The sequence below is a fragment of the Elgaria multicarinata genome, chromosome 3 (assembly GCF_023053635.1).
Source record: "Elgaria multicarinata webbii isolate HBS135686 ecotype San Diego chromosome 3, rElgMul1.1.pri, whole genome shotgun sequence".
Taxonomy (NCBI): Eukaryota; Metazoa; Chordata; class Lepidosauria; order Squamata; family Anguidae; genus Elgaria; species Elgaria multicarinata.
In genome coordinates this window covers 142643186-142786351 of record NC_086173.1, presented here as the reverse complement: position 1 = coordinate 142786351, position 143166 = coordinate 142643186, and the positions used below count along the sequence as shown (strand labels likewise).

General features: G+C 44.6%; 5 protein-coding genes across 7 annotated transcripts; 2 read left to right on the top strand and 3 right to left on the bottom strand.

The window, feature by feature from the left end:
* Window positions 1-34272: 34272 nt before the first annotated feature.
* Window positions 34273-48645, top strand: DALRD3 (DALR anticodon binding domain containing 3). The gene is made up of 13 exons (XM_063122095.1): window positions 34273-34520; window positions 36400-36698; window positions 39579-39850; window positions 40474-40532; window positions 40645-40767; window positions 41487-41557; window positions 42056-42114; window positions 42490-42572; window positions 43475-43598; window positions 44505-44563; window positions 45610-45723; window positions 47013-47081; window positions 48088-48645. The coding sequence occupies exons 1-13, from the start codon at window positions 34332-34334 to the stop codon at window positions 48205-48207; spliced, it is 1641 nt and encodes a 546-aa protein (XP_062978165.1). The 5' UTR covers window positions 34273-34331; the 3' UTR covers window positions 48208-48645.
* A 4753-nt stretch (window positions 48646-53398) lies between these two features.
* On the bottom strand, window positions 53399-62452 carry WDR6 (WD repeat domain 6). The gene is made up of 7 exons (XM_063122087.1): window positions 62407-62452; window positions 60692-60827; window positions 56769-59217; window positions 55473-55568; window positions 54806-54922; window positions 54283-54401; window positions 53399-54014 (listed from the first exon to the last, which is right to left on the bottom strand). The coding sequence occupies exons 2-7, from the start codon at window positions 60825-60827 to the stop codon at window positions 53527-53529; spliced, it is 3405 nt and encodes a 1134-aa protein (XP_062978157.1). The 5' UTR covers window positions 62407-62452; the 3' UTR covers window positions 53399-53526.
* Window positions 62453-66990: 4538 nt separating this feature from the next.
* On the bottom strand, window positions 66991-97319 carry P4HTM (prolyl 4-hydroxylase, transmembrane). The gene is made up of 9 exons (XM_063122083.1): window positions 97008-97319; window positions 95100-95181; window positions 79071-79261; window positions 77642-77738; window positions 72800-72962; window positions 71152-71337; window positions 70291-70381; window positions 69113-69236; window positions 66991-68935 (listed from the first exon to the last, which is right to left on the bottom strand). The coding sequence occupies exons 1-9, from the start codon at window positions 97317-97319 to the stop codon at window positions 68718-68720; spliced, it is 1464 nt and encodes a 487-aa protein (XP_062978153.1). The 3' UTR covers window positions 66991-68717.
* On the top strand, window positions 82365-90968 carry LOC134396955 (secreted frizzled-related protein 5-like). Its single transcript, XM_063123567.1, has 4 exons — window positions 82365-82570; window positions 85041-85210; window positions 87356-87442; window positions 90652-90968. Exons 1-4 carry the CDS (start codon window positions 82392-82394, stop codon window positions 90966-90968), a joined length of 753 nt encoding a protein of 250 aa, XP_062979637.1. The 5' UTR covers window positions 82365-82391.
* Window positions 97320-98929: 1610 nt separating the features above from the next.
* Window positions 98930-141482, bottom strand: ARIH2 (ariadne RBR E3 ubiquitin protein ligase 2). Of its 3 annotated transcripts, XM_063122101.1 has the most exons (16): window positions 141287-141482; window positions 132540-132884; window positions 117650-117717; window positions 116537-116600; window positions 112605-112752; window positions 111133-111254; window positions 110592-110701; window positions 109571-109688; window positions 108201-108251; window positions 108059-108080; window positions 107684-107835; window positions 105023-105166; window positions 104169-104237; window positions 103533-103616; window positions 102871-102969; window positions 98930-102681 (listed from the first exon to the last, which is right to left on the bottom strand). In XM_063122101.1, the coding sequence occupies exons 2-15, from the start codon at window positions 132786-132788 to the stop codon at window positions 102898-102900; spliced, it is 1473 nt and encodes a 490-aa protein (XP_062978171.1). In that variant the 5' UTR covers window positions 132789-132884; window positions 141287-141482; the 3' UTR covers window positions 98930-102681; window positions 102871-102897. The 3 variants fall into 3 exon arrangements, with proteins under 3 accessions (XP_062978171.1, XP_062978168.1, XP_062978169.1); XM_063122098.1 differs by having other exon boundaries at window positions 98930-102969; XM_063122099.1 differs by lacking the exon at window positions 141287-141482 and adding an exon at window positions 138346-138367 and having other exon boundaries at window positions 98930-102969.
* Window positions 141483-143166: the final 1684 nt, after the last annotated feature.

The window sequence follows — 143166 nt, the reverse complement described above, 5'->3', positions numbered from 1 at the left end:
TGAAGAATAAGAGACTAGCTCTGGTGCTGTTGAGAATAGTTAAAATCTTCAATAATTCTTGTCCGTATATAAAATGCTCAACGTTTCGGATTAGTTGTAATCCTTCCTCAGGAGCTACAATTAATGAAATTAATACAATTTAAAATATATTTGGAAAAAACAGACAGACATGGAATACAACACCTTTATCAATCCAAACTTTTAAACAGAGGTTTGTTGCTTATGTAATCATGATTTAAGTTTTTTGGAATTTGCAGCAAATGGTTTTTGTTTGGGTATTAACCTTTATCTACAGAAATTATAATATTGAAATTCTTACAAGGTATAAATTATGAAGCCTCTCAGAGGATTATTTTGTTTAAGTCTATATGCACAGCAATTTCTACTGGCCTATGCTGTAAATAGTACAGCAAACTACACATTAAACACATTGTTTGGTTCATAGGAACTGACCTGATGCTGGAGACAGGCTTATACCTTGTAAGAATTTCAATATTATAATTTCTGTAGATAAAGATTAATACCCAAACAAAAACCATTTGCTGCAAATTCCAAAAAACTTAAATCTTGATTACATTAATTGTAGCTCCTGAGAAAGGATTACAACTAATCTAAAACATTGAGCATTTTATATACAGACAAGAATTATTAAAGATTTTAACTATTCTCAACAGCACCAGAGCTAGTCTCTTAGTCTTCATCCATTCCCCAAGTGAACCAAATGTCTTTGCTTCCTTGACTAACAAATGGTCTGTGATGTCACAAAGACCCTGTGGCATGAGCTATCCAGGTAGCAGGAGTGTCAGGGATTGGCTGACCTCTAGTGATGTCAACAATCCCTTTGGCTTTTACTTCATCTTTTGGCCTTTTAGGACATTGGTGTAATACAACACCAGTGAAACAGAAATGAGTTCATTCACACCATCTTCACTTTTGACTCAGAGAAAGGATTTTATAGTACTGGGCCAGATCTACACAAAGCAGGATATGACACTGAAAACATTTTGAAAACTGTATAGGGAGTGTGTCCTGGGCCCCAACAGTTGTCACTACTGTTATAATCCATTTTAAAGCATTAGTGTAGATCCTGCCCTGGTCTTGGAAGAGAATTTTCCAAGTAGTCCTGTGTGGCTGGACTACTGTTGCAAGGTCTATGTGGTGCTGCCCATGTAGGTGACACAATGCCTCCACTCCAGCGGTCTCACATGTGAATTGTAACATTACACCAGTGGTTAGCTGTGTGGCTCTGGGCCTAATTCACTGCGCTGGCTTTGACCTCTGTACTTGAAATTCAAGACCACTATACTTGAAACCTCATATTTAATAGGATGTGTATGTCATCCTGTGCTTGATAATTTACCTGCTTAATTTGCCCTGTACTTGCTTATCATAGAGTCTGAACCAGTGAAAGCAGGACATGCAGGACAATGTTCCTAGAGCAGCCCTCCCAACTTGTTCCCTCCATATGTTCTGGACTGCAATGCCAGCATTCCTGATCATTGGCCATGTTGCCTGAGGCTGATGGGAGCTGAAGTCCAAAATATCTGGAGAGCACCAGCATCACATCAAAAAATATACAGGAAAGTTCCCATGAGCCTTTAATGTGGGGAGCATTCAAAAATGTGATCTAGCACCTACAGGTGAAATGATATAGTCCATTCTCAGGCCCAGGCTAGATGTGACATTAAGGGTTCAATCCTATGAATGTTTAGATAGAAAAAAGTCCTACAACTCCGTACAGTAGGACTTCTTCCATCTAAACATGCATAGGATTGCATCTTAAGTGTATTAATAAAATTAACATGCATGGGCTTTTTTGTTTGTTCTGTAAATAGCAGCCACATGGGTGTGAGGAGGGGAAGGAATATGTTTATTGATTATTGTTGAATAGAACACATTTTTTATTTGATATGTTGTAAAAAGAATATAATCTTTGTTCCACTGTGAATGTATTCTATTTTTTATTTATTTTCAATATGATACTTGAGTGCTACAGTGTTATCTAAAAACAAAGTAACAATTAAAAGGCACTTATTAATAAGAAAAATAAAAACAGATTAAAATGAACTCAACAATAAGCATCATGTTTCTGTAGAAATAGTAATAAAATAATAGATTGACCTGGTTCACATGTAAAGACAATTAATGGGTTGTTTAATCCATAAATTGTCAGGGTCACACAGAAGCAATCAAGTGCATTGCCTGGCACCTGCTCATTGCTTCCATTTTGTATCCAGATTATAAAACAACCCAGGAACAACCCATGATGTATGAACCTGAAACTCTGAAGATCGATTTTATGGCATTGTCAACAAGCAGGATGTCTCTTGTGGTTCCACCCTCCCTTAACTCCATTTTTAAAAAGATAAACTGGAATAAACCCTTAATGGCATGAAATCAACAGTGCATAAAGCTGGTGTTGCTCTGTAAACTTGCCAAGGAAGGAGATCAGAGGGAGAAGAGGGAAAATGCCTCCCTGCAGCAAAGGGAGGTAGATCTGATCCCCCACGCGCTGCAAGAGCATCCCTTTAAGTTCAGTGGGTCTTACTCCCAAGTAAATCTGCTGAGGGTTGCAGATTTATAGCACAATCTTATGTCTACTCAGAAGTAAGTCCCATTGTGTTAAATGTGGCTTACTCCCAATTAAGTGTACCTAGGGTCGCAGACTTACTGCATGATATTTCATCTACTCGGAAATAAGTCCTGGCTTTCCTGGAGGCTGTGAGGAAACAGTACAGAACAAGTTTAACCAACAGAAACAAAACAGATGCCAGGGAGGGAGAGAGGGAGGCACTCCTTTGATTCAAAGCCCAGAAAGAAGCCACCCTAATACCGAAAAAGAACCTGAAAGCAGAAAGCCATGGTAAGGATGCAGTTTTTCGTGGGTTTTTTTTGCTTAATGTTAGTAGAGTGACCATATGAAAAGGAGGACAGGGCTCCTTCATCTTTAACTGTTGTATTGAAAAGGGAATTTCAGCAGCTGTCATTTGTATATATGGAGAACCTGGAGAAATTCCCTCTTCATCACACAAGTTAAAGCTGCAGGTGCCCTGCCCTCTTTTAAATCTGGACACTCTAGTATAGCTCCTTCACTTTAACTGTTGTGATGAAGAGGGAATTTCACCAGGTTTTCCATATATACAATGACACCTGCTGAAATTCCCTTTTCTATGCAACTGTTAAAGATACAGGAGCCCTGTCCTCCACTTCATATGGTCACCCTAAATGTTAGGCTGATCATCATATGAAAAGGAGGACAGGGCTCCTGTATCTTTAACAGTTGCACAGAAAAGGGAATTTGTATGTGAAATTCCCTCTTCATCACCACAGTTAAAGCTGCAGGAGCCCTGCCTAGCATGACCAGATACAAAAGAGGGCAGGGCTCCTGCAGCTTTAACTGTAGTGATAGAGGGAATTTCACATACAAATGACACCTACTGAAATTCCCTTTCCTATGCAACTGTTAAAGATACACAAGCCCTGTCTTTATTTTCATACTACTACTACTAAGCCTCTCCGAGAGCCTTTTTTTGGCTGTGGAGCGGGGTATAAATACGATAAAATAAATAAATAAATAAATAAAATTAGTTAAAAGAGCATATAAAACCAATACAATATTAAAATAACAATCACAGCATCATAAAATTCTTAGGTTTCATATGGTCACCCTCTTAATGTAGAGACACCCAAAGTGGTTGAAGCACATAGATATGTCTTGGAGGGGAGGAGGTATCCTGGGGGGAGGGGGGCAAGATGAAAAATCTTTGTGGGTTGGAGTTTATTTATTTTTATTTATTTAAAACATTTATATCCTGCCCTATATCAATAAGGTCTCAGGGCGGCGTATAGATAAAAGCATACAGTAAATATACACAGCTAAAAACAAATTAAACCATAAACCAAGTTAAAACAATATATAATTTAAAAGCAGTAAAACTATTAAAACAATATGCCAACTTAGTGAATTCAACCATTAAAAGCTTTGTTAAAAAGCCATGTTTTTACTTGGCGCTGGAATAGTTGGCCCTTGGGTCTCCAGTCGCTCACCCCTTTGTGTTGCTCGTAAGGTGCTAGGAACTTCCCCGCAAGCAGAAGTTCAGATGGGGGTGGTGGTGACTTTGGAGTCAGGAAAGGAATAAGCTAGGAAAGAATTTAGACCCCCCCTTCCCCAACCTGTCACCCCTCAGATACGTTGGAGTCCAACTTGCTTGCTGGGGATGCTCAGATCTGTAATCCAACACATTTGGAGGGATCCAGGCTGGGGAAGGCTGATTTAAAGCTTCATCCCACCTACCTGCTTCCCTCGGATTATCCCCGTAGCGCTACGCTTTCACAGTTGTTGTTTTTGCTACTGGGCGACAGCGATCCTTTGCATACCAGGAAGTGAGTTTAAGGGGGGAAATGTAAAAAATCATAAAAATCAACGGATGACCCAATTCAATTCAAATTTGGTATGCTTAAAGCTCTCCCTAATATCTATTACTGTGCCAATCTTTAAAGCTTACGCAGATATAAGCATTTCTTTAAAATCCTGCTCCTGCACCCCAGCGGCGGCTCGGAAGATACATTCAAAAAGTAAGGGCTAAATAGGGTGAATCTTTTTGCTTTATTGCACAATTAAGGCAGGATGCATGGGAGTAACTTCACAATCAAGGCAGATTATAAGGTGGAAAACTTCTGAGTCCTTTGCATGCAATTCGCAGTGATTGCACAGTATAACGCTGGTGTGATAAAGCTCTTAGAATTGCACTAAGGATATGGTGCTCAGCTTTTGTCTACAGGCAGGCCCAGAGGCTTAGATTTCATGCCCACGCCACCTCTGCCAATATGTGGTTTCTTCCCTCCCCACCAATACTCTTTGACACTTGCTCAAAATCCCCCCCCCCTCCACCGCCCCCCAAATCTTACCCGAAATGGCTGGAAAACACCGTTCCTTGGGGACATTAGGGTATTTCCAGAAGCAACACCTGCCTGTTAATTGGAAACAGGGTAAGACACAGACAGACACACACCCCTCCATCCAATGGCAGATGGGCAGCCTCACCATGGCAAAGGCACAAGCTGTTCTCAGGGCAAAACCACCTGCATGCACCTATGTGGTTCAAGCTATTTCTCCAACAATGCAAAGCCAAAAGGTGTCAGGTACACCCATGTTCCAGGAGGGATGGAGGCGACTACCTCTATGCTTGAGTGGCCTCCATAAATATGCTTCAGAAATGAATCCAAGGTGGTCCCAAACCCAGCAAGGTCTCTTTGCTTCCACAGGAAAGCTATTTCAGAACTTTTTTTTTTACTGCAAATAGATCAGGATCACTATTTGATTATTTATTTAATTTGTTTACAACTTTTGTACGCTACTCCTCATCTAAAGAGACTCCAGAGCAGTGAACAATAAGAGATAAAAAGAGCAGAACACAATATTAACATTATTTGTTTTTAAAAACAGAGTGCCAGTAAAAACAGGCACCAGAAACAAGATAGTGTTGGTGTCTACCTGACCTCTAGAAGCAGGGAGTTCCATAAAAAAGGGGCCCACCACACTACACCACCATATCACCCTTATTGCCTATGAATTATAGAATTTTAGAGTTGGAAAAGACCTTGGAGGCCATCTAGTCCAACCTCCTATTTATTTATTTATTGATTGATTGATTACATTTCTTTACCGCCCAATAGCCGAAGCTCTCTGGGTGGTTCACAAAACCTAAAACCATTTAAAGTATAAAACAAACAGTATAAAAACATGATATAAAATGCACATTAAAAACTGATTAAAAACATACCATACATGATTAAAATCTTTAAAACATCCTAAAAACATTCTAAAATGGCCCTCCAGCCCACCACTTCCTGAGGCTGCTTGCTCCAATGTTGAACAGGTGCTTATGGTTGGGAGATTTCTTCTGTTTATCTGAAATCTTCCTGTAATTTCCATCCATTCATTCAAATCCTGCCCTCTGGAGCAACAGAGAACATGTCCACTCCATCTTCTACATGATTGTCCTTCAGACATTTGAAGATAGCTACCATGTTTCATAAGTACATAAGAAGAGGCCTACTGGATCAGACCAAGGGTCCATCTAGTCCAGCATTCTGTTCACACAATAGCCAACTAGCTGTTGATGGGTGATCCACAAGCAAGATATGAGTGCAACAGCACCCTTCCACCCATGTTCCCCAGCAACTGATGCACATAGGCATATTGTTTCCAATACTGGAGGTAGCCTAAAGCCATCAGGAGCCTTCTCCAGGAATTTGTCTAACCGCTTTGAAAGCCATCCAAATTGGTGGCCATCACTGCGTCTTGTGGTAAACGTTAAGTTGGCCTCCACTTAATAATCTTATTTTCTCCAGGAGATAAATATACTTAGCTCTTTCAACTGTTCCTTGTGGGATTTGGTTTCCACATCCCTCGCCATTCATGAAAGGGTGTAACTCAGTGGTAGAGCAGCTGCTTTGCATGCAGAATGTCCCAGTTTCAATCCCCAGTATCTTCAAGTAGGACTGGGGAAGAATGCTGCCTTAACCCACAGAGCCATTTCTACCAGTCAGTGTCGACAACACTGGGCTAGTTGAGCCAATGGTCTGACTCACTATAAGGCAGCTTCCGATGTCACCCTCCTCTGGATGTGCTGTAGTTGTCCTTCTTGAAAGATGGCTTTCAGATCTGACATGCCCAGTGCTTTTTCATCACTGGTTCACATCACCACCTTTTCCCTTGAGTTCATGTCCACTCCGGCTCCATAGATGGCCCAGTAGAATGGTGTGACCCCGTGCCACTTCCTTTGATCAGTGAGCTGTGTTCTCCTTCCTGCAGAATCCATGTGTGCCTGATGCTGGCTCCAAGAGTCATGTGCCAGGAGGAAGCATAGGGCAAACAGGTCAAAGAGCAGTGTGGTATTTTGAACACGCATGTTTACCGTGCGTGCTGTGCAGCACCACAACACAAACTTCAATAAGGTCTGAGCACAATTGGAAGTGCTGGGTTTTAACGTTTAAAGCCCCATGTGGCTTCGGATCAGGGCTGGGCAAAGGGTGGGCCAGTTGGCATGGGCCTATGATTTTGAGGGGGCCTACTCCATGGTGCAAGAACATTTGAATGGATTAGCAGTTTTGAACATTAACATTGACAAGGCAAAGTTGCTTTATTTTTCTGTTGTTGTTGTTGATGATGATGAATTTGCCCAAAGAAAAGCACGTAAAGCATTTCTGAATGTGAAGAAGTGATGTCTTATATACATCTTGAATAAAAGTGCTTGCTGTTACTTTTTTTATAAACCATTCTAATTCATATATATTTAGAACTGATTAAAAAAACCCTTAATGAACAGTTTGAAATGGGGCCTACATTTCCCATCTGGTCCGGGCCTATTACCAGCTTTGCCCGGCCCTGCTTCGGATCTGATTATTTATAGGAGCACATTCTCCCATATGAACTGTCCTGAACATTATTATCTTCTCAGACTTTGCCTGGCTGGCCCTGCCTTCAGAAGTGAGGCGGATGGCAAACAGGGAGTCTTTCTGGTGGTGGCACCCTGGTTGAGGAATTCTCTTCCCCGAGAGACTCGCCTGATGTTTTCAGCACCAAGTGAGGCATCTTTTACTTCCCCAGGTATTTAAATCTCTTTTTTAAAAAAGTTTCAATACGGATGCCGTCCTCTATCTATATTGCCCTGGGTTGGCAAATGGGAATGGAGATAATGGGGAGTCTTTTAAGGTAAGGATGGAGAACGTGAGGCCATTCAGATGTTGTCGGACTGCAACTCCCATCAGCCCTAGCCGGCATAGCCAGTGTTGAGTTGCAGTCCAACAACATCTGGAGAGCCGTATGGCCCCCATCCCTACTCTAGGAGGCTTAAGAGTTTTCTGATCTGGAGAGAGGTGTGCCTGCTGGACACCTGCATGCTGGCTTCAAGCCACAGTGGAAACCCAACCCTGCTAAGCTGCTTGGAGAGGTGCTTGGGTTCCCTACCTGTTTGTGTTAATAGGGTGGGAAGCACGCACAGCCCTTCTGTTCCCCAGTTGGCATCATTTGAAGCCATCTGGGCTGGTCGGGGATGCTGAAGTCACTTTGGCGCCTCCCGTCTCCGCCTCTTCTCTCTCTCACATGCATCCCTTTGTTGCTGAGCCGCTACCACCACCCCTAAAGCTGCAATTAAGCAGCGCTCCCCTCCTCCCCATGAATTTATTTGGGGTCTATTATACTGTATTCATCATGGAGCTGAGTGCGTGTAGCGAGGCGGGTGGGGGGAGGAGGAGATCTCTTTTATTGTGCCTACTACGATTCTCTGCAGCTGCGATGTCTGAAAGCAGGAACTAAGGACTAAGGAACCCATTGTTTGAAGTAAGGATCATATGGCAACCCAAAGGCGGCAAAGGAATAAGAAACTGAACCAAACGAGGGTCTGGGCAAAAGCTCAGGCCATCACAAGGCACTGTAGCCCAGGACCAGGCAAGGATACTGTAGGCCCCTTTCAAGCTAAAGCCCAGCCTGAATTCCAGGCCAGACTTGTGCTGAAGAAAGATTTGCGTCTTCTGGAAGTGCCTTTCATGTGCCGAGTTGAAAGTCTGACATCTTAACACAGGAAGGATAAGATGCCAGCTAAGCAGGTTCTGCACTGGTTTTGTAAGTCTTTTAAGTTCCAGACAACTGATATATATATATTCTACCATCACCCTGCTGCATTCACAGAATTTTCCAGGGGGTCCAGACGCCATTGTCTTTCAATTCGTAGCCCTCCTCGATTTTCCCACCGCTTCTTAAAGTCTTTTTTAATACCACGGAAAATCCGTTATGATTGGTAGCGCAAGGAACCTTCCATCAGTCTGGATTGGAAGCAGCCCATGATCTTAAAAGATGGTATTATTATTATTATTATTATTATTATTATTATTATTATTATTATTATTATTATTATTATTTTATTTATTTATTTATTTATTTATTTATTTATATAGCACCATCAATGTGCATGGTGCTGTACAGAGTGAAACAGTACATAGCAAGACCCTGCCGCATAGGCTTACATTCTAATAAAATCATAGTAAAGCAATAAGGAGGGGAAGAGAATGCAAACAGGCACTGGGTAGGGTAAACAGGCACAGGGTAGGGTAAAACTAACAGTATTGCAGGGAAAGCCAAGTGGATGCCGCTTGGGTTTCATAGGCTGTGTGTGTGTTCCTTCCCAGTCTCATGCGTTTCCTGCCTTTCGTTTATGGAATGGGAAAGTCAGTGACTTCATGTAGTACAGTGGCGAACAGTGCAACCCTTTACATGTGCCTCCTCAGAAGTCAGTCCTTCTGAGTTCAGTAGAACGTATTCCCAGGTAAGAGAGGTGTATGTATATAGAATTGCAGCCTAAGGTGAGGTGGGATCCTCTGCTCTGACCTTCCACAGGTCTCCAAAATCCTGCTGGATTTTAATAAGAAGCCAGCACCTGAGCCAGAACTGCAGCCTATGTGAGGAAGTTCAACCGGGTGGAAAAAGCCCCAGGGGTGGGGTGGGGTGGGGGCTTTGTGAGCTTGTAATCGGAGTCAAGAGTCCGTGGTTGTTGAGCAACTGCCTGGCCCAGCTTGGGAGGGATTTGGCCAGAGTAATAGCAAAAGCGAAACTGACTTGGCGGCTGAAGCAGCAGCAACGGCTGTGAGAAAAGCAGAAGTTAGTTTGGGGTGGAAAAGAGGAGGAGGGGGGATTCCAGCCTGCCCCAAACCCCGATTGGCTGAGATGGTCTTCCCAGGAGGGGAAGGAAGGAGGAAATTCGTTGGTCCTCTCAGCATAAAATAGCCCGAGAGAGGAGTGGCAGAGAGGGAGGGGGGCTGCAGGGCACGGGCTGGCAAGATCTCAGAACTGGCAGTGTGCACAACGCTTGTCCCTGCCTCAACCTGCCCATGGGGCGGGCCAGAACCTTCTGGTGCGCCTGGCTACTGTGTCCTGGTCTGGATCCACAACAGGGGAGATGAATCAGCAGCCAGGACTTCTGACATCTTGGCACTGCCCTTGCGGGGCCAAGCGAGGACACTTGGCCGCCAGCTGCCTTCTTCCAGAGACTTGCAGGTGAGAGGTGGGTGGCTGATGTCTGGGCCTCTGGGGGTGGGAGAGGCACACCAGGAGGGCAGGACCATCACACCTACACTTGCATAGGTAGACGCTAAGAGAGCGAGGCAGGCAGGCTGTAGGTGTGAACACCACCTGAGGGATTTCTAAGTATTTCCTAGCGCAGTAGATGAATGTAACAAGCCAGAGTGGACACAGGTAACAGGGAGATGTGGCGGATTGGGAGTTGGGGGAGCATTGCCGTTTGTCCAAAACCAGGGTGTGGTCTCTCTGTTAAGGAAGCAGCCCGCAGAGCAAGTGAACAAACTCAGTGGAAAGCAACAGCGCAAGAGCCATGGATCTTCGTAAAGGTACGTACCCCTCTCCATGCTCAATATATTCCATAGTGTCGTCTTCCCCCTCCTCCACTTTGTGCTTTTTACAGCTGCAACAGGCAAAAATTCAACAGGTGCAGCTTCCTTCAACTCGCCCAGAGAGCTTCGGCTATTGGGCGGTATAAAAATGTAATAAATAAATAAATTCCTGTAGGCCACAAAATGCTTCCCTTCTCCCATTATGGCAGGATGGGAGAGAGCAGTTGAATTCCGTTCTTCACTTGAAGCTGAGGGATCTCGCTTCGAATCCCAGCTCTGCCAGAGAGTTGCTGGGTGAACTTGGGCAATCCACAGTCTTTCAACCTCTGTTACTCATCTGTAAAATGGGAACAGTAGTTGTGGGTTGGTGAGATTAATGCAATAATGTACGGAGATATTATTTCTCCAAGGCATAATTACATTCCCCATGGCTCAAGGTATGCAAGATATCTTAACAGTTACAATCTTTTGCATGTTTACTCAGAAGGGAATCTACTGTATTCAGTGAGGCTTTCTCCCAAATAAGTATGCATACGATTACAGAGAAAATTTACAAAAATTTGCTGGTCCAGGTCTGTGAATTCTTCCATGAACAGAAGGTACAAACTCTTTCAAAAGCCCTCTCTTCTGCCTACTCTCCCCCTGCCCCACTCTGTTCTCCTTTCATAATAATTAGAACAGAAGACCAAACTTGATGAGATGTTGATCAGGTTGGGGAGAGTTTAGATCAAGGGGAAAGGAGAGGTTACTTTCCTCCTGAGCAGTTTTCCAGATATAAATCCCCTCCCTGCCAAAGCTGCACCTTGCCCCATTAGTGAAAACTTACAGGTACCTTTTTATGCACAGAACCTCTGTGGCATTTGACAGCTGCATAGCAGGCAGAAACTAGGGTGACCATATGAAAAGAAGGACAGGGCTCCTGTATCTTTAACGGTTGTATAAAAAGGAATTTCAGCAGGTGTCATTTGTATGGATACAGCACCTGCTGAAATTCCCTCTTCACCATTCTTAAAGGTACAAAAAGGGATGGGGCTCCTGCATCTAGCCACCCCTACACCAGAGTGAGGCCAGTCAGATGGCAACCCTACCCAGGGTTGATGGAAACCCCAAACTGATACACTTCCCCTTTGAATATTTGACTCTTTGAATCAGAATTCAGTGGCACAACCAAGACTTCAGATTTAGTCTGGTTATCTTTTTTTATTGTTGCCAGTTTAAAGATGTACAACCCCACCCACCCACTCCGGCCTCACACACATCAAAACAGGGTGAGGCTGTGGGGTTACGAGCAATGGCTACAAATTGGCATCATGGGTCGTGCCCCAGAGGGACGTGTGCCAAGCGGTTCTCCGAGGGTTTCAAAAAGCAGCTTAGAGAGATTCGGCACAAAAACCTTTTTTTTAAAAAAAAAAAAAAAAGAAAGAAAGAAAAAGAGGAAATTGGTGGGGGAAATGTGTGTGCGCATTCTGCTGACGTGTGTCTTTTTATCTCTTTGTCTCTTTTTAAAACTTTTATGCATCTCCACAACTTGAGAGGGGGGAGTTTCAAAAACAGGTGGAGGTTCTGTGGGTGTGGGGGACACTTGTCTGAGATGGAGATTCTAGCAAGTGGAAGGTGGGAGGGGTTGGATGACCTCCCGAGTTCATTGACGCTTTCATTGCTTACAGCTCAGTTCCCTTAGAAGCAAACCCCATGGTGTCCAGTGGGGCTTACGCCCACATGACTGCACAGAGTTTGCAGCAGCCTTTGTGTTCTTAGAACTGGGCTGCCTTCGCACCCATCGGAAGTCACAGCTCCGATGCAATAGGAAGCGGGGAAAGGGTTGTGGCGTGTGTTGTACCTCTTAAATCAGAAAGGGTGTGGTTTGAGACAGCCCTATAATAACAGCTCTCCTAAAAACATCCGGGACCAGGGCAGAAATGGCACCCATCCGTAATGGAGATCACAAAGCTCTGCTGACCTGCCAGAGCGAAGGTGCTGTACGACAACTGGTTGGCCTGTGCCTGCCTTCGAACAAGGCAGATGCAAGACTTACACAATCTCCTTGCATACAAGTGTGAGGCCTGGCTGTGTCAGAAGCTCTCCTCTCCTCCAGATTTTACCAGCAGGGGGTACTGTAGAGCAGGGGTGGGCAGAGAGCCAATCTCCAGATGTTTTGAACCAGCTGCCAGTATCCTGACCATTGGCCATGCTGGTAAGGGCTTCTGAGGGCCAAAATTATATATTGTTTTAACTTGGTTCATGATTTAATTTGTTTTTAACTGTGCATATTTATTGTTTTGTACTGTATGCTTTTATCTGTACACCACTCTGAGATCTTAATGATATAGGGCGAGATATAAATGTTTGAAATTAATGTTTTAAATAAAATCCCAAACATCTAGAGATCAGCCTTTTGCCCATCGGTGCTGTAGAGCACATGACAAACTGCCTGCCTGGGAAAAGGGATGGTCATGACTCCAGTCCAAAGTGGGAGGGAGACACTGTGAGGTAGTTGTTTTAGCCATGCTTCTGTATCCAGTGGAGGCTGGTGGCTCTGGTGTCAGTAGGACAGTGAATCCGCTCTGGGTTTCAGCCAGAACCCTAAGGAAGCTATCCAAAAGCACCTTGGATCACTCCTTTAGAGTTCTGAGTGAAACCCAGAGCAGATTCCTTACCCCACTGACATCAGAGCCGCCATCTTCCACTGGCTGTACCTTTTCTTGAGGGATCGGCCATTGTTGGTTCACAATCCCAAACCTTTACCTGGAAGTGAACCCACACTCCATAGCCCAGGGGGAGCAGAACCTCTGCCCGAAGGCCAAATCCAATGGCCACCTCCACTTTCCCTCACTCCACCCCCTTTCTTCCAGCTACAGATCATTTGGACTTTTCCTGGCGACCGATCACTTGGTAGTTTCCTGGGGTTTGTGTATCTCCCTCCTTCCCCCTCCCCCCTCATTCTAGAAGGTTGAAATGCCTCTTCTGAGGCTCAGGAAGAGCTTTAAGACAAGATAGGCTGGCATCTTTTGCCTCTGAGAGGCTCTCTTAAATGGAATTCAGCCCTCTGGCTGAAAGAGTTTTAACACCTCAGGTCTAATCCCTTTGCCTTTTTCTGGCCTGCCACATGCCTGTTGTAAGGAGCCTGGTTGACACACTTCCAAATTTCCTTCGATCTCTTGAGGGGGTCTGATACACCGTTTGGTATTTCCCAGTGGTCAAGCCAGAGTGGGGTTTGTTAAGGACATTTGCCTTGGATGAAAATAGGGACATAGGATCATCTGTATTGTATTGTGCCTGTAGCAGTGAAGTCTCTGATTGGCTAGGCTGGGATGAAGTATTCATGATAATGATAATTCTAACTACTCGGGGAATACAGCTGCTAAAATATTTGCAGTCCAAACTCTGGGCAGGAAGGGGAAATTGTCAGTGTAGCTGGGGTTTAACATCTTCAGAGGCCCTAGAGAGGAGTATTTTTCCACAGCAGGTTGAGGGCTGGAAAGAGGCCCCAGGGGTAGGGAAGCTAAGGACATCTGGCAGGGACAAGTGGCTAAAGGAAGGATGCAGAATAGGCAGTGGAGTTAAAATTAGGAAACTTGAGGGAAGGGTAGGTAGAAGAGGCTTGTGGAGGGCAAGAAAGTAAGCAGGTAAGGGAAGTTGAAAGGGCTCAGCACTATGGGCTAGAGGTGATTGAGTTGCTACGCCTTGGCCCTGAGAGAGCTGCTATGCCTTGAACAGTGGATTCAGTCTGTTGTGGCATCTACTATCACTGGAGCATTGTGGACTGAAGAGATTTGTTGGGGACGTGTGAATTTTGCATATTGCTTGGAACTAACCAGCCAATGGCTTCAGTTTTACATGTTGGTCCATTAATCTTCCCCTTTCCCAAACCTGGTGTTCTTCAGATGTGTTGGACTACAATTCCCAGATCTGGAGGACACCTGGTTGGACCAGGCTGTTCTAGCCTCTGTGCTAAGACAGAGGGCAATTTAAACAGTGCCATTCCATTTGCAACTAACATATGGAAATGAACAATATTTCTGCTCCTTTGTCTTGGGAAAAGTGGTGTGTGGGGCAAGGAATACTTGCAGGGAGAATCAGCAAGGGGATTCTCTCCCCCAGCCCCAATTCTCTTTTCCTGGCCCACAGCTGTCTCCCCCCACTACTTACTACTACCTCAACAACCTCTGAGTTTGAAAGCCCCTCTGGAGGTGGAGAAAGGTGGTAGGAGAGAATCAGGAAGAGGAGGAAGGGATGAGCGTCCCCCTTTTAAATGCAACCCACTTTTACATTACTGCTAAGCAGCAAATGCTTATTTGGGGAACTCTTTTGCCACCATGAAATGTAGTTTTCCACTCTTAGGGTGCAACTATATGCATGTTTAGACCGAAAAAAGTCCCACAACTCCCACTATTCTCTAGCCAGCCATGGCATCTGTCTTCATATACCAGGCAGGCTGTGGGGCAGAGGTGCAAATATGGAGTGTGTTGTGTAGCGATCTCTTTAAAAGAATAAAAGAGAGGGGCAATTAATTCTGGGGGTTATTTTAAGGGGTAAGCTTTATTTTTAAAATGTTTTGTACAATGTTTTTTTTTTTTTACCTGAGCAGGTGTCGTTCCCCCATCCCTTATGAATTACTTGTCCTACAAGATCAGGGTTGTTGTTGTTGTTGTTTTAAAAAACCCACGAAATGCATATGTCCCTCATGCGTGAAGGTCCTTCCCCCTTCACCACCCCCTTCCTGTGAGAGTTTCTCCCCCTCCCCGTTTCTCCTTCTCTTATTTCCTGGTTAATAATACAATGCATACATCTGCTCCCGCAGAAGGGAGGGTTACACGGAAGTTGAGTAACAATAAAAGATTTGAAATTTGACCCTGCCAAATCCTCCTGGCTGTGCTTTGAGGCTGGCTGCACCCCTGGAGCATAATGACTGCGGTAGATGGGTGGCAATGGCCAGGATGAAGGACCAAGGGGGCACAGAACAGAGCCCCCCCCTGCCTAGTGTGTGCACCAAGGAGCCTAGAAAGTGGGCAGGGGGTGGAAGGGGGAGCAGGCACCTGCAGAGAGCCTCCAGTGGGAAGGGCGGGGCATGGAGAACTGACCCTTATTTGCCAGGCAGTGTTATCAGCCAAGCTCTTGGCAGGAGCAATGTTGAAATAGATTTTTGCATTTTTCCACCCCTCCTACAGCTCCAGTGACAATCCCAGCTTGATTGGCATGTTGATTTAATTCACAAACGGCTCCCTTCTGGTCGCATTAGCAACATTCACAAACAACACATAAGCGGTAGGCAGAAAGGTGTTGTCCGTGCCCTTCTGGACACAAATATTTCTGACCTCTGACACCTGCAACCCACATGCGGGGTTGATTCCTACACTGATCCTTGACAGGAGTAAGTACATCTTTATACTCCGCTGTCATGTACGGAAGTCATGTCCTGTACGGAAGTCCTGTACGGAAGTCATGTCCTGTATAGAAGTCATGTACGGAAGTCATGTCCTGTACGGAAGTCATGTCCTGTATAGAAGTCCTGTACGGAAGTCATGTCCTGTACGGAAGTCATGTCCTGTACGGAAGTCATGTCCGCCCACTGCAGTGATATCTGGATGGCTTTAAAAGGGGGGTTGGTAAATCCATGGCATGGATCTATCAGTGTCTATTAGCTGCAGTATCCAAGGGTTTGATGCAGTCTATCTCTGGATACCTGTTGCTGGGGAGCAAACATCAGTCGAGGCCCATGGCATTCGCACCCCGCTTTGGAGAGCCCCTGTGGGGAACTGGGTAATGGAGCAGATACGTCTGATCCAACAGGGCTGCTATTATATTCTCAGTCCAAATGGACTAGCAGGATTAGTGCGGACGGCACGAGAGCTTCACCATAAAAGACAGAGTGCCAAACTTTCATTCTAGTTGGTACACCTTCTAAGGCAGCCTTCCCTGACCTGGAGCCTTCTAGATATGTTGGACTACAACTCCCCATCATTTCCAGCCAGTATGACTCCAGGTCGGGGAAGGCTTCTGTATAAGCAGGACTTCCCCCATTATACACCTCCCCCATTTAATGTTCCTGTGAGAGGATGAAGCAGTCTTCCCCTTAGTAGGACTCTGAAAACAAGTCCATAAAAACAACATATGTTCTTAATGCGCCTACTTTCTTTTTTCAAAAATAAATAAACAATGTATTTATTTACTGCATTTTTATGCCGCTTTTCAGACATTTGTTGTCTCCCAAAGCGGCTCACATCACTACAAGACAGTGAGACAGGCCCTGCCATCAGGCTTACAAACTAAAATGATTAATAGTGCAAGACAGTTCATAGCTAGAGGGAAATCTGCAGATCACTTCTAACAAGTCAGCCCTTTGAAGAAGGCCTTTGAAAGGATGCAGGCCGAAACGTGTCGGGCTTTGTATAAAAAAATCCTTTTGCATCCTGAGGACCTGTTTCTCCCTTCTTTTATTTGACTTGGATGCTTTCCTCCTTTGGTTTTGGTTTTACAAACTAAGAGGACAAGCTAAACAAGGGAAGAGGAGTGGAGGGTAAAGGCAGAGGGAGGAGTTTTCCAAGACCAGAACAAGAGCTCTAAGCAGGCCTTTCAAGGCACTTTGGGCCAGGCTAATCTTCCCTTGCTGGTTTATTTGCTTGAACAGCAATTGGTGACTATTTCACCAACGGATGGGGCCAGAGAGGCTTCTTTCCACTTCTATTGTACCAGGACTACAGGCAGTTAGGGTCAGATGTTCTTTCTGGCAGGGCCGAGGAAGCGAACTCCTGCTGGATGGACCGCATTGGTCTCTTCCTTGGCTTGAGGTTATTCCTGGGAAGCAAGCGGAGCAGCCTCTCCATGGCCCTAGGTGGCTGACGGCAGAAGCTACAGTGTTCTTCTCTTCTGCCCCAGGCCCAGGACTTAATGTATGCACACATGATACATATGTTAGCCTTTTGGGGTACAAGAAGAAATGAAGGGGCAGCTTTTATGAGGTTTTCTCACTTAATTGCCTGGAGGCCACCCTTACACAATACAAGTGATCATCTCTTCCAAAGCCTGCCTTAGTAGCATTTTAATGCCCCTGAGTCTCTCTTATCAGCCTTTATTTATTTTAGTAGATTCATATCCTAGATTTCCTGCAAGGGACTCAAGACCACATTCATGATTCTTCCTCCTCCCCCTTCTCAATTTTATCCTCTCAACAACCCTGTGAGGTAGGTAAGGCTGAGAGATTGTGACTAGCTTAGGTTCACCCTGCAAGTTTCATACCTGGGGTGGGGGTGGGACGGGGGCGGAGAGAATTTGAACCCGGGTCTCCCTGGTCCAACACTCTAACCACAACACCTAGTTTAAGCTATGTTAGGTTGGCTTTTCAGTGGAATTGGCTGCCGTGTAGATTAATCAGGTGTCTCTTCCAATTAGTGTTCAGCTGTCCACACTTAGACAAAAGAAGAAGTCATGAATCACATTGTTCCAAAAATACAGGAGACAAAATAAAGCCAGCCAAATAAGTACAACCCTGCAAATAGCATTAGGCATCAGGTCGTACACATCAGCCTCTTGAATGCAGAGGGACTTTGGGAGTGATGTTCATCCTATCGCTGAGGAAGCTGCAGAAGAAATATTTATTGACCCTGGCTGGGCTTTCTCTCCTTACAGGACTTTAGCATCTCTGCAAAGCAGAAGCCAAAACTGCTCTTGGAATGGTCTTCATATTCTTACTCTGCTCTGTGCATAACTCTCAAGTCGTGGGGTTGACAATGTACAACCTGGTCCTCTCCATCGTGGAATCTGCCTCTTTTGCCAGGCTTCAGTACCATCCCCACCTTCAGTTACAACCAGCTTCCATGTCGGTGTGATAGCGGGCAACGGAATCCCAAAAGCAGCTGTTTTTCTCTTAACAATCCAGCTGCACTTGGATTTCGTTTCCTGCTCTCCTGCCCTGCTCTCCTGGATTTTGGTCATTCTCTTCTCCAATGCGGGGCTGGCTTGAGGCACAGGAAAGAGGCTGGGGAGCTATAGTATGCAACAGGGGATTTCTGTAGAAAGTGTAAAGGTCCTATTCTCGGCAAGAATGAGAGCTAGAAACTTGTTCTTTTTTAAATGATAGCCAAGATATGCCTTAAGATTCTGCACAAGACAGCAATAGACTTGATTAGCTTAACAATTGTTCTGGGTAAATTGGTTGAAAGCATTATTAAATATAAAATTAGTAGGCATAGAGAAGGACTAGCCCTGCTGAAAAAGAATCAACATGGCTTCTGCACAGGTAAGTCCTGTCTCACTAATCTTTTATAGTGTCAGTAATCATATGGAAAAAGGTGATCCAGTAGATATTCTTTGCTTGGACTTCCAAAAGGCCTAAAGTCCCTCACCAAATACTTCTGAGCAGACTTGGAGTCACGGAATAAGAGGAGAATTCCTTCTATGGATCAATAACTAGTTAAAAAACAGAAAGTAGAAAGTAGGAATAAATGGTAAATTCTCCCAATGGAGGGATGTAAATAGTGAGTTCCCACAGTGATCTTTATTGGACCAGTGCTTTTCAACTTGTTTCTATATGATCTAGAATTAGGAGTGAGCCGTGAGGGAGCCAAGTTTGCTGTTGATGCCAAATTATTAAAACAAAAAGTACTGCGAAGAGCTTCAAAAGGATCTCTCTAAACTGGGTAAATGGAGATCAAAATGGCAAATGTGGTTAAACATAAGCAAATGTAAAGTGATACACGTTGAGGGGAAAAAACCCCAACTTCACGTACATGCTGATGGGATCTGAACTAGCGGTGACTAACCAAAAAAAGACATCTTGGGGTTGTGGTGGTGGACAGTTCAGTGAAAATGTTGACCCAATCATGGCTGCTGTGAAAAAGGCAAGTCCATATTAGGTATAATTAGAGAAGAAATTGAAAATAAAACGCTCAATATGGTGTGACCACACTTAGAATACTGTGTACAGTTCTGGTCACTGCACCTCAAGAAGAATATTGTAGATTTGGGGAAAGTGCAGAAAAGGCCAACTGAAATGATTAAGGGGCTGGAGCAACTCCCCTATGTGGGGAGGTTACAGCATCTGGGATTGTTTAGTTTAGAAAAGAGGCGAGTAAGCGGAAACATGATAGAGGTGTACAGAATTATGCATGGTGTGGAGAAAATGGATAGGGAGACATTTTTCTCCCACTTAAAATACTAGAACCCAGGGTCAATCCATGAAGCTGGGTGGTGGGAGATTCAGGATAGATAAAAGGAAGTACTTCTTCACGCAGCGTATAGTTAAACTATGGAGTTCATTACCACAAGGTGTGGTGATGGCCACCAATTTGGATGGTTTTAAAAGGGGATTGGAGAAATTCCTGGAGGAGAAGACTATCAATGGCTACTAGTCCTGATGGATATATGGTACCTTCAGTATCAGCGGCAGTATGCCTGTGATCATCACTTGTGGGGGAACTTGGGCAGGAGGGTGCTACTGCTGCTGGAAAAAGCAGTTGGTTCACCACTCTGTGAACAGAATACTGGACTAGATGGACCCTTAGTCTGATCCATGGCTCTTCTTACGGTCTTATGACTGCTGTGCAAAATGATTGTGTGTGTGTGTGTGTGTGTGTGTGTGTGTGTCCGTGTCCGTGTCCGTGTCCGTGTCCGTCTGTCCCTAAACTAAGTAACTATTTAGCCCAAGGTAAAACCGAATAATTGGTTAGCAAGTATAAAATGAAACCAAGCAAAAATATACTCAGTGCTTTGGAAACCAGTCAGGAAACAGTCCTAGAAATAGCCTTAAATATGGGGTTCTGTGCAGCTTCTTTATGTGCTGTCATAGTCAACATGGAATTAACTTCCAAGCAGTGTTATGATGGCTGCTACCATGTATGGTTTTAAAAGAACATTAAATGAATTAATGTTGAACAGGTCTGTCAATGGCTATTCAGGAGAGTGGCTACAAATTGGGCCTCCATATTTAGGAGACAGAATGTTTGACAGAATAACATGAGGGGATGGATTATGTTGTCTGTCACATGAGTTTCCAAAGAGTACCTGACAGAGTGTTGTACTACATAGATCTTTGGCCTGGTCTAGGAAGACAATGTTCATGTTATTGACGTACCCATCAGGGGCAGGGTTCTCACAGCACTGGAATGGTAATATCTCAACCTTCAGAGGTGACGGGGGTTTGGTTAGGAAGCAAAATGCTTATAGGAGCAGGCTTTGGGTAGGACAGCAGTTCTCAACCTGTGGGTCGGGACCTCTTTGGGGGTTGAATGACCCTTTCACAGGGGTCGCCTAAGACCATTGGAAAACACATATTTCCGATGGTCTTAGGAAACTGTATTGACTGAACTATGTCATGTATCATCTTTTGTATTATTAAAGCTATTGTTATGTATTATTTTCATTAGCAAACCATCCCATGACAATGGATCGTGTAGAGAAGAACGAAAATAATTTTATGGTTGGGGGTCACCACAACATGAGGAACTGTATTAAAGGGTCGCGGCATTAGGAAGGTTGAGAACCACTGGGGTAGGACAACTAGAGCAGTGCTGCCAACTCAGGGCTGGGGGAACCCCTTTGGGTTTCGTCATACCCCTCCTGTCCTCTAAAGACAGAGGCTAATTTCCGGGGGGGGCGGGGGATCACCAGAGCTGGGTCTGCAGGCACTGCAGTCAGCAAGAGCTTCCAGCCACAAAGTAGATAAGGCCATCTGCAAGCCGAGCAGGAAGGGTCCAATCACACAACACCTGCATGAACTTCCTCTTCTCAGTACAGCAGAAGCAAAGCAGGGGTTCAGCCTGAGCAGATTTAGTGCCTGGAAGGATGGATTGCAGTATGGGCCCTTAGGGCAGGTCTGTCTATGCCTATAATAAACTGATAGGCTGGAGGGACCTTCAGGGGCAGGCAGTGGTTGGCAGCTTCTCCAGGTCCCTGAAAATACTTAACAGAGTCAGGAGACCCTGCTGAATGGGGTGAGATGTGACGTGTGTGGGGAGGGTGGATCCCCCAAAATTAAGTGGAGGGATCTTTTGCAAATGGTCCCCTCCCTCCCGAAAACAGATCCTGGATCCAACCCCAGGTGTTTTGGACTGCAACTTTCATAATCTTCTATCTTTGGCCATTCTGGCTGGGGCTGTAGTCTAAAAAGACTGAAGTAGATGCATGCCAGTTGCCACCTTACCACTGAAAGCTTTGCATATTTACCATGGCAGGGTACTGTGTAAAATGAGAGATATGCAGAGTGAACATCCGCCAGAGAGTTGTGGCCCAAGTGTAAACAGCACAAATCTGTCATGTGTCACAGGGACCCAAACAGGGGTTGCAAGCATATGCATGGACCATCCCCCACCCACTCCCACTTAAAAAGAAAAGAAAAGAGGGAGCACAGCCGGCGGATGGTAGTGGGGATGTTTTCTATGGCGCTTTCTGTTTTTCTGTACAAAATTGTCTTCCCCGGATTGCTTTCCCCATTGTAAGGGAAAAGAGATGAGTGTGTGTGTGTGTGTAATATTTGTCCATGAGGGGAAATGCTGCTCCTTTTGAGTTGAAAAATTGCCTGAAGAGAAAGAGATAAACATCTCCATAAGAAGAGACATGCTTGTTCAGACCAAGGAACCACCTAGTCTAGTATTCTGTTCAGATAGTGGCCAAACCGCTGCCCACAGGAAACCAACAAGCAGGACATAAGTACAATGGCACCCTCTCACCCTTGATTCCTAGCAACTGGTGCCCCTAGGCCTACTGCAGGTAGCATATAGCCATCCGGAAGAGCAGCTATTAAGAACCTTCAGGAATTCCTTTTAAAGCCATCCAAACTGGTGGCCATCAGAGAGGCAGATATTTAAATAGTGGGGAGGGGGGAAGGCGAGCTTGGATATGAATAGGGTACATACAATACACTGGCCATGCTGCCTGGGGGTGATGGTAGTGAATTCCACCCACACATTCTGCTGAGAACCCTTCCAGGCTGGTTTTCGCTTTAAAGGATGTTACGTGTGGCTCCAGAAAAGAAATTGCTTTGGAATGACACGATCACTCCCGCTGAGCGAGCAGACACACAGCCACGGGGATGTCGTGTCTGTCCAAAGCTCTTTCAGATATCCCGACGGGCCCAAGAGATACAGCTTAAGGGCAACTATTGTATTATGATCAGCTTGTTTCAATTAATGATAATTACACCTTGGACTATGCCCCTTCCCTAGAACACTGCCATTGTGCAACGGTACATTGTGTGCCTGTTCCCACCTTAACTCCACTCTCTCTTTTTTGTGGTCTGTAACTGGGAAGAGATGATAAAACTCCAAGGGTAGGTGCTTCCTAGAAAATGTATTTTCTACCACCACATAATCCTCCATAAAAAGGAAATGGAAAAGCAAATGCCTGAGTTTCTACTGCACTGGGCTTGCCCTAAGCAACTAGAGGGCCCTTTCATAGTGTTGTGTGGTAGAAAGTGTACTTATGAGATGTTACATGAACAATAATAGGCTGGTTTCACACAGCCCGCTAACCCACTATGAGTTATCGTGTTGTCTGAAGGCAGCACTTTTTTTGCAGGGTGGGTTATTGTGTTGTCTGAATGCAGTGTGTTTTCCACAGGGTGGCTTGTTAACCATGCAGTGTGGTTTATTTTTCTTGAACAAGCTACCTTAACCCATGGATTATTTTTGGATTGTTTAGGATGGTTAACAAGCCAAATTGCAGTGTTAACAAGCAACCCTGTGGAAAATGCACTGAGTTCAGACAACACGATAACCCACCCTGTGGAAGAAGTGGTCATTCAGACAACGTGATAACCCATGTTTCAACAACAACCCACAGTGAGGATGCTTCCAGGTGACATTTGTAATGAGCAATTGTGCTGCCTTGTTCATGGAATTTGATGGGAACAAGTGGAGTTGTCTTCAATTTGTAGCCATCCAATGTTTTTCCAATGTTGCTTCTACCTTTTTTCTTACCAGAAAAAAAAATCTGCTAAGCAGGAAAAGACAGAAAAGCTGCACAATGCCCTTTGATTGTTAGGATTAGGTGCATTCTGTTTGGAGGCATCTGTGATTAAAGAGTCTTATGAATATTTTATTAGCATGTTAAAACCAAAATGACATTAAATTAAAATCAAAAGACATCACATAACCATGCACAAAACAGGTAATATTCCTACACATATATCCAAGATGTCTTCCTTATTTGGATTGGATTGCATACCAAAACGGGAACTGATTATGTAACTTTTATATTATTGTCTGCTAATAAAAACAACATTTCTTAAAATCAAAGGTAAACATTCGTTCCCCAGAGCTGGGTGTGTGTGGAATGGGGAAATGCAGCATTTTTTTTAATGATTCGTGATGGGACGTATAAATTAGAAATGGGACTGATCTTCCATGTTGCCTGAGTCACAAAGGGAAACATGCAACTCAGCGGCCCTTTCATAACCTGGTGTCCTCCAGATGTGATAGACTGCAACTCCCATCATTCCCAGCCAGCATGGTCCTTTTTGACTGGCGATGCCAGGGATGGGGCCTTGCACATGCGAATGACATGTGCTTCACCACTGAACTATGGCCTCTCCTATTGGCCTATTTAACTTTGAGTACCTCCAGTCTCAGCTATTGAATGAAAAAGAGCGAGAAATTACAAAATGTGGCTGCAGAGGCAGGTGTGCCTCTTCCTCGGTTGCTCCCAGGGCAGCCTCATTTGGGGAAATGTCAGTGGGGCCGAGAGGATTCTCCTTGCTTGCAGTACGAGACGTGGTCCAGCCCTGCCATTAGGTAGAGTGAGGCAGCCGCCAGATGCTAAAGGTGGTGCGGAGAGTGACGGGAACCAGATGGAGTGGTGAGCGAGGATTGTCAAGGTGTTGGAAGGCAGAGCTGTGTGTCACACGTTCTGCTCTGTATCGCCTAAGCTGGCCTGGTGCCCTCAGATACAGTAGAAGATACTGGGCCAGTTCAGAAGACACCTTAATCCATGGCTTTATCCACGGTGAATAAGGCTTTTTTGCTTTATTCACCATGGTTAAAGCCATGGTTTACTGTGTCTTCTGAACAGGGCCACTGTCTGATCACTGGGTAAAATTGACTTGCTGCTCTAGTTGGCTCCTGCATTTGGGGAGGGCCACTCTCTTGTCCTTTGCTTCAGGCAGCAAAATGCCTCATGCTGACCCTGAAAGTGTCCTCTGTCAGACGTCAGGGTCTCCAGCTGCAGCTGGTTGGGGGGAATCTAGTTGGCTCCCTCCATTTTGGAGATGAATAGCAAAATCCTTGGCGTGTTTATTCAGAAGCAAGTAAGCCCCACTTTGGTCACTGTTTGAACAGGGCTGCAGCATCAATGGGATTTGAATCTCAACCGTCAACAATATAATGTAGTGCCTAGGCTACATGGTAATTACAGCCTAGAGGCACAGATATCCATTTTAAACATGTAACATGAGACTAAGCCTTTCAAATTACAAAAGGTGAGAACATTAACAGCCTTGTCTGCACCAGGGTCCCAGGCAGCGGCTTTCTCACGAAAGGCCAGGCCTACTGCTGCTGCTCCTAGTGTTGTTTTCCCCAGCCATCACCTCTTTCCCTCCCAGGTTGGTTGCAAGTAGCTGATTTCTATGGGTGTGCAAAGATGTGGCAAAGGGAGCCAAAGGGATCTTCTGCCACTGCTGACAGTCAGTAGTTGGTCTGGCATGAGCAGGAATTCTCAGATCACCTCTTGGCTGTGGGTGGTGCAGACAGTGCTCCCCCCTTTTTGCTCCTGGCACCTCAAGAAAGAGAAGCAGAAGCCGAATGAGATGAGAGTGGGAAGCAAGATGAAGACGCATGCTCTGTGTACTCTGTGCTAAACAAAACTAAATAAAATACGTAACAACACCAAGAAAAGCTGAAATCTCTGACCTCTGTTAATTCTGCAATTTAATCAACATGGCATGGTTCCTTAACTGGAATAATGCTTGCGGGGAGGAGGAATTAGCTGTGCAGGGCAGGCTACAGACTCTGTCCCTATGCACCAGAAAACCTACAAAATTCCTTCTGGGTTTTCCGCCCCGGCACTGCCCACAAACTTCAAGGTTTATCAATGTAGCCTCAAGGACTAAAAATGTCCAGGAAGAAATAAAGCTGACAGACTAAAGATGCTAAATTCTGTGCTTATGTGGGACTGCAAATTTATTTAGTTTCTATCCCTCTGCCCTTTCTGCAAAAAGAAAAAAAGAATGGTGCTTAAGATGACTAACAAAATCCAAATTGAAAAAATCTAAATTTGAGGGATTGAGGTATTATCGTTATCTTTTGAAAAATAAATAGATTTTTTTCTGGAGCTTTCATAGAATCATAGATTTGGGGAACTTTGAGATCACACTCCACTGCTCAATGCAGCCTCTGCTTTGCAGGGCTCAGCTGCAGCATCCCTGACAGATGGTCACTCAGCCTCTGCTGAAATACCTCCCGTGAAGGAGAGTTCATGGCCACCCAAGGCTGTCTGTCCACTGCCACACAGCTCACATGGTTAGGAACGTTCTCTTAATGTTTGCCAAAGTCTACTTCCCTGCAACTTCCACCCCTTGGTTCTAGTCCTGTCCTGCAGTAAGAGCTGATTGTCAAGTTATAGGGGAGGATCAGGCATGGCACTAAAGAAGTTGTACATATTACAATGAGTTATAAAGGAGATGGCACTGCATAAACGTTAAACGGTGCTTCCAGAGGGAGCAAGCAGTTGACCCAGTGAGAAGATCAACCAGCAGGACACATGACTGGGCAGGACAAATAAGAATTTGTGAGCCTTCAAGGCCTCATCCCAAAGATGGGCTGTGCTGGCTGGGAATGCTGGGAGTTGCAGTCCAATGCATCTAGATGGCACTGGGTTAGTATCTAGAACAGAGATGTCAAAGTGGCAGACATTAAATTCAATACAGCCTTTGAAGCAAATTGATCTGTTCTTTGGCAAGTGGAAACGCTGCCAGATTTTAATCACGACATAGTAAAGAAGTGGCTTCATTCCTTACGGTACATAATTTTTAAGTTGTGTAGGAGAGAACTGGTGTTGGAGGAGAATTCTGAGAGCGCCTTGGACTGCAAGAAGATCAAACCAGTCCATACTCCAGGAAATAAAGCCAGACTGCTCACTTGAAGGAATGGTATTAAAGGCAAAACTGAAGTACTTTGGCCACATAATGAGAAGACAGGATACCCTGGAGAAGAGGCTGATGCTAGGGAAAGTGGAAGGCAAAATGAAGAGGGGCCGACCAAGGGCAAGATGGGTGGATGATATTCTGGAGGTGACAGACTTGACCTTGGGGGAGCTGGGGGTGGCGACGGGGCGTGGGCTGGTCCATGAAGTCACGAAGAGTCGGAAGCGACTGAACAAATAAACAACAAGGAGAGATTAGTCTACACTTTAACTTTACATATCTCTGGGTTTTGTGTTGAGTTGTACAACAAAATGTGCTTTTGGATCATATGCCACTGTCTGGAGAATAGACTAGCCAGATGGTGACTATCAGTGGCCAGAAAAGTGGGTAATGGAGCTATCTCCCTTAGGACAGGGTTTGTTAGTTTTGCTGCTAGGCTTGGAGAAATAATTAGGTGTTTCCAAAGGATAATTTTAAGCAAAAAGAAATCTCAAGAACACCCTATCTGTAACAACGTATGAAAATTCATTTTGCATGCAAGGTTAAAAAGAAAGGAAGCCTGATATAGGCAGAGCAACACAAGAAAAAAAGATGGGAGGAAGATGGCTGTTTAGATCAAAGAGGCCCTTCTTTGGCATAATCTAATCTTCCTTCCCCTGTGCGGTTGATAAACTGTGACTGAGGAAGAAAGTGGCAGTTGTAATCTCTACATCCTTCTTTGCATCTGAAAAAAACAAAGTTAAAAGCGATGTGGAGCATTAAAATCCAAATCTCTGCCACATCTTCATCTAGATTCTTTCACATATCCTGTGCAGGGCATACCATGTCTTGTTTTGCTGCCCAATTGCCAAAGCCCTTCTAGAGGACACCCCCACTCTATTTATTTATTACATTTATATACTGCCTCATAGCTGAAGCTCTTTGGGCGGTCCACAACAGCCAAAAACGGCAAACATTAAAAAGTATACAAAATTTTAAAAGCCATCAGAAACACAAAAACAACAGTATGCATTTAAAAACAACAATTCTGGGGTCCATTAAAAACAAACTTAACATTGTTAAATGCTGTTAAAATGCCCGAGAGAAGAGAAAAGTCTTGACCTGGCGCCGAAAAGATACCAATGTTGGCGCCAGGCAACATCGGGGAGATCATTCCACAGTCGGGGGGGGGGGGGCGTCACTGAAAAGGCTCTCTCCCTTGTTGCCATCCTCCGAGCTTCCCTCGGAGTAGGCACTCAGAGGAGGACCTTAGATGTTGAGCGCAGTGCACGGGTAGGTTCATGTCGGGAGAGGCGTTCCATCAGGTATTGCGGTCCCAAGCCATGTAGGGCTTTATAGGTTAAAACCAGCACCTTGAATTGGGCTCAGAAACGTTTAGGCAGCCAATGCAAGTGGGCCAGAATCGGTGTTCTATGCTCAAACCTCCCTATTCCAGCTATCAATCTGGCCAATGCATTTTGCACAAGCTGCAGCTTCCGAACCATCTTCAAAGGCTGCCCCATGTAGAGGGCATTGCAGTAATCTAATTTGGAGATTACCAGAGTATGGACAACTGAAGCTAGGTTATCCCTGTCCAGATAGGGGCGTAGCTGGGCCAGCAACCGGAGTTGGTAGAAAGCACTCGATGCCACCAAGGCCACCTGAGCCTCAAGTGACAGAGATGGTTCTAGGAGAACCCCCAAGCTATGAACCTGCCCCTTCAGGGGGAGTGCAACCCCATCCAGAACCGGTTGAACACCGCCTCATCCGATCAGAAGAACCACCCACCAGCAGCATCTCAGTCTTGTCTGGATTGAGTTTCAGGTTATTAGCCCTCATCCAGTCCATTGTCACAACCAGGCACCGGTTCAGCACATCCACAGCCACACCTGATGAAGAAGAAAAGGAGAAGTAGAGCTGCGTGTTGTCAGCGTACTGATGACAGCACACTCCAGAACTCCGGATGACCGCACCCAACGGTTTCAACTCCTGAGCAACATTTTATGCTTTTCATGGTAGCTTCTTCCCTCCCCCAGTGATCCCAAAGCAGCCCCTCTCCTCCTCTGTGTATGTGCACACATGTGTGTGTTTGCATATGCATGCCTATGTGTATGTGCATATGCCTGTGTATATAAGTGGGACATATCTGCATCACATATACAGCACAGGTGGTGAAACAGTTGGGGAGATGCAATCCACAGCCTCAGTTGAAGATGTTGAAGATGATCTGTTTTTTTCTTCTTCTGATGACAAAGATAAGAGTCTGTTCTGACCAGGGCTGGATTATCAAACAGGTTAACAATGCCCTGGTTTAGGTGTCGTGATTTTTATAATAGGGCACAGGTTCTGATGATGATACCAGTACTGCTGACCATATGCAAAGGAGGACAGGGCTCCTGTATCTTTAACAGTTATACTGAAAAGGGAATTTCAGCAGGTGTCATTTGTATGCATGCAGCATCTGGTGAAATCCCCTCTTTATCACCACAGTTAAAGCTGCAGGAGCCCTGCTGTCTTGACCAGATACAAGAGGGCAGGGCTCCTGCATCTTTAACTGTGGTGATGAAGAGGGAATTTCACCAGGTGCTGTATGCATAGAAAAGACACCTGATGACATTCCCTTTTCTATACAACTGTTACAGATACAAGAACCCTGTCCTCCTTTGCATATAGTCACGCTGGCTGAAGAAAAAAAAAGTTATTAAAGTATGATTTATGTGTTTGCATTTCCCATCGGCTAGACAAGGGGAGGTGCCTTCAAATGTTTCACTTCTGCTTCTGGTTTGTTTCAAACAGTTTCCATTGTTGTATTTCCTGTACTGTAAATCAATATGCAAACAGCCTACAGCTTTTGACTGAGTCTTTAAAAGGGAAATTCCAACAAAAGGCACCCCCCCCCATTGATTTTGGAGGACCATGGGTGTTCACTACATTGGGTGTTCCTTGCAAAAGGAAAGAAAAGGCAGCATATAAATGTATAAATAAATAAAGTATGGTGATGGACTCAGGGGATATTGCAGATGCCTGACAATCATGCTGTCACTCACTCCCACATAAATCTCAGATAAATAGACAAGGTTCAATCACCAAAACTGTAATTAGCTTCAGGGCCAAGTCACAAAACATCTGAAGCATAAGATTAATGCATAAATGGAGGAGAAAATTAGGAAATACTTCTCTGCAAAAATGTATATCTTGTTGATATGCTGGACTGCATAGCAGGGTTTGTTTTGTAAAAATAACAATTTCCAGAGTGGTAGCCCTGTCTTGCTGCAAAGACTTGTCTTGTAGTAGTGCAAAGGCAAGCAAATGTATTATGCATAAGATTTGATAAAGTGTACCTCTCCCTAACAGGTACATCTGAAGCCTGCCAGAGGCTGGGAAGGTGGGGTGTGTTTGGCTGGTGGGGGGGAAAGAAGAACAGGGACTGCTGGGGCTTCCCTCTGCAGTCTCTCCCCTCACCTGCTGGGCGTCAGCTGACTGAGTGCTCCACCTCTCCCTAACAGGTACATCTGCAGCCTGCCAGAGGCTGGGAAGGTGGGGTGTGTTTGGCTGGTGGGGGGGAAAGAAGAACAGGGACTGCTGGGGCTTCCCTCTGCAGTCTCTCCCCTCACCTGCTGGGCGTCAGCTGACTGAGTGCTCCACCTCTCCCTAACAGGTACATCTGCAGCCTGCCAGAGGCTGGGAAGGTGGGGTGTGTTTGGCTGGTGGGGGGGAAAGAAGAACAGGGACTGCTGGGGCTTCCCTCTGCAGTCTCTCCCCTCACCTGCTGGGCGTCAGCTGACTGAGTGCTCCACCTCTCCCTAACAGGTACATCTGAAGCCTGCCAGAGGCTGCGCCTCGGCGCGCGCCTCGGCGACGCGCAGAGTGCGGCGCCAAGTGGCGCCGCACTTGGCGGCGCACATAGGAGATACCATACTACTGTACCTGCAAGATCTCCAACCAGCCAACCAGCAGCAAATTGTAAAATACATTTTAATTACTTTTTAATATGTGCCTGGGGAGCTCTGGGGGATACGGGGATGCCCACATAACTGTGGTCACGGGTAGGGGGAGGTATGGTGCTAGGGGAGGAACAGGCCAGATGAGGAGAAGAGGGGATAGATTCCTTACAGCTATTCCCTCTTCTGGTTCCTACCCCAACCGGATAGTTCCTGGTGGCCATATCAGCTTGCTCTCGGGTCTGGTGGTGCTGCTGCTGAACGCCAGGTCAGTCCAGAATAAAATCTCCCTCATCCATGATTTGATTGTGGATGAGGGGGCTGACCTGGTATGCATCACTGAGACCTGGGTGGGTGAACTGGGTGGGGTTGCTCTCACCCAGCTCTGCCCTCCTGGGTACTCGGTGCAGCACCAGCACAGACTCGAGGGCCGGGGAGGGGGGGTTGCCGTGGTCTATAGGAATACAATCTCCCTCTCTAGGCTTCCTGTTCAGTCGAGTGCTGGTCTGGAGTGTTTGTACTGTGTGTTGGGTACTCGAGACAGATTAGGGATTCTGCTGGTGTACCGTCCACCCCGCTGCCCAACAGTCTCCCTGCCTGAGCTGACGGAGGTTGTCTCGGACCTGGTGTTGAGGACCCCCAGGATGGTGGTTCTGGGGGATCTCAACTTCCATGCCGAGGCTGCTGTATCCGGAGCGGCTCAGGACTTCATGGCTGCCATGACAACCATGGGGCTGTCTCAACATGTCATCGGCCCAACACATGCAAAGGGACACACACTTGATCTGGTTTTCTCGACTGGACAGGAGGATGGTGATCTGGAAGTGGGGGAACTAACATCTACCCCCTTGTCATGGTCGGATCACTTCCTACTGAGGTTTAGACTCTCGGCGGCCTTTCCCCTCTGCAAGGGTGGGGGGCCTATTAAAATGGTCCGCCCCCGGAGGCTAATGGACTCCGATGGATTCCAGAGGGCTCTGGGGGATTTTCCTGCTGATATGGCCGGTGCTCCTGTCGAAGCCCAGGTCGCTCTGTGGAATGCAGAGATGACTCGGGCGGTTGACACGATCGCGCCCAAGCGTCCTCTCCCTCTGAGCAGAGCCCGGTCAGCTCCTTGGTATACATCTGAGCTGAGGGCGATGAAGCAAGAGGGGAGACGGCTAGAACGCAGGTGGAGGAAAACTCGTGCTGGGTCTGATCGAACACGGGCTAGAGCTCACTATCGAGCCTACTCTGTGGCGGTGAGGGTGGCAAAGAGGCAGTTCTTTTCCACCAGCATTGCGTCTTCTCGGTGTCGTCCGGCGGAGCTTTTCCGAGTGGTTCGTGGCCTGTTACACTCTGGGCCAGGGCGTGAGATAGTTGAACCCTCGGTAGCACGCTGTGACGAGTTTGCACGGCACTTTGAAGATAAAGTCGCTCAGATTCGTCATGAATTGGACACCACACTTAATGCAGCACCACTAGTAGAGGCGTTCAGAGCGCCGTCCTGCTCAGTTTTATTGGATGAGTTTCAGTTATTGAGGCCCGAGGATGTGGACAAGGTGCTTGGCCAAGTCCGGTCGACCACCTGTGTGCTTGACCCTTGCCCCTCGTGGCTCATTACATCAAATAAGGAGGGGATCGCCGGCTGGGTCCAGGAGGTTGTAAATGCCTCCTTGAGAGAGGGAGTGGTGCCGGCCTCTTTAAAAGAGGCGGTAATTAGACCACTCCTGAAGAAGCCTAATCTGGACCCGGAAGATGTTAACAACTACAGGCCGGTGGCTAATATCCCTTTCCTGGGCAAGGTGCTTGAGCGGGTGGTTGCAGGACAACTCCAGGCACTCTTGAATGAAACGGATTATCTAGATCCATTTCAATCGGGCTTCAGGCCTGGTTTTGGAACGGAAACTGCCTTGGTCGCCCTGTGGGATGACCTCTGTCGGGAGAGAGACAGGGGGAGTGCGACCCTGTTGGTTCTCCTGGACCTCTCAGCGGCCTTCGATACCATCGACCATGGTATCCTTCTGGATAGGCTGTCTGAGCTGGGAGTTGGAGGTACTGCGTTGCAGTGGTTCCGCTCCTACTTGGATGGCCGATTCCAGAAGGTGGTGCTGGGGGATTATTGCTCTGTGCCGTGGCTCCTAAGCCATGGGGTTCCGCAGGGCTCTATTTTATCCCCTATGCTGTTTAACATATACATGAAGCCGCTGGGGGAGGTTATCCGGAGATGTGGACTGAGGTGTCATCAATATGCGGATGACACCCAGCTCTACCTTTCCTTTTCATCAAACCCAGGTGAGGCAGTGACTGTTCTGAACCAGTGCCTGGGCACGGTAATGGACTGGATGAGGGCTAACAAACTGAGACTCAATCCAGACAAGACGGAGGTACTGTTAGCGGGTGGTTCATTTGTCCGGCGAGGTGATGTTTGCCCTGTCCTGGACGGGGTTGCACTCTCCCTAAAGGATCGGGTCCGTAGTTTGGGGGTGCTCTTCGATCCAGAACTGTCACTTGAGGCACAGGTGAACTCAGTGGCAAAGAGCACCTTTTATCAGCTTAGGCTGATATACCAACTGCGCCCTTATCTGGACAGTGATAGCCTAGCTACAGTTATCCATGCTCTGATAACCTCTCGCTTGGATTACTGCAATGCGTTATACATGGGGCTGCCTTTGAAAACGGTCCGGAAGCTTCAGCTGGTACAAAACAGGGCAGCCCGTTTACTAACAGGGACTGGCTGGCGAGATCACATTACGCCAGTCCTTTTACAACTTCATTGGCTGCCAGTCCAGGTCCGGGCCCGATTCAAAGTGCTGGTATTGACATTTAAAGCCCTAAACGGTTTGGGGCCAGGTTATTTGAAGGAACGCCTCCTCCCATATGTACCTACCCGGACCTTAAGATCATCTACAGGGGCCCTTCTCCGTGAGCCCCTGCCAAAGGAAGTGAGGCAGGTGGCTACTAGGAGGAGGGCTTTCTCCGCTGTGGCACCCGGGTTGTGGAATGAGCTCCCCAGAGAGGTCCGCCTGGCGCCTACACTGTACTCCTTTCGTCGCCAGCTGAAGACCTTTTTATTCACTCAGTATTTTAACACTTAATTTTAACTTAAATTTAAATTATACTGTTTTAACTCTGTATTTTAACCTTATATCAATTTTGCTGCGTGGTTTTATCCTGGTTGTGCTTTTTATATTGTATTTTGTATTTGTATTTTTAACTTGTTGGTTGTTTTATGATGATTTTAATTTTTGTGAACCGCCCAGAGAGCTTCGGCTATTGGGCGGTATAAAAATGTAATAAATAAATAAATAAATAAATAATACACATAAATGCATACCATAATAATTGTGCCCTAAGTCATACTTCCAGTAGATGCATTGAAATCAATGGCCCTTTAGTTAATTGTGACTAACTGAAGTTCCATTGGTTTCAATGGGTCTGCTCAAAGTATGACTAAGTCTGTATTCAATCCTTTGATTCATGCCACTCTGTTGTTTCAGTTAAAAACAAAACAATGTTCAAGGGAGAAATTCCAGCAGTATAAATTATGTAGGACACTGCTCTGTTGAAAAATACTATCCAAAAGTGAAAGTCTATCTAGACCAGGCTTCCCGAACTTGGTGTCTTCCAGATGTGTCGGACTACAACTCCCATTATTCCCAGCCAGCAGAGAAAATTACACTGCTGACTGGGAATGATAGAGGAGTTGTAGTCCAACACATCTGGGGGCCGCCAAGTTGGAGAAGGCTGATCTAGACATTGAGTCTCTCAGCCCTTGCTGAAACTGCCACACCTAACATGGAGTACATCGCTCCGCCAACTGACACATGGAAAAGGCAGTCTATAATCACAATTCTATGGTTTGCCCTTCTGACGTCACATCCTGTAACAGGAAACTGCATGAATCCTTCCCCCGGGAAAGAGTTCCGGAGCGTACGGCCCCCCGCGCGGTCGCTATGGAGACAGTCGACACGCGGCTGTCTGTGTCGGAGACCCTGGAGGCTCTTAATGCTCTTCTCAGAGGAAAGGCCCGAGACGGAGCTCGTGGCTCAGTCTGGTTCAAAGAGAGCAGCACCCGGAACTTGCGTAGCCGGGACTTCCTGGCCCCACGGGCTGCCCTGAGGGCCATGTTCGCAGACGGACAGGTAGGGGCGCGGCCTGAGTGGAAAGGGGGCGGGGCATTGTGAGGCGAAGGGTTGCTTCGCGGGAGGGAGAATGAAGCGTCCTCAGCGCGACTCTCTCCTCGGCGGCGGCGTTCACTAACGAACACGCAAATCATTGGCTCGCCTGTGTCTTGGCACTGAGGCTGCGTTAAAACACCGCCACAACGATCAGGTGCTGCCTTGTGATTTAGGGATACTCCAGGCTCCGTGTATCGTGACCTACTCCGTGAGGAGCTGCGGTGTGAGCCTGTTGCTTGCAGCAAAAGTAACGAAGTGTCTTGTTGTGGCCGCTTAAGCAGCGCTGCAGAACCTCAGGCCTGAGGGCCAAACCTGACGGGGGGGAGGGGGTTATCTGTCGTCAGATGGCCCCACCCTCTTCCCTTGGCCCCACCCCTTTCATCTGACCACTGATGGTTGGGTGGTTTTCCTATTATTATTATTATTATTTATTTATTTATTTATTTATATAGCACCATCAATGTACATGGTGCTGTACAGAGTAAAACAGTAAATAGCAAGACCCTGCCACATAGGCTTACATTCTAATAAAATCATAATAAAACAATAAGGAGGGGGAAGAGAATGCACCAAACAGGCGCATGGTAGGGTAAAACTAACAGTATAAAGTCAGAACAAAATCAAGTTTTAAAAGCTTTAGGAAAAAGAAAAGTTTTTAGCTGAGCTTTAAAAGCTGCGATTGAACTTGTAGTTCTCAAATGTTCTGGAAGAGCGTTCCAGGCGTAAGGGGCAGCAGAAGAAAATGGACAAAGCCGAGCAAGGGAAGTTGAGACCCTTGGGCGGGTAAGAAACATGGCATCAGAGGAGCGAAGAGCATGAGCGGGGCAGTAGTGTGAGATGAGAGAGGAGAGATAGGAAGGAGCTAGACAGTGAAAAGCTTTGTAGGTCAACAGGAGAAGTTTATATTAGATTCTGAACGAAGCCTCCCCTAAGGCTTCGTTACTAGCGATAAGAGCTTTAAGAAAAATAAAAATAAATAATGGCAGGTACTTTTGCCCCTGTCTCTTTTTGCCTTTGACCCACCACCACCACTGAAATGCAGCCCCCCAAGTGCTTCTCCGAAATTGAATTTGGCCCTCAGCAGCCTGAAAGGAGGTTTGGCATCTCTGCCTGAAAGATTTATTGTGGCTTTTGCAGACCAGTGCCCAGTTTTGCCAGATACATCATGGTGAATTTGAAGTAATTCCTACTGAATACAGTGGGCCATATACCAAAGCAGGGATGGGGAATGTATGGCTCATTATCCCTCATCACTCCCATTATCCCTCACCACTGGGTCTGCTGCCAGGGGGACTAATGAGAGTTGCAGTCTAGCAATATCTAAAGTGCCAGTGTTCTTTGCCCTTTGCTCCAAAGTGAGTGTTTCTAAAACCAGAAAGCTTTAGTTGGTGGTAGGTCTCACACCATTACACAGGAGTTCCAAAACTTTAAGCCTACAGAAATGCAGCTGTTCAAAAGAACACTGAAGGAATGGTGCAGCAGCAATGCAGGGTGTTTTGTAACAGAAATTAGGATAGGAATTCCTCTGTGCTTCTTACAGAGTATCTTAGAACTTGACTGGCAGAAAGGGCAATTAATTAATTTCTTTCAGCACCTTGGGTGACAGGAACATGAACTCCCCCAAAGCAGTTGTCAGGTATTGACACAAAGAAGCTTTTTACTATTATCAACCAGGCTTTAATTTCTTGTCTCCAGTCTTAGCTTTAATAGTGCAGCTGTGACTTACTGCAATGCTTGAAACTTCATTTCTACCGTTCAGTAAATTGCTTTGTTTCTGCTCCTGAGCAGCCAGCATCAGGAGGAAGCCAACACTATATGTCCCTTCTATCTTGTATTGTGGTAGGTTCCCAATGGCATTGTTGAGAGTGTGTGTTCGCTTAAATGCCCAGGGGTGCCACCAATCCAGAGCTGCCAAAAGGACCTAGCTGGACTGACTGTGCAGTTGAAGAGAGCTGATGCCTTTGAGCGGATCCTGAAGGCCATTCATGTGTATGCGAAACCTCCCCAGACAGCCCACGGGCACAGCATCCTCCTCAACTGTGTGCCCCTCCATGGGTGCAAGGGCCTGAGCTCACTCAGTCTGAGTCATCTGAGAACCATCCTGGTCACTGACCACCTGGCGGGCTTTCTTCGAGCACAAGGGTGAGCAGATGGAACAGTTCTTACTGTCGGTCGCTTTAAATCTTGAGATCTAGAAACACGAATGGTGTTTGCTTTGTTTATTTATTTAGTACAACTTTGCAGCACAATTGTCTTCCTGCTTGCTTGGACAAAAATCCTGCTATGTTCAGTGGGGCTGGCTTCTAGGTTTAGCCTCTCCACAGTTCAAGGCTGCTTATGTAGCTGTGGACGTGGTATAGACAACAGTCCCCATCAATTTAAGGGACTTCTGCAAAATTCTGAGAATGTTTTCTACTTTTAAGATAGCATGTAGTTCTTCCTCATTTCTCTGGGGGAGAAATTCAAACTGTGGGAGCAGTGTACAGGGGCTTTCAATTTAGTTGTCCATTGATTACAAAGCAGCGTTTCCTCACTTGTCCACTTTCAGATCCAAAAGCAAGGAAAACCCCGTGGGGGAGTAAAAAGAAGCCAAAGGCAAAGGTAGAACCAGGCAATCTTCAAAATGGAATATTTACAAAAGTTTATTTACAGTGCCAAGTTTCCGCCTACGCGTTTCGAACGCAAACTGCGCTCTTCCTCAGGGCTGTTATCTAAAAAATAAATAAAAAAGTCCTTTGAATCATAATATTTACAATTAGAGGCATTTTACAAGTTTATGTACCTTAAAAATACTTTAAAAAACTTATGTATATCCAGACGTACAAATTGTAATCAAAAGGTGTAATACATCATCATTCAGTTAATTAAAGTATATATGCAAAAATATAAAAGATATTTACTCTTGGTTGGTATATTTTTGCATATATACTTTAATTAACTGAATGATGATGTATTACACCTTTTGATTACAATTTGTACGTCTGGATATACATAAGTTTTTTAAAGTATTTTTAAGGTACATAAACTTGTAAAATGCCTCTAATTGTAAATATTATGATTCAAAGGACTTTTTTATTTATTTTTTAGATAACAGCCCTGAGGAAGAGCGCAGTTTGCGTTCGAAACGCGTAGGCGGAAACTTGGCACTGTAAATAAACTTTTGTAAATATTCCATTTTGAAGATTGCCTGGTTCTACCTTTGCCTTTGGCTTCTTTTTACTCTTCCACTTTCAGATCCTACAGCTTAGAATGTTTTCCCAAAACCTGAATTCTGCAACCTGCATACATTAATCAGACTAAGGAAATGTGTGTGTATTTGCTTGTTTTGCATAACAAATACTACTACTGCTAGTCAAGGGGAGCGGCTGGATCTGCAGGGCACTGAAGCCCCATCTTATTTATTTATTTATTTATTTATTTATTACATTTTTATACCGCCCAATAGCCGAAGCTCTCTGGGCGGTTCACAAAAATTAAAACCACAGTAAAACACCCAACAGTTTAAAACACAATTACGAAATACAGTATAAAAAGCGCAACCAGGATAAAACCACACAGCAAAGTTGATATAGGATTAAAATACAGAGTTAAAACAGTAAAATTTAAATTTAAGTTAAAATTAAGTGTTAAAATACTGAGTGAATAAAAAGGTCTTCAGCTGGCGACGAAAGCAGTACAGTGTAGGCGCCAAGCGGACCTCTCTGGGGAGCTCGTTCCACAACCGGGGTGCCACAGCGGAGAAAGCCCTCCTCCTAGTAGCCACCTGCCTCACTTCCTTTGGCAGGGGCTCATGGAGAAGGCCCCCTGTAGATGATCTTAAGGTCCGGGTAGGTACATATGGGAGGAGGCGTTCCTTCAGATAACCTGGCCCCAAACCGTTTAGGGCTTTAAATGTTAATACCAGCACTTTGAATTGGGCCCGGACCTGGACTGGCAGCCAATGAAGTTGTAAAAGGACTGGCGTAATGTGATCTCGCCGGCCAGTCCCTGTTAATAACCTTGCTGCCCTGTTTTGCACCAGTTGAAGTTTCCGGACCATTTTCAAAGGCAGCCCCACATATAACGCATTGCAGTAATCCAAACGAGAGGTTATCAGAGCATGGATAACTGTAGCTAAGCTATCTCTGTCCAGATAAGGGCGCAGCTGGTATATCAGCCTGAGCTGATAAAAGGTGCTCTTTGCCACTGAGTTCACCTGTGCCTCAAGTGACAGTTCTGGATCCAAGAGCACCCCCAAACTACGGACCCGATCCTTTAGGGGGAGTGCAACCCCGTCCAGGACAGGGCAAACATCACCTCGCCGGACAGAACAACCACCCGCTAACAGTACCTCCGTCTTGTCTGGATTGAGTTTCAGTTTATTAGCCCTCATCCAGTCCTCATCTTATGACCAGAGAGACTCCTACTTGGCCTCTTCCCTTCTTTGCTAGCTTTTGAGAATTCACCTGGCATCATCCTGCACTTTCAACCCTTTCCATCCATAAGGACTAGAAGCATGCTTTTAAAAAAGGAAAGTTTAATATTTTCAAGGTGCTGAATTCTACACATGATTAAATTCATGCTTTACTACTAGTGAAGCTCCTTAGTTTTGCATTTTAAAAAAAGTTTTATAAATGGAAGACTGAAAATTAGAATTGGAGGCCTCTGCAAGGTGTTTGGATAAGGGTCTGGTGAAGCTGAGATTTTAATCTAAGTAAATACATGCACATGAAGCTGCGTTATACCAAGTCACATCCAACACTTGTGCAGCGCTGACTGGCAGCAGTTCTCTGGCATCACACGTTTTCCAAGGTCTTCCTGAGTCCTGCTACTTAAGGTCCTTTTAGCTGAAGATGCCAGTGGTTAAAGTCATGCAAAGCATGTGCTGTACCACTGACCAAAGGACCCTTCTCTAAATTCAGCACTCAGTTCATTGGATCGTGCTAGAACCTGTTGCTATTCTTGGGGTAGAATATGGTGTGTTCTGTTTCTTCTGCCTACTGGGTATTGTGTGGCAAATGCAGTGTGCTTTTTGTCACGCAGGGCGGATGTTCATCTGGTCCCAGCTTTGGCTGACACGGATGTCCATCAGTTCCTGCGCCAGCTGCGAGTTGAGTGGCCTTCAGTGTTGGGAACCTCCCCAAACCCTGAGGATGTTCTAGCCATCAAGGAAGCCCTTCGCCAGTGCCCCCATGCCACTTTTGCCCAGACGAACCAGGGTGGAGTCGTGTGTAAACTGCACTTAAAAGGGTTCCTGGAGAAGAAGCAGGAGGAGGGCCTAGAAGGCTATGACTCTAACCTAGATGTTTTTCTTGGTAGGCAGTTTATTTTCTCCTTGAAATTTGCAATAGCAATATTTCTATATCGATCCTCACAGCAACGTTCTTGCAAAGTAGGTGACCCTGAAGGCGTTAATTTTGCAGATGGGGAAGTTTAGGCTGAGAAGATGACTAATAGGGGAACTGCATGGCTAATAGGGGATTTGAAAACTAGGTTCCATACTGTTATTTGTTTATTTTTACTTATTTATTAACATTTTACATTATTTACTAAGAAGTCGTCAGGGTGAAGTACAGCAATTTAAGACAATAAAAACAAGGACATTAAAGACAGTAAAAACATTTAAACACTGAAACGATATATTTTAAAAGACTGAATCGAAAAGATGCCTCTTTACAAGGCCAAGAGAATGGGGTCCAATTGTAGTTCTTGAGGGAGCGCATTCCATAGAAAGCCACTTTTTAGGTGTTATCCCAGTTCTGCACTATTCTCCACTGACCAGTCAGGTGTTCCATCAGGGAAAAGGCTTTGGCTGGATCTGCAGAGCAGTTCAGTTCCACTTGGACAGCCCATAGGAAGCAATGGCCCCAGCGCTGCAGAAGCATACTTGGTTAACAGAGACTGGACGTCCTTTCAGTAATCTCCTCTTCCATTTCAGTGACAGAGGAGAAACTGCACCATCTGGCTGAGCTTCAAAATGTGGCGCTGAAATGCACAGTGAGTAGACCCCTGGAAGTCTTGGTCACTAGCGGATCAAAATAAATTCTTTTGCATGTCCTTGGACCTTGCATGTCCCTGGACCTTGCATGTCCCTGGACCTCTTCTACAGGTGGCTGCACCAGAGGGATACTGCAGCGTTGTGCATGTGGTGAGCAATGAGGAGGCGTTCCAGCAGCAGAAGGTGGACTTACTGTGGAGGCTGGTAGCTCCACAAGCTCTCGCAGCTTCACAGGTGAGGATCAGCTCTTCTTTTGGGGATGATGTACAGTTTTAGGTGTGTGTAAATGTATCTATTTATTTTATTTTTATCTGCCCAATAACAAAAGTTCTCTGGGTTATGAAGATAAAATAATAAGTAAAAAAAAACATGATATAAAACCCAACAACAATAAAGCTATATATATCCAGTATGCCTGTGATTGCAGCCCACGAGCATGGAAATCCCCACAGGCAGGTTTCGCCATCCCAAGTGTAAACATTGAGGGGAAAAATCCCCCAAATGTTTACTTCTCTTGGCTCAAGTACTTAGGAAATATGAACAGAGCCCCACTGCTCCTCCTCCTCCAATCACCATCTTTAATCTCAGGAAACCTTTTCACAGAAGGGTCTCAATTTGTTGAAAAGTTACATCTCTGCAGCGGAAAAATCCCTCCCAAATCAGCAACTGCCTCACTCTGTTTTAATTTATTCCAAGTGTCACATTTTTTATTTCCTTAGCAAAAAGGCTCTGCCCACCGTCACTACAAATGTCTGTTCCTTATGGGCAAACTGGCCAGGTTAATAAGGCTTGGGTAGGATTTCTTGCTTGCACTGTCGGTTCCTGGGACATAAATTCCTGCTGTTTCACGTGTTGTCACCCTTTTTGCCAAAGTGACAAGCCCTTGATGTAAAGCAAACCATATCAGGAAGTTGCTTGCAATGATTACTGCTCTGTATCTTGTTTTTCCCTAGAAACACCTTGTCTGTGGGCCTGTGAAAATCACCCATGCTGCCTCTCCTATGAGCGTTCTTCAGTATTTCCAGTAAGTTACCATTTTCTCCCCAGCTGTTTCCACACAGGATCCATTTGCTAATCATGGTGGAGCACTTTTCCTCCTGCAAGAGGCTGGGTGTGCGGGTGAGAACACACTCTTGCCTGCGCTTTACTTCCTGGGCACTGAAGTGCAGCTCGTCATGCGTGGCAATCGCTACAGTGCAACTACACTTGATAGGCACCTGGTTTGTGGTGGTGTGCAAGCATTCACCCCCCGTCTTGGGATACACAGCTTTGTTTCCAGGGCCCTGTGTGCACTAGGGCTCCAGTGGTGGAACCACCAGCCTAGGGTGAGAATGCCCTGAGAAATAGAAAGGCAGGCTTATCGGAACTGAGAGTGCAGGGTTGCATAGGCTGTGGGTGCACTGTCCCTCCCCTTTTATTGCTGGAACTTTTATTACTCAACATTTGATTTAGCACCAGTAGCACCGTGGGCATTATCTGGAACACACGAGTTACATGATCCCCCCTCGCCTATTCCTTACAGGCTGCGGCATTCCCAGATGTACGAGGCTTCAGTGCTGAAATATGGAGACCTCTCTCAGGGTAATGTTTCTTCCAGTCATTTGTTTCATCTCCTGTTTTGTTCTGCTTCTTTCTGAAGGCTTAAGACGCTTCTTATTATTGGCTATGTTGGGGATGCACCTTCCTGCTGGATGGCAGCTTATTTTTGTTGGTGGAAGGAGCTGTGTTTTGGGTTTGTTGCTTGCTTTCATTGGATGTTCTGCCCAGCTGCTTGCAATATGTTATTGGGAGTCTCGTTAAGCCTTTCAGTGTCTTCATCCAGCCTGTTTGACAGGGAGCGACACATTTCCTCCTAGATTCTCGTGGCCCCTTCACTGAAAGACACAAAGCTCTCAGCTCCACTTCCATTTGGATGTGTAATTGTGGGGCTTTTTAAATCTGGCTTCCTTCTTGCAGATGAAACCTGGACTGAAACGGTCAGCGTGTTGACATCAGCTGCCATCCGATTTGAGATTCTGAGCACAGCCCATCAGAACCAGGTAAACAGAGGAATCTTTCTGAGGTGACCCTTGTCAGCAATCACAGAAGGAAATCTGGGCTTGATTTCAACTGCATACAGTACAATCCGGAATAGCAATCATTTTCTATGGATAACGTTGACTAAGACAAAGTTTAGACAAAACTGTTAATGCTGTGTTACCATGACAATATCTTTTATGCAGATATATGCATATTTACATAATTTATTCTGAATCTAGAATTTGTTGGCAGAGGATTAGATTGGAGGATTTGTGTAGTAGTACCTACAGCTTTCCGTATACATCCCAACTGCTAACTGCTAGAGGAGGTAGAAACATGGGATGTAAGCAGAGGAAATTGTAACTGGAATAGTATCCAAGTCATAGCAGCTGAGAATGTCTCATTCCCCATCAACAGAGGCACCAGGTCCTTTTTGTACAGGTCAGTAGGAGGAGCGCAGGCATGGGGACAATGAGCAGGGTCTGGCATCACAACACTGGGGTGGGGCATAATATAAATAATAGAAAATATAATAATAGAAATATAAAAAGAGTGAATGTTCTCGAATGAGTTGGCAAGAGGGAAACTATCCGTTTTTGACTAGCAGTTGGATTTAGCAGCTACTGCAGGCGTCTGGATGTGATGGGCAGTGAAGAAAGAAAGAAAGAATACATCTATCTTTACGTAGGCTGACTGTCAGAGTATCTCTTCCATGAGTGGACCTGGGTCGGTCTGAAAAAGGCCACGCTTTCTGAAAAGTGGAGATGGGTGACGCCCCGTTCCTTTCTTGCTTTTCATTTCTTAGAGAGGAGCCCTTAGGTCTTCTGCAGTGGGGAAGCCAGGGCCTCCTGGAGGGTAGGGTTAGATCAGACATGGTCTACCTGCTTCTCTCCCAGCGGAATTGGTTTTTTTGCCCCTTCAGGTTCTCCTGGATGTGGAGGAGACCAGCATCTCTACCAAGGGGACCAAAAGTGGGGCCTTTGTAATGTACAACTGTGCTCGCCTTGCCACACTCTTTGAAACATACCAGCGGGCAGTAGAGCAAGGTGAGCGCTGTTTCCCCTCTACGTAGGCCAAGCCTCTGACTTGGTAAGTTGATTAGTGATTGGGCTGGTTCGGAATTAGGCTCTGAACTCTGCCCAGAAAAACTGGAGTAGCACTTAAAGTTGTCTGATCCAGGAGGCAAAGAAAATACTTTCTTGTTTGTGTTGCTGAAATAGCATGGAGAGAGCAAGGGTTACACAGTGGGTTGGTAGTGGTGTGGTTTTTTTGGAGAGAAGCAAGATGTGTGTGTTTCATGTTTGTGGGGAAGGTCCCAGTGGGCCTTGGTAGGCTCATTCTTGGGACTAGGAATGCTCAAGTATTCTAGCCTTCAGACCAACCCTTTCCCCAGTTATCACACAGGATAAACTTTTCTTGCGTATGGCGTTAAGCTTCAGCCAAATGCAGAATCCTGGCACTCTGCTTTGTAGCCTCATGATGATGGAGGCGAGTTTTGAAAGGTGCATGCAAGGTTTCCCAAAGATTCAGAAACAAGGAGCATGAGAGGCTGAGGGTTGGCACACCTGACACTGCAGGCCCTTCTCCATTGCCCCACAGGTATTGTTCCTCTCCAGAAACACACTGCATCTCCCCCTTCTTATTTCTGCCTTAGAATTCCTAATACTGCTAAAAAAGAAAAGCCAGCCCACCATCATTTTTTCAGCTAGGACAATTTTTTTTTAAAAAAAACAACGCAGAGTAAATTTAGGAATATTGGTTTAATTCACTTCGTTCTGATTGCCAGATTTGGAGCTTTCTGGTGCAGAAAAACTTGACTCCTGGTGTAGCTGTCCTTGCATCACCCATGAGACTTTTTTGAAGATGTGTGTGTGCATTGGCCAGTTTTCCTTCCAATTCTGAACTGTCCCACTGTGCTGCTGTGGTAACAAATCTCTGTCCTCCAATTCCAGGTCTGTACCCAGCCTTTCCCCTACCGTCAGAGCTGAACTACTTTTCTCTCAGGGAAGAGGTGAGCAAAGGAGCACCAAGACCCAGGCCCAGAGGGCTTCCCCTGTAGGCTCAACTGGAGTAGCTGAAGTGTTGGCAATGGGAAGTTTATTTTGCTAGCAGGGTCATATTATGGAGAGAAGGCATGGAAGGGACTTGAAGGGTTGTTTCACTCAACTTCCTAACGCAGGTTAGGTCTTGGGCATTTGATTTGCACAAAACAGAGTGTGCCATTTTAGACCACCATGTACCACAGAGAGCTTCCGCACCTCAGGCAAGTGCTTGCATGGCGGCTGGTTCTCGTATCAGGAATCCCCTTGCTTGGTCAGCACCCTTCCTGCTGATTAGTGATCTGTGGGGGGAAGAGGCTGAGTGGTCCACAGGCTCCATGTGACCCAGGGAGCCCCACCCAGTGTTCCCTGCTGCCTAGCTGACCTGCCATCACCATTGCGATCACCAGCTGATGGCCATTGTGGTGCTTCCATCCGCTGTCTTCCTTAGGATTGTTGCAGGGGCGGGTAGAGGTTTCAGCGTTGCCCCTCCCTGGCAATTCCAATACAGCCAAGCTAATAGCAGCAAGGAAGCGGCGATCTTCATAGGGATCACAGGAGGGAGAGAGGCTTTAGCCCAGGGGTGCAGAATCTCTTTTGGCTCAAGGAACAAATCCCATTTTGTAGCAGCTCTCGGGGGCCGCATTTCAGTGGTGAGCAAGATCAAAGGCAAAAAGGGGGAGGGGCCCAAACCACCAGCACATTGTGGCGTAAAGCTCTTAGTGCCATTAACTAACTCTTACGAGAAGCATTTTCAACCTTTGATAGTGGGAGTGGGGGTGGGGGGAGTGCACAAAAGCCGGGAAACTACCAAAGTATCGGTGGTTGGGGAAAGGGGGTGAGGTCAGAGGAAGGGCGTGGCCCTTTGGGGAGCCCCAAGTGGGCCAGGTTTGGCCCCCCATCCCTGAGTTTCTGTACCCCCTTCTTACGCAGCCAAGACGGCTGTTTCCATGCAGACCGTGATCCTGATCAGGACAGACTCTCCTGGGACTCACACAGCTTTCTGCTTGTTCCCCAGGGTGAATGGCTCTTGTTGTTCAATAGCATCCTGCCTTTCCAGGAGGTCCTGAGCCAAGGGATGCAGCTGCCCATCACCAGTGGTGGGCTCAGGATTCCAGCCAGCACAGAGGCGGTGAGCTCAGTTTTCACACACCGCAGAGCAAGACCGTTTTCCTTCCCTCTGGCAGTTTGGGTTGTGTGTGTGTGTGTGTGTGTGTTTCCAGCATGCTGTGTGATGTAGCTGCAATTTAGAGTGTTTCATTTGCAGGGAGGTGGACAAACAGCTGCTGTACTTTGGAAGAGGAGACATATTACTGAAGTGTCTCCAGAGCCTAATAGGGCTGGCCGTCCTGTGCAGATCTAGAGCGCAGTCTGCAAAAGTTCACAGTAATTCTGAATATCACTGCAGGCGGAAAGTGCCACCTCGGATCTGCTGCGTCACAGCCTGTGGGTGTATAGGAACATCAGAAGCTGCCCTATGCTGAGTCAGACCTTGGTCCACTTAGTCCAGTATTGTTGACACGGACTGGCAGTGGCTCCCCAGGGTTTCAGACAGGAGCTTTTCCCAGTCCCTCCTGGAGATGCCAGGGATCTAACCTGGCACTTTCTGCAAGCAAAGCAGTTGCTCTACTACTGATCTGTGGCCCTTCAGGGTATTGAGAATAGATTCTAGGTACTAACCTAAGGGGCATTTCAGTAGTTTCAGGCCAGCCGCTGGCCAAACTTCTCTGCTAAAAGAGTTCTAACCTGATATCCTTGTAGAGCAGGGGTAAGGCAAGGCATCTTGGTACCTTCCAGATATTTTGGACTTCAGCTCCCATCAGCACAGCCAACTGTAAGGGATTATGGGAGTTCCAGTCCAGGTCATCTGGAGGACACCAAGTTTCTTATCTCTGTCTGCAGGACGTAGAAGAATCCTGTGGAGCCCCTTCAGTTAAGCCTGGCACAGTTCTTTCAGGTTCAGGAACCAAGTAGGGGAGGTGCTTCTGCACTGCCACAGCCTCGCCAGGAGCCACCCTGTTTAGGGTGCTGGTTAAATTGGCAAGGATGGGTGCAAAGGGCACCTAAAGTCTGTGACTGTAGTGTGTGTTTATAGTTGGAATGGGAGCCCCATGGGAAATAGGCTGCAGGCAGGGCCCATAGGAGAGCGGTCCAACCCTTGCTTTGCATGTAGATAGCCCCGAGTTCAACTCTTGGCATCTCCAGTTAAAAAGGACCTTGGCTAGCAGGGCCTGGGGAAACCCCTGCACAAAGTCCCAGAGCGCTACTGCCAGTCAGAGTAGACAGCACTGACATGGATGGACCAGTGGTCGGACTTGGTATAAGCCAGCATCCAGTTGTGCTGATTTTAGCTTGCATTGTTTCCCTTTTGAAGGGTTTGTGGAACAGGTGCACATGAAATTGCTCTTCTTTCTATTATAGATTTGTAAGTTCCTAATCCAACTGAGCATGGATTTTAGCTCCTACTACAACCGGGTGCACATCCTGGGGGTAAGTGTTTTTGGAATACAGTGGCTAAGCTATGCGGGGGTGGGTTGTAAGTTCATATTGCATCGGCTTAGGGCTTCTCATCATAATGAAAATAGATTCGGAAAGATAGATTTACTACGAGTCAGGTAAAATTCAAGTCACCTGTTTGTGGAGTGTCTGAGCTAGATACTGTGTTGCAGGCTACAATCATCCATTCATTCTCCATGCTAAAGGTAGTATCGCAGCCAAGGAAAGTTGAAACTTCAGCCCTATATTATAAGCTCCATAAGGATGGATCTTTCTGCCAGCACTGTGGTGAAGGAGAAGGTAGTTTGAGGCCAGAAGGTTCAGAGGCAGTTCTGTCCCCACCCCTTACGACTGTTCTCTGCAGCTTTTCCAACTAGAAACGTCTTTTAAAGGAGAGGCTAAGATTTCAAGAATTTGACTAAGGCAAAAAGATCAACCTTTCACAGGTGCCACCAGTGGGTAGCCTTTTCCTTGGGGAGGCAAGCGCCAGTTGGATCGCCCCAAAGAGTGTTGATCAGGTCACTGTCACCTGCGGCCCAGAGCACAGAAAGCTCTCCTCATGCGTGCACATCCTCCAGGCTTTCCTCTGCTACCACTTCCTACACAGTGAGCCTTGCCAGAGCAAGGTTCTGCTCGAAGTGTTTCTGCCAGCGGAAAAGAGAAGGGAGGCTGTTTCGGCCAATTCTCCCCTGCCGTTGCAACCCTGAAGTGCCTCCTCCCCCACTGTTCCAGGGGGTCCCCTGAAGCAGGTTTTCAGTGGTGGGGGACTGCTGTAGGAAGAAGATGGAATCAGTGAAGGTTGTCTCCCTCTATGTCATCAGCAGAAATGCTCTGCTGGATTGGAAGTCTTCCACGTCTGTGTGGTATAGTGGACCCTATCCAAGGACAGCCGGAGGGAGGGAGGCAAAGGGAAACATGCAAGGACTCAAGGGAGGGAAGAGCCCACCCCCTCCACCAACACCTAGGAGGGCCCTGTGACTATTTTCTTTGCCCCCCACAGGAGCCACGGCCCCACTTATTCAGCCAGATGTTTGCCCGGTTGCAGCTGATGAGAGCAGTGCAAGAAGTGTTCCACTCTGCCCTGGCCACCCTCCACCTGCCTCCTCTTAGCCAGATCTGAGCAAACCGGTCACATGCCTGCTGTGGCACTCGTGCACCACCCATGTCGGGCTTCCTGACGGCCAGCACTGTCGCAAAGAGGAGTGGACTGTCAAGCATGGGGAGAGGCTTGTTCGGTTGCTGTCCGTCATCCAGCAGAGCATAACCTTGCAGGACAGGGCAGATGTGTTGGACTTGAAGTGAACTGACCTAATTTGATGCTGGAAAGAAGAGCCAAGTGTTAAGCAGATACATTCCTGATGGTGAGGGGCCTGCTGAGCGGAAGTTGCAAAATTCCAATTGGGAAGATAAAGGATAAAAAAAAAAACCTGTACTAGGGGAGCTGGGAAGTGCACTACTCTAGGAATTGCATTGCTCTTGTCCCTCCCATTTGCTTACAGTGGGTCTAAGGTATGGGGAAAAGAGGGCAGTGGACCAAGCCAAAAGAAAGCACAGCTGATGGATGGAAAAGGTGGCTTCCTGGTTGTTTTTATTTCATCTGAGATGGCTAACCCCATCTAGGTCATGGTCCTACCCTCTTGCAGAGAATTTTTGGCACCAGCAGTGGAAACAAGAGTTTGTAAATAAATTAAGAGACACACACATGTACAGAAATATATATATATGCAGTTTGGGGAGAAGAGAACACAGCGCCTGTAGCCGGGATTCCTTGTTATCTGTGCCTGTTGCACAGACTGAATAGAATGAAGTGGGCAGAGGCTAAAGTTTATGCTGTCCGTTGGCTGGCTGGGATGAAGATAGACGGTTGAGAAATCCCCAGCATGGACAAGCTGTTCAGCATCTGCTGTAATCAACCAACTGGTGTTGAGATGCCACTACAAGGGAAAGCCGAGGCAAACCAATGGGGTGTGTGTGTGTGTGTGAATCCACTTCCTTTTGCCCTGCTGTGCCCACTGGTACTGTTGGCACCATGGGAGACCACATTCTATGGGGACTGCGGGTGAGTTCAGCATGGTCTCCTATGACCCGCACTGCAAAGCGGCAGTTCCAAGTCTTGCCTCTGGCTGCTGTTCCTCTCGTTCTGCACCTGCTGCCTGAGGCCCTTTGCTACTTCAACTGTTTCATCAAGAGGCAAATGAGCTGCTGGCGTTGCAGCCAGCACTGCCGGCTCTGATGAGGGGGCAGCTCAAAGAATGAGAACGTGAAATTGCGGCTGAAGTTGAGGTTGGTGATGCTGGGCACCGGGGGCAGGGTCACCCCTTGCCACTTGCTCCGGAGGTGACTGGGCAAGCCAGCTCTGCTCCGGCCCTTGTGCTTGGCCTTGCCTTGGAGCAGCCCAGCCGTCGTCCTCCGCTCCTCTTTGGCTGTGGGGGCCTTCTCTCCAAGTTCTGGGAAGTAGCTGCAGGAGCCAGGCGTGCCTGCTGCCGAGAAAGGGACAGTGTGCAAGAAGGACACCACGGGCTTGAAAAGGGCATGGAAGGAGGTCTCTGACTGAGAGGGCCCAGTCCAGGGTGTCATGTCATGGTTGCCCAAAGGGGCCGCTTTGGCACAGGAAGAGGAGTAGGCTGGGAGACCTGGCAGCTGCTGGCCGGGTGTCTCTGAGGCAGAGAGAAAAGTGAGCAGAGCAAGTGTTAGCAAAGGCATACGACAGGACAAGAGCAACTCAGCTCCGGGCTTGGGCTCAATGGTCTCAAGCATGGGCAAGGGACTCTCTTGGGGACACACCTGGGGATGGGTGGGCTGATGTGAGGGAAGCCCACTGTGCTCCTGAGAGGCCTTGGCTCTGAGGGACACAGGTGTTAAATTTGCTCTGGGGTGAGAGACACCAGTGCTCTTGAGAGACACCAGTGATAGAAAATATGTCAGCCTCAAGGTTGAGCAGCACTAGAAGCTGTTGCTTTCTCCTCAGAAGTGGCACAAAGAACAAGCAAGGGAGCTTTGGCCCAGCAGGGAGTGAGTCTGTAGTGGCTATGGAGTGCCCAGAAGGTCAAAATTAGCTTGTTTGAAATCTAATGTTGATCCTTTTGGTGCTCTGTACCCACAATTTAAAAATACATTTTATTATTTTTGGGCAGCTGCAGGGTTGTGCAGCCCATGGGGACCAGGGTCTCAGGGATAAAGTAGTCCTCCAATCTCCCAACGTTGCCCATCCCTGCTTTAGCCTAAGGCTAGCTTCTCTGTAATCCTACCAATAGATGGGGTGGGGGTTAGAGACCAGAGCCTCACCAAAGTCTTTGTCTCGTCCTTTGGGAATCTGGGGAAGAGCCATCCTGTTTTGCCTTGTGATTAATGGAGACTTGGAAGCCGTTTTATTCTGGTGTTTGCTTGCTGCTCCTACCTGGATATGAAAAAAAGAAAGAATAGCAGATACGTTGGGTGTAGCTCATGAAAGCAGTAGGGATTGCAAATCGGTGCAAGATGGATTGTGATTCTTGGGCTGTGATGTGTGCACACACTAGCCCTGTTGTGCAGTGCATTGCAGCCTCATAGCTACTGAGCGCCCTGGAAGAGGGCTACATGGCCCACAGATCCCCAAACTCTCTCTTTTACTGGTGGGTAACTCTTGGGCACAGTTTTCATAGAATCATAGAATGTTAGAGTTGGAAGGGGCCTATAAGGCCATCGAGTCCAACCCCCTGCTCAGTGTAGGAATCCACCTTAAAGCATCCCTGAAAGATGGCTGTCCAGCTGCCTCTTGAAGGCCTCTAGTGTGAGAGAGCCCACGACCGCTCTAGGCCATTGGTTCCATTGCTGTACTGCTCTTAACAGTCAGGAAGTTTTTCCTGATGTCCAGCCAGAATCTGGCTTCCTGTAACTTGAGCCCATTATTCCGTGTCCTGCACTTTTGATGTACGCTAGCAGCAATTTTTGTACTAGTCATTCTGAACAGAATGCAAGCAAACCAGGTGAAAACAACATCAGGAAAACATATGCCTTGCCTTTGAGGGAGTAGGAGTGTGTGTGTGTGGAATCTTATATACTTTAATCAGGGTCCACCCATATCCTCCAGCACCCCTGCTAATGGATTTCAAGTGCAACTGCAGGTTCTTGTACAATCCTGCAAGTGCATCTCCGCCTCAGCCAACACACTCCTTCCCCAGCCTTCACAGTGGCCAGTTCCCTCCTCCTGTCTGTCCCTGAAGCCAATAAGCAAAACTGCTCCCACAGCATAGAGACATCCAGAAACAGCTCCAGACCGTTCCTTCCGCCTGCTCAGACTGAGCATCATGTGTAGCCTAATAACCTTACTCTTGGTAGGAATGAACAATTGGCACGTAGAGGCCTGGAGTTGGATCTTCACAGTTTAGAGCATCACCCCAGCTGCATGGTGAAAGACCGTATTTGACAGCAACCTGGTTCAGTTTGCTATCCTGAATGTTGAGCAATTCTGAGATTTAATGTCTTGCCTCCTCCCCTTAGCTACTCATCTACGCCATCTCCCCACAAGTAAGCACCAGGCTCACCAAGGCTTTGCATACCTTCGCCAGGCAGCCTGCGCACTTCCCTCCGGCAGGCTCTTCTTTGATCCTCGCAAAGCCTGGGCATTTCCTGAAGGCCGGGGTCACACTCATCCTCATGGCACAGCCTGGGTGGGTGGTAACACTGGCTGTGGGCAGGGCTAAGCCTGGGACCACAGCACCACCCACCGAAGGGAGCGTGCCTGTGGCTTCCAAGGGGGCCATCTGCTGCTGGGATTCTTTCAGGATGACTTGCCTCCGCCTGGTCTTGGGGGTGAAGGGTGGCTGGAACGGCATCTTTGAGTTGACCCAGTTGTCGCATCCCAGGTTCGGTGGCGGCAGCTACAAGGTGCTGAACACAACGCCTGGAGAGGCCTGGCCCAGGGTGAATTCCTCTCGGAGAAGAGTCCAAGCTTTGCTACTCCGGGGTGGTGGTGGTGCCTCTGTGAGCACCACCAGGCGCGTCCCACAATCTGTGGAGCTCGGGACAACGTTCTGGTTCGTAAGTTCAGCAGCTCACCCTGGAGCTTGAACAGACCAAGGCCCATTGAGAACCAGCAGTGCACGACTGGAGCACCCACATGCTGAACCTCCACACAAAGGGCCTTGGCGTGACCTCCCTTGTCGCTGCAGCCTGGGCCATGAAATATGCATGCAGCTGCTGGGGAGACAGTAACCCCAGCCAGCCCAAAGCTGAACTGCTGAATTATTGAGCGCAGGCCAGGAGCTTGCTCTGCAACCCAGCAAATCCTACTCTCTGAAGAGGTGTGCCAGACCTAGGTTAGCTTAGCTAGCGCCATAGCTATGGGATCTGAGGCGTGACAGATCCCAAGTCGGAGAGACTTGTGGGTTGGAGGGAGGGGTGAAGAGTGTATCCAGGAGAGCAAGGGGCACTCACAACAATGGGGAAACTTGGCAGGTGTACGAAGGGCTACATGGCCCACATACCCTCCGGAGTATTCCTTCTGCATCCCACCGCCTGCTCTGAACACGGATCAAATGATGGATCTTCCCATCCTACCCCTGCTAGTCGCATAATGCCACAACTCAAGAGTTGTCTTTTCTAGAACAGTCAGGTCCATGATTCCCAAATGTGGGTGTCTGACAGATTACAAAAACATTATTGACTATTACATATTACGGGAGGATTAGGAGGACCATCTGGATACCATAACTCAGCCTTGCCTAATCTGGTGCCCTTCAAATGTTTTAGACTACAACTCCCGGCATTCCTGACCATTGACCATGCTGGCTGAGGGATGCTGGGAGTTGTAGCCCAAACATATCTGGAGGGCACCAGGATGGGGAAGGCAGCCACAGGGAGCGGGACTGTAGCACAGGGGCAGAGCACACGGTTTGCATGCAGAACAACGTTCAATCCTCAGCTTGCTCAACTAAAAGGATTGGGGGAGCTAGTGGTGCGGAAGGTCCTTCTTGGCCTGAGACCCTGGAGAGTGGCTGCCAGTTAGAGTAGACAGCACTGGGCTAGATGGACAAATGGTCTAACCTGGCCTCTAAGGCAGCCGCTTCCTAAGTCTTCAGAAGAGGAGGCTAGGAGCCAAGACCTATTCGTAAGGAAGGGCAGAGATCCGTAAATTTTAGTTCTCAAACTGGTGTAGGCAAAGGGACTGGCACCAGGTGAGCTTAGGTTGCTATGACATTCAGCATCTCGGACATGGACAGCCTGCTAAACTGGGATGCAACCGGGCCCTCTAACCAGACAGCTACTGGTGAAGGAGGAACAGGCACCTGATTGATAGTATCTGAGTGGCTGCTCTTGCAGAAGCGGCCTCCCCGTGAAGATAGGGCTGGAGTAGTCTTACAGCCCTTGCAGCTGTCACACGATGGCTCTCCGCATGTCTGGCAGTCACTCCTACTTTTCAGCATCCTAACAGAATAAGGCAACTGCACTTCATGCTCTTTCATACACCGTCTTTTATTTCTGCACCTTGCACCCCCAGATGGCAACAGAGGACCTCCAGGCCCTGGCCACATATCGCACTGCGATAGCTGCGCTCCTCAGCTTCCCAACATGCTAGAGCAGCCACATCAGCCACGTGGCAGAACCTGCTGCACACAAAAGATAGTCTGTCCTCACCAAGGCGCCAGAGTGTCAGACGCTGGTCCACAGAAACAGAAAGGAGGTGGTCTGGGTGCAAGAACTGCAAGCCGGTCACGTGAGCTGCATGAGCACAAAGTCTGGAGTACTTGCTGAGAACTCGGATGCCAGTCCCAGCAGCAGCTTCCTGATCAACAGCACTTTCTGCAATCACAGCTATAACACTGAGAGAAATGGAGCCGTCGTCGCTGCCGCTGGCCACAAGAAAATGCCCGTCCGCTGATTCCTGGACAAGGAGGCTATTGACACCACAGCTGTGAGCCTGAACAGTCAGGACGGGGGTTCCCAGAGCTGAAAAACACAGAGGGGCCTGGTTATTCTTCTCTTGGAGGTTCTGTTCCTGTTCGCCACAATTTTAGTTGGGCATTTTTTATGGAAAGATGGTGCATGAATTAGCAAGCCAATAATAGAGTGGAAATATACAAGTCTGGAGGGGAACATATGGCTGACCTGAGCTGTCAGGTAATATACTTGCAAGACAAGAATATGCGTGGGAAGATCACAAGCAACAAGGGAGCCTTATAGGTCTACAACCACGACAGCCAATATCATCACCTACCAAGAACCTCCATCTCCCTGCTTCCTGCCTTTATCACCTCCGCAGCATGGTCAAGGGTAGGAGTGATATCCCAAAATGCAATGCTCCCGTCAGTGGCTGCGCTGCCCAAAAAGTGTCTCCTGTGAAAGCAAAATGCATTGGTGGAATTACCTTCCTAGGTCCTCGCAGCCAGATCAGCCCAACCCTTTACAACTATCCAGGTAATATTTTGTGTGTGGAATAAGAACATAAGAGGTGCCATGATGGATCAGACCAAGGGTCCATCTAATCCAGCACTATGTTCACACTGTGGTCAACCGGGGACCCGCAAAGCAGGACACGGTGCAAAGGCACCCTACCACCCATGTTCCCCAGCAACTGGTGGACACAGGCTTACTGCCTCTGATACTGGAGGTAGCACATAACCATCAGTGCTAGTAGCCATTGATAGCCTTCTCCAGGAATTCATCCAATCCCCTTTTAAAGCCATCCAAATTGGTGGCCATCACTAGATCTTGTGGTGATGTAGCTGCTCTATTCTCACCTTCCTCTGTTAGTGGTCTTGTGTGCAAACGCCGCCACCTTCAGGACACAGCGCTGATGGTGAAAAGACTCTGCCACAAGCCGCAGCTTCTGAGCATGTTCAAGCAGCAGGAAGAGCCTATACAGACATGCAAGCAGATAGTCAGTAAAGGGAAGGAGGCTAAAGAGAGCCTTTAAAGAGAGACATGTCCTCCGCATGGGTACCCAGGGCTACAGCTCCATTCTGGCTTCATGCTGTTCGCTTTCCCTGCTCCAGTTTGGAGGAAGGGCTGCAGTGGGGAATTTTTTAATTTATTTTATTGCATTTATATCCCGCCTTTTTTTCCTCCTTAAGGAACCCAAGGCGGCATACATAATCTTCCTCCCCTCCACTTTATCTTCACAACAACAACCCTGTGAGGTAGGTTGGGCTGGGAGTCTGTGACTGGCCCAAAGTCACTCAGTGAGCTTCCATGGCCGAGTGGGGATTAGAACCCAGATCTCCTGACTCCCAGTCCAACACTCTAACCACTACGCCACACTGACCGTCCCCGCCAGTCCACTTTCCGTTCCTCTTCTCCCTCTTCCTTCTATCTTCTCCACCATCTCTGCATTTTTGCCTAGCAGGCAGGCGAGCCCATTCCAATCATTGGGGGCCCTAACAAGAAGAGCCCACGATACCTTCTTACCGGACAGATCCATCACTGCAAGCAGCAGCTAGAAAGAGGAAGGGACTCGGCAGCTCTGCATCCTCTGGACCAGCCAGCACCACAATAGACATATACCTGGAACACAGGGGAGGACAGTCACCCTCTCTGGGACTCTCCATCTAGAGGCAGCTTCCAGAGCAATGAAAGGCTTCCCTAAACAAGCCTGAAGGCGACATGCTGCCGCTATACAGTGATGGACTTCTACAGACTCAGCAGACATTCCCATCTTTTCTAGAAATCCGCTGTTCAGCTCCCCCCGTTCTGGCTTCTGAGACGCCACAAGGCCTTGCGTGTACACCTTTCCAACTTCTCTTCACAGCCGCACAGAAGAGTTCTAGATAAAGGTGCAGAGTACTGCAGCCTTAAGTGCCAGAAACACGGCCGCTGAGATGTTCAGGATGCAGTTTAGTGGTTGGTGCCAATTTGTAACCTTGGGTGGTGCTGTTGAAGAATCGTGGAATGCACACACACGACCCTGCGCTAAATATCACTGCTTCGGTTTTTGTTTTTAAGGAAGTGCATGCTTCTAGACATCCTACTTACAGATAGAGAAAAAAATCTTTTAAAATATTCAGGGGATTATCTGCTAAGAAATCAGAACCCAAATCAATGGTGTGTCCCCCAAGTTTCTCAGCATTGCTCTGTGATTTGTTACGCTGCAGTGCTCTCCTTAATGCCCAGTCTCCCCATATTTCCTTTTCAGCACAAGTCCATGTATATATGTAAAAAACCCAATTACGTTCTGCAGCCTTTCCCCCATCCCCAAATTTGCAGAATCCTGTGAACAATTCTAGTTGCCAAATGTCTTTTTCATGCAGAATTCCAGATACACGTGAAGTGCTGTTAACCAAACTAGACTGAAGAGCCTCCCAAGCCCTGCAACAACACACATGCACAACCTAAGCAATAAACTAATTGTACCATTTAGGGGAATGATTATAACAGGGGTGGGGAATCTCAGGCCCGGGGGGCGCATTGGAATTTGGCCCCCAGGGCTGAAAGAATCCCCCCCCCGCTGCCACCCCCTGGCTTATAACATGTCAAAGAGACTGAATGGCCAGGGGAATTATTTTTGAGATCAACTGGAAGCAAATGTTTCTGTACACAAATGTGTGTAATTTGGTAGTTCTTCAGCCTATCCCTGAAGCTACAGAGGGCTCAGGTTTCACGTTCTCTATATGGGCATCAATCATATCCCCAGTGCAGGTTGTCTTTTCTTCCTACCCATGACCCTGCCCAAGGTAACCAGCTACTGGGAAAGGCCACTGCTGCTACCTGGTCTCTGGGTCCATCTTGATGACCTTGTGCTTATTCTTCATGCGGTCCCACTGCTCATCTAGGCGATGGGACGCCACATGCACCAGCTGACAGACGACGTTGCTGCTGCTAGGACCGTGGTTAGGGCCCAGCAGTAATCGGTGACACTCAATCTGGGCCCGGCCCCCAGCTGAGAAAAGCATGGCGGAGAAGCTTCCCGTCCTTGGCTGAGCAGCACTGTCCTCGGCCACGGCTAGAGCTCTCACGCTTGAGATATGGTCGCCAATAGCCGTTAGCTGGGTCACCGAGCGAGACTTCGCCCCGAGGGCCAGGATGTTCACCACGTTGTCCTCACTTCCTGTGGCAAGGATGCTCACCAGCTCCTGCCCGGCTGTCCTCAAAGTTCCAATGTGGCACATGCATGTCAGCTCCCGTCCGTGCAAAGACCCTTTGAGAACACACTGTCCGCTGGGTGCATCTCTACTTTGGTACACCACAACGTCCCCAGATTTGACGTAAGCAAAGGCCTCTGTGGAGAGATGGCAGGTGTAGCTCCAGGAGCGGTGGCCCCCGCCGCAGGGGATGAAGAGCAGGGTCTCGTTGTTGTTGGCGCTCCGGAGCACAAAGTGGGCGGCGTGGAAGCCCAGGACCCACATGCTCCCATCCGGGCCGAAGCGGAGCTCTTCCAGCCACTCCAGACCCTTAAACGGTTTCTGCTTCCTCAGCGCCCGGAGCTGCCGGCCTTGCGCCTGGAGCTGGCGGTAGCAGCCATCCCGGCCCGTGCTGTAGATGAAGTTGCCGTGGCAGGTCACAGAAGTCACGCCAAGCTTCCCATGAAGCCCGAAGAGCAGAGAGACGGGGCCGTCTGCATGGGGCTCTTCCCCTCCGATGGGAACGGCGAGCCCAGGCGACGCGCAGATCGCCTCTGAACCAGAGCAGCCGAATGCTCCTCCCTGGGCTGCCTTCTCCAGCTTAGAAGTTGACCCGCATGCAAACAGCATCAGGGAGCCCCTGCGGTCCCCACAAACCAGAAACTCACCCTGAGGCAGGAAGGCAGTGCAGGTGTGCCATCGCTGCTTGGAGAGGGGCAGGAGGAAACGCTGCTTTACCACCACAGTCACTCCCTCAAGTGGGCGGCAAGAGACCTCCAGCCACAGCAGAGTGCCGGCTGAGCCAGAAGCGAAGAGACTGCATGTGCTGGGCTCCTGCCCTGGAAAGGCGGACCAACTCAAGCTGTGCACCTTCCCCTCACACAATCTGAGCTCCTTGCTTTGTGCGGGGTCACGGAGAAGAAATACTTTGACCTGTCCCGACAGATTGCCCAGGGCACACACAACGCCGCCGCTGGCAAGCTCAGACACTGCCAGGAGGCTGTAGGACTGATAGGCCGCATCCTCTAGGATGAATGTCCAGGCTTTAGAGGTCAAGTCATAGGTGAAGAGAGCCCCAGTGTCAATCAGGACGAGGAGATGGTTGACATCCAGCAATTTTACTGCTCTAGGGGATCCTTTTCGCTGAGGTGATGGGAAATTCAGCGGCATGAGGCTGTTCCCATTGGCACGGTGTCCCTTCAGCTGCCAGCGTCTAATGCCAGAATCAGCCCCACCCGTGAATACCCAGCCCTGCTCCTCATGCACCGCCACAGCCCGAAGGCCACGGCCCTTGTGTCCTCTGAAGCTGTGGACAATCTCGCCCTGATAGTTCCACGCGAGGCAAGCCGAATCCTCTCCAATGCTGATGATGTGGTCACTCAACAGCCTGACTGACCAGACCCTGGACTGGTGCCCATAGCATACCAACAAGCACGGGACATGATCAGGGGCTGCTCTGAGGTCGCTGATGCCCCACAACCGTATGCTCCTGTCATCTGATGCAGAGGCCAAGATGCTTTTGCTCTCCAAGAAGCAGATGCTGAAGATGACGCCATTGTGCCCACTGATCCGGCTGTGGGGCTTTATCCTGCCTGTGTCATCTGCTGGGTCAGCCACACACCAGAGCACCAACTGGTTAAAGACTGTGCCAGCTACCAGAGCCAACGTGTCCCAGCTGGCTCCAACCAAGTGGGCAGAGTAGAGGATGCATTTCTCTTGGCAGTGCACTTCTTGGAGGACCCTCTGGCCGAGGCAATCATAGAGTGCCACGGAGTTGTGGCCCAAGGCCAAAGCCACACGGCTGGGTGTCTCAGTGCTGCTTTCCAGCCACTGCAGGTCCCAGATCCAGTCATGTAGTTCACGGAAAGGAAAGAGCTCAGTGAGGTTCACTGCACCACCCTGGAAGGTGAGCTCTACAACCACAAGGCCTTTGCCTCCAAATACAGCCAGCGTGGTGGATTCTTTAGCTTCTGGAGCCACGTTCCGCTGCTCCTTGACACCGTGGACATTAGAGTTCTGAAGGACCTGCTTACAGCATCTGACTGACTGGGTGGCATCAGGTTCCAGGGTGTAGATGGCTATGTTAGGCCCTTCACCTGCAAGAAGACAAGAGGCCAGAATCACCATGTGGGAAGAACATTGAAGTGCCAAACCCTCTTTCCATCCCCACGAGCATGATCAACACAACCGCCATGCCAGCCCAGAGACACTTTGAGCAGTGTCCTCTCCTAAAATGAAGGCTGCATCAAGGCCAGATGTGATCCTGCTTCAGATACAGCCTTTCTACTACCACTACAGCCCTTGGAATCATTCTCCTGAATCGTCCCTTTGTAATCGTGTCCCCCGCAACTTAATTAATTTACATAAAAACTATACAGCAAACATATGAATACAATCATATTAAATATAAATAATTTCAAATAAAATCAGCTGCAATAAAACACAATTTCAAAATATCCATCAGCAGTGAATACCATAATTTTTTTAAATTAAAAGCCAGAGAGAATAGAGGAGTTTTTCAAACCCTCTTAAAAGCAGCTACTGATGGGGCCAATCGTATATCTCTTAGGAGGGAATTCAATGGTCTTATCTCTTATACTCATCAATCTTACCCACTTTGGTGGCAAGCCAATGTGCATGGCCTGTGATCTTAACACATAGGCAGGTTCCTGCAGGGCTGTGTGGGTGGTCCTACAAAAAACCAAGACCCGAACTGTTTAGGGTCAAAACTAGCACTTTCAATTGAGCCTGAAAATGCATTGGCAAGCAATGCATTTGGCACAGGAGTGTGTAATATTATCCTGCTGCTTAGGCCCAATAAGGACTTCAGCTGCTACAGAATGAAGCCACTGAAGTTTCCTTCAAAGACACATAGTAGCCCAATCTAGATGTAACTACTAAGCATAACTGAGACCAGGACTACTTTCCCTAAATAAGGTCACAGATGACTTACCAACTGAAGTTGATAAGACACCCAGTGAAACCAGAAGCTTTGCGATGATGAATTGGTACCCTTCCTATAATGTCTATCAATAACATTTTCCTGGCAGCAATTGTGTCAGACCTAAGCAACAGGCCTGCAGGAGCTTTGGGTTCCTGCTTGTTTTCCCTTGCCATGGTGCTTGACCCTGTAATATTCTGTCAGTTTCCCTTGTCCCAATTCCTGTTTTGGTTGTCTGATCAGCTGGGCAGAAACGTGGCTTTAAGACAAGCCTAAGACCGGCTTATGCTTGGCTTTCTGAGTTATCAAGGTCATGGCTTGATATTTGGCCCATTTGACATAACGGTTTGCATCCGACCCTGGCTGTCCACCGGCAGAACAGAAACTGCTGCCAGAATGATTTCCTTCTCCCCTTGCAGCCCCAAATCTGCTCCGGAGGGTTGGTGGGGGGATCCTCCAGAGCAGATTTGAATGGCAGGCAGAGAGCTCCAGGGAGGAAAAAAGGAAAGAGAAATCTGCTTGCATGGTGTTGGATTTAAGCCATTGTTCCCCAGTACCACTAGTAAAAGAGTTTGGCAGCTCAACAGGGGATTCTGGTCCATCATTTTAGGAATTAGTAAGATACCCACCTGCTACAAGGTGATCTCTCACAATCTCCAGAGCAGTGATAGGAGCCAGCAGCAGTTCTGTCTCCATTGCTGCACGTGGATGGGAGGTGAGGAACCCTGTCAATTCTCTCCCTCTTTTATTAGGGTGTGCAGACATCTGAAGGAGAAGGGTAAACCATAAGCAATGCTGCAGGTAGAGACTGATTTAAACTGCCTTTTGACTTAGAAAATAGAAAGTATCTAATAATGCAAGGGTGAAGAACTTCTTTTAGCTCAAGCACTGAATTCCATTACAGAGAGCTTCTGGGGGAGTGGACATTCCAGTGGTGGGCAGGACTGAAGGCAAAAGGAGCAGGGGCAGAAATACTAAACTTTAGGAGAGGCATTGAGACCTTTTAGAATGGGTAAATGTGCACAAAAGCGGAGAAAATAAGAAACAATTGGTGAGGAAACCAGAGGGCTGTGATCTAGAACTACAGAAGGGCCAGTCCAGGTAGAACCAGCATGGTCCAGCAGCAATGGTATTGGGCTTCCATCTTTTGTTAAATTACTGGTGTCACCAGGCACTAGCCTCTGCACCTACATAGAAATGAGATGCTACCTGCTAGGCTAAGGTGAGCAAATGTAACCCTGATTGGGAGCTCAACTTGAGAATCCCCTGTTCAAAACCTAGCTCAGTCAAAGGCTCAAAGGATGGCTTTGGGCAAGTTGGATTCTGTTGACCTTAAACCCTAACTCAAGGGCAAAGAACATGTGGCCCTCTAGATGTTATTAGACTCCCAGCTCTCACCAGCCCCAGCCAGCATGGTCTGTGTTCAGTGATGATGGGAGCTGGAGTCCAACAACATCTGTAGTGCCACATGTTCTCCACCCCTGCCCTAATCTGTATAATGGGAATAACAACCAACAAAACTTTACTAGGCTGTTGTGAAAAGATTAAACTGAAAAGTGCTTGGTAAATTAAGCCGCTCTCTTTGGGATGATAAACTGATCTTAACACACTAGAGCAAGCAAATTGGGTGCTGGTGCACTTATGTCCTGCTTATGGACTTTGCCTAATCACCTGGTTTACCTCTATGCTCCACAAAATAGGCCTTTGCTTTAGTCCAGCATGGCTCTTCTTCATCTTATTATTATTATTATTATTTATTTATATAGCACCATTAATGTACATGGTGCTGTACAGAGTAAAACAATAAATAGCAGGACCCTGCCGCATAGGCTTACATTCTAATAACTTAAATTCATGATGCTGTGTGAAGATGTTTTCTCACTGATTTTAAAGGGCAAGGCTACTTTTAGGAGTAGCTGGAAGCCCCACTGTTCCGGAATGCTGGGAGTTGTAGTCCAAAACACCTAGAGGGCACCAAGTTTGTAGAAAGCTGCCACGCGTGGCTTGAACACACGTCCCGAGGCAATTCATGTGGCAGGGCAAAGAGCGTGTGTTTAAACTGCTTCCACACACTTGGGGCTCTTGTCATCCTAACATAAGCATCAGGGAACCTGCAAGGGGCTTCTCTCACCACGTGGAAATGGACGGGGACGGCGGAACACAGGCCCCACCGGGGGCGGGGAAGTGGGCTGTGGGGGAGCGCTGCACAGTTTACTAGGACTAACGAGGTGGGGGGTGAGTGGGGAGTGAGCGAAGACCCAGGGGGCGGGGAGGGGAAGAAGGCGAAGCAAAGCAGCCACCGCCTCCCTCAGGCCCCGGTGAGAAAGAAGTCGACTCGCCTTACCTCACACGCGAGCGCGCCCGACGCAGCTCCTGTGCCAATCAGGAGGCTTCTTCCTAAGCCCCCGTTCTTCGCAGGGATGCCATTGGCCAGCGGTTGCTGAGGTAGTTTTGGCCGGGGCTGAAATTCCGTTAGCGGGAAGGTGTGTTCTTAAAGGCACAGCGGGGCCTCGGAGCTGCCCGAACTTCTGCGAAGTGGGGCGGCGGGATTGCCCAGCCGCCCTGTCCAGCTACTCTGGCAGCTCCGATCATGACGGCAGCCTGAAATCGAGCGGATGAGGGCGGCGCTCGCCCCGAGAGTTTAACCCCTGCCTGCCTGCGCCCCTAGTCGCTGGCTCAGTGCGGAGCCTCCTTCGTTCCCCTAATTGGGGAGAAGTGAACGAGGGGGAGCGGCCCTTGGAACTTACTCGGAGCTGCTCTCCCGCTCCTTTCTCTTCCCTCAAGGGTGGAGCTCTGGGAAGGGGGTGTGGCTTCGCAGGAGGAGGGGGAGGCCTTGTGGGCCAAATTTGGCCCATGGGCCGAGGTTCCTCACCCAATTTGTGGTCCTCCTCCAGCTGCTTCGGCTTACAGTCCCCATCATCCTTCACCATTGGTTTATGGGGATTGTAGCCCAAAATATCTACCTGGAAGACACGTTGCCCACCCCTGGGCTAGGCACTGCACCTTAAGGGATTGGGCCCAGATTTCTCTTCTGTGCCACCTGAGGCGAGAGGGTCAGGAGGCAGAAATGGTGATTTGTGCTTTCTCTCTAGGCAGCAGAGCAGGATCCCCACCTTCCTTACAACAGCACACAGAGCTTGGTTGAGTACCCACTCAATAGGGCCTAAGCTTTCCCAGGAACTACTGCACAAGTGTTGCTACCTGAAGGGGCGGACTGTTCAGGCTGCTACATGGTGGTGGGGGGGGGGTTTCCCCCTTTTTTCAGCTCATACAATGTGGGAGATAACTTTGAAAGGAGGAATATGATATGGATATGCCTTACAGCTGAGAGTTAAGGAAATTGCTGAGGCTAGTGTGCGTCCTGGATAACACGACGTTTATTTTTATGTTTAGCTTGCCTTAGCCCAGTGTTTGGTCACAGCTGACATCAAGGCTTACCAAGAGAGCACTTGCTCCAAAAGTTGGATTGTGGGACCAGATAACATTCGACAGACATCTTATCCTTCATGACAGACATCTTATCCTGCATGTGGTTGTATCATAGCTTTTGTTATTTTAGTGCTTTAATAGTATCATCACAGGGTATCAAACAAAAATGGCAAGGGCTGGGCGCAAAGATTACTGCAGACGCTGACTGCAGCCAGGAAATCAGAAGACATTTACTTTTTGGGAGGAGAGCAATGACAAATCTGGATAAAATAGTTAAGAGCAGAGACACCACACTGACAACAAAGGTCCGCATAGTTAAAGCAATGGTATTCCCTGTAGTAACCTATGGCTGCGAGAGCTGGACCATAAGGAAAGCTGAGCGAAGGAAGATAGATGCTTTTGAACTGTGGTGTTGGAGGAAAATTCTGAGAGTGCCTTGGACTGCAAGAAGATCAAACCAATCCATACTCCAGGAAATAAAGGCAGACTGCTCACTTGAGGGAATGGTAAAGGCAAAACTGAAGTACTTTGGCCACATAATGAGAAGACAGGATACCCTGGAGAAGGCTGATGCTAGGGAAAGTGGAAGGCAAAAGGACCAAGGGCAAGATGGATGGATGATATTCTGGAGGTGACAGACTTGACCTTGGGGGAGCTAGGGGTGGCGACAGCTGACAGAAAGCTCTGGCGTGGGCTGGTCCATGAAGTCACAAAGAGTCGGAAACGACTGAATGAATAAACAACAACAAAAAGAATTTTCTAAAAGATCCGAACAAAATCATGCTGATAGAGGAATCCAGAAAACAAATAAGATGGGGGGGGGGGATTTTTCTTACACTTTAACATCTGTGACCAGCAATATTAGTTACCAAAAATCTAATAAACGGAGGTGTTTTGTTGCTGTTGGCCCCCTTAGAAAATTAGGTACTCCTAATCTTTAGGAGTGGACACTGGTAATCTGTGGAGAGCATAGGTCTCTCACCAGATGAGGAACAGAAAGCCCAAAGCAATTGAATGGACAACAAATAGGTTTCAACCTTTTATTTACAGATAGCCTGACATTTGTGCACGAGATACAATAAATTAAATAAATATTAAATAAGAAAATATAACTTATTGGGGAACAGGAATGTAGGGAACACACAGAAATACAAAACCCACTGCAGACCAATTACCTATTAATGCAACAGGCAACATTAGGTCACTCAAACTACCTAAGGTTAGCAAGAGGTTCAAGTTGTGGGTTTGGATATAATATACCTTTGGAGCCATTAAGAACATGATTCACAAAGCAAACCACTGTGCTGATCCCACCTCCCCCACTCCAATGCAGAGGGTTGAGCCCTAGCAAGCTTCATACATTCCTGGGAGCTGGATACCAGGCAATCCACAAGCCATGCAATTGCTTACAGTGCCTCCCCATTCCTGGCTCAGGGACTTTGCTTTTGTAGATTGCAACCTTAAAGTGCCATCATATCTTCATCCAATTGATGGACTTCTTAAAACCATACAAACCCCCTACATTATTCTTTAATAGTCTTCACTAGCAAAATAGAAATACAAGGAAGAGGTAAACAGTCCCTCTAGAACACACATACTCATAAATGTGTAAAAAGATTGCAAAGTGAAGTCCTAGTTCAGAGTGAACCACGAAGTAGGGGATTTATTTTGCATTCAGCCTCTGCATTTCAGAAGTACTGAATGAATTAAAATCTTTGAGCTGAATCTAGGTTCCTGTTATTAATCAGCTCTTAAAGAGGACCTCTAAGGACTTTAAATTGGCTAATAAACTATCTGGTAAGTGGTAACATTTCCTGAACTAAGAGCACACCTGGAAAAACAAGAACATTCAAGGAACAGGTCACTTAATCCTCACAGTATCCTAACAGAAGAGCAGCTACTTCAGTCGTCTCCCCGTCCCCAAAGACCTTTTCAGGACTGCAGTAAAGCTCAAATCCTAAGCATACTTCATGAAAATAACTTGCACTAAAATCAATGAAACACAGAGGATTGGATGGCTGGTTTTTTTTTCTCTGTTAATGATGGTTGACACCTGGTAGGGCTGTGCAGTCGTAATCAGCCTTGTTAATGTCACCCAATTATAAAGCTCACTGCTAATACTAAGGCAGACCTGCTCAGCTTGTGACCTCACCAAGCTGAATATAAGCCATCAAAATCTCGATAAACCTCTTGTTTTGTCATCCACCCAGGACTCCAAAAAATGGGGTGGCACGGATGCCATTGCCGGGTCACAAGACATGGCTGGTGAGCTGTGTTTGGCTTGGTGAGCCACAGTTTGTCCAGGCCTCTAAGGCAATAGTCTGGGACCCCAATAAAAAGGCATGCATGGTTACTACTCATTCCTTAGAATGAAGTTCACTTGCTGCAGACAGAACTGATTCAATATACAATAATCAACATTCCACACTAACACAAGCTCTTCCTCAATGAGACCTTCGAAGTAGGAAGGGGTGGGTAACTTCTTGCAGCATGGAAAATTCTTTACCATTTAGCAGCCTTTAGACAGCAACAAAGGCACCTAGTTGGAATACACTAGCAAGGAGGCGGCCACCTTAAAAGCAGCTTCCTCTAATTCAGACATCTCAAGGCATCGGGAAGAAACAGGACAAAACACACATAGAATAAGAGGAGGAGGGAGATTCCATTTGTTCATCAGGATTTAGCAGCCAAAATTAATTTTCAATACTGGCATCAAGATCAAGGAATTTCCTAGTGAACAACATGATAGATAAATTAACGTGCTATGAATTAAATGTGGAGGGGTTTCCTAAGGGACACAATTTTTCAAAGTCAGAGTTTCAAGGCCAAACCAAAAGCATTCCAATCTCAGCAGTGACAGCGTCAGCCCAAACCTGCAGTTTTCCCTAACTCAGGATTGTCAAACTGCTTTGGGGATTTTGCCATAGGGAGTCATAGAATAGTAGAGTTGGAAGGGGCCTATAAGGCCATTGAGTCCAACCCCCTGCTCCATGCAGGAATCCACTTTAGAGCATCCATAACAGATGGTTGTCCAGCTGCCTCTTGAAGGCCTCTAGGGTGGGAGAGACCACGACCTCCCTAGATAACTGGTTCCATTGTCCTACTGCTCTCACCTTGACTTGATCCCTGTCCTAGTACATAATCTTTAAGTATATCTTCTAGAGTGGCTCTTTAGAGAAGACTGTTATTGGGCTTAGAATTGGTTTCAAACAGTCACTTTGATTAGGCCTATTGAGAGGGCAGAGAGAAGGAGGGAAAGGGAAACGAGAACAAGCAATTAATCCTAGCTTCCTTAACAGACATGGAGGTGTTTGCCTACCGCCAGGAACCTCCTGTGGCACAGCACAGTGGTACAGGAAATCTTCTCTGTATTTCACTGAGGTTCCACTTTTTCCATGTCCTTTTCAATTCCCCTCCGTTATTATTTACACCCAGAAAAAGTTAATACTTAATTATTAAGTTAATACTTAAGTATTAAGTTAATACTTAAGTCAGGGGGCCTTGTGTTTTAGGTACAGATATAGGGGAAAACCTTTGGTTAGCCTCATCTCAAAAATGATATTGTAGAGCTGGAAAAGATGCAGAAAAACAACAACCAAAATAGGCTGCAATACCTTCCCTATGAGAAAATACTATATTGTTGGGGATTTTTAATTTCGAAGAAAGGTGGGAAGTGCCATAGAGGTATATAAAATTACACACAGTGTAGAGAAGATTCAGGATGGGCTGAAGAAAGTACATCAAAACACAATTTACAATTAATTTATGGAATTCACAGCCATAAGATGTGGTCTAACATGACCACTATTTTAGATGAACTTAAAAGGGGATTAGGCAAATTCAGGGAGGACTGGTCTATCCATGGCTACCAGCCCTGATGGCTATATGGAATCTCCATTTTCAGAGAAAATATGCCACTGAATGCCTGTTGCTGAGAAGAGGGCTATGGCCCTCATGTACATGGCTTCAAAGCGGCAACTGGCTAGTCCCTGCAGGAAAGGATGCTGGCCTAGATGGACCTTTGGTTTGATCCAGCAGGGCTGTTCTGATGTTCATGACTGAGGGACTCCGCTGCTTCCAATCTGCATATACTGTAGCTGTCTATCTGCAAGGAGGAGGAGGAGGAGGGCCAAGTATGCTGCTGACCCAAACCAAAAACTAAATGGAGTGGAAGATTTCTTCGGCAAAAATACTCAAGCTTAAACTAAGCACACAAAAGTTACTAAAGTGAAAATCTCGACAAGTACAGCACACCAGCTGCTATTGCACACTTGAACACTTCCCTTTTATTCCCTGATAGTCAACACAATAAATATTTCAGAACCATGTCCTTATTCAGAACCATGTCCGACCCCTGAGAAGACTTCTCCATGATGAGCATTAGAATCACCTGGGACGATTCCAGTACCTGCAGCCCCTGCATCTTCCTTAACACACAGTTGCTCAAGGGCCCTCTTATATCACTATGTACATAAGCCTGCAATCCTCTACACACTTACCTGGGAATAAGCCCCATTGAACCCGATGAGGCTTACATCTGAGTAGACATATATATGAGTGCACTGTAAAATGGTGACCTGGGCGTACAGGGCGAGGAGCAACAGCTACACTCCATAAGAGCAACTTAGAATGAGCAGAAGAACATTTTCAGAGATCAGTTTGACTGATGTGGGATCTTACTGCCATCTGGTCCTGTAAATGATCAACTCGCATGGCCCAAGCTCACTTGCTCACAGAGAGTGGAGATCTTGTGATAGCACAAGAGAAAGGCTGGTGTCAGGAATGCAGCTGCAAAGCCAGCTAGAGGAGAAGAAACAGAATGGCATTCCAATACAACAAATGGCTCAGGATGAAGAAGAGGTAAAATCCTGAAGGCTGACTGCACAGGCCATGGGGAGGGCACACTCAGAGATCCAGAACTTCCTGCAGCAAAGCCAGCCATTAAAAAAAGATACAAGCATGAACCGTAGCCTAAAGAGCAAGCTACCGCCATTTCTCCTGCTGTATCCAATTACCATCTCCCTCAGACTGCATTTATGAACCACTGAACCATGCACCCATCCAGTCTCTGCTTCCTCTAGTCTAGTCAGAAATGCAAGGCTGGAACACAGCTAGTATTCTCTGCGGAGATATGTGGGGATGGAGAAAGGTGGGAAATTACAAGGGTTGAAACTGGCAAGTGCAAAAAAGGTTTCTTCCAAGTCAACGAAGAAGCACCTCCAAGCACTACAGTTCTACGTGTACGTTGCTGTAGGATTTATCCACAGTCCACTCGCTTTGGTCCTCATCCTCATTGTTTGTATATCGAGCCATCTCCTCTTGGAACTGGAGCTGTCGCTTCTTGTTAGGATCAACATTGATCCAGTTGTTGGCAATCCACTTGGTTCCTTCAGTGACTAAGCAGCCTCCATGCAAGGAATATTCATCTAGGTCGCCAACCCAACCTGCAAGGAGACAAGAACCCATGAACCACTCCTGAGAGAAGCCACGTCTCACCCTCTTACAGATGAGCCTCTTGGGATTCTCAATTAGCCAGCCAGGGAGCAATAATCAGAACTCAGCATAAAGATGAATGTAGCTCAGAGATCCTGATAGACTCTTGCCTTAAGAGGACATATTACCTTCCCCATCTGAGAGGTAATTGTACCAGAAGACAGCAGTGCCTTGCAGGGGTTTTACACGTAAGTTTCCCTTATCACAGTGTTTACGAGTGTCACGTAGGTCAACATCATTCTGGATTAGAGACTGGAAGAAAAGAGGAAAATGCTTATTGTGCTGTATTCCAGAAGAAGAAAAAAAAAGAATATTAAAAGCGCAGGTCATCCACTACCATTATTCTTATCCCCCTTTACATACATCTCCCAATAAAACAGTTCCATATTTATAAGCCACCTTGATTTTAATTCAAAGAAAGGTAAGATAATCTCACCGAACAAAAATGCAAGGCGGCTGGAGCATGGAGGCAAGGATTGCCTCCATGCTCCAGTCGCCCTGCATTATGATATTCGGCAGCCTCTGACTTCAGAGGCTACCTACTAGCCACATAGGACTGTGCTCCCAAGGGAGAGAAAATTTTTAGAAGTTTAAAAGATGACATAGAAATACAAGGATGTATTTTGCGCATCAGGCAGGTATTACAGATAGTATCCAGTACTCGTGCTACTACGATCCTCACAACGAGCTGTTGTTTTTCCGGGAACAAACTATTGAATCTTCCCATAACAAAATAGTATAGCACATTTATGGTATCCAGATTGCCCCTATCAGATTCAATGTATCTTATTACTTTTACGTCTGCAATATTTAATCAGTTTAGTGATTAAAGTATTTTAATTAACTAAAAAAGTACCCGATTAATTGGGCAGCAGACTTTTTTTTAAAGAATATTATTTTTAAAACAAGTACTCATAAAACCTGCAGATAATATACAAGAAGAATGCTACTTGTAAGACAATACCTACTACACTAGATCTGTATATCTTCTTTAAAAAAAAAGTATGCTACTTGCATCAGAACTATTGTTTTTATCCAACTACAGTACAATCCTAGGCACATTTACTGAGAAATGTCCTGCAATATCCAATGGAGCACCCTAAGATTTCTTTAATTGGCTGACAATTAATTGGCTGACAAGTCCTATTTTAAACGTTTCACACTTTTCTTTTCCTGTATCTTTGCAAATTTATGCTGTTGGCCCATGAAATTCTCATCCACAACTGAAAACAAAGTAGTACCAGAGGAACCTTAATCTAGGTTTTACAGAAGCAAAAATAGGGCACATACAAAGAAAGACCCTTACCAACTCTTCATAGGTCCTGTTGTCAGCAATAGGAAAAGTGGTCTCTCCGCCTCCTGTCACATTATTCAGGTAGAAGAGTACTGTCACATAGCTGTAAAAAGATGGGGCGATTGCCATAGGTTCAGTTCTGAAGCACTGAAAATATTTAGTTCTTCCCTTTACAGAGGAGTTGATAGGTTCTCTCTCTGTTCCTGTTTCTATCTACAGTCTGCTGTATAGGATGCAATCCTATCCATGCTTAGACAGAAATAGACTACAACTCCCAGCCATGCTGGCTGTGGAATGCTGGGATCTGTAGGACTTCTTTCTTTCTAAACATGCACAGGATTCCATCCTAAGGATATTTTCAGGGCAGCATTTCCCTGAGATGTCTAAAATAACTGAGGCCATCAGCCTTGGTTTCAGGACTATGAATGAAATCCTTATAGCTAAAAGCGATAAGCCATCACAATTCGACATAATAAAAACAAGTAAAAAGATAAGCTAAAATAAATAAGTTAAGTAGATTAAAAATGGATAAAATTAAAATTAAAATAATGAACACAAATGGAATATAAAGATAAAAATCACATTAACATACATTAAGAACTCGTGAGTGGGGAACTAGATCAATACATATTTTATATTTAATTGAAGTGGAGACACCACTGCATTTTTGGTTTGCCAAAGGAAGACAAGAAGCTTTCTCCCCATAATTCCTACATCAGAAAAACAAAACGTACTCTGACCTTTGACCTCCCCATGGTTAAGTGATGCAAACTGACTGGAGTCTTTACATTTGAATGTTTACTTCCCTAAAAACATTAATGGGAGAGAACAGAACACCAGAAAGTAAATGTCCTTTTCACGTTCTTGACTCACCGGCATGAGGTCTCAAACGGAGCAGTTTCATTGGAGATCAGTTTGGTGTGACTGCATGCTGTCTCTGGGAACACTGGCCCACTGTCCATGTGGGCATGGTAGTGCCCACCCTGGTCATATCGCACCACCTGCAGGGGTTCACTGTGCTCCACAATCTCTGGGGGCAGACGGGTTAAATGAATCACCCTGAAGAAGGAGAAGCAGAGGCAGGCCAACACAACTATTGAACTATATATATTTCCACAAAGATTCCCACCATGCCACTAGTGTCCCCTCCCCTCTTGACAGCAATGGAAGGGTTGTACCAGATAAGACCAAGACAGTAACCAAATGGCCTTTATAGAAGCCAATTGGTGTCAGTGATCTAGAATTTATTCACACTTGCTCCCTTCTATTAAGATACCCAAATTAAGAGAAATACAGTATTTGTATATTGCTTTTTGATATTCAATTGCAAAGTGTTCATGCAGGTGAAGCCTGAATTGAGGACACTTTTTAAAAAATCTAATAGTAATGTTGGCCTTGATCACTTGCATGAAATAGAAAAGCAACTTTTTCTCTCACGTTCCTCCTTTCCTAAAACACAAAAGGCGCTGAGATGCTAACCTTATGAAGGAGAGCTGAAATAACCACTCTTGCCACATAATGAGAAGACAGGATACCCTGGAGAAGAGGCTGATGCTAGGGAAAGTGGAAGGCAAAAGGAAGAGGGGCCGACCAAGGGCAAGATGGGTGGATGATATTCTGGAGGTGACAGACTTGACCTTGGGGGAACTAGGGGTGGCGACAGCCGACAGAAAGCTCTGGCGTGGGCTGGTCCATGAAGTCACGAAGAGTCGGAAACGACTGAACGAATAAACAACAAACCGTCATTTAAAGCAGGGGTAAGCAGAAAGTAGATCTCCAGATGTTTTGGACTCTCAGAAGCCCCCAATAGCATGGCCAAAGGTTAGGAATACTGGGGACTGAAGTTCAAAACATCTAGAAATCTTCTTTTTGCCCACCCCTGCTTTAAAATATTTTAAATGAAAAACAAAAAAGAGAGAGCAAAGCTGACACGTTCAGGTTGCAATCCTAAACATACTGACTAGGGAATAAATCTCAATGAACTCAGTGGGACTTACTGTTGAGTAAACATGCTTAAAACTGTCCTGTCAGTTTGGTAAGAAGAGAGCCCCAAGGTGCCAATGGCTGCTTCCCTCCTAGGGCAAATACCAGCTTTGGGTGGGCAGGAGGGTGGGGGAAGAATTTTCATCAGGACTGCAGTGCAGAGGGAAAGAGTTAAAACCACATCCCCATGCATTGCAGTCCAGATCTACACACCCCACCCAACTGCTATTTTTTAAAAGTAAAATCAAGACACGTTAAATGCACACACATGTAACCTATTTTCTAAGTTTGGTCCTGAGTTACTTTTCAGGTTTTTGCTGCATCTCTGTATGCTCTGGAGGGCAGGGAATGAGCTTTGTTTTTTGTCTTTAAAAGCACAGATGATTAATAGTCTAAAAACGCATTTAAATCAGTTGAGAACCTTACAGCAGATAATAAAACTGAGCAGCATCTTAGTACAGCTGCAAGTGGTGATCAGTCTCTCTCTCTGTTTCAGTTAAATATTTCTGTGCCACCCTTAGCCCAGGAGTGCATTTACCTTTGCTGTATGGAGCGCATGATTTGATGTGCCCCCTCGCCTTGATACAGCCAAGTGTGCTGGCTGTTCCGCACCAGATCACTCATCTTCACTTTTTGGCTCCCCATATACTTGTGGAAGTCCCGGATGTTCAGTTGCTTAAACTCCTCCAAGCTCAGCACGCCTGGCAAAACGAAGAGAAAAAGCACAAGCTGCTGGTAGCTTCACGTCGCTGCAAGCATTTATGCCACATCAGAGCTGAATTAGCCAACCAACCCTCTAGCAAGCATCTAGTGTGCCTTAAATGGAAACAACTATTCCCAGCTAAAATAAAGCAGGAGTCTTAGCAAAAAAAAAAAAAAAAGGGGGGGGGAAGAAGTTAAAAGAAGTGGAACCCAAGTAAAAACCCAAAATCAAGAGCCTGAGGCAAAAAATATCAGAGAAGCCTCTTTCTACTGCAGTTAGCCCAGCAGTCAGATCATAAGTGAATGGAAAGACTCTTGCCCCACCCCTTGTTAACAGGGGGGAGGGAATAAGAGCCCCTCTTCCCTAGCTAGAGCCATAGAAGGTTCTGAACAGCAGTTTCTGTAGTCACAGTATAAGCTTCCACAATTATAGAGAGACCACAAAAGAGTCTATTTTCCTTCTAAATGAAGTAGCTGACACCTAGTTCACAGCTTGCCAGCCTTCCCAGCTTGCAATATAACACAGTTACAGTCTGGGGGAACCGAAAATGTACTGAAGATTAGCAGCGCATATACAGATACTGCTCCTGAAATCATGATGGCGCTAAGACCTACGCATTATCCACTGAATCATGTCATCGCCACTAGGCATAGAAAGATTTCGGAACTGACTCCTTCCAGTAACATGGGAAACATATGAAGGGCATAGGATGTTTACCTCTTCCATTGTCCACCTGTGATAACTCTAAAATTACATTTAAAAACTGGCAGAATATCATGTGTAAGCTTAGTTGCAAAACTAAACTAAGAACTAAACATAGCACATCCTTTCTCACTGCGCAACTGTGTGAATGGATAGATAGGGTGAGTGTGAATCCATCCATGGACAGCTGCAAAGGGGGTGGGTGAGAAAAAGAAAGATCCTCCACCACTCTCTCTCTTTTCTCCTCTTTCACACCTCCATCTATCCATTCAATTTGTGGATGGATGGATGTGAGAACAGATTCACATACACCATTCACCCCCATCCATCCTCACAGCTGAGAAACAGCTGAGTGGTGGGGAAGAGGGGAGTGACTGCACTGTCCCACTGTTCAGCTAGCATGGCGAGTGTGCACAATGGCTGGTTATTATGCACATTAGCCTTTCAACTCAAATTCCCCCTAACATATACAAACCACTATGACTTGAAAGATTGCTTGCAATATTCATTTGTAACGTGATACAACTAAGTCAGGTCTGAATAACTCCCAATCTACAATTTGTATCATTATTGAGTTTCTCTGGTTCATTATTTAACATGAGTGTGAAGGAAGGCTGGGGTCCACCCAACCTCCCTGCAAGGTAGGCTCTGAACCAATCGCCCGGTAACCCAGATCCTTACCTCCCTAACCCTGTACCAAGACGATATTAGCCAGCCCTTCGGTGAATAACCATGCACACATTACAGACTAAGGACTGAAGCAGCTTTATTTACACACACTAAATATAACACATAAGGCTCCAGTCAAAGCACATGGAATACACAGATAAGGGAATGCAAGGGAAAGGGAAGGAGAAAGGGGGAAAGGGGAGGAGGTAAGAGGTTTAAGGGTAAGTTTATCAGCAAACAATCAATCACTTAAAACATTAACCCATTATAAATCATGCTTCAAAGGCGACTAGTCATCCCTGGAGCATCCAGGCACTTAAAACACAAAAAACCTTTCTAAAACCAAGCAGTAACCTAGCTCGCCAGGGATATCCCGCTCAACACGCGTGTAGTTCCAGGTCCCTGGCTGCCCACTCCTTTATCCCTTTTCGGACCAGCCAGTACCATGACCCACACTAGTCAATCCCAAGCTCCACTTGGGCCTCCAGCCCCAAGCCACTTTTCCCACAGCTGAAACCAGTCAATGCTAATTGCCCTCGGCCTTGGGCCTTGCTGATAACTACCCAGGTGCTGACTTCTGGGAGAAGTGCGTAACAGGCTGTTTTTCTAAGATGGTTCTTGAGAGCGGTTTGCATTAACCCTCTTGGTCCAGAAGGCGATAGCAAGACTGCAGCCATCTTGGCCAACCTTCACAACGTGGACAATAAATTTTAAAAAGAAACAAGATTATTTTTAAAGCTCTAAAATAGATATTCACTGTATTTTTTAAACAACTGGTCTATACCAACATAATGCCTTGGTTCAAATGTACATATCGAATGCACTTCCCAGCACAATGTGGTCAAAGACTTCCTGGGTTAATTAACCAAAGTATTCCATTGTGTCTTAACTGGGAAACAATGGTTACCAGGATTCTGGAAACCAGTGTTTCCTGTTTGGATGCAACAGGAAACAATGGCTAATTATTCCAGGAAGTCTTCAAAGTTTGGCATTAGTGCTCCAAATAGTGTGCATGCCTGAATATTTATTTTTAATGTATTTCAAATATTTCTAGGCTGCCTTACAAGGCAGAAATAGCAAACTGGCAAGTCTAAAGATGTATCAGAAATGTTTAGTCTCAAGGAAGAAAAATTAGTATATGTATATATAAAAAAGTAGGAGCAACATCTGGCAAACCCAAACAATTAGTCTGTGCGCCTTGGCTGAAGAACAGGCCTTTCTAGAGCTACTGTAGACACAACAGATATTGTAAGGAAAGAGGAACATGACTGACTAGAGGCTCAGAGGGTGGAACAGCCATGCACGTCACAGCAGCACTGCCCATGAATACTGAAGTCCAGCAGACACCTGCACGTTATTCATTCAACCCTCTCTCCACAGGAGAGCTAAAAGTTGGTTTTAAAAACTATCATAAACATAAGATGCCACGCAGGCAGGAATCACAGAACAGCAGCCCTAGTCACAGTTCATTGTAAAGGAAAGAGGAAAGGAACAGAATCTGAGGAGAGGTCAACTTAGGACGGCCATGATGGTCGTTTATTTCCAGTGCATGCACCCATTTTCTATCCCTCTATTCCTTCAGCCTCCCATGATCTATCGCCACATCCAGGTTATGACCCTTGGCTTACTTGCTGCCACTCTGGTAACAATGGAAGGAGCAGCACTCGGGAAGTGAGGCCACCCCGGACGCCCCAAACAGGGCAGCGGGACCTTAATTGAAGTTCTTTAGTTCAGCAATGTTTACAGTGCTGGAAATGCCACAAACAGTGCATCCTCCCCTGGCCTCTGCCAAAGACGTCACAAGCTCAAAGGGCATCAGGGCATGGGCTTACCCACCGGATTTGGAGCCCCGTTCTCCATTCACCATAGTGCTGTTTCCCACTCCAAAGCAATCTCTCCAGGGCTGTGTAGATCATCAGGCAAGCTGGCAGCGAGTCTACACACTTTGCCCGTTTACTTAATTTGATTAGGAAATGGAGAGGCGTTCAACTGAAGGCATTCTAATTAGAGCAGGAGAGGTTGCAGCATACATCCGGGCCAGCAGGAGATCTGGGGAGGCCAGTGGGATGCTTGAGGCCTCCTGGAACCCATGTAGCCTCTAGCATAAAGCAGAGGGGTGGAGGGAAATCAGGCTGAGAAAACTGCCTCTGTATCCAACTGTCCATCAGATACCAGAGGCCACAGCAGAGCAAGCAGCCAACTAGAAAAGGCTCTCTGACAAAATAGTAGACCTTGAGTTGCCACACAATTCAGGCACTAAATATTAATGCAAAGACATGTTAGTTAACAGGCTTAGAGCCAGGGTCAAGACCAGTGGGATGGGGTGTGGGATAAGAAAGGAGTGAGAAACGGATGACATCTCCAGACAGCCATTTACTAGTGAACCAAAAGAAGTATTTGCTTTGGTGTACAGACTACGTGCGTGTTGTTACTGAATGTTCAGCTGCCTAGCATGCCTGAGGGAACACCCCTCTCTCCATATAATTGTTTTTCACAATCAGTTAGTGAAGTCCTACTGAAATTTCCTTCTTAAGCTTCTGTGAGGTAAATGTATTGTGGGTATAGTGGGAAGAGCAGGGTCTTCCGGATTGTAGTTCCAATGCTATGAAGTCCCCTTCCCACAGAAGCTTAAGGCTCCTTCCACAGGTGTTTAGAAAGCAAAGCAAATTTATTCTGAAATGCTGGAAATTCCAAGTACTACTTTGTATTCTGCAGTATTTTAAATTTGTTATGTTTTTTCTGAATAGCTCATCTGTAAAATGAAGCATAAACTTGTTACTCAAAGTTCCCCACTACCCATCATCCATGTGCCCCATCTCAAGATAGATCTCATAAGAACAATGAATTCGGGCTGTTCATAAAAGCCTTCTTCCTAATAAATAGTCTCCCAATTAATTGTAGTAGATCTCACCCAAAACCTTCCAAGGATTTCTTGAAGCATTTGCTAGGAAGAGAGTGGGAATGTTTCTGCATCCGGGTGGATTGGCTGACAGACCAGTGGGCTATACTGAATACAGAATAATCCAGTCTGAACACTAGAATATACAGGAAAAAAGTGGTTCTGACATGTATCAAGAGTATCTCCTCTGATTCCTGTGCCTCAGTTTCTCCTTCTGTTAATAGGCTTGGAAGAGCACAACAATTTATTTATAATGTTGAATAAATCTGCTTTGCAGTCTCTTATGGACTGTCCTGATGCTGCACTCATTTGGGGATGTCTCCTCTTCCTCGATTCCAATAAGCTCAGCCCTGCTAGGAGAGCAACGGTACACACTAGATTAGAAGGCAGCATTAACTCTGTCTCACCATTGCCATCTGGGTCTGCTTTCACTGCAGTGTACATCTCCCGGATGCTCTCAGGCGTCATCCACCTGCCATTTCCTAGACGGGTATGTGTCAGCACCTGAAATTACAAATATATTAAATGCTTCTTGGCAACTATTATCTAGAATGTAAAACTGAGTCTAGCATGTAATTTACATGCAAATGCTGCATCCTAGAAAATCTGGAGCACAGAAAAAGCAAGTGATTTTCCTAAGATCATTCAGATAAGAATTTCCCCTCAGATCCCAACTCCCAAATTTATTCCATCATTGTTAGGTAGGAGTCATCTTCCAAAGAAAATAACAGAAAAAGCATGCAGGATTGCATTTTATTTATTTATTTATTTATATAGCACCATCAGTGTACATGGTGGTGTTCACTGAGTTCAGGTATGCATGTCATATCTTAACGAATTGTATGAGTGTGAACAGTGACCACAGATAAAACACAAAAGGTGGAACTTTCATGTCACCTCTGGAAATCTTCTGCAACATAAATTAGTTCTTATGCTCAGTGATGCACATGCATCAGCGTTTTGGGGATTCAGCAACATACATGAGGCCATTGTTTTATATAGAGGCAGAAGTTATTACACTGCCAAATGCAAGATCTAATAAGGCAATGTCCAATTCTTCATGTCAACAGTAAATCCAATCATGACAGAATAGAGGTAATTTTATTGCAAGCATTGCCAACTTAAGCCTAGCTAATGGAACCCACAAACATGGAAATCAATTGTCAACACTATCTCTCATCTTTGAAGCACCTACAGATACAGACAATTTTTGATTATGCCTGTGACTGCAAGCCTGAGAAACGTTACAACAAGCCAACATTTCTTAAACAGAAGAAATTTCTCCTTCAGGCCTCTGCCCTATATGGAATTTGCCCTCACTGATACTGTCAATTAGACCACATGAAGTATTGTGGTAGGATGACCATGCACAATTAGATTAAAGGAATTTACATTCCCACACCCAAAGTTACTCAATATTAACAGTGTGGCTTCATGTGGACACAATCCTAAACCATGAACCTGGGAGTACATCAGGCTCACATGCTTCCTCCCCTCTCCAGCATGGCCATGGGGTGGAAATTAAAAGCATCTGCTTGTTTTCAACTAGCCATGGTTTGTCATATGTCCAATTTTAAAACTGAGGTTAATTTTAACTACGATTTATCAAAAACAAAACAAAACCCAGGATGGTAAACCAGTCTGAAGTTGGCTTTTGAGTCAATGCAGAGTTAGAGTTAACTGTAGTTTATCCTGGTTCATACTTAGAATCACAGAATAGTAGAGTTGGAAGGGGCCTATAAGGCCACTGAATCCAACCCCCTGCTCAATGCAGGAATCCACCTTAAAGCATACTTGACAGATGATTGTCCATCTTAATAGCAAATTCCTGAATACCTCCTTGAGCTGCAGCTGTCCATCCTGGTTATGGTCTAGTAGATTAAAGATGTCCATCTGGCTGATGTCTATCATTTCCATAGCTTCCTCATAGTCTTCTGTGGGCAGAATTTGGCTTTTCTGTAGCCCTTTCAGCTGAGCCAAGTGGATAATTAACTTACATTCATCCTCATTTAGGAAGTCTGGAATTTCTACCACGGGAGAAAGAGAGAGAAAAGTGAACTCGCCTACTAGGAGACGAACACCGAAAGAACACAAACATCTTCCTTGGTACTGTTCATACAATTGTTCCAAAGCGGAACAAGTGTTGGGGTCAAACACTCGTCCCCACTCTTATCAAGCCTCAATGTAAAGATCTTGGCTTGTATTCAGCCAGAGTCCACCCTGATGTTCTAATTGGGGAATTTTGGCTTAATGTAGGTTAACAAACTAGGAAAAGAAGCCAAGGTATGCCCTTGGGCTATTTTTCTCAATTTTTAACTGACATTAACCAAGAGTTCCCCAGTTAGGATGCAAGGGGGTACTTTGGCCTAATAAAAGTCAGGATTGTTGCACTGAAGCCAGCATATGATGGGAGGAGGGCAGGAAATGGGGAGACATGCTTGGCTCCTATACTCATTCCTAGCCTTATAAACCATGGTTTACAACGCCTGGAACAATCATCTGAACCACACCATTGTATATAATCTCTGATTTACCCCATACTCATCCACAGTGTTCTCATTAGTTGAACTCTCAGTGAAACACAGAGAAGGGTCTACAATTGCGACAGCCTCCCAAGGATATACTCTCCATCGCTGCCATCTCTTCCTACCACCATCCGAGGGTGGGGGAGAGAATGAAACATAAGCACTTGCTGTGCGCTTGGATGGTGCCACTCACTCTTCTCTCTCACTTCCTCACAAACTTCTACTATGCATGCAGGTCCAGGGACTATGCGCTACAGCTGCTGACTGTTGTTCACTGTTCTGTCTGCCATAGGTACAAAATCCATCCCTCACCCTGTTCCATGCAGGCTATAAGGAAGGAACACCCCATGACCAGCAGTAGTAGACAGGGTGCTCCCAGCTATTCCTCTATTTCAATACGCTCCTTCTCCCTTGCAAACGCCATCATAAGCAATTATACAACAGGTAAGGGTGTTCCTGCCATGCAGCTGGAGCCCTTACAGACACTACTCCTGCTACCCTGTAGTCTTTCGAGTCATTGGGAGGGTTCGGTAGACAATGGAGGGGGGAATAAGCAACCTACCGTGCGTTATTTCGCCAGTACTCTCCACACAACATGTTGCCCTGCCCCCCTGTCATGAGGCTGAAACTCCCATCATCCTTCCGGCCAGCTGTTGCTCCTCCCTCCCTCCTCCCAGGGCTATCCCATCAACCATTGCAAGTTCTGCCAGCTGTAGAGGAGTGGCCAGGGTGCTTTCTGCTGCTCCTGCCAGAGAACTCTATGTCCTTCTGAAATAATGCATGCCACATGGGAAAATCAGCAACAGAGCCAGCCACACGACATAATAACCAACGGGTCTCCAGAGAAGCAACAGAGCAGCCTGTTGTTTTTCTCCATTGCTTAATTCCAGAAATTAGAGCACTGTGAGTTGTTTGTCCCCCCTACCCCAGACGACACAGTAAGCAATGCAACGGATGGTTGACTCTTTACTCCCACCCGTTGCTTACTGTGTCATCCGAACCCAGCCACTGTCCAGCCACATGAGTCCTGCTGGACTGATTGGTTGGCAACCCTATATGTCTTTCCCCCTTTTGAAAATCTCCTCCACTGTTAACTCTGTCACATTTGTTGTGTCTTTGGAATGATAGCCAAAAAGTCCTTATCCAAATACTAGAATGATCTGGCTTTACCTGAACTCAGCATGGCGCTATTGTATTCGTACATTTAGCATTTAATGTCCAAATGTTTTACAGCCTTTTAATTAATTAATTCAAATATTTAAAGCCACCTCTGCCAGAATGGTGTACAAATATAAATAAAATATATTAAAAATACAAAATCTTACTCATCCATGAAACAATCCTGTGAGGTACTTCATTGTCATTCCCCTATTACAGATGAACAACTGGGGTTTGGAGACAACCCCAATTCCTTCACTATAATCTAAATCCAGCACTTGATGAAATACTCCACACTGACCACATCTAAAGAATGATATGCAAAGGGTTAACACATCCGGATAACAGTTTTAGCTCAGGATATTTTTAATTATTTTTTTACTTGCCAAGACCTAAGAAAATTGAGAAACCATTGCCTGATTCATAGAAAATGGAAAAGCAGAGAGCACAACTGACCACGGCCACATAAGCCCCCAACAGACTGCATTCCGCTACAAACAGGGCATAATCCTCTTAGAAGAGGCTTCTCCTTAACTACCCCCAAGATTAGTCAATGGCATAGGAAGCAAATTAACAATGAACCAGCACAACACGCTGATGTCCCTAAGGCGTTACAAGACCTACATTAAACTGCAATGGGCTGACAGTAAATGTTTTCAACCATCACCAGAGAACAGAGCTAGCCACTTGTATATCTCAGCAACTCATTACATGCCAAATAAAGAGGTACACCACTATCCACAATTAATTTCCTGTGGCATGAATACAAGATAAAAAGTTTGCCAATTACATCCTGTGTGTAAACAACAACCTCCAAGGTTATAAGGAGTCTATCCAAAGTTGGAGAAATCTCTCCAAACTAGTTAACAATCAGAACACAGGGCTGACACACCCCACTGCCTCTTTAACAATGGCAAGAGCTAAACAAATGTGACTTAATTAACTTTGTGATTGCTTTGTTACAAAACACAAGAGGGAGGAAAACAGTGGTGTTTATAAAATAACCACTAATCCCTGGGCAGGCAAAAGGGGAGGGAGGCAAACAATGATTCAATCAGATATTGGAGAGGCGGGGAACCATTCAAGCTGATTTGATTGCCCTCATTTCAATACCTGCTAGTCAAAATCCAAACAATTGTGGGGGGTGGGCACTGGCAAAGAAAAAACGGTGACATTAGAGCTTAATGAGAATGCATTCATACAAAGGTGGCCTCTCTGCTATAATAAACGAACCCCAGCAGGAAATCCTCAGTCTAGATTGCCTTTGGGAAGGCAGAATTTAATCTGTCACATTTCACTGGGGAGGGGCACATACAGAGAGCCTATGAAAACAGAATATCACTGCCATCCCACTATGCCGCGCACACAACAGCAGCTTCTAGTGCTTTTGGGTTATCTGCTAATCTGGGACTTCCCAGGAGTTTTTGGAAGCTACCGAAGAAGCTCTTCCAGATGCACATCAATTCCAAGAAGCATGGCTTTGTGTTTTGACATTGGGTACACTGAGATGAGACTCCCCAACCTGCTGGACCATGAGACAATGGCTGAAGCAATCCAGCAGTCTACCAGCTGGCTGCCCTTGTTAGCCAGAGAATGCCATCCAGATGCCAGGATCTTCCTCTGCTCTCTCTTTGCCCCAATCTGCTTAGACAGGTAAGGGTGTTTTGTCCAGCTTACTGCCAGGTAAATGTTTATTTGCTCTTCCCTTAGTTGCCCACCTCCCTTTCCCCCACCCCAGTTGCCACTCTTGAAACATCTGCATGGACATTCTGCCTCGTTTCCCCAATGCTGGCTCTCCCTAATGCATCTCTGTTTATACCCTCTGTAGTGTTGTCATACATGCTGACCTATATCAGATTTGGCTTAAATCACTTATGAAAATGTAAAACCAACATTGGCTGCAGTGTACGTTCAATGTCTCTTTCAATTTTGCATTATTCGGCACTAAGGGGTATATGGATTTTCTTAAATCCATTCTGTCTTTGTTTCATACATTATCAGGCGACTATTTTCTGTCGTCCACTCATTGATAGAATCAGATTTTTCTCAATTTCCCAAACTTCCATTCACGTTGGAAAATGTGCACTTCAAAAAATGCACAAATCCCACCCCACAAATCTGTTTTCACCCTCTAGCCTATGGAGGGAACGTGCATTTTCAGTTGATGTTTTTCTTTTATCTTTAGCATTTTTGTACAACAAAATTTGCGTAAAATTCCAGTATGTAAAAGAGGTCTGCAAGTCCACATAATTCAGAAAAAGCCGGTCTGCTGCAGAATCTGTAGGCTGAATTCATAGAAATACAAAGTTATCTGAATTCCTTGTGGGTTTTTCTGACATCCCTATTTGGCACAAACAGAATAAGACTCATTTGTTAAATCAGCTCACTGTTGCACTGATGTCTGTGTTATCACCCACAATGTTTTGTGAATGGCAGCTCTTAAGGTAATCATCACTTTCGGTAGGCTTTGAATTTCCATTCCCTTTTGACAACACAGTTAACATTTCCCCGCTCCCAGCATGTGTATCTGCCAATTTGAGGTTAATACTTCATGAATCTGATAGTGTCCAAGCTTATTCCAGAGCAAATTTGTTAGCCTTTAAAGTGCCATGAGACTCTGTTGTTTTTAAACAGAATAAGAACATGCCAAGTATTTTTACCTTTGAAGTCCTAGGCTGCACCATTCTGTACATGTATCTATCAAAGTGATCAGGTCTCAGAGGAGCTTATTACAAATTTCCTTATATCAAACTAATGATACTGACACTTCCATAATTTTTCATAAAGTATATTAAAACTGCAGCTACTTTATGAATAGTCTCAGCAACGTAATTTCAGAAATTTCTCTAACACAGATGATCCAGCTCCTCTCAGAATCAAAGGATACGCAGCTAGTTTTGTCAAGTAAACCTATGGCAAGTCCAAGACACAGATAATTATTTAAAATTGTATTATGCCTGTAGGGTATCTCTCACAAGAGAAACATTTATTTGTGGGGGAGGAGGAGGGAGATCTTAAAGCTCAGTGCATACCCTGAAAGCACAGAAAAGGTATAGTTCAGTGGTCAAACACGTGATTGTAGAACACGTGATTGTAGTTCAGTGGTAGAAAACGTGATATGCATGCAGAAGGTCCAAAGTTCATTCCCAGGCTTTGCTTCATTTTCCATCCTACAGGACTCTTCAAAGGTGTGTGGTCCTAAATTTGCTGTTAGGATTCTTTAAATCCCTTCAGTCAGATTAGCTGAGGTCTAGTAAAGGCCAACTACCTTGAATACACACATTTGGCTATTTGAATTAACACTGCTCTTCTAGCATCTTTATCATTTTCGAATACTGACATTGGTTCTCTATACCAACCTTCCTCAACCTGGTGCCCTTGGGCTTCAACTCAGCCAGCACTGCCAACGGTCAGGAATGCTGGAAGTTGGAGTCCAAAGCATCTGGAGGGTAGCAGTTTGGAAAAGGCTGCTCTAGATGCCACTATCACAGTCTAACATAACCATGAAACAGAACCCACAATGGAACTGTGCAAATAGGGAGTGGCTTGATTCTCAGTGCTTTTTACAGAGCTCTGTGACAAAGTCACTGGGTTGCAGTCTGAGGCATTAGGGAGAAGAAAACTGCTATGGAAAAAGGTGAAGCACTGTGGTATAAATTGGTAGTGGGAGTAAAACCTGTCCACCACTGCCCCGCATAAGAAGTCTTTCACTGAGGGGTCTCCATGTCATGCACAGACTGTTCTAATGGGTATTTTGCTGGTACCAGAATGAAACACAGCAACACCACATTTGAGTGGGTCAAGCAGCTAATGCTAATTTTTAAAAAAGTCAAAATACAAATCCTATTTATTAAATTCTTTAAATCAACATATTTCATTTTTGGCACAAGTTATTACGTGCATGCTTTTCTTTCCTAAATAAACCTTTCAAGGTGGAAACTGAAATACGATATCTAATGCAAATAATGAAGATATTTATACAGGGATTAAAACAACAGCAACTGTAGATATCATCCTAGTAGCAGGCTAGAGTTGCTCTGGGGTATAGAGTTGCTCTGGGGTACTTAGCAGGCACATGTTCCTAAAGTTTTGAACTGGTTCAATCTTTTCTCTCTCACTCTAGGCTCATCTATCCCTGCCACAGCCTGTGTGAAGCTGTCAGGAGTAGCTGTGCCCCAGTCATGGCTTGCTATGGCTACCCTTGGCCTGAAATCCTGAACTGCAACAAATTCCCTGAAGACCATGAGCTGTGCATCTCCTCAATCACCGATGAAAACACTTCCAGCAGGAGAAGTAAGGCATTTTGCTGTGTGTACTTGCCATATCACACACACACACACACACACACACACGCAGAGTCATAACAGCCCCATCTTGACAGAAATCCAGAAAACAGTAAAACAGAGAAGCAGAGGGGTGTGTGTATGAGTATTCATTCTCTGTATTAGCTCTGCTTGGCTTTTGCTCAATTCAGAGCAATCTGTAAGAGTCGAAAAGCTTATGAAATGCCAACATTTTCCTGTTTTATCACTGTATGGCTTTTTTTCATTGTATGGGATGTTATTGTGTAAGTTGCCTTGGGATGGCTCTTGCCCTTAAAGGTGGCCTGGAACTGTTCTAAATAAAATAAATAAGTAATAAAAAAACCCATCTTAAAATGAGAGAACTGAACAAAAATAATCCAAAATTGTGTGGAGGTCTTTAATGCAGGTTGTGCAGTAAAATCCTTGGCCTTTCATAGCTTGGCCTATTGCAAAGACATATGGCAGATAATATCTTCTTCTTAATAACTGAGGGATGTTGTTATATCTATTTTATACAAATGAAACTTAAGGCTAATAGATAAAGACTTGCCAAAAGCCATATCAATGACACCAAAGTTAAACTGAGGACTATGCATGAAGCCATTTCCAAGAAGAGTACAACGCGCTGGGCTCACAAGTAAATGGCCCATTTGTTCTTCTTAGCCCTTTGTTCCAACAGTCCAGGAATCCGCACCTGCTGCTCTGCGGCTTTTGCTAGAAGGCAGCTATATGAAGGCAAGGGCCAGGGGCAGAGCTGCTGTTTCTATCTAAATGGTTTAATCTAGGACAGGGATAGGCAATCTGGTGACCTGCAGGCCATTGGCCATGTTGGCTATGGTTGATGGGAGCTGAAGTCCAAGACATCTGCTACACTTAACCTAGGAGATCATATCCAAGACAAACACAAACTTTCCCCTCTAAACTAAGTATAATAGAAATAAAAACACAGTTCTTTATTTCCAAGCTACTTCAATGCCATTTTCTTGTTGGTTTTGTAGGAACACAGTGGCCCTGTTCAGAAGACACCTTAAACCATTGTGACCTGTTGGTTTTGTAGGAACACAGTGGCCCTGTTCAGAAGACACCTTAAACCACCGTGACGAAGGTTTTTTTGGTTAATAAAAAGCCTTAACAACAGTGGCTAAAGCCTCAAACACAGTGGTTTAAGGTGCCTTCTGAACAGGGCCAATAAAGTACTTGATTAGATTGGCAATTTTGTGCCAGAAGCAGTTTTCAGAAGCCTCTGGGTTAGAATGTGGTAAACCAGGAGGGTATCTACACGGAGCTTTTACTCCAGTTCTACTACATCCCAAAGTTGATTGTGTCAGATGATGCACGTCCCTTTCTGTAGCTCGCGTGACGTTTCTTGCCCTAAATTAATTTTTTCTCCAAACTGACTTTGTGAAGAATTTCCCTATCACTGCAGATGCAGTGCAGTTTGGGAATGTGTGTGACCTCAGCTGGCTAGTAGTGAGAACAGGGGGTTAAATACGGCTACCTGGAATTAACTCATTGCCTTCCATTGCACTTTGCCAAGTGCAGTTGTGGGGAGGGGAACCAGCCCTGCTGCTTTGAAAATGCTCCGTTGAGAATGTGGGTCAATTCCTGCCTTTCCACTTTTTACTGCTGCACTATTTTGCAGTTGTTAAAGCCTGTTGACTCAAAGCTTCATAACTACAAAGGAGCACAACTGAGAGAGGCTGGGTGACTGTTGATTTGAAGCTGCACAGGTGCACAGAGGCATAGTTTTACTGCTACGGAGTTGAGCAGAAGAAGAAAAAATACTTTCGGGAGCCTAATTGTTAGTTGCTATTTGCTGTGCGTTAGGGCTGTGTAACCGAACCTGCGAAGTTTCAGGGCAGGATATTCCACACTCAAGCCTGCCCATGTATCACAGTGGTTGTCGCTTTGCAACTGCAATGCTGTGGGTTTTGGGGAGGATCAGCTATAAAAGCTGATAAGACAGCCCCCAGGTTATTTTGTTTGAAGAGAGAGGGAAACCAGACAAAATTCTCTTGGACAACAGACAAAAACAATCTCCTTGCTTCTGGGCAGTGACTGTCAGCATACTCCAAAGTTCTCTGGGCTACATTAGTCACAAAGAAATCTTATAACTTTGTGTGTGTTCCAGCAGTGCCCCGAGCCAGCTGCAGGGACTGTGAACTTGAAGAACCTAGCTCTGCCAAGGAGATTCTGGAAAACTTTTGCACCAGTGATTTTGGTAAGTAAATCACTACTCCCTACCCTTCTAACTATTGAGACAAAGAAATAACCCTCTACGTGCCTCAGCAAACAAGTGGCAGATTTCCATATTTTCCAATAAGTAATGGCCAAACAAGACAAGAGGACAGAGATCCATGATCAGATCTGCAGTCTTTTTAAATTTTTGGCAAATACCAATTGGCCGATGGAGGGAGCATGGTGTTAAAGAATGGGGGCTTGACTATTTGCCCCCATGCTCTCCTCACAAGAAAAATGTAGTTGCCCCCTCCCAAGTGATTTCCTCTGCTAGGGAAAAGTTATGTGTACTCATAGGTTTCCCCTAATGGGACCAATGGCAGCTGAGGAGGAGATTTTCATTGGGAACACAGAGCAAGGGGCAGCAGGGGACAGGTTAACTCTCCCAGAGCCATAGTCTGAATATGGATTACTTCTCTCCACCCGCTATTTCTATTTGCTAAAATTTAAAGAGGTGAGAGTTCAGATCATAGATCTCCACCATCTCATCTAGTATGGTTTTAAGACTATCAAGGAATTCTTTCAGACCTACTCAACCCAGTCTTCTAGCCGAGCCCTATCATTCTCTCCTCTTAAAGCCTTGGAGAAGTCACAATCCATGATGTTGACTATGTGGGGTGCTACCCCACTCTACCTTACCACTTGGCTGAATCACAAGAATACCATTCAAAAAAATCAAGAAACATGAACTATCTAACCCCTCAAACTTTGGAACAACATCCATCCAATTCTTATTAAGAAAATGCAAGCATGTTAAAGTGCAGCTTGGCAGTGTCCAGCACTATTTTAAGGTATTGAAAACACAGGGTGACTTTATAACCCGCCCCAATAGGCTTTAAAAAAACAAAAAGGAAAAAATTAGGTCTCAAAGATTTTTTTTTAAAAAACATAAAAATAACTAAATAACAGAAATACAGATAATAAATTTATGGCATAAAACAAAATATGTATGTTTGCTCATTCTTTGGCAGGATTAAGGCACTTACTCGCAAGAAAGTGTGTATTTTATAACACTTTTGTGCACATTAAAGCCGAACAAACTTAATATGGTGTAAACTTGCTGGCCTCCAGATATTTTGGGCCACAGCTACTAGCAATCTTGAACATTGGCCATGCTAGCTTGGCCTGGTGGGAGTTGGTCTAAAACATCTAGAAAGCATCAGGCTGGGGAAGACTGGACTAGAGGCCACATCATCAGATGTGCACTTTATTATCGCCAAGAGTCAGGTAACAAAGCTATTCTGACCTGGGAATCCAAAAGGCAGCCACTGTCTTGAGATGGAAGAGAGAGAGTTGGGTGTCATCCGTATGCTGATGATACTCAGCTCTACTTCTCCTTGACATCGGAGACAGCTGGGGTGTGTGTGAAGGTGCTGGATCTGTGCCTGGAGGCTGTAATGGGCTGGATGAGGGGTAATAAATTGAAGCTGAATCCTGATAAGATGGAAGCTGTATGGATTGGTGGTTCTCAAGTCTGCGAATTGGGTAAGCAACCTGTTCTGGATGAAGTGCACTCCCTCTGAAGGAGCAGGTGTGTAGCTTGGGAGTATTCTAGGTCCATCCTTGTCAATGGAGGCCCAGATGGACTCCGTTGCCTGGAGTACTTGGGGTCAGCTTCAGCTGATCCGCCAGTTACAGCCTTTCCTGGACAAGGATAACCTAGCCACAGTAGTGCATGCACTTGTAACTTCCCGATTAGACTGCTGCAATGCACTCTATCTGGGGCTGCCCTTGAAGTTGCAGCTAGTGCAAAATGCTGCTGACCAGTACATCTCACAGAGACCACATAACACCGGTCTTAAAGGAATTGCAGTGGCTGCCTATACGCTTCCAGTCAGAATTCAAGGTGTTGGTAATGACTTTTAAAGCCCTAAACAGCTTGGGACCTTGATACTTCAGGGAGCGCCTCTCTCTGTATATGCCTGCCTGAGACTTGAGATCCGTTGGAGGAGCCCTCCTCTGTGTCCCACCATACGCTATGGTGGGACATGGGAGAGGGTCTTTTCTGTTGTGGTACCCCGGCTGTGGAATGCCCTCCCTTTGGAGGCCCAACTGGAGCCGGCACTGGCTTAATTTCGGTGCCAAGTTAAGACATGGCTTTTTAACAAAGCCTTTGATCGCTAAATTCATGAAGTTTGTACATTGTTTTAATTGGTTTTTACTGTTTTTAAATTCTATACTGGTTTTAACATATTAATGGTTTAATTTGTTTTTAGCTGTATGTTTTTATTGTTTTATATTGTTTGTATGATTTTACCTCTACTCTGCCCTGAGATCCTTGTGATATAGGGCAGAATATAATAAATAAATAAATAAATAAATAAATACACAGACAATGGACAATTATCACCACCCAATCAACTATTAACGCCACGCCCCCAGCAATATATTCTCCACATTCTGCATTTTAGGTTACTCTGCATTTTAAAGACATCTCATATTTGGGTGATACAGATGACCTCACAAATCATGTGGTTTTTTGAACCAATGCTAAACTTATTCTTATAATCAGGTGGATAGTAAAATTAATTTTCTAAAGAACTAAAGCTCAGAATGGGGATCTCAAATTAATAGCACTCAATCCTAATTTCCTAATTCTAACAGGTTTGATTTGTTATCACATCAAAGGAGATTCTGGACTACTGAGATAAGTTAAATCCTATCAGGAGAAGGTTTTGGCCAAATAGTCACCACCAACTAAGCGATGTCAGGGACAAAAGGAAAAGTGGTAATTACTTCAAACCACATGTCCCAAGGCCTGTCACTACAATGAGCCAGACAGAAAAAGTTCTACAATTATAGTTGGGATTTCTCATATGCAGAAAAATCAGACAACTTAATGCTGTTGCATCATCTACAAAAAAAAAGAAAAAGAAAGAATCCACAGTAGCCTAAGCCTCAAGTGGAAGGCTTCTGATGTGCCTTAGAATTTTATGAAGACATCTGATGATCTGTGTTGCCAGTATCATCAGATAATGAATCTTCCTAAAATGAATTTGTTTGTTAGGGGAACTGGGTAATACATTTTGAAAGATTTGTTTTGAGAATTTCACTGGACTAAACTAGCACTGTTGTCCAGGTACAGAGCAAAACTGTAGCTTGTCAGAGCCACATCAGAAAGCAATTGGTGAGAGAGTTGATGATTACCTATTTTAATGGCAGTTTGATTTATTTAACTTGTATTTGGTACAGCTGTGAAAATTAGGATTTTGAGGAAGAACAAGACATCCACCATTGCTGACTTTGACCTTGACTCCAAGTTGGAAGTTCTGAAGCATGGTCCCCTCCTCAAGACTGAAACTCACCCCAAACTTCAGCAGTGGCTGAACTTAGACGCTACCTGTGTACATAACATCATGAGAGGCACAAATACAGGGGTCTATGTGATCAGCGGAGAGGTGCAGAATGACAAAGTTGTGGTGGTGAACAAGGCCTATGCCTGGCACAAGAAGAACCGAAATCTACAGGCTGCTGTGCGACGATGGAAACATTACAAATGCCGAACTTGAACTGCTTCTAGTCCCTGGCATGAAATCTAATCCAATGTTGCTCCTCTACGTGTATCTAGAAGGTTTTCTTCCAGAACCAAGGCTTCAGGCACGTAACTGTTTGTAGAACATCTTTGCAGTAGAATTACAAAATTAAATGGATAACCAAGCAGCAAGATTCATTGCACTATGAAAGTGGTTTTCGAACTGTGTTTTGAGGAACCCTAGGGTTCCCCAGAAGCTTATCAAGGGTTCCTTATCAGATCAGTAAGCTTTCCTACCATTGCTAATATCCCTCCTGAATATGTAACTGAAGGGAAAGTTGGATCTATTATATGGGACTTTGTGTTCACCAAGGTCAAAGGAAGGACTCAAAAAGCCTGGCCAGTTCTGTGAATATACACCCTAGCACACTTCTTGGAAATCTTTGCAATGGTGTCTTCTCGCAGACATGCAGAGGTTCAAATCTGCACAACCAATGTAGAAAGAGTTCTTTAAGGTAGTAGGTTTCGAAACCACAGCACTAAGAAAATACTGTGAAAAAAGCCTTATTTGTGAAAAACTAGTTACTGGCTACCGCTCCTAGGATAGCAGCCACAAATGATTAAACTCTTGATATGACTCCATGGAAAAATCAGCAATGAAGAGACATTCCACACAACTTTATAGTAATAGGACTAATTAGCTTTCATTTCCCCACCCCTACCCCACATTCTTGACCACCCCTTTCCTCTACCCCTCAAGCTTCTGCCCTCACCTATCTTCCCCTCACTCAAGTTTTATTTTGCAGTTTTACACAAACACACATATTGCCTGAGGAAAACCCCTTTTGGAATTTGCAAGTTATGAATACTATGTATTTAGAAACCAATGACAGCAGTGTGTGTTTCTTCAAAATGTGTGTTGCATTAAAGGATTTAACAAGAAAGCTGTCTAGTTTCTCACTACACTTTTCCTTTGAGTAAACATTTGCTAACAATCTACAGGACACTATAAATATTGTTTTAAACTCTGTGGCATACTATTGTGCTTGCTAGGATGTCCTGCTTCATGTTAATATTTTTATCTATGTATCTACCAACCTATTTAACTGTTGCTGCAGGCTATTTCTGAATATTTAATTCCTGCAAGGCTACTGCTAATACAATGTAGGGAATGGAGAAGTTTCCAAGAAGGTGATGGAAAAATTGCCTTAAGAAAGGACTAGAAACAGATGGGTAAAGGACCCAGGAGACTGGGTGGCAGGGGAAGAAGAGACAAGTAAACCAGAAACAGGATAACTGTAGCAGAAGAGGCAAAGTAGGCAGGAGACTAAACAAGAACCTGAAGAAATGATTGGTGAAGGTGAGGAAAGAAGTAGTCAAGGAAGAAGCTCTGGGGAAAACTCTCATATAGAGTCTAGGAACAGGATGGACTGCATGTTTTCAGTAGGAAGGGAGCGTATTGGCAAAGGAACTCTGAACGCTAGGAAACTATGGACCAGGTCATCCGACAGACAGACAACTCAAAGGGACAGAGGCAGGATGGATGGTAAAGTAACAAATACTGATTTCAGTGACTAGAGATTTATTGCAAGTCCTTATATGAAGGCGCAAAGGGTGATTGCTCAGTGATAGAGCACATGGCTTGCATGAATGATGTTCCAGGTTCAATCTCTGGCATCTTTGGGGTGGTGGTGGGGAAGACCCATAACTGAAACTCCAGAGAACTGTTGCCAATCAGCAAAGATCAGCCTTTTCCAACCAGGTAACCTCTGGATGTTTTGGACTATAACTCCCATCAGCATGATCAAAAGTCAGCGATGATGGGAGCTGTTGCCCAAAACATTTGGATAGCACCTGGTTGGGGAAGACAGATGATACTGAGCTAGACACACCAATGTTCTGACTGAGTATAAGGTAAGTTTTTTTATTATTATTTATTATTATTATTTATTTATATAGCACCATCGATGTACATGGTGCTGCACAGACCACACAGTAAATAGCAAGACCCTGCCGCATAGGCTTACAATCTAATAAAGTTGTAGTAAACAACAAGGAGGGAAAGAGAATGCAAACAGGCACAGGGAAGTGTAAACAGGCACCGGGTAGGGTGAAGCTAACAGTATAGAGTCAGAATAAACTCAATGTTTAAAAGCTATAGGGAAAAGAAAAGTTTTTAGCTGAGTTTTAAAAGCTGTGATTGAGTTGGTAGTTCTCAAGTGTTCTGGAAGAGCGTTCCAGGCATGAGGGGCAGCAGAGGAAAAAGGACGAAGCTGAGTAAGGGAAGTGGAGGTCCTTGGGCAGGCGAGAAGATAAATATAGCACAATATCACATATTCTATGTGGTTGCATGAAAGGTATCTAGGTGACATAGAATAGTGAGTCAAAAAACTCAGTTGCAATATAAAAATAAAGAAACAAACATTACTAATAAGATATTATTTTATTATAGGGTAGGCAGATACTCAGAACGGGCAATAACATTTTCTTATTTTATTCATCCTCACAACCAGCCTGTAAAGTAAATCACTATTATAATTTTATATATAATTCTTAGAGGCAGGGACTTGCCAGAGGTCACCAGTCCTTTGCTGGGCTGAGCCCTCCCAGATCCGAGACCTAGCAGTATAAGCTGTGTTAAACAGAAAATGCTACAAAGAGGAAAAAATTATTTCAAAAACTCCCTGAGTTATTTCTTTTGTTATGTCTTACTCATACACCTTTTTATTATATGCAGGAGTTGACAGTTGCCACCATCACCATAGTGACCATAAATATAATTCTATCAAGCAGAAGCTGTGGTATTTTGCTCTTTAAAGTAGACAGCTCAATGAAAATATTGACCCAGAGTCAAAAAGACAAATTCCATGTTAGGTATAATTAAGAAAGAAATTGGAAAAAAAAACCCTGCTAATATCATGCAAATGTATGGTGTGTCCATACTTGGAATACTATGATCAGTTCTGGTCAACACACCTAATAAATGATATTATAGAGTTGGAAAAAGGGCAGAAAAAGGAAACTAAACAGATCAAGGGGCTGGAGCCTATGAGGAAAGGTTACAATGTCTGGGACATTTTACCTTAGAAAAAAGGTCAGTTAAGTGAGACATGGCAAAGGTGTACAAAATTATGCATGAAAGTTGATAGACATTTTTTCTCCGTCTCTCATATTAGAATACAAGGTTATCAGATTGGTGAGAGATTCAGGACAGATAAAAGGAAGTACTTCACACAGTGCACTATGGAATTTGTTAACGTAAGATGTAGTGATGGCTACCAATTTGGATGGCTTTAAAAGGGGTTTAGACAAATTCCTGGAGGAAAAGGCTATCAATGACTATTTCTCACAGAAAAATCCTGCGGTAAATAAGAACAATTTGCAGGAAGCAAGGAGACCTGGAGAATTCTGGAGAGGACTCAATTGATCACTTATTCAATTTGAACTACTTCTATTAAGAGGCTTTAACCTCATACACACAGACACGGCAATCCTCACTAAGATCACTATCTTCTGTGCTATTAGCTGTGAGGAAACTCCAATCTTGATGAGGGTTGGGGAGTGGGACACACACACACACACAAGTTAGAGCTTCTCCTTCCTCCTGGAGCCCCAGCCAACACTGCTATTTCTCAATGCTAATAGTGAGAGGTTAGAGCCTCCCTATGCCCCACAATCCTAATCAGAAACGCTGTTTCTCTGCTGTAAATAGCAGTGGAGGAAAAACATGAGCTGATGACTGATCAGCTGGCTGGTGGGAAAAAGTAGGCAGAATAACCCATGGGTTCCACAGGCAGAACAGAGCATGGCAAAGTTCTGCATGTGGCTCACAGGTTGCCCACATGTGTCCTAGAGAGAGAAGACAAAAGACATAGTTTTAAAAATGCACAGTAAAAAATAAGAAATGTTGCAGGTTAAGATTAAAGGTGGAAACTGAACCTCTAAAGCATTTTAGACTACTGCTGCAAAGGATGTTTGTTTGTGGCTAAAAACCATGGTAATGATTATTGTGCTGAATGGGACAGAATTTCTAAGATAAAAGAAACCAAAGGTGATCTAATAAGAAGACATTCAACTTATATTTGGTGCCTCACAATCACTCCCCTAGTAACAGATTTGGAGTTCACAATATGAAATACAGATATTTCCAGTAGCCTCTATTTCTTACCAAAAAGAAGTGGTTTCAAGCTGAGAGTTTTCATGAAATGGATTTTGTTAGGAACCAGCTCCACTTTCTGTTTATGGCCCACCTTGAAAAGAAATTAAAAAGAATGAATTAGCTACTATACCCCAAACATAAATTATTAGCCCCACTCCATGAAATCATGGGCATTTCTACACCAGCCATTTATCCCTGGATTATTCCTGTACATGCAAGATGACACACAGGGGATCCCGGGAGCATTCAGGGACGATCCCTCCATTTTCCTGGGATAATCCTTAGGTGTAGAAAGGGCCCATATCACATGTATCCAACAACTGCTGAAGGTTGAAATACTGGTTTTGGTATACCCAAAAAACTTCAACCACAATTCATTGTAAAGTTGAGAACTAAGCTTTCTGCACAGGCCAGAACACTTGCTCACCCATCGTGTTGATGAGCTGGAGTGTTTTCAATCTTACCCAATGCCCTACTAAAGCACTGCATGGCAAACTTTGCTATACCAGACAGCCCAAAGCGCACCTACGCAGTTCCAAATCATATGACATCAAGCACTACTTACCATTTAGTAGTAAGATATGTTTTAGGCTTGGTATAGAAGTGACACTTACCATTATCCAGAAGGCATATGGTCCTTCCACATTATTATTTCCTTGCACAATAAATGTATGCCTCTTTCCACAAGAGGGAGTAAGAACAGTGCAGGAGTCCAAAAACTAGCATGTATCCCTAATGCTACAGTTTTATACATATTTACACAGAAGTAAGCTCTACTGAGTTCAATCAAACATACTGCCAGATAAATGTGCATAAAACTACAACTACAACTTAAATGACTTTAACGAATATGGTCCTTGAGCTGCGGGAGGGAGATTTACAAACTGGTTTCTGACACAGTTTACAGACTACATACAGGTCAGAAATTCAGCAAGTGAAAACTTTTCACATCATTATATCTGCATACTGGAAAAAGTATCACCTATTGAGAGCCAAACTACATGAGTGCTCCCAGACAGACAGCTAGCAGCACTACCAATCAAAAGGCATTGTTTAACCATTTCATCTTTCCCTCCTTAATAGATTTTTTGTGATAAGAAAATAAGATTGAATAAGTAGTGAGAAAACCCAGGAAGGTTATCAGTGGAAGATGAACAGGTTTTTAGTGGGCAATCACCCTGCTTCAAATCCAGAATTTTAAGGAGGGTCCAAATGAGGTCATCTTCCACTTGTAACCTTTCTGTGTTTTCCCACTGCTTCTTCCTTCTTTTTTGTTACATTAAACCTCTCCCTCAGCTCATTCTTTTTTCAAAACCACCATAATAAAACACACACATATATATATACAAAGAAAACGTGTTTGGGTGAGCAAAGGGATGGCATTGGGTGAGCAAAGGGATGACAATTTCAGGGGAACAAGGGTTTTATTATATGCATTCAATACAAATATACTGTGACTGAAAGCTGAGAGAGTGAATGGAACACTGGGAAATGTTTTAGGAAACTGCTCTCTACCATCTAGCCCACCCTTTCCCAAACTGGTGTGCCCCCCCCCTCGCCCCAGTTGTTTTGGTCAGCTCCAGTCAGGGTTAACGGTCTGGAATTCTGGGAGTTGTGGTCCAAAACGTCAGGAGGACTTCAGGTTGGGGCCGCCTGTTATCCAACCTGTCCCCAAAGCTGCTATTTAGGCACAGAAAGCACGACCGGAGGGAGAAGAGAGATGGAAACTCCCCTTCGGGGTGGCGGAGTGTACTCCTGCACTCAAAACTTTAAAAACAGTACAAAACTTAAGACAAAAGTTGGCAACAAAAGCGGGTTCGATATAACCACTAACAGCCCTTTCTTTTTATGGGGTGGGGCGACGGGGCTCTTCTTCTGGCTACCCCCGTGCCTGGACTCGGCCCCGTGCATGCTTGCCTTGATACCCTCGAGGCGGGGTAGGGCGTGAGGGTTCGAGCTGCCCAGAGAAAAGGGTAACGCGGGCGGATCCTGAGAAGGGCCAGGAGCCTCTTTGCCCGGCTCCGGCTCTCCACCGTCATCGGAGCTGATATGCACGAAGAGCAGCAAGCCCAGGACGTTGAGCACGTAGAGATGCGCGAAAACCATCAGCACCACGAAGTAGGGTCGGGAGCAGACGGCTCGTCGCCCGATGGAGGCCCCGGGCAGCAGGGGGCCTTCGTCCTGTCCCGCCGTCGCCGCTGCCACAGCTGCCCCCGCCGCAGCAGCCATCCTAGGCCCGGCCCGGCCCGGCCCTACCGGGCCCTGAGCAAAGGACCGTTACCACGGCAACCACCCCGCGAACGGCAGTGGGAGAAGGGCGGCCTCGAGTCTCTTCGTACAAACATTACGTACGACGGTTGGCATTACGTCACCACGCTCGAAGAGCGCGCACCGTTGCCCATGAATCGGGGGGAGGGCGCGGGGGAGGAGAGATGCGAGCGGCCAAAGTCGAATGCGAATTCTAACCGTTACAGATTTCAAGTACATTGGCTTCAGGCCCTTTGATCAAGGTGGAAGCAGGCCATTTTAGTTCCTGGCAACTTTGCCGCCTCTTCTCCTCAGTCTTGAAACTGGAAGCCATTTTGAGGAAGGGCATAACCCGATTTCATCCTCTGAACCTAGAGGCATCTTTTAAGTAGGGCAAAATATCTTTCCACTTCATTCGCGTGTCGTGTTGCTGACGAAAGGAGCAGCGGCTTGTTGACAAAGGAATAGTACAGGAGCGTCAAGATTGCAGCAGCTGAAGAGTTACGCTGCCTGCTACTCATTAATTCATTCGATTCATAAAACAGTTTTTAGGGTCACGCGGCGGCGGTTCTTTCTTTCTCCGCTGCCCGCGTACACAATTCAGTCTTTTATTTTAATGAACATATCAGGTAAGGGCATAACCTTAAACGAACCTCGACGTGGAAGTTTAAAGAGCCGCTGCCATTTAAGATGGGCAGTGTCCTTTATTCCCGCATAAGCACTCGGTATAGAACCGGGAGCTTATGGAGTTTAATAACTCCAACTCTCATTTGGAGTTATTAAAGGACTTTTCGTTGTATCTTTGGAGAAGATTGTTCCTCATTGTCTAGTTTTTACACAACCCTCTAGAAGACAGGATACCCTGGAGAAGAGGCTGATGCTAGGGAAAGTGGAAGGCAAAAGGAAGAGGGGCCGACCAAGGGCAAGATGGAAGGATGATATTCTGGAGGTGACAGACTTGACCTTGGGGAAGCTGGGGGGTGGCGACGGCCGACAGAAAGCTCTGGCGTGGGCTGGTCCACGAAGTCCCGAAGAGTCGGAAACGACTGAACGAATAAACAACAAAACTAGGTCCATGACTACTTCGCTTGATGTTTTAATTGGCCCTATACTTAATTTGCACAATTCAGCCGCCAGAAAATTTGATCTATCTTACCAAAAGAAAAGGACGTTTTACAGAGGGTTGTAATGTATATGGGATCAAAGGAAGCAAAAGCTGAAACTGCAAAAACAAGTCACAGATGAAATTAAGAAGGATTAGGTGCACAATTTCACTTTTTGGGTGCGTAGGTGGGTGTTGAAAAAAGGCTAGACTAGCCAGATCAAAACATATAGCCTTGAAGGAGATACATCTTCCCAGTGAATAAGCCAGGAGGCGGATCACAAAATCATGACAGCGTTAAGGGCAGAAGGGTGAACTGTGACCCATTTGAAAGTGAAACAATAGTAGATCAAATTGCTCTATCAACTGTTTTTAATCCGAAGTTTATCAGCTCTTGTTCAAATTTACCATCTCCTGCCTAATACTCCCTTCTCATTGTCCAATTGGAAATTTGGCACCAATGAGGGGGCAAAAAAGACACAACACATCCTTTAAAATTAGAAATTCACAATTTATTTCAAATAAACAATTTCAGGAGGGGAAAACTTCAAGGGCTCTTTCCTTTGCCCCTTCCCCTCCTAATGCCGGAAAAGTGTTGGCAGTTTCTTGAGATAGCTTCCCCCCCCCATACCTCAGTGAGGGACAGAGCAAAGGCAGCCATGATAACGTAGCACTCTGCATAATAAAAAAGCTCCCATAGCAGAAGCTACTACCTGAAAACTTGGAACAGTCCAGACTTGAGTGAGCGCATAAGAGCTTTCCTAGAAAAAGGTATTGAGAAATGAAGCTGATTTTGGAGGGAAAATCACACATTTTAAATGAATTGAGACAGTGCAATAATAGGGAAAGTAATTCTGTTCTTCCTGTAGCACTAGCATGGCACACAGCCTACATTCAGTTTTAGGTTGTCAACATAATTTCTTGTGGTCACTGCTAGAGAGGAAAGAGTGCTAGGAGAGCACATACATAAAACTGGTTAGAAAGTCTTCTATCTGTATAGCCTCTTTTTGTGTCTGTATACAAGCTTTTGAATTACACAGAACTTTGTTGGCCATGAGAATCTGGTGTAACCTGAACAACTCTAGTATTCACTATCAGGAGTTGGTGCAAAAATTGTTTTGGCTTAGCTGTTCTGAATCTCTTTATCAGCGAACTGTGGCAGGTAATACTAAATGTAAACCAAACCAAAATAAAATAAGCACTGGAGACAACGGTGAGCTGAGCCAAAAGTTTAAAAAAGCAGAGTGAAGGATGAAAATAGCTGCCAGCTTAGCTCAAACCTTGCAGAAAAAGAGGAAGAGGAAGCTCATAGTAGAATGTTAACCTGTAATGAGTGAAATGTACCTATACACTGGCCTCAGATGCTACTAATTCTGAATTGCAGTCTTGTCATCCCAGCCTGCCAATTATGGAGTTGCATGCATTTTCTAAGGAGGGGGAAATATGATTTTTACTCTAGGATCACACTGAAAACACTTTTCTTTTTCCAGAATGGATACATTCTAGAGCATAGCCTATTCCCTATGACAAAACCTTTCAGGCAACAGCTGAGCATTATCTAATTCTAGAATAGGGAAGATGGACTGATAAAAGAAAAAGAAATCTGCTGACATGTAAACTCTGGAACTAAAAATAATAGTTTATACATATATGAACGCTACCAATACCAAACTCAGTGGCAGCTATTACAATGAAATCCAATTGTGTCCGTTCATCAATAGAATGGCACCCACCAGCAGAGCAAATTCCCTCTCCCCACGCAAACCCCACCTCTACAAAAATCTGTTCTGGGACATTGGGGACCCTCCAGAATGAATTTTAGGGGGCACATGGGGGCACTGCAGTGGGAGGAAAGGATTGGGAAAGTTTTCTTGCACAAGCGGAAGTCTGCTTGCACAATGCTGACTGTAGTCCTTAGTATGTGATGCAATACTGGATTATATAGGACATTTTAACTCACTGTATCAAGTTGGCACCAGCCATGTAATCTGATTGCCAAACTGTGGTGGCTACAAGTTTAGAGAACTTTACTTTGACATTGAAAATTGTGAATGTGCTACCATCAAATTCAACCACCTGCAAGTATTCATGTATACCTTAATGCTGTTAAATTCATTGAGACAGATTGCTCAGTCTAACTGTAAAGATAAAAAGATGCTCACCCCCTTCAAAGACTGAACACTGTGTAAGCAAGCAAGGTCAAGCCAGCATTTTACAGCAGAAATTAGGAAGTCAAAAGCTCTCCCTTATCAAGAGGCTGGTTTTTATCCAACCTGCAGCTGAGTTAATGAAATAATCCTGTGCTAGCATTTTATGCACTACATCTCATCAAACCAATAACAGAATGAATACTAACATATCCTGTAGGTAACTAAAGTCACGCACACGCTGAACTTTTTGTACTTGCTAAAAGATTTGGACTGTTTCTATATATCAAGGCCCAGATGTGGACTTCATGCAGAGAAACTGAAACATCTACAGCCAACAGAACACAATCACATGATCTCCGCTTACAGCAGATGGACATGGGTTAAATGAGCAAGCCCGAAGAGGTCATCATGCTGTATCAGCTATAAGAGACCAATGGAATGGGAAAGGGTGAAGGGAGCAGGGAGGGAAGAGGAGATGTGGGGGAGACTCTCCCTCTCCTAGGCACTCATCCTTAGCCAAGTACCTTCCCTCCAACTTGCTTAATCTGAGGTTAACTGGCTACTAGGTGGGGAGGCAGCAATATTAAAAAGGTCTTTCGCGTCATTTACTAAGGGAACAAGCAGGTGGTGCGTATAATGGTTTTCCTTGGAGTGCCTGAGGTAGTAGTAGCAGCAGCAGCAGCTGAAGGGACAAGGTTGGCATGGCAGATAACCCCCCACAAGAGCTAGGGCAAAATCCACAACTCTAATAATACAGTTCCTACTGAAAGGCCAGAAAGGCAGATGTAATAAGCAGAGAATAAAGATCCTAGACAATCCTCATCCAACCTTCCAGAGGTCATGATAAATGCACACAGAAAAGCTCAGTGCAACATGCTTTTGTAAACAAAGTGGCAAGGTTGTTCTCAATTCAAACCAGCAAACAGAGCAGCTTCAGGAAAAAGCTAACAGTTCCATCTTCCTCTCTAAGTGGATTATCAACATAACTGGGTATGTACTTCATACACCTTACACAACAGTTTACACATATTTTAAAGCTAGCCTCTAACATGTATGGAGGAAATTTTGACATTAAGACACATACAGAAGCCACCCATGAACTTTAATAGCTATTATGCATCACACCCACTAATTTTGCTGGTTACTTTTCAGCCAGCAGTGGAGTAATTTCTAGGACAGCAGTGTAAGCTTACCATTGGCACATGTTTCTAAGGACTTGTTTTATGCTGCCAAGATTTTTATCAACCATCGTGTTAAGTGAAATAGCTTTCCCTCAACACACAATAGGGAAGTCTGGTCTTGTCAGGGCAAGAGGGATCAAGCTTGATAGATCGCCTTACAGCCATGTAAAGGATCAGGTTGTGCATGATTGAGTTGCACAGATATGCAAGTCATGGACTTGTTCTACTGACCTGAAGCAAAGTCAAATGCCTGGTATCATGGGAAGCGAGGTTGTGCTCCTATAAGCCCTTTAAGTAGTTTAGTTTTGGCAGAAGACAGTAGTTCAGAGAAACATGGCAATGCAATAAATCCATGCAGGAGACAACCTCAAGTTGATGGAACAGTAAGATCGCAACCATTTCCCATGCTGCCATGAGCTTTGCCCTACTACCCCAGCACAGCCAGAGAAGAATAGGAGAGCCACTCAACTGTATGCTGACCTGTGGCCACCACTGATGTCTCCCGGCCTAGACACTGTTCATCTCATGCAGTCATAGGGCAAGCAATACAAAAAGTGCACGTAAGGGGTATCAATAGACAGACAGCTGGACTATTTCATAACCTTCAGTGCAAAAGAGGTGGGTGGGTGAGGTGGGAAGGGGAAGAGAAGCAGCCATTAAGTTTACAAGCAGCTTATTAAAAAGGAAACACACTCCAATTCCAATTTATTTTTTAAAAAGGGGGTTGTGTTATTCTAGGGTTCGTTTTGTATAATGGTACAACCGTTGAAAATTACATAAGTTTGTAATGATCTAACACTATTAACAGCCATTCAGGAAAAAATAAAACAGAATTCCTTCCCAGAACAATCCGAGTGTCGGGGAGGAAAGCGTCCCAGGAAAAGGTGCCAATCTGACCTCCAGCCTCTGGCCTGGCAAAAATGAAAAGCAGAAAGAGATAAGAAAAACAGAAGACTAAGCTGTGGTGCTAGCTCGTGTCTGGTTTTGCAAGGGGAGGGTGCAGTGTTGTCCTCAGCCCTTCTCTGCGGAGGGGGCAGTGAGCAGTTCCTCATGTTGCTTCTGTTGCCGCTGTCACCGCCACCTTAACTCTTTGCTCTCACCCCTGCGCCCTGACAGCTCCTGCTACTTTATGTGTCATGGAAGTCTTTCAGCAGGGTCCTCCTCCTCTGCTCAGCTATGTGCATCTGATTCTCCAAGTCCTGGGTGGGGAGATAAAGAGCAAGCAAAACAGGGGTTATTTCTAATTTGTGCTGACAGGGAAACTGATCAAAACAGACTGACTGAATAGGAGAAACAGGGAAAATCTCCAGAAAGGGGATGGGGGGAGGGAATTCCACTCATTTCTTCGGCATCAATTTCCTTGCAGATATGAATGCAAGAGTACAGATAGGCTTAGGACAGAAACCTACCCCAAAGAGCTCCAACCTCCTGGGCTCAATGTTTCTTTTCAGTAATCAAATCAATACGAAAAGGACATGACACATAACGTGGTGCATTTAGAAGACTGAAGCTCATCTCTAATTTAAAACATACACACCTAGCCATCATAGTTGGCAAGATCAATCCCAAAAATGTGTGGGCATTTTTTGCTAACTATATATAAATTAAAGGTGTCAAGGAAGGGATTTTCCAAGTGGCCTTTCCTAGTTTTGATGCCAATTCCTCTGGTTCTACAGAGGATTTCCTAAGTCCTTCTACGTCAAAACCAAGTTCATTAATGAGAAGGTGAGATGGAAGGAGGTTGGCAAAGCTTGTTACTTACCCCTCTGTCATAACTGTCTGCTCTCTCCACTTTCCATGAGAGATTTTCAATTTCTGCTTCCAGCTGAGCCTGTTGGTATTCAAACTGAAAGAACAAAACACAGTGAAAATCAAACAACACAGATATGGGGAGAGCTGCTTCTATCATCCTCACCCCAACACAGATCTACTGTGCCATGAAACATTTATTGCTGGTATTGTTCACCAAAAGGCACCTTGGAGAGAATAAAATATAGCAAGCTGAGGCACATTCAATGCAAAAAAAGACATCTGCTTGTGCAACAGGACTTCCCCATTCTCTCCTCCCTCCTATAGGTCCCCCAAAACATTCTGCAAGGGGACCCCCACTCCCCTGGCTTAGATGGGGGGATAACTTGATCAGTCAGCGGTGCTTTTCCCGCTGGTGGAAGGACACCACTGGATACAACCCAGAGTGGCTTACATGTGGTTCTCAACTGGTCTCCCATCCAAACTCAGCAGAGTTAGAAAATGCTTAACGTAGTTGAATTCTACTATGTGCCTCTGGGCTATTTTCAGATAGGAACAGGACAAACAATTCTATGTGATCCCCCTAGACTTCCCAGCTTCATTCTTTAAGCATTTTAGCTACCAGGAAACAGAGAGTCACATGTCTTACCAATTTCTTCCTGGGACCAGATTCCATGTAGTATGCATACGGATATGTGTATTGTAGCGTGTAACGACACTGCGGTGAAAGGGAAAAAAAGGAAGATTAGCAAGTTGTTTTCATGACACATGCTTGCACAGATGTTCCTCACTCTTCTCCAAATGTTGGCAGCAGCTGTATATCAACATTAATTTTTTGAAAACTTTCTATTTCGGCAGCTACCTTTGCCCAACCTGCTATATGGTGTCATTATATGATGCAGTGGGTGGGGTGAGCACTAATCAAGATGAGCTACATGCTAGAGTGGAGCTTCCCAGGGTTTGGAGTACTTGTTCAAGAGCCTCAAAAGGCTGAATTCATCGAATCATCAAATAGTAGAGTTGGAAGGGGCCTATAAGGCCATCAAGTCCAACCCCTTGCTCAATGCAGGAATCAAAGTACAGAAGATGTTCCGACCCTCCAACAGCCCCAAGATGGGTTTGGAAGGGTACAGCTAACCTACCCTGTGATCTATAATCCAGATCTCTAGTCAAGAACAACCCAGAATGCTAAGAAATACAATCATAAGTCCTTCCTTGGTAAAAGCCTGCAAGTTATGAAAGACACCTGGTTGCCATTTAAGCCCTCAAGAACAGGAGTAGCACTCTATATCAAAACAATCCATGACCCATTGCCCACAACCCCACTCTCATCCTCCTGATAGAGGTAGCAATTTTTCAGTGTTTGTTTAGCTGTGACAAAGACTAAGCTGGCTCACAGTCTAATTTTCTAAGAACGTCGGATGTCTTTGAGAAAGAAATAGTTCTTAGTTGTTGGTGTGCACTGACAAAATTGAGTTTCAATTAATAGCTAGGCACTCCCACCTTAGCTAGTAGCTTTGCTGCATTCTGTAGATACTGCCAGTCTATCCAAGTTCCCAAGTTGTTCATCACCCTTTCTTGTATCTTCTCTTGAATTCGCTGGTATGTCTGTGCCTCCAACTGTAAGCTCTTGTTGTGGTTTTCCCACTGTGGACGTGGAAAAATGTAAGACTACAATGCACACATTTATCAGAAAGGCAAGCATAAGAGAGTCTGGGATCCAGCACGCTAGGGCAACGCATCAGAAAAGAATGCACAGAGGCAACTTTCAGTTCTACACCTCCCCTTTGGAAGAGCCAAGATGTACAAGAATGAAAACATTTTAGTCACTTTCTTACATCACATTATTATTTTTCGCAATGGACTCTAGAAGTGACAAGACATTTCCACTCACATTAGCATTCTCACTTTGTATCTGCAGAAATCGCCCTTGTTTAGGCATTATGGCTGAACAGGAAGCATCAACCTGTAGAGCAGGGGCATGGGGCCATCTGTACCGCCCCTGCCCCAAAACCCCAATCTCTACCCTCACTGTTCCTGAACTTTCCAAATAAAGCAGGATGGGCTGAAGGGGATTTTGATGCCGTGTGATTGAGACCCCTGTGTTCAGGAATCTCTGGCCCCATGGGGAGATATTTCCTGTTCAAGCATTATGTCTTGAATTTCCTGTTCAAGCATTATAACTCAGGGGAATATGGAATTCATGAAACTGGACCTGTGTTATGTCACATGGGAGCTCCCTGAAGCATCATTACAACCTAGAGGGTAAGTGTATGTATAAAATTTTAAACTCACAGTCTAATTTTCTGAGAACATCGGATTTTTTGGTGGGATAAGAGCTTTCCTAGTTCTCACCACTTTATTATATTTAGATGCATGTGTAATTCTCCACCGCGACACAATAATGGCTTACAACTATTAAAATATATCGTAATACCCATGAATTTTAATCTGTTAGAAAAATGACATTATGCATTTACGAACTAGAAACCAAAACATTGTTAGGAAGACACAACTTTGAAAAGGGGGAGGCCATGGTTTGTATCCAATGGCGTCATTCTACTGATGGAAGCAGTTCAGTCAGTGGAACTGGGAAGAAGAAATTTCCCTCCCCACTCCAGCTCCCTGTGCACCATCAAAATCTGCTCTGGCACACTAGGAAACCCTCCAGAGCAGATTTTCGGGTGGTGTGAAGGGCTGCGGGGTGGGGCGGGGGAGAGAAGAGAGGAAGAAAGTACCATCATGCTAGTGGACACCTGCTAGCATATTGTATTTAATGCTGGGTCTACAAAAGGCGCCTAGATGGCTACCAATTCGTCTTATGATTCAATTTGTGATCCCCTGCTGTTCCTCCACTTATCCAAATGTCTTCTGCTACTATGCAATTTTGAATGCAATCCAAACAGCTAAGTATACATAATCAATGTGGATAACCATTAGTTTCAGCAGCTTCCCCTCTCACCACTCATTAATCATCACACCCTCCCCCTGCATTTTAAATTATTTCTTCCTCAGTGCCAGCCCAATACCCTTTGCTTCCATGCACAGAAGCTAGCTGGACTGGCAGCTGAATTCTACTTCAAAACTGGTGATGGAACACTTGCCTCTTCCACAGTTAAGCCTAGTTTAGGGGCCCCTGGACAGGAACACACAGCTGCGTCCTCCAAAAGAGGGGAATGACTAGTGACTCAGGAGGAACAGCTGAGGAAGATGCTGTCGCTGCCCCCAGCATCTGCTGCCTGAGGCAGTCACCTCATTCTGTCTTATGGCAGGGCCACTCCTAATTATAAAAAGTAGTCTGGGATTATTGGCACAAGAGGTGCCGAAAGAATAAATATCTGTCAGACAAATGCTATTTTCTGTTCTGATGAAAAGGCTACAACTCTGTGGTAAAGCATGCTAAGACAGCTCAGGAATTAATAAATTGAGTTTTAAAGGACCCCAGTTACCAGGGCTAGCAAAGATCTCTGCCCAAGAACCCTAAAGTGCTGCTGCCAGCCTTAGTTGATGGTACTCAGGGGAGTTGTGTGCAAGTAATATTTTGTGAACCACCCAGAGAGCTTCGGCTATTGGGCAGTATAGAAATGCATTAAATAAATAAATACTGCACTGGATAATGGCTGAAACTGCTAAGCCTCAACCAGTTCAGTCTGAAGTGGGAAAAACTGAAGAGATGTGGAACATACATACAGCTTATTCACACAGTCTATCTGAGTGCAGAACCAATATATTCTCACAACACAGATATTTTATGTATAGAAGTTTCAAAGAATTACAAGCCAAGAATTACATTGTGTGTGTGTGTGTGTGTTTTGGGGAGGGGAGTACAGATCTACAGGGGACTCAGCTTGTCTTGGTAGGAGGATTCTACTGGAGGACACAGACAATTCAGTGCCAGAAGTTTTAAAGCAAACTATTGCTGGTGGCTTCAATAGAGAGCACTCTTTTTGCACAGTTGGCAGAGATTCTCTGGAAAGGGATTTGTACCTGGAAGAATAACGTTGAGGAAGGATCTAAATGTGGCTTCTGAAAATGCTATGACTACAGAACATGTGGCCCAAAGAGTGGTTCCTCACACAGTCATTGTTGGCATTGACCTTTAAACAAGGCAGAGTGAATGGAAAAGGCTACACAGTTAGCCTTGGCCGAGGAGATGTCTCCTACCCTCTCAAAATAGAACAAGTACTTCTTAAGGGCCTCCCTGGCCTGTGCTTGCTGACTCTGGTTTACAATATCAGGATTCTCTTTGTACCGACTGCATTCGTAGTACTCGCTGCCGTGAGTCTTCCAGTCCCCCAGACACATCCAGCAGAAGTCTGCAGGAGGTAAGGAGAGCGCAAGTTACCGTGCAAGCAACAACCTTTTGAAGACCAAGCAACCCGTCTAAGATGTGAAGATCCTACTGAAGGGATCACCCTGTATATTCTTAACTGAAAGTTTTGTAATAGATCAGCAAGATAGTATTCAAAGCAAAAGAAAAAAGATCTCTCTCCGCCTCCTCCAAGCACAACACAAAAAGACCTGATGATGTCCACTTACCATGCTTGCATTTGGAACATTGCTAGTGAAGAAGATGGAGAAAGAGAGAAAGAGACAGTATTAACAAGGTGTAAGCCAAGGAAGATTTGGTCTAAAAATCAAACAATGTTCTGAAAGGATTCCTAGTTCAGGAATTGCTCACCATGTGATTGCAGCCACCATTCTTTTCAATACAGATATTGCACTTGGGACACTGGGGAGAAAACAGAGCACATTAGATCCTCTTGTGCATTTCAATCAGCAGACTGGTCTTTAACAACTCTCCACAATTTTCTGTCTTATGCCAGCCCTTTCAGGTCTCTATCTCTTTCCCCCTCTATTTTCCTTATATGATTGTATTGTAGTCCTACTCTTACTTTTCTTAGGATCATAGGAAGCTGATGGTCTAATACCAAGACAGGCCATTGATCCATCTAGGTTAGTACTATCTACACTAGGATTTCAGAAGGAGGTCGTTCTGAATCCTACCCAGATAGCGAGGGAATAGAACCATGCTCTATACTTTTCCCCACAGAACAAATGTATTCATTTCTCAATAGACATTTCTCTTTCATCGTACTTAGTCGGTTTTTAATTTCTGCTAACCTTAATTATCTTGCATTTCCAAGAAGGAAGAGAGATGAACTTTTTGGTGTGATGCATCTGGAAAATAACAATAGAGTCCAGCCCTTCCTTCCTTCTGAGAAATTCAAGAGACATTATTCTGTATGTCCCAGTTCCCATGACATGGCTGGCACATCATGGGCTATTTAACCCAAAATAAACTGTGGTATGTTCAGCCACCATTATTAATAAACAAACCCTGACCAGCATGGTTGGGGTTGCACCGTGTTGCATGAACCAAGCCATTGTAGGTTATTTGAATGTAAACAACCCTTGCATAACTCTCAAAATAACCCAAGAAGAGCCAGTGTGGTGTACTGGCTAGAGTGTTGGACTGGGAGTCGGGAGATCTGGGTTGGCCATAGAAACCCGCTGGGTGACTCTGGACCAGTCACAGACTCTCAGCCCAACCTACCTCACAGGGTTGTTGTTGTTGTGAGGATAAAATGGAGAGGAGGAAGAGGATTATGTACACCGCCTTGGGTTCCTTGGAGGAAAAAAGGCAGGATATAAATGTAATAATAAATAAAATAAAAATAAATAAATAACCCACGATGAGCCAGCTGTGTCATGTGAACTAGCCCATTATGAACAGGAAGTTTAGACCAGGACTTTCCTCTCTCCACTGTTTTTCTTCCTTTTTCAATTTTATATAGCTTTGTCCTTCATTTGTTTCATGAGTGACAGATAATAGACTGAATTAGGGGAGGAAATAAAAGGATGGGCATTAGATATGGGACGAATGGTCCAATAAGTCCAATAAACCAAGTCCTCTATTTATAACCCTACAAAAAGGACAGCTATTGGAAGTTTGCTTGAAACTATAAATGACTTAAAGCATCTTGTTACTTCCCCTTTCCCATACCCCAAAATTTCTCAACAGGATCAAGATTATAAATAGACACTTACATCTTTAGTGTGAGCACTGATGTAGTTAGCCGTTTCAGAGTCATCCGCACACTTAGTGAGCCATTTTCGGATGGTGGCACAATCTGTAGGAGCGTGGTACATCTGTCGACACTTGAAACTTAAACAAGGAGAAGGGTTTTTCCACTTTCTAGAAATCCTATTGCATCTAACTAAAGTACATTTTGTAAAGCAGGAGAGAAGAGCACCCATATGCAAAGTTGTTTGTTTTTTGCTTTTTTACACAAGTTCTGTGCAAATGTTTGATAGGGATATATATATATATATACACACACACACACACACACACACCACGCAAAAGGAGAGTTTGGTATCAGATACAAAATGGCTGGGTTTCAATGCCCCACTTAGCCCCTTGCACATGCCCCTCCCTGCCCCACTAGAAAAAACAGAAATATATTAAACATAAATGTGCTTTCTTTGTAAAACTCCTAAGGATGACTATGTTCAAACATAGCTTGGTGCAGTTTTCAATTCTATCGTGTAGAGTTCACACAGACCAATCCATCTGCAACTACATGTTACAGTAAATTAATTATGTCTTCTATGTCACCCCATTCCTTTGTGGTGGTAGAACAACAGTACAGGTTAGGGAAGACAGCACCATCAGAACTGGGCTGCTTGATCATGAACAGCGGCACTCCAGGTAAATGACTTACAAAACTGATACTGGAGAAGCTCTTTTGAGTGTCCATTCAGATCTCACAGCTTTATAATACATTAAATCCATCCATTCACAGTTCTGCCTTAGAGACAGCTACGCATACCATTGTTGTTTGTAAGGTTCTTCAGCTATGTGATACACTCCCAGCTACTAGATCCAAGCAGCAGTCTTGAGAGCGTATTCGACATTCTGAGCTCATCAAGCTTTATCTGCCTGCACTTGCTTAGGCAGGTTTGCCTTTTAGCCAGTTCTTTTCAGGTTGTCCAGTCACTTGCCAAGGAAAACCCAGGCCTATAGCTCTTGCTCTCTGCAGTCCAAAAAACAGTTTCACTTCCTTACCAGAATACTTCGTTACAGCGATTGCACTGCACTCTGCGGGCTTTGGGCTCCTGTACCTGTATGACCATAGGGCAGTCCGCGCCAGGACAGAGCTGCAGCTGGAAATGGCTCTGTGAAGCAACATACCAAAAGGCTAGATTAGAAACTGGTTTTAAAAAAGGGGGGGGGAAGCAATTATTTCCTATTACCCTTGTGCAAAGGATCCACCTTATCACACAGGCAATCAGACTGATGGGAACCTAATGCAGGAATCTGCCTAAGCCTATCCCTAAAAGTAGTTAACCAAGAGGGGGGAAATTGTTTCCTGATCCAACATGTTTCAGAAGGGGTCTGAAATGCATTGGACCAACAAATCATTTCTTTTGCTACCACACTGGTTCCCCCCCCCCCCTTGGATACCTAAGCCCATATTTGTTTTATATAATGCCTCCTCAAGTACTCAGATAGGTTGGTTGTAAATTCATTCAAGAAAGAAATTGATTATGTGTATTTCAGTAGCATAAACTACACAGAACCTTGAGGGGAAGAGGACAAGCAGTACCTCAATGTAGTCCCTGAAGAGGTAGCGTCTGTATTTGTCTTTCAGCTCCTCGCTTGGTAGCAATGGAAACACAAAATCCTCTGGAGTCCGGAGCAGACAGTCCTGAGCCATGCAGGAGACTCCTGTTAAAAAGAAAACCGCAAAAGCTACTGCAAGTGAAGGAGACCCCATCAATGTAACCAGAAGTTATTCATAAAATGATCATCTACAGGGGCCTTAAGATCATCTACAGGGGCCCTTCTCCGTGAGCCCCTGCCAAAGGAAGTGAGGCAGGTGGCTACTAGGAGGGCTTTCTCCGCTGTGGCACCCCGGCTGTGGAATGAGCTCCCCAGAGAGGTCCGTCTGGCGCCTACACTGTACTCTTTTCGTCATCAGCTGAAGACCTTTTTATTCTCTCAGTCTTTTAACACTTAATTTTAACTTAAATTTAAATTTTACTGTTCTAACTCTGTATTTTAATCTTATATCAATTTTGCTGCATGGTTTTATCCTGGTTGTGCTTTTTATACTGTATTTTGTATTTGTGTTTTTAATCTGTTGGTTGTTTTATTATGGTTTTAATTTTTGTGAACCGCCCAGAAAGCTTTGGCTATTGGGCGGTATAAAAATGTTATAAATAAATATATAAATAAATACAACTGTTAAATTACGAATAGGCAATTTAGTGTAATTTCTGGAAAGATGGACCTGAAATGCACTAGGTCAGTTCAACCAACAGAAATGCACCAGGTCAGAAATGCACCAGGTCAGTTCAACCAACAGAAAACCTTTACTAGCCTTGAGCAGAGGGAGGTGAAGTAAAAACACACAGAGCAGTCCACTCTATAGAAGACAGGCAATAAATCTGTGGGAGAAAATCCAAAGGCTACAGAGGAGTCTGTATGGGACTCACTGAAGTCCCGCAACCCATGGTAAGATCAGTAACAACCAAAATAAAAAACAACAACCTGAATATGATGTAAGACCTTTGCTCCATATGTAGGATTATGAAAAGGATTGCCAGCTGAGAGAAAGATGTAGGAGGACACGGCAATCCTGGAATTCCTCATGACAGCAAACTGTCTTTGGGATTAAGGGTTGGCCGTCGCAGCCTCTTTGTCTCAGTATTGTCTATTGTCTCGGAGCAGTGCGTCCTGTTTAACTTCCAGATTAACCCGGGAACAAACATGATGAGAAAGCTAGCTTGGCACACAAAAGTGACAAGGAAAGTTGATTCAGCACGCAAACAGGACAATGGCAGTTGACTCAGCAGAAGAGATGGGGGAAGAAAAGGGTACTGGAATGACTATATAAACTCTCTATGTTCATAATAAAGGATGATTCTCATCATCACCTTCTGGCTCTCACATCGGTGTGCGAGTTTCCTTCAGAAAGTGGAAGGGAGAGTCAAGAAGGGGTGCCAGTGTATCAAGAAAAGAAAAGGCCAAAAAGGGGGGGGGAAGCCCCAAATAACCCATTTCCTCATAGCTCACCAACTCCGACTCCATCTTTGACGAGTACTGTACAGTGCTGCTCCCAACAGCTGCGGCAGAACTGGTGCTGACAAGCCAGGGACAACAGGTTTTCCTTTCGGACAAACTGCATACACACTGCGCAGTGCTGGGAGGAATGTACCATGGCCTGATTGGAAGGGATGAAGGAGAGAAAGGGGGGGGGGAAGTAACTGATAAGAAAATGGGTCCCAGTAGCCCATCTGAGCAAAATTATAAATCCTTAGACGGTAACAATTTGGAGAGAGAAATCTGGACCAGTTATGATGCAGCTTTGTATTATTTCATCCTGTGGTCACATTAATAGAATAAAATGCAACACACTACCACTTTAGCATCCCAGACTGCATTCACACTTAGCTTTTCTTGACCAGGTACAATAGGCTTATTGATGACACAGGTTTAACTACTTCTGGTTGCGCTTCATTTCCTCTTCATGGCGGCTCCTGACAAAAGTAACTCTGAGAAAAGTTGAAGTAACTTTACTCAAAGGTATCATTCTTTTTGGAAATGGCGTAAGGCATATCCCACTATTCTGTTCAGATGGGAGAGGGTGAATGAAAGGGAAAAGGACAAACTAGGCTCCATTCTATGGCAAGATATAAAAGTAGTTCCCTTCCTTATGCTGTTCGCATTGCACAATAAACAAGCCTTCTGCATTCAAGTGCTGCTATCTTACATATCACTAAACTGCTTACATCTACAGATTTCAAAGCAGTATGTACATATCATAAGAACATAAAAAATAAAACGAATACACAGAATCAATACAGCTCATTTCCATAGCCATAATAATTTTAAAAAGCCATGATAGGTTGAACTAAACCAGAATGTGTATTACCTGGGAGTAACACACACTGCAAGGTAAAATCCAATGTATGGGACCTGGTCATGATCAGACGTGACATTGGTACAAGTTAAAATATCTGCCAATGGTAAAAGGAAAACCTGTTCTCAGAGGCAGAGATCTCTAGCTGATGAGGTTTGTTGCTGTCACTTTATTTACACCATAGACAGCATGGCTGGGAATTATGGGAGTTGCAGTCCAACACATCTGGAAGGCTGTTGAAAAGTATCAAGTGGAAACTGGACTAACTATTGTAACAACTATGCCTTCTTGTTCCAAAAAGCTACTGCTCTAAGCAGATAGGTAGATGTGATCCACTTTTTGAGAGGGAAAACTCAACACAATATTGCTAAATGAGTTGCTCAGGATTATAAGAAACATTTACCATAGGCTACGGCAGGATGCAAGGGAGAAGGGAAACAAATGGCAAAAACCTGAGCTGCCAGCTCAGATGGCTGAGGCAGGGGAAGGAGTAGCAGGATGGGCTACTTGAGGCCTTGCACTGACAGGCCGGCCGTTCGGGACAGGAGGAGGAAGCTGTGCCATCAGCTACAGGGTAAGAGCTAGGGCCATATAGAGGGCTGTTAAGCACATTTTAAGTATTTGGGGGGGAGGTGCTGCAAGACACAATCTGGAATGGTACAGGGCTGAACGAGGGGCTCAGGACAGTACTGGGCACTTTATAGAAGAGCGCAGGGGAAGGCTGTGTGTGACTTGCCACAAACTCGTTTATGACCTTTAACAGAGCTTAACACAACCCTCTAACTTGCACATGCTGTTCAGAATGCACGCAGAGATCCCTCTTTGCTCAGAGCATTTTGTATCCCTTAAGACAGAAAGTCTCAATCTAACCTGGAATGAAGATTAAATATATAGCCAAAACCTTCTCTACTTGGGAGGCAAATGGAACCCACTTCCCTTGCCAATTTGTCTACAGTCGTGTGAAAAAGAAAGTACACCCTCTTGGAATTGTATGATTTTACATATCAGGACATAACAACAATCATCTGTTCCTTAGCAGGTCTAAAAATTACGTAAATACAACCTCAGATGAACAACAACACATGACATATTACACCGTGTCATGATTTATTTAATAGAAATAAAGCCAAAATGGAGAAGCCATGTGTGAAAAAGTAAGTTCACCTTATGATTCAATAGCTTGTAGAACCACCTTTAGCAGCAATAACTTGAAGTAATCGTTTTCTGTATGACTTTATCAGTCTCTCACATCGTTGTGGAGGAATTTTGGCCCACTCTTTTCTTCAGTTCATTGAGGTTTGAGGGCATTTGTTTATGCACAGCTCTCTTAAGGTCCCATCACAGCATTTCAATCGGGTTGAGGTCTGGACTTTGACTGGGCCATTGCAACACCTTGATTCTTTTCTTTTTCAGCCATTCTGTTGTAGATTTGCTGGTGTGCTTGGGATCATTGTCCTGCTGCATGACCCAATTTCGGCCAAGCTTTAGCTGTAGGACAGATGGCCTCACATTTGACTCTAGAATACTTTGGTATACAGAGGAGTTCATGGTCGACTCAATGACTGCAAGGTTCCCAGGTCCTGTGGCTGCAAAACAAGCCCAAATCATCATCCCTCCACCACCATGCTTGACAGTTGGTATGGGGTGTTTGTGCTGATATGCTGTGTTTGGTTTTCGCCAAATGTGGCGCTGTGCATTATGGCCAAACATCTCCACTTTGGTCTCGTCTGTCCAAAGGACATTGTTCCAGAAGTCTTGTGGTTTGTTCAGATGCAACTTTGCAAACCTAAGCTGTGCTGCCACGTTCTTTTTAGCGAGAAGAGGCTTTCTCCTGGCAATGCTTCCAAACAAACCATACTTGTTCAGTCTTTTTCTAATTGTACTGTCATGAACTTTAACATTTAACATGCTCACTGAGGCCTGTAGAGTCTGAGATGTAACTCTTGGGTTTTTTGCAATTTCTCTGAGCATTGCACGGTCTGACCTTGGGGTGATTTTGCTGGGACGTCCTCTCCTGGGAAGATCGGCAACAGTCTTGAATGTTTTCCACTTTTGAATAATCTTTCTCACTGTAGAATGAGGGACTTTAAATTGTTTGGAAATGGCCTTATAACCCTTCCCAGATTGATGGGCAGCAGCAATTGCTTCTCTAAGATCATTGATGCCTTTCCTCCTTGGCACTGTGTTAACACACACCTGGATGCTCCAGACCAGCAAACTGAAAAAACTTTGGCTTTTATAGTGGTGGTCATACTTGCTGATGATCAATTAATCACGGGCATTTGATCAGCAGCACCTGACTGCTACTTAGCATCTTAATTCCTATGGAAGCAGTAAGGGTGTACTTACTTTTTCACACATGGCTTCTCCATTTTGGCTTTATTTCTGTTAAATAAATCATGGCACGGTGTAATATGTCATGTGTTGTTGTTCATCTGAGGTTGTATTTACCTAATTTTTAGACCTGCTAAGGAACAGATGATTGTTATTATGTCCTGATATGTAAAATCATACAATTCCAAGAGGGTGTACTTTCTTTTTCACACGACTGTATGTTCTTCCCCCATCACCGGAAGTTATTTTGTAGATGCACTTGCCCTTTCTGTTTGAAAGTTAAAAAGCTGCCCCTTTCTAGAAGTGGTTAAATTGGTTAGTCATCCTCAAACAAACCACAGCCCAGCATAACTATTTTCAAAGATCATTATCACAATGCCAGAGAACTAATCCTTTAATGTGCAAGTTGAATATTATCTTTATGATAGCTAAAGATTCTGGCCACCACTGCTATAAAATTAGTATTCAAGTGTGGATGCAAGTGACAAGAGCAATTGGGTTGATTTCTGTAGCTAATATTCAGTCAAAATCTTAGCACAAACCCATAGATCCAAAGTAGACTACAAGGTCAGGCTATCAGCTTCATACCTGAATGGTATCACTCAACCCCCAAGAGCCCCTTCTTTTCTGATGAGGTGTGGTGCTGGATTACAAGTCAGCAGAAAGAAGGCTGGGAGGCAAGAGAACTGGTCTTCAGAGGAGTATACAAGGAGTTTTAGTAGCAAGTGGGCCAGAACAGCTAGTTACTTACATGTTTGGATGAGGCAGGCTGAACTCGTGCTTCCACTAGCAACTGGACAGAATTGGACTTGTGCCTGAAAGCCCGAAAGAAGAGTTAAAACTCTAGATTAACACAGAGCCATAACTGAGGAACTGACATGATCAAAATGCAGCTGCAGATTTTCGTGGGAAATGTATTTGCTGAACATGAGTCATGAACTAATTCATCTTCACAACCGCCAAGCAAAGGAGTTCATTATCATACCCAACTTATAAATTAAATTCATCGTGGGGAAATATTCTTTCTCGAACAAATGCCTGCTGCTGAAGCATATTCCTCATAAACCATGGACTGTTATTGCTTTTCAAATTCTCAAAGCAGCCCTACAAGCCTACCCAGCACTTGACTTATTTATTGTATTTCTATACCACCCAATAGCTGAAGCTCTCTGGGCGGTTCACACACAAAAAGTAAAGTCTCAGTATGCAATACCAAGTGTGCATAGGATTGCAACCTTAGAAATATAATGGCCTCCCAAGAGAGGGGAAAAAAGATACTCCTGGGGATAGTAAAAAATAACCACCAATATTGTACAATATAAGGCCCACATACACAGAAACTGCCCAAAACAGTGTCACCATTGCCATTCATTTCCCCCCACGTAGCATCACACAAGAAGAAGAAGAAGAAGAAGAAGAAGAAGAAGAAGAAGAAGAAGAAGAAGAAGAAGAAGACCACACTAGGGCAGCCACACAAATAAGTCCACAAAAGTTACTACTTGCAAAAACGTTACACTAGCCTCCCTACAAACACATGTTTCACACACATATAATTTGAGGCCTAAAAAAGACCCATTGTTTTGTAAAGCTTCCCAGTCTGATCACTTGGAGGCAATTCTCACTCGCCATAAGTGTCCAGGCAAAGGGTTATTTACAAGACTGAAGTAAGGGCAGCATGAGCTTACCCACACTCCTATGAGGAAAGCATATACTGTTGTTTTAGATACCTTTGCAAGTTGCAAACAAGAGAAATGCCCCTTTGTATTTGTTTTTGACAAAGAAGAATGAAGCAAGTGGGGTGTGTGTGGGTGTGGGTGTACTTTGAGACAAGCTGCATATATGTATAAATTGTACATACACTTACCTTTCCAAAATTTCCGAGATTTGCCAATGAAAGCTAACTAAGACAAGCTTCGCAACGGCATGTGATACCTAAAGAGGAAAGAAAGAAAAAATAGATTGATGAAGTTAATATTCCTAAAACGTTCAGGCACTGCAAGTATATATCTACCCCCCTACAGAACAAGGTCAATTTGTACTTTTATGATGCTAATGAAATCCTTAGGTTAAGACAAAGCTCTCTCCATGTCGATCATTTCCCCGTTATCCACCAGGCTACTTAGCTTTCTACTTGAGTGTCAAGGCTGACAAGAGAAGCATTAATGCATACATTCTGCTCCAGTCTCCTAAATACATCACTATGTGGAAACCAAAGATCTCATTCAGAAAAGGTCATGCTATAGTCAAAGGGGGCTTGAGGACATCTCGGTTCCTTTTAAGTATAACCTATTGAAAGGTGGGGACTGCAAAGCAACCAAGTTCATGCAGATGAGCCAAACAGCAGCATAGTCTAATTACTTATTGTTGCCATACCGCCAGAGCAATTTACAACATATTAAAAGAATCCATGTGATGTACTGCATAGTAATATTGAACTTGCACTACAGAGACCTGAGTTCAAATCCTCAGCCAGGAAGCTCACCAAGGGGGCTTTGAGTAAACTGTTTTCTCAAGTCCAACCTACCTGAAAGAGCTGTTGTGGGAATAGCCACATACACCACCAATACTCTAAAATTTAGAGTAATTTTAACATATACTATCTGAGAGTTTCATATATACTAGTCCTATTTACTGATTATCATGGGATACAGCCAAGGTAACTAAACTAAAGAACGAAAGGAACCTCTCGTGCAAGCACTTGAGTCATTGCTGACTCCTAGAGGGACGCCTGCTTTCGCTGACGTTTTCTTGGCAGACTTTGTAGTGGGGTGGTTTGCCATTGCCTTCCCCAGTCACAGTTGCCTTTCCCCCAGGCTAGCTGGGTACTCATTTTATCGACCTTGGAAGGATCGAAGGCTGAGTCGACCTGAGCGCGTTGCCTGAGAACCAGCTTCTGCTGGGATCGAACTCAGGCCGTGGGGAGAGTTTCGGCTGCAGTAACTGCCGCTTACCACTCTGCACCACACGAGGCTCTAACTAAAACTTTATATAAAACTATGCTGCATGCAAGTTTTAAAATTTGGATCCATTTTGAAAGCTGGCAGCTGGCAATTGAGAACAGGGTCAAATGTGACACGGGAGAAGTTCCCTGCCCGGATCACTAGAAAAGACTGACTGTGCTATAACTTGGACACCCAACAAAACTGCCACTTGCTTGATGTTCTCTATAACTATTAAAATTACATTTGGAGGGAGGGGAAGACAAAATGAAAAACCCTCAAGGTTTCAGATTCTGTGCTCAATTCCTGAATCTAAACGCAAGAAGTAAACATACAGGAAGACATCACACCGCAATTATTAAGATGGAAAGAGTCACAAAGCAACTGACCTTTTATTGGTTGGTTTAAAGAAAGATCCAGTTCACGTTCCTCAATATAGAGCCAAACAATGGAGGAATGTGTTTTACAAATACACGTTGCCCTTATATCGATTAATTGGCAATCCAAGAATCTCAGCTCTTTTCAAACAAGCATCTTGTCTTTACAGCTTCAGGTTAAGGCCTGATGAACTGCCAGGCAGTTCAGGGTAATTTTGCCAGGGAATTCTGCACCACTCCCTCCCTGTACTTCTTGAATGTCTGCTACTGCATTTCCTGCCTTCACCTATCCTACTCTCCAACACACACACACACCCCAAAAGCCTTCCAGATCTTTTGGGAAACCTAAACATTGTTAAAAAAAAAGAATTACGCAAGTAGAAGAATGCAAATGTAGGCCATTTGCATAATTTATTCTGTGCACAGAATTTAAGTTTCCTTGTTTGGCACAGAGAAGCTTAACAGCTCTGTCCAACACTCTACTGATCCAAGTGATGACAGCTAAAGGAGCATTAAGTACTCCACAAAGAGTAGTTTGGACATTTAAAACTCAACTGGACTCATACAAGGGCTTTCATATCACAAAGTGGAGATTGCAAGGGCAGCATAGGGTTGAGCATCAGCTCCTTTAGGAGACAGATGCCTGCAAAATTGATTAGCAGGAAAGTACTAAGCGTCAGAATCACCCTTTGCTCTAACGCCAGATGGGCTGCTGTGTGACCTTCATCCCAACACTTGATATCTCCATTCCCCCTGTCAGGCCCAGCTGGAGTACAGCACACAGCAAGCATTCATTAGACTCAGTATGGCTTCTTCAATAAACTTCTGAAGGAAAAACGGAGCTTCTGGGTGTTTGGTGAGGGGGTTGGATTGCCATATTACTATGCATCAGAGAGGTTATACTTCTTCCAGTTCTTCCTGATGCATTGAAACAGGAAGAGAATCCTAAGAGAATCAAAGTCACTGTGGTTTCTCTTAGCTCCTCAGTCCCCTACAATGCAAAGTTTTACAGAAAAGCACCTCAACAAATTGCACTTGCACAACTCTGAGCTGTTGTTCCTTCCTGTTTAGAACAATGAACAACTCAAATTAACTCAGTTGTAAGAGCACTAATATGATACAAAAGAAAAACTTGATGGACAACAGTTTACAGCAAATCACAATGCAAGACTGAGGTTAACTGGCAAGTTGTTGTCCTTATTAGTCTGGTGAAATTAGCATTTTTTTAAAAAAATGGAAATGGGGTCATAAAGATGAGCTGTAGCCAAGCAACTAGGCAAGTGCTGGTTGTTACTCACATTTAGAGATGTAAAAAATTCTGGAAATTTTGGGGCCACGGGGGAAATGTCTTTTTTTCTGGGGGTTGGGGAGAAACAGAAATTTGTGGAAAAATAAGCAATACTTTTTTTTTAGCACTCCTTACAGATCTAAATTCACTTTGTTGTTTTAAGGCAGCTTTCGGTGCCTTCCATATACTTTGGACTTCAGCTTCCATCAGCCTCAAGCAGCACATGGCCAACAGTCAGGAATACTAGGCGCTGTAGTCCAAAACATCTAATAGCACCATCTTGGGGGGGGGGGCTCCGTTAGGAATATAAAGCAGCCTTTCTGTTCCTAAAGTTATTTCCTGTATAACTTAAGTTTGCGCATAAAATTATCATTATATTTTTAATTTTTAAAAAATAAACACATTTAGAAAAATTGTGATTATTGTCTGAATAGAGTAGAGCTACATCACATGACTGCTACAGTATCAGAAGCACAAGACTCTATAGAACAAAATCCAAACTGTCAAGAATGCACAATGGTAACTCTGACTCACATGTTGGGAACTGAGCATAAATGTCTATCAGTAAAACATACTTCAGAACAATAATTTTAATAAGGAAAAAACTAGCTATGCTGGGAATCTTACAGAGAGAATAATAATAAAAAAAAAACATTTCCCCCAATTACTTTATTATTTCCAGAAATTTTACATCTCTTTCTATAAAAGTGTTCTTATTACATAGTTTTTAAAAAATCTTGGGAGGGGGGGAGTTAATATATAAATACTTTATTTTAAATTCTAAAAGAAATATTTCATAATACAACTGTTCCAATTTTTCAGAAAAAAACACAAAAACGAAAAGGTCCCGGGGAATAAAACAGTTTATTTCTGGGCCTTCACATCTCTACGCCTTTATTCATTTTTAGCCCTTTGCTTCCAGGCCTGGTAAGCAGGGCAATCTAATATTGTTTTGGATGCCTCAGAATTTTGTGAAACCTTGCAGTTCACTTTTGTGCTGAATGCAAGATGTTCTTCTTCTACCACCACCACCACCGTTTACAGAAGCCTACTCAGAAAACACTTCAAACAATTTATTCCTTTGGTGGCAGCCATAGGTCTTTTCCTGCACAGCTAAGTAATTATGAACTACTCTCCAGCACCACATTACACAAAGTTTTTGAATTAGCTCAACCTCTAAATTTACTGGAACCAGTTACCTAGGGAGGTTGTGGGCTCTCCCACACTAGAGGCATTCAAAAGGCAGCTGGACAGCCACCTGTCAGGTATGCTTTAGGGTGGATTCCTGCATTGAGCAGGGGGTTGGACTCGATGGCCTTGTAGGCCCCTTCTAACTCTGCTATTCTATGATTCTACTCTGTTTGCCTCAACAGAGGCAATCAGTTTGGTCGGCATGTGCCCTGCCTTGCTTTCATTCTCTGCTCTGTCTGGGGACAAAGAAAGGGGGTACACCACAACTGGCTGTTTTGCTCCAAAGGACAAGAATTGAGCTGCTCCTTCTTCCAGTGACTGCTTACACCAGCCTTCCCCAACCTCATGCCTTCCAGATGTTTTGGATTACAACTCTCAGCAGCACCAGTCAGCACGGACAATAGTCAGAGGTGGTGGGAGTTGTAATCCAAATTATCTGGAGGGCACAAGGTTGGGGAAAGGCTGGCTTACACCCTCTCTCAAACCCTAAGTATGAACTTTCAGGATGGACTATCCCTTAGCTACTATCGGTCTTCCCAAAGCATCAGTATCACTTGCAGAGCCTCGGGATGCACTATGCCCCATACAAGGTTCTCATGCCCAGAGGGTTCCACCTCAAGTCTGAGCACATCAGCTTGGTTAGAGTGGAGAAGATGAGTGTTAACATGACAATTATTTCCACACCAGAGGATTATAACATGCACTGTGTCAGTTTGGTCTCATGTGTGCACATGTTCACCATGCTACTAGATCAGAGACATTCATAAAGAAGAATGCAGCTCAGGATTGGTAAGTGCAACATGCCCTAAGAAGCACTGTGGACCAAATTAAGACCGTTGACTGAAAGAGGATATTGGGTTAAATCTTGGAATTTGCTAATCACATTTAATCTGTGTGCACTAGCCTTAACCCAACTGGTCTCCTATACATAGTTGAAGTCTTTTGAGTAGTGCAATTAAGTAGGGCTCAAATTGGGAGAGAGCCCCAAAGCAAGTCCCAGTGGGGTAAATATTTCATTCTTATTTTCTTTATTAGGTTTTGAGTAAGAATTCCAGAAATATAGAGTTAACCTTCTTCTAGCTCAGGTCATATGAGACATATTTAGACTTGAATGCATTTTATCATGGCATAACATTTAGCATTTATGAAGTGCTTGAAATGCACTCTAAACACATTTCAGAGATCCTTACAACAGCCCTGCAAGTTGTCAGTATATTGCAGGGGGGGGGGGGAGAGGCTTGCCTAACGCTCACTTGAAATTTCAATCTGGAACTACAGGTACAAAGCACAGTCTTCTACACATAGTTGAAGTCTTTTGCCACCATATCAGCTATCTATAATAATTATATTTTGATTGCAATTTGCAGTTCTATGCACATTTGCTTGGGATCCAACGTATCGCAGAAATGGGTGGGAGCTGCCAGTTTCCACCAATTCTTCCCTTTTCCTCAGCAGCAGCAGGCCCCTGAATAGCATACCATTTGAGGGTCTCCCATCTGTTCAGGAGCTTGAGAGGCTGCAGAAGGAATCATTTCTTTGGATCTAAACCAGTTCAACTATGAAAACACGCATAGGACCAGGCTGTTAGTATTATGAAGTGTTTTCTATGATAATATCTGCAAGAAGCAGCCAGAGAGACAACTCTAAGTTAACCTGACGTTCACATAAACACAGATAAAAATTAGGGCAAAATGAGTTCAAAAGCGTAACTCCTCAGAGATAGCTCGAGGCATGACTTTAAACAGGACCTTCTGATTCACAGCTCACACTCTTAATGAGCATTTTTAAGGTTGCTAGTTTTCAAGAACAAAGATACTGACAAATGGCAAGAAGAGTCATTTGGTATTTCTTCTTCCAATTTCTTGATTTCCAAGTACATACCTTATTTCTGAAAGATTAAATCAATGTTTCAGAAATAGTAGTCAACCATGAGTATCACAGAACAACTACATACCTACTGATCTGACATTTAACTTGTTGAAGATATGAAGATCAAAGGACTGGCTCAAGCAGAGCAGGGATCAACTTAAACACCCAGTATACAGAATGGTCCTTTTCTGTTTTGGTTAACAGGCTGCTAGTCTTGCATGCTGTGACCTTTAAATGCTTTGCACGGCCACACTACTCATTTTCTAGGCTAGCTACAGAAATAATAAGGTAAACTCTCAGGTATGCTGACAAATCTAGATAATTTTGTGGTGCTTCCCCTCACTCCTGAAATATCCCACAAAGATCAATGCAAGATGCAAATTTTAGCTTTCTTAAAATCCATAATCCATGAAGCACAAACTATTTTAAATAGCCTCTACACTTGTAGCTCATTTCCCCAGTCCAAGAAGCAGCAGTGAAGAATATCAAAGTGACTTTTCTTCAAATGTAGATATACAAGTTTGTGTAATATGTTGTATTCCCTGTGAAGAGGCTTAGGTCTCCCTGGCAGTAATATAGTCAGGCTTGCCAAAGAACTAGGCCAGACATTCTGATGTTTTGCCATGCAAGATATTTACGTTTACTTCATGCAAGCTGATACAGCATGCCAAATGCCAAGCCTGAGGCTTAAAAAAAGAACCCGGAAACCTTTCAAACTTCACTGGAATAATAACTGTTTAGTTTAGGGAAGGCCAATTAGATCCCAACCCTGAAACAAGTTTATCTAGCCCACATGGGCTTCATCAATTTCTAATTAATGTTTAGCAAAATAAAATTGCTCAGCTTTAAAGAAAAAGCAGAAACGAGACTATTTCATGCACATTGTGCCACAATGTTCTCTCTTTCACACACACACACAGAGCAGGCAAAAGACCAGACCAGTGACTATCAAAAAGAGAGATAGGGTTGATCTGGCATGACTTATTCCTGAAAACCCATGTTGGCTCATAGTAATCAATGCATTATTTTCTAGTCTTCAACTGACTGCTTTGTTTTAACATTTTGCCCAGTATTGAAGTCAGGCTGATCTGTCTGTAGTTTCCTGAATGCATCCCCTTCTCTCTTTTTGAAGATGGGGACAACATTTTCCCATTTCCAGTCTCCCAGCACCTCACCAGTCACTACCCTCTGTAATAGCAGTCCTACCCCTTTCTTGATAATTTTCTTGACCTTAACATAGCGAAAAACCCTTTTTGTTGTTTTAGGAATTCCTCACAATGGCCAGCTCTCTCTAGGCTTTAGTTTTCCTAGCACACATCCTGCTGGTACTTTTGGACCTCTCAGTGGCTTTCAATATCATCAACTATGGTATTCTTCTGGAACTCCTGAGAGACTGAGAATTGGGGACACTGTGCTCCAGTAGTTCCGATCCTACCTCTTGGGTAGGTTTCAGATGATGATGCTTGGGGATAGTTGCTCCTCAAAAAAGGAATTGTTGTATGGCGTACCACAAGGCGTCATCTTATCCCCAACGCTGTTTAACATCTTCATGAAACCACTGGGAGAGATCATCTGAAGGCATGGGGCAGGGTGCTATCAGTATGCTGATGACACCCAAACATATTTCTCTATGCCTTTGATAACAGCATCAGCTAAGGATAGTGTGTCTCCTCTGAATGAATGCTTGGAGATGGTAATGGCCTGAATGAGGAAAAATAAACTAAAGCTGAATGCCTAGCAAGACAGAGATGCTTGCAATCAAGGGTCCTGACCTGGGTTTGGAGGTGTATCAACCAGTTCTGGATGGGGCTACACTCCCCCTGAAAGACTGTGTTTGCAGCTTGGGGTGCTCCTGGATCCAGTGCTCCAAATGACAGCCCAGATAGATGCGACGGCCAGGAGTGCCTACTATCAGCTTCGGCTGTTGTGTCAGCTGCACCCCTTCCTAGAGCTGGAAGACCTAAAGACAGCAGTGCACATGCTGGTAATCTCGAGGCTCGACTTCTGTAAATAAATAGGGTACTGATGTTTTTACACGGTTGTTTCTATGTTTCTGATGGTTTTTAAATTTTGTATACTTTTTAATGTTTACTGTTTTAACTTTTGTGAACCGCCCAGAGAGCTTCGGCTGTGGGGTGGTATATAAATGTAATAAATAAATAAATAATAGCTACCATTGTACCTAGTTCAGAAACTTCAATTAGTTCAAAATATGGCACCCAGGTTGGTCACCGGTACATCTAGGGGTCAACATATTACTCCAACCTTAAAATCATTCCACTGGCTACCAATTAGTTTCCAGGCGAAGTACAAAGTGTTGGTCATTACCTTTAAAGCCCTACATGGTTTGGGTCCAAGTTTTGTGTGGGATCGCCTTCTCTCGTACAATCCGCCCCACATACTCAGGTCCTCTGGGGAGAATTTACTTCAGTCAGCCAAAACTAGGCTGACAACTGTTACCCAGATGACCTTTTCTTCTGTTGCCCCCATCTTCTGTCATTCCCAGAGTGTGGAATGGCCTGCTGGAGTAGATTCGTCAACTTAACTCTCTCTCTGAGTTTAAGACAGCTATAAAGACTAGCCTCTTCTGGCAGGCCTATCCAGATGAATTTTAAACCAAGAATTTTAAGATGTCTTGATTGTTTTTGATATTGTATTGGTTTTATAGGCTTTTTAAATTAATTGTATGTATTTGATTTATATTGTATTGTACGAATGTTGTTCCCTTTACCAAAGGGAAAGGCAGGTATGAAACAATTAAATTACTATTATTTCATGAATCCCTCACCCCTCAAGTTTATATTACTTGAGCTGCATATATGTGATCCATACCTTACTGCTAGGTGATGCCAGCCTTATGTTGCAGGTGGGGAGGTTGAACTGTTCTTACCCCCAAAATGGCAATTTGAGATTATAGAGTAGCACTGGAGTCAGCTTTGCTACACCTTACAAGAGGCTGTATAGTGCAGTGATTACAACAGAAAGTTGAAATATCACCTTTGGCATGTTGGGTGCCTTAAGCAAGTCACTAACCTCTCAGACTTGAAGGCCTACCCACTCCCAAATACAATGTAGGGATAGTAATGCGGACCTACCTTCCAAGTTTGCTGTACTACTATAATATAGAAAACTGAATTCTTGAAATACTACATGTTTGGTTATTATTCTATTTCCAAGGTCTAGTTTTTCATGACTCTTAATAAAGCAGCCAGCCAAACCAAGTCTCCAAAAGAACCAATCCAACAAAACGACATATACAAAAGAATGAGCTCAAGGTCATCAAAGCTGTTTTAGTGGCCATAATCACAGTACAGTTTAAGCACTGCTAAGATTAATTACTCAAGACGTCTAAGGTGACATAATAGGAATCCCGAAGCATGACACATTTGTAATTAGAAGGCTCTCTGGGCTCACTGTAGGCTGCTCATACAATGATATCCAGAATAGAATTTGACTGAACAGGAAGTGAGCCTGGCTAAAAACAGAAGCTCATTTTCATACAACTTTGCAAGCAACCCTCTGTGGGCTGTAGAAAAGCAAGACAGCATACTAAAAAAAATTATCTAAGTAAGACTTGCTTAATTTCCTCACAGTGAATTTCCTCCAACTTTGCTTTCCCCTGAAGTTTATCCTTGTCTTTTCATAACTGGCAAGAATAGAGAAGATTTGCACATGCTTTAAATCATCTTTGACAAGAACAATACCAACTACTTTGAAAAGGGTGTCTTTCAAGCCCCAAAATTGGGAAGAGGAACTCTGAAAACAGAGGTAACTGCTGAAGAGTAGGTAACAAATGAGATAATTAAGCCATGACCTTTAAGGGGGAAAGTCCCATGCATTTATTAAGACACCTTCAGAAAACTCAAGGTTCCACTGTACTTTATAGAAACACCTAACATTTAATGTGCACAAATAGAACACGATCACACATCTCAATTATGTCTCAATAAGCTTCTCAGAGTTTAATGAGTCCACCATTTCATTTGGATTATTACTATTAATATTATTTATTACATTTATATAACGCCCCATAGCTGAAGCTCTCTGAGTGGTTTACAAAGATTAAAACACTGAACATTGAAAACAAGTATACAAAATTTGAAAACCATAAACAGCATAAAAACAGACAATATCCAGTTAAAACAACTATTCCGGGGCCAGTTAAAAAAACTCAACATATGCTGTTATATGCCTGGGAGAAGAGAAAAGTCTTGATTTTAGCCTAGTGACTATTAGGTCAGGTTTCAAGTATCGATAAAACCATTACAAGAGATGAAACAAATCTGTTCTGCACTGCTGGTGGCTTTAAAGTTCATGGTAGGCCATAACTGTGTATCATAATTATGCCAGATGGCTTAGAACAAGTGACAAATACTGGCATCAGCAAGCCTGCAAGCTTATTGATTAAGTCTACTGCCCAAGCAGTATTAGCCAAATACTTACAGGAGATTGTTCTTTTCAGTTCAGTGTGTATATAGAAATGTGGTTTTTTCCCCCCCCAGGGAGCAATTAGTCATTAGTACGGAAGGAGGCAAGAGTGCCTACCTCTAAACAAACCACTTGTCATAGTAATGATAGGGTTTCAGGAGCTCTGATCCGCTTCTTTTGAAATCTATGATTATTACTTCTCAAAAAAGACAACACAATATCTAATTGCGAAATTGGAACATAAAGGTTCCTTGCCTCTGTCTACTCACTGAAGATCTATTTTAAGCTTCAGTTATTAGCACAGCATCTCGGGCTTCCTTTTTTTGCAATGATTTCTAGAGCTGAATGTATGTACCGGGGGGGGGGGGGGGAGATGCCAACTATGGTGCAACTAAGAATTACTAATGCTTTTCTGCTACACAGAACATTCTTCAGCAACCCAATAAAAGCTAGATTTTGCTTACACAAATTGGCAGAGTAAAAGACTTTACCTTACTTACTCTGGCCTTAACTTCTTGAACAAATATGGTCATTATTGCCTATATAAGAAATGGGTAACTTCAAACCTGCAAGCTACCTGCCCCCTATAAATTTCCCTCATGTCCCTATTAGAAGGCCCTGTCTCCATGGAACATGATCAACAAGGGAGCAGCAAGCTGCTTCCATGAGAAACACGGAGGAATGCCCCATCCATCCCCAGAGGCAGCCTCATCCTTGGGTTGCTTTGCAAAGTTCCCAAAATCAACTAAAAAAGAGCAAAGAGAAGGGTTTGTGAAGAAACAACTATATCAGTTTACCAGAATTTATACTGATTGCAAAACTACATTTTATACAGGGGGGTAGGAGTAATATTTTAGCAAAGGCAGAGATGGTATGAGGCTAGGAAAACAAAGGTTTGCAAAAGCTGTTTGCTGAAAGGATATAATGGGGTAGAAGATTACCAGGGGAAGAAATTAGAAGCCACAAGGATGAACACTGACTAAGCCAAGGCATAAAAGTTCTACCCAGAATCCCATTTGAACCAGGGTGCATAAAAAAACTACACTGGATTTGTTAAAAAAAAAATTAATGACTTTTTTAAAAATATAAATCATAAATAAAACATTTAATTTCTTTCTCATTTAAAAAATAACTTACAATTATGTCTCATCACAAATACATTAAGCCTATACTTTGAACCATAGAATTAATGGCTCTGCCACACTCACACTCATTGCATTTCCTACCAATAAACATGGGCATTCATGTCAGTTTTTCATCTCATGAAAATGGCTCCATCCAGCCTAACTACTAGCTTCTGCTTCTTTAAAGTTTGGGCTTTTATTATTATTATTATTATTATTTATTTATATAGCACCATCGATGTACATGGTGCTGTACAGATAACACAGTAAATAGCAAGACCCTGCCGCAAAGGCTTACAATCTAATAAAGTTGTAGTAAACAATAAGAAGGGAAAGAGAATGCAAACAGGCACAGGGAAGTGTAAACAGGCACCGGGAAGGGTGAAGCTGACAGTATAGAGTCAGAACAAACTCAAAGTTTAAAAGCTATAGGGAAAAGAAAAGTTTTTAGCTGTGTTTTAAAAGCTGTGATTGAGTTGGTAGTTCTCAGGTGTTCTGGAAGAGCATTCCAGGCATGAGGGGCAGCAGAGGAAAATGGACGAAGCCGAGCAAGGGAAGTAGAGACCCTTGGGCAGGCAAGAAGCATGGCATCAGAGGAGCGAAGAGCACGAGCGGGGCAATAGTGTGAGATGAGAGAGGAAAGATAGGCAGGAGCTAGACCGTGAAGAGCTTTGAAGGTCAACAGGCTTTCCGTTTGTTTCGATGACTGAACTCATATACGTAAAGTCACAGGCTGGGTAGCAGAGCAAGGAAAGGGAGTTAGTTAAGACAATACAGCATGGTGAATAAAAATAAAAAACATTTTTAATAGAAGAACTGAAAAATGGATTTAATTTTTTTAATCAGATTTAAAATATTGTTAACGTAAATACTAAGTTTCTTTGAAATAATAACTAGGTTAACGTTAGCCTTATTCAGGCATTTGGCTGAATGTGAGAAGGGTTAAAGTGGATAAAGGGATGGGGTATGCACCCTGGCCCCATCCCCTACATCTCCAGATGGGATCAGGAACCGTGATAAGGCAGCATCTGCTATTGTGGAGAGAATTCTGCTTGCGTTCAAGCAACCGAGTAGAACGCCCTTTTAGAGTTGCTGATTCAAAACAGCAGGGACTGAACTGAGGGAGGTGGTGACAGTATGCCTGGAGATGTGGGGAGCAGCGCCCTCTCCACCCACTTTAAACCCTCATGCATTCGAGTAAATGCCTGATTATTATGTAATCTGGATGTACGCCTATTAGCTGTACAATTAATCTTTAAACTGAGCCAACGCCTCTACCAGATACATTGAGTTTGAGAAGATTTTTCTATAGAAATGAAGAACTAATCTGAGCATTTCTGAAATATGAGTATTTATAATCTACTAAACATAGATATTTCATTGTCACCTAATAATAAACTGTTCTACTCTGCCCAGTAACTATCAAACCTGGCTTCATGGGCATTTCGTTTTTCTTTAGTACTTTGTTTTTGTGAGGCTGAGACGAGAGCTTCCCCGAACAGAATTCGGCCCTCAGGCTGAAAGAGGTTCTGCATCCCTGCCTTACACAAACCTATGGTGCAACCACACTGGTTCAGGTTACAATACCTTTCAAATGATGCTTTGGAGCTGGAAAAAGTGCAGAAAAGCAACCAAAATGAACAAGAGGGTGGAGCAACTCTCCTACGAGGAAACGTAATAACGCTGGAGGGCTCTTTAACTTAGCAAAAAGTCAAGTAAGAGGGGACACAATAGAAGTTATAAAATTATTCATGGTGTGGTTCTGAGATTAGAATTCGGGGTCATCCAGTGAAACTGAGCGGTACAAGATTCAGGACAGATAAAAGAAAGTACATCTTCACACAGCGTACAGTTAGAATTCACACTACAAGATATAGTGATGGCTACCAACTTGGATAGCTTTCAAGGGGAATTAGATAAATTCATAGAGAATAAGACTATCAATAGCTACTAGTCATGATGGCTATAATTTACCTCTAACATCAGAGGCACTATGCCTCTCAACGCCAGTTGCTCGGGAACTCAACATGTCCTGAGTTGGGGTTTCCAGCAGGACTCCCCAATGCTATTTAATATTTACATGAAACCTCTGGGAGAGATCATCCGGAGGCATGGGGCAGGGTGCTATCAGTATGCTGATGACACCCAAATATATTTCTCTATGCCTTCGACAACAGCGTCAGCTAAGGATAGTGTGTCTCCTCTGAATGAATGCTTGGAAGTGGTAATGGGCTGGATGAGGAAAAACAAACTGAAGCTGAATCCAAACAAGACGGAGGTGCTTGCTGTCAAAGGCCACAACCTGGGTTTGGAGGTGTGTCAACCGGTTCTGGATGGGGTTACACTCCCCCTGAAAGACTGCGTTCGCAGCTTGGGGGTGCTTCTGGACCCGTCGCTCCAAATGACAGCCCAGATAGATGTGACGGCCAGGAGTGCCTACTATCAGCTTCGGCTGATACGTCAGCTGCGCCCCTTCCTAGCGTTAGAAGACCTAAAGATGGTAGTGCACATGCTGGTAACTTTTAGTTTCCAGGTGAAGTATAAAGTGTTGGTTATCACCTTTAAAGCCCTACATGGTTTGGGTCCAGGCTATCTGCAGGATCGCCTTCTCCCATACAATCCGCCCCGCACACTCAGGTCCTCTGGGAAGAATCTACTTCAGTCAGCAAAGGCTAGGCTGACAACCATAACCCAGAGGACCTTCTCTTCTGCTGCTCTCAGACTGTGGAATAGCCTGCTGGAGGAGACTCGTCAGCTTGACAGTCTTTTATCATTCAAGAAGGCTGTCAAGACTGATCTCTTCTGGCAGACCTATCCAGTAGAATTTCAGGATATTTTAGTATGTTTTTAGGATGCTTTTAGGATGTTTTTAAACAGTGTATACCATGTTTTAAATCAGTATTTTATGTATTTTATGCTTACTGTTGTTCCCCACCTCGATCCAAGTGGAGAGGTGGGTAAGAAATAAATTATTATTCTTATTATATTCTTATTTCAAATATATGGGGCAAAATTCAGTGTTGCATGAATGGACCTGCGCTTCCATAACAGAATTTTTCCTTCCCTCCTACAGCTCCTTGTGCCCCCTTGAAGAGCACATTTTTAGATGGTTGGGGAGCTGCAGTGGGGAGAAGGAACTGCCCCCCCTCCTGGTTTCAATGATGAAGCTTTTCTGTTGGTGGGTGGTGCTAACTGGATTCAACCTATGGTTGCTTATCTGTAATACTGAAGACTGGAAACATTTTTCTAAAAAATTCAAGGAGGTTTTATACTGTTCAGTAAATAAATGAATGATCAAATGAAATCCTGTGCATTTTTGTTGCCCATGAATGTTAAAGAAGCTCCATGTAAAGGGGCCCATACAAAGACCCACACACAAGCCCAGTGCCAATAATAGTGGAAACACCCCAGACAGATCCACAGTACTTTTGGTCAGTTGTCACTTACAGCTTTGATGGCAGACCAAGCGATTCAAGTTTGTGTTGTCCATTTGCAGGCTTAAAGGTGCACCTTCATCAAACGCCACAACACTGCTCACCTTTAATGCAGAGGCCAAGCTGACCATGTGCTCATTCAGGGTACTCTCGGACTCCTTGTAAGTCAGGCAGGTGAACTGATATTCCTCAGGATCAAAGGCATCTGCTCCCTGTTGCTCCACGTCATTTGCTACCCCCACATAGTAATCCTCAATGTCCCCAGGTTCTTCATCCTCTTCCTCCTCATCACAGTTGGGATCATAGTCCTCTTCATTGCTGTCAGAGCCCTGGCTGTTCATGTCCACAGACATCTTAGTGCTCTGCCAAACTGCAGAGCAGGAGAGCAATGTCTGTCTCTTTTTCAAGCACACTATCGCTCTTTTGACTTCATCTGACTTTTCTACCTCCTAAATGGGGGGGGGGGGGAGAGACCAGGGAGAGAGAAGAAAACAGACAAACAAGTTTAATTGTTATGCCCACAGAGTGTGGAAATAGCCTGTCAACAACAACATAGTTCGGGGGGGGGGGGGGGGAGGGCACAACAAATTAATTAAAAGTAAGCAACAATACTCACACTTAATGTATATTTTGAACTTTTTTTGTAAGAGGCCACATTATTCCTGTCCACAGATTGCTTAAAGATGCATGCTCAAATTCCTGCTCAAGTGTGAACTTCACTCTCTGCATGGCAATAAGAATGACTCTCTCTTCCCACTCCATTTAGCCTACTACACAGGGTTATTGCTGCAGTTTTAAGTGGGAAAAGAATGGTAAAATAACACTTTGAAAAGTGTTGCTGAAATATATAAAGGGTGATGTGGTGGTCCACTTCTCCAATCTCTGCCTATTTATTTATTTATTTTGCTACCTAGCAAAATTAAAAGTCATACAAAATACCATACAAATTAAATAACCCAATTTAAAGTAATCAAAACATAAAAATCCTTAACAGTAGTCACTTATAAAACTACCCACGTGCATAAAGTGTCCAGTATTTCAGCTCTAATTACATTACTTCATGCAAAGTAAAATAAATAAATAAATAAATCTCCTTCTAACAAGGACAATTTTCATGACCCTTGTAAACAAGTGCAACAGGCTGGCCAGAGGTGCCACTACTGATAAGGTTCAAGCCTTACTGCCAAATAATGGACATGTGATAGCAGCAGTGCCCTCAACAGTCACCAGGCAGAGCTGTAAAACAAGCATTTTGAACAGTGCTTCAGAAGTAATGGATGCAGCTTCACGAGGATCCGTGTAAATATGACATCTTTGGCCAAATCTTCTGAAGAGCTTGACCACTGCTTTCTCAACCAGCTGAAGTTTCCGAACAGACTTCAAAGGCAAACTCATGTACAGTTCACTACAGTAGTCTAATCTAGAGGTTATCTAGCTATATCTTCGTAGAGAAGTCAGAGCTGGTTCATTAGGCATAGCTGTAAATGGCACTTTTAGCCAAAGCTTCCACATGCATAGTAACAATGCTGAATCCAGGAGCACCCCAAGCTACAAACTTGTCTGTCAGGAGTAGGTGGTCAGCCTGCTCTAGATGGGGGGTTACATTTTAAAAGGAGGGTGACCCTACTTGAGACAAGCTGACTGGCCTGCCAACTCTCAACACCTCCATCTTTTATGGATTGAGTTTCAACTCTCAAAAGAACTATTTCTGAATCCACACAGTTCATCAGGATTTCGCTGTCTCAAAAGAGAAAGGACAGCATTTTGCTTTGCTTCCCTCTTCTAGTCCTGCCTTCACATCTTTAACTTAACAGTGCTCAGTACACATGCAACAGCCTCCTTGATCCAGAGGGAGAGGCGGGTAACAAATAAATATATTATTAATTATTATTATTATTACCCATCAATCCACTTCAATCTCTAACTCCAAAACTCACTTTTCTGCAAAGGCCTCCCTAGAGCACCATATCCTAATCTTTTCTACACTGTCTGCTAACAGTTTACTCTAGCCAACTTTCTCACCTAGATAGTAATCTTCATTGGCAAAAACTGTGCCAATGTAACTAGTAGCACTAAATAACCACTACACAGTAGTAATGACACCTGGTACCTTCAAAGTATGTAACTCAAGTTCCCATGACCTTTATTACTTTTAAAGAAGCATCACGTCCTGTCACACTTGGGAAACAAACTGGCTGAAGCAATAGTTGAATGGTGAAATGTGTCTGCCTCTAACCCAATTTAGAAGTCAGAGGCTGGAAGATAAGCAAACCAAGAGCTATCACATGCACACACCCAATATCCCACACTCAAAAGGCAGGAAATTCTTAGTAAGCTATCTTATTCAGAGCCTAGTTTAGCTCCTAAAAGTATCTGTTAAAAAGCACACAGGTCCCTGGGTGATATGAAAATAGCTAAAGGCAGGATTCTATATACATTCTACTCTGCTAGCAACTATAACTAGATGCTTTCTCCAAAAATCTCATCAATAATTTGGACATATGGTTTTAGCCAGCTACAACCTACATTTTCTAATGAACATGACCAAAAAGTCACCAATAATACTTATAAATACCACAAAAAAAGTTACTTCCATGGAAAAACACCTCTCTCTGTCATAGGGTCTAGCCTAGTGGAACCAATATATTTCACACACAGATCTAGCCCTGCAGTTACTTTACATTCAGCAAAAGAACCACGGCTTAGCTCAAAAAACCACCACCATCTAATATAACTAGCCTAACATGTAGCCCAACATGTAGCCCAAACTAACATGTTTACTTGGAAATAAATTTCATTGATTTCAATGAGAATTACACAGTGGCTTGCTTAAGCGCTGGCATGTGCTGCATGGCATTTGTTAACTACCCACCTGGGCACAGCTTGTCATATCATCCAAACCGATGGCATGGTTTGTTTGAGGCGGAAAGAACTATCAACTAACACATTGGCTGTTGTTGGGTTATTTGAGGACTGTTTCCCCCTCACACAAACCATGGCACCTGGGTTCAGATGACACAACAAGCTGCGCCTGGGCGGGTAATTAGGCAAATGGCGCCCGGCATATGCCAGCACACTCTGCAGCTTAAACAAGCAACCCTGACGTTTAAGCCATGGTAATGATGTGAATTGGGACCCTGTGGCTCACTCCAACAAATACTTGATTTGCAATTAAGGTGAAGTCCTGCCATGGGTTCAGTCAGCTTCGTCCAGTAGAAGAGAACCAAGAACAGAAGCTATCTAGATCCATTTCAATCGGGTTTCAGGCCTGGTTTTGGAATGGAAACTGCCTTGGTCGCCCTGTGGGATGACCTCTGCCAGGAGAGAGACAGGGAGAGTGTGACCCTGTTGGTTCTCCTGGACCTCTCAGCGGCTTTCGATACCATCGACCATGGTATCCTTCTGGATAGGCTGTCTGAGCTGGGAGTTGGAGGTACTGCATTGCAGTGGTTCCGCTCCTACTTGGATGGCCGTTTTCAGAAGGTGGTGCTGGGGGATTATTGCTCTGTGCCGTGGCACCTAAGACATGGGGTTCCACAGGGCTCTATCTTATCCCCTATGCTGTTTAGCATATACAAGCCGCCGCTGGGGGAAGTTATCCGGAAATGTGGACTGAGCAATATGCGGATGATATCCAGCTCTACCTTTCCTTTTCATCAAACCCAGGTGAGGCAGTGGCTGTTCTGAACCAGTGCCTGGGCACGGTAATGGACTGGATGAGGGCTAACAAACTGAGACTCAATCCAGACAAGACAGAGGTACTGTTAGCGGGTGGTTCATTTGTCCGGTGAGGTGATGTTTGTCCTGTCCTGGATGGGGTTGCACTCTCCCTAAAGGATCGGGTCCATAGTTTGGGGGTGCTCTTGGATCCAGAACTGTCACTTGAGGCACAGGTGAACTCAGTGACAAAGAGCACCTTTTATCAGTTTAGGCTGATATACCAACTACGTCCTTATCTGGACAGAGATAGCCTAGCTACAGTTATCCATGCTCTGATAACCTCTCGTTTGGATTACTGCAATGCGTTATATGTGGGGCTGCCTTTGAAAACGGTCCGGAAACTTCAGCTGGTAAAAAACAGGGCAGCCCGCCTACTAACAGGGACTGACCGGCAAGCTCATATCACGCCAGTCCTTTTACAACTTCATTGGCTGCCAGTCCAGGTCCGGGCCCGATTCAAAGTGCTGGTATTAACAATCAAAGCCCTAAACACTTTGGGGCCAGGTTATTTGAAGGAACGCCTCCTCCCATATGTACTTGCCCGGACCTTAAGATCATTCACAGGGGGTCCTTCTCCGTGAGCCCCTGCCAAAGGAAGTGAGGCAGGTGGCTACTAGGAGGAGGGCTTTCTCTGCTGTGGCACCCCGGTTGTGGAACGAGCTCCCCAGAAAGGTTTGCTTGGCACCTACATTGTTTTCTTTCTGTCGCCAGCTGAAGACTTTGTTATTTTCTCAGTATTTTAACACCTAATTTAACTTAAATTTAAACTTTGCTGTTTTAATCTCATATTTTAACCTATATTAATTTTTGCTGTGTGGTTTTATTCTGGTTGTGCTTTTTATATTGTATTTTGTATTTGTGTTGGTTGTTTTTATGCTCTTCATGGTTTTAATTTTTGTGAACTGCCCAGAGATCTTCGGCTATTGGGCAGTATAAAAATGTAATAAATAAATAAATAAATGAATGAATAAACAAACATACGTTCTGGCTCTTCAAATCTTGCTCCCAAAGTAGTTTTCCCATTACCCGAGTTTCCTCAAGGACTTAAAGTCTCTGACAACCAAATACTTTATACCAACCTTATAGATACTATAAAGATTACACTTCCACTCACCCAGGCTCCTCCCCTTCTCCACCCACAATACTGAAGCCACAGTCAGTCACCTGCCCTATGGAGTTACCCCATGGGTATAGAGTCACACTTGCAAGAAAAAAGAGACTGGTGGGAAAAGCCTACACACAACTTCCATATGAACCCAGTAGTTCATCTTAAGGCTAGTAGGGAAGAGTAGGGTGCTACATGTAGAATCATAAGAACAGCATTACATCAAGTGTATATACTTCTCTATCCCCATGGCAGTGAACATTCATCTGGAGACACCAGCAAATAGGTAATTACTAGCTTATAGAAGAGGTTTACAGTATAGACGAATGGAATATGAAATAGAGACATGAGAAGAATTGAATTGCTATTCAAATTTATGGTGCTTTCATAGAATATTGATTTTTATAGTCAATAAGACAATAAACTGCAAGAATAAGACTGTAATTCCAAATAAGATAGTAATTCCAACACAGTACTGAAAAGCCCAACTCACACACTTTTCAGAGACAGACACTAACTTTGTAGAAAAAAGAGGGCAACTCTTTTTTCAACATACTAGATGACGGGGAAACATAGTGTGGGAGGGCCAATTAAATGGGAGAACAAGTCTTTAATGCCAGGACTTAACAGCCTTCATTTTCTAGTAAAAGGAAATTCTGATGTTTTGTCATTTCAGAATCCAAGCCTGTTCACAAGACTTTAGTTAGGGAATAACATTCTCTTTTGCAATGCGAACTCATTATGTCACGCTGTTTAATTAAAACAATACCCCTGACCCTGAGGGTGGTAAATTGCAAAGTGTTACCAATAAATGAAATGACTACAGTAACCACATCATTTTTATAGTCTTTACAGATGCCTTTTACAACATGCCTTTGACTACCATCATTGGTTCCACGACTGGGGAAAGAAAGGCCCATACAGTACAGACCCCTGAATGGTCTGTGAACACAGTGTGCCCCCACTCTCAGGGGTCCATGTCAGTAGAGGTCATTGGGGGCAGGGGAGAATCAATTTTTTTAAAAAAATGAGAGCCACTTTACTTCTCCCCCTCAAGCACCCCAAAACTCTATATCATATCATACCTGCTGCAATGAAGCCTTTGATATGCTGAGCTTGTGTGACGGTATGAAAAGTCATAAGCATTCAAGCTTGGGGGTGGGGGGACACTATCAATGCTTGCAGTCTACCTTCTGTGAGAGGAGACAGAATTGCCAGTTTGGCTGAGATTAACACATTACACAGATCCTAGGTTCAGGACATACTTTGTGGGGTTGGTAAGGGCTGGAAGCCCAGAGGCAAGATGGCTAAAGGAAGGAAGCAAAGTAGGCAGTTGACTCAGAAAACATTCATCTAAAGGAAGGATAGAAGAGAAAGCAGCTAATGTGAGAGGGATTTCTGAAGAAATTTCAAAGTGCTTATGATCAGGAAGGAATGTCTGATGGGGGAGGGAACAGAAATGCTAGAGAGTCTAAGAGATGGCTAAAGGAAATGGGGCAAAGGGCCTGTGGGCTGAAAAGCAAGTACTTAAAGAAAGGAAGAGAAACCAAGGAGTAGAGTAGAGTTGTGGCAAAACCAGGCACAATATAGGAATGGCAGTATACTAGTGGGAGGAAGGAAGTGGAAAGGCAAGGGAGGTTTAGAGGGCTGTGAGCCAGGAATAGAACAGTCTAGACCATGACAAACCTTTGAGAACTGCACAGAAGGGAATAGTCAACATTAACTTACATTGGAGATGGTAAGCAGGGTGCAATCAGGTTACACAGTTAAGGAAACAAGGCAAATTATGATTCAGTCAGGATCTCCCAACCCATCAGTATCCCATGCTGCAGCCAGCTTGCTTTCGTACAACTCAATAGCAGTCACTAGGAACTGAACTTTCACCACTTGTACAACTCTACACTATTTTACAGTGTGTTAGACACACCGGAATATGACAGAAATTGAACCTCAGATGTATTTAGAACTGTCAAGTACTTAGTTTCTAAATTCAAGTGTGCCAGAAATATTATTGCCTATTATACGGGAGAATTACAAGGACAATTTTGACACCATAACTAAACTAACTAAATTAAACCACTACAAAGTGATTTCTTTTCTGAAAGGTTAAACGTCCTTTGGATGCTTTGACACAACCCTGGCATGTAATATTAACTCACTAGAAAATATGTGAAATCTGTACAGAGCCCTATCTTCACCATGTCAAAGCATTCAAACAGTCATCCCCCTTTGCCAAAGTATCACTTATTAAAATGATTTTTTAATTCAGTTTTAGAACAGAAATCCTAATCTTCCCAAAGACAATCAAGTGTTATGTGAATGAATACTTCATTACAGAAGAGGGGTATATAAAATGAACAATTCTTTCACTTGTTTAAACAAATGTTCATGCAATGAAATAATGTAATCTTATGTAAGCCACTCTGGGAGCCTTTTTGATGGAAGAGTAGGGAGAAATGGTAAATAAACAAATTCCCTCTGGACTTGTGAACACTGATTTGAGCTTGATTACTTATTTCAGCTAATTTTGAGTCTATTGCTATGTTACCTAGGAGCTTGTTTATCAATGTGCTTATTTATTGGATAAAACACCCAGTTTTGAAAGCAAGTCATATTCTTTCAGGAGATCTAGCTGTCTACAAATGCTATACTTACCCTGAGATAACTTGCTATCATAAGCCTGAAACTGAATCTATTCTAAGGAATGTCCACATAAAAGAGTATATTTCAGCCAAATTGAAATAACTGCATGACTCTCTAATACTAACTTGTTAAAGTTGCTGTATTATAGAAAGGGTTCCTCACTAAATCGAGGACATTGTCACTTCAGATACCAAGTGGAAGCAAAGCAGCTATTTCCATAGCTGTCCATTCATTCACCTAACCACCAACACATGTTGCAAATATGGCTGGGATCAGTAATTTAGGGAAACTAACAATAACTCTCTGAATGCCAGTTAACCAGGCTCCAGTAGGGAAGCTCAGACATGCAAACCTGCTAGCCATGCTGCCAGGGGAATACTGGGAGTACTTGTTAGACTTTGCACTTGAGCTTTAGCCATATTAACCGTCAAAGTGCATAAACACTTCCTGTTAGGAGCACCTTCTATGACCCATTACAAATGCTGCCTTTGCATACAGAATAGTGGGTAAAAGTTTAAGTCTACGTTCCACTACCACCCCTCAATTAATTTATGTCTAGTTCCTCTTTACAAATCCCTAATTTCACCCTCCACTATCATATTAATGGTCTGCTGTAGAATACATGCCTTCCAAGTAGCAGCTGCATTTATAATTTGCTTTGTCCTCAGTGCTGGTTACACAGACATAACTTCTATAGCCTATATGGTAACTCACACACTGTTGGAACTACATACAAAATTAAACAGCAACAGTAAAAACAATTTGAGATATCTGTTTACTTTAAGACAAAATCGTATACATGTTTAGATAGAAAAAAGTCCTACAACTCCCAGTATTCCCCTGCTAGTATAGCTAGCTGAAGAATGCTGGAAGATGTAGGGCTTTTTTCTGTCTAAACATGGATAGGATTGCGCCCTTAAATACTAAAAAAGGTCACTTGGGTGACCAGAGAGGTAGCATAGTCCTTTCACGTGCAAGTGTGCGCCCGCAAATATTAATTTCCCCAAAAAACTTAAGAAGCGCGTGCAGGCTTCGCTTGCTTTATTCGGCTAAGTTGAGAGCTCGTGACCTGTCCAAGTTCCACGGCCGAGAGTGGGGCGTGTGGGCAAACCCGAGGCCGTTATCACCCGCCTCCCAACTCCAATATTCGACCCACCATATCGGTTCCGTCAATGGGAAGAAGAGCGCCAGCCCCCCTCTCACCTTCGTGCCCCACACCCGGGGGGGGGGAGCTGGAGTTGCTAAGGTGAAAGCCAGCGAGGCGCCCCTGCCCTGCAGCCAAGTGCTCCCTCCCTGCAATACTACCACAGCCCTCAATATAACGTCTTTCCCTCTCCCTCCCTCAATGTAAACAAGGCCCGGCTCCCCCAGCCCTGCGCTCACCTAGAGAGCGGATAAGACGGTCTGGAGGCCGCAGCCACCCCGGTCCCGCACGACGGACGCACCTCGCACAAGCGGCAGTGAGTGAAGCCGGAGAGGCAGCTGGGGCGGCGGAAAAGGAGAGGAAGAAAATCACCTCCCCTCCGACTCCTCCATCTCTAGCCGGGCCACTGTGGCCTGCGCACCGGAAGCCCTGGCCTCCAGCGAGGCGTCACTTCCGCTGTCGGGAAACGCGGGGGAGGGGCACCTAGGCGAGCCTGAACGTCGCTGACGTAGAAGAACCCCAACGCGAAAGAGGGATATCGGGAGGCTCAAGAAAGGCCGGAGCGAACTATTGTCCTGAGCGGGGAGGGGCGTCTGGGCTGAGCCATTCGCATGCTCAGTGTTGTCACTGTTGATGGGCAGCGAGGCGCCAGGGTTTCAGGCAGGAGTTTTTCCAGACCTCCCTGGAAAGGTCGGGGATGGGAGCGTGCGCTCTGCCACTGAGCTACGACCCGTCCCTTCACCAACAGCTCTGAAATTAGCAGCGTCCATAATAAAGGGATTGGGCGATGAATTAGCAAAACAGAATGGCGAAGGAGAGTGCGGTGGGCGGGTTACTGTATAATGTTTCAGGTCACCCGGAGAGTGCAAATCCTGAAAACGCCTCAGTGGTGGCAAAGGTAGTCTTCAGGGTTAGGCGGAGGTAGTGGGGAACTATTTCTTCTGTCTGTGGATAGGTGGCTTTTTCCCCTGGGCGGCTTTTGCTGGAAACTGTTTGCAAGACTGGAGATTACGCCGTGAAAAACGTCAGGGCTATAATAAATAAATAAATAAATAAAAGCGACTGACTCTTAATACAAAATAAGCAAAGCTGTGTGAGTGTTGATGGTTTTAGGAGAGTTGGCAAATTTCCCACCCTGCTGTAAGGCAAGAATGCTCAGATTTTCAACTCTCAAACTCTGTCTTAATTTTAACTTTATTTACATCCCACCTTTCTGCCAAAAATGGTGCTTAAATCGTCCAACAAAGAAAGGCTGGGAGAACACATCTAATATCAGCTCAGGCTTTGAGGTGGCATTTTGTGGGGTTTGACATAGGGAGGAGAATGAAAATTGTATGGTGTAACTTCCCTATTTTTCATTGAGTCTGTGAGAATCCTCATCCTGCCCAATACTATGCATATGTGCTCTAAAGGAAGTTAACTGAGCTCAATGGGATTAACAGCTGCCCTGTCCCTTTAATAGCAGCTTGATCTGCAGAAATCAGCAGATTAAGGTTTTCACCTCATGGAGAAAACTATTACTAGCCTCTTATGTCTGCAGATTAAGTTAACTTTAAAGGCACAGGAAAGTATGGGTAGGATTGCAATTTATGCTAGGATTACAGGTTCCCCAGCCATCACCTAGATACTTCCCAAAATGTTCTGGCTGGCATCAAAGCCAGACTCTCAATCAGAGAAGGGTGCTGTTAAGATCACATTGAGACCTGCATTCTTTATCCAAAGCACTCCACTCTACAAAAGCATATGGCTAGGGATACCAACATTTCCCCCTTGACAGGACTGTTATGTCTTTAATACCTGTGTGATAGAAAATTTAGCTTCTGAAGCATTTCCCATTATTGCACCTCCAAATAGGTTAACCTTCACCTGCTGCATTTCCACTTGTAATTCATCTCTGAAAGATACAAGAATTCCTCTAGGGGGGGAAATGTGTTGGCAACCCAACACATAGCACAAACATTCCCAAGGCAAGTGCTTATATAAACTTTTAAGGGTTTGTCTCTCTGCTTGGGCCCTGGGTCTTTAAGAAACTACAGCGATTCATAGGAGAAAATAGAGGCAAGGTTAATTTCCTTGGCTCATCTGTACTTAACTGATTTTTTAAACTATATTTCTAAGA

Coding starts and splice junctions, on each gene's coding strand:
- WDR6 (XM_063122087.1), bottom strand. CDS start 60,827: ATGTCTGCACACCCTAATAAAAGAGGGAGAGAATTGACAGGGTTCCTC. Junction 54,402..54,805: donor AAGACCACTAACAGAGGAAG/GTGAGAATAGAG, acceptor TTGCTTTCACAG/GAGACACTTTTTGGGCAGCG. Junction 54,015..54,282: donor CAGGGAGATGGAGGTTCTTG/GTAGGTGATGAT, acceptor TGTGTTTTTCAG/CTCTGGGAACCCCCGTCCTG.
- P4HTM (XM_063122083.1), bottom strand. CDS start 97,319: ATGGCTGCTGCGGCGGGGGCAGCTGTGGCAGCGGCGACGGCGGGACAG. Junction 70,382..71,151: donor CCGTTTGAGACCTCATGCCG/GTGAGTCAAGAA, acceptor ATCTTTTTACAG/CTATGTGACAGTACTCTTCT. Junction 68,936..69,112: donor TTACCTCTCAGATGGGGAAG/GTAATATGTCCT, acceptor GTCTCCTTGCAG/GTTGGGTTGGCGACCTAGAT.
- ARIH2 (XM_063122098.1), bottom strand. CDS start 132,788: ATGTCTGTGGACATGAACAGCCAGGGCTCTGACAGCAATGAAGAGGAC. Junction 116,601..117,649: donor ATCTCGGAAATTTTGGAAAG/GTAAGTGTATGT, acceptor TCGGGCTTTCAG/GCACAAGTCCAATTCTGTCC. Junction 112,753..116,536: donor AGCCTGCCTCATCCAAACAT/GTAAGTAACTAG, acceptor CCTTCCAATCAG/GCCATGGTACATTCCTCCCA.
- LOC134396955 (XM_063123567.1), top strand. CDS start 82,392: ATGGCTTTGTGTTTTGACATTGGGTACACTGAGATGAGACTCCCCAAC. Junction 82,571..85,040: donor GCCCCAATCTGCTTAGACAG/GTAAGGGTGTTT, acceptor CTCTCACTCTAG/GCTCATCTATCCCTGCCACA. Junction 87,443..90,651: donor CTTTTGCACCAGTGATTTTG/GTAAGTAAATCA, acceptor TATTTGGTACAG/CTGTGAAAATTAGGATTTTG.
- DALRD3 (XM_063122095.1), top strand. CDS start 34,332: ATGGAGACAGTCGACACGCGGCTGTCTGTGTCGGAGACCCTGGAGGCT. Junction 34,521..36,399: donor CCATGTTCGCAGACGGACAG/GTAGGGGCGCGG, acceptor GTATTGTGGTAG/GTTCCCAATGGCATTGTTGA. Junction 40,533..40,644: donor ATGTGGCGCTGAAATGCACA/GTGAGTAGACCC, acceptor CCTCTTCTACAG/GTGGCTGCACCAGAGGGATA.